The 141375-nt window shown below is 41.4% G+C and overlaps 14 protein-coding genes, 1 long non-coding RNA gene and 1 pseudogene across 25 annotated transcripts in view; 6 read left to right on the forward strand and 10 right to left on the reverse strand.

Moving 5' to 3' along the window:
* Window positions 1-17247: 17247 nt before the first annotated feature.
* LOC4348524 (alanine aminotransferase 2) lies at window positions 17248-23253 on the forward strand. Its single transcript, XM_015758952.3, has 15 exons — window positions 17248-17370; window positions 18918-18968; window positions 19573-19623; window positions 19698-19763; window positions 19830-19891; window positions 20278-20356; window positions 20437-20541; window positions 20643-20753; window positions 20836-20973; window positions 21219-21293; window positions 21393-21513; window positions 21587-21741; window positions 21823-21897; window positions 21979-22182; window positions 22924-23253. The coding sequence occupies exons 1-15, from the start codon at window positions 17329-17331 to the stop codon at window positions 23038-23040; spliced, it is 1452 nt and encodes a 483-aa protein (XP_015614438.1). The 5' UTR covers window positions 17248-17328; the 3' UTR covers window positions 23041-23253.
* A 3344-nt stretch (window positions 23254-26597) lies between these two features.
* Window positions 26598-31938, forward strand: LOC4348525 (alanine aminotransferase 2). Its single transcript, XM_015757301.3, has 15 exons — window positions 26598-26855; window positions 26927-26980; window positions 27485-27535; window positions 27665-27730; window positions 27815-27876; window positions 27975-28053; window positions 28137-28241; window positions 28648-28758; window positions 28848-28985; window positions 29067-29141; window positions 29239-29359; window positions 30646-30800; window positions 30899-30973; window positions 31089-31292; window positions 31489-31938. Exons 1-15 carry the CDS (start codon window positions 26628-26630, stop codon window positions 31603-31605), a joined length of 1641 nt encoding a protein of 546 aa, XP_015612787.1. The 5' UTR covers window positions 26598-26627; the 3' UTR covers window positions 31606-31938.
* Window positions 31826-33022, forward strand: LOC9270027 (uncharacterized). The gene is made up of 3 exons (XM_015757304.3): window positions 31826-32309; window positions 32394-32518; window positions 32603-33022. The coding sequence occupies exons 1-3, from the start codon at window positions 32154-32156 to the stop codon at window positions 32727-32729; spliced, it is 408 nt and encodes a 135-aa protein (XP_015612790.1). The 5' UTR covers window positions 31826-32153; the 3' UTR covers window positions 32730-33022.
* An 8339-nt stretch (window positions 33023-41361) lies between these two features.
* Window positions 41362-42712, forward strand: LOC4348526 (ethylene-responsive transcription factor 1-like). The gene is made up of 2 exons (XM_015757876.3): window positions 41362-41693; window positions 41797-42712. The coding sequence occupies exons 1-2, from the start codon at window positions 41429-41431 to the stop codon at window positions 42429-42431; spliced, it is 900 nt and encodes a 299-aa protein (XP_015613362.3). The 5' UTR covers window positions 41362-41428; the 3' UTR covers window positions 42432-42712.
* Window positions 42713-46281: 3569 nt separating this feature from the next.
* Window positions 46282-50511, reverse strand: LOC4348527 (phosphoinositide phosphatase SAC2). 4 transcript variants are annotated; one of them, XM_066304495.1, is made up of 8 exons: window positions 50380-50511; window positions 48923-49017; window positions 48615-48742; window positions 48398-48505; window positions 47911-48226; window positions 47550-47662; window positions 47348-47454; window positions 46282-47025 (listed from the first exon to the last, which is right to left on the reverse strand). In XM_066304495.1, exons 4-8 carry the CDS (start codon window positions 48478-48480, stop codon window positions 46961-46963), a joined length of 684 nt encoding a protein of 227 aa, XP_066160592.1. In that variant the 5' UTR covers window positions 48481-48505; window positions 48615-48742; window positions 48923-49017; window positions 50380-50511; the 3' UTR covers window positions 46282-46960. The 4 variants fall into 4 exon arrangements, with proteins under 4 accessions (XP_066160592.1, XP_015613395.1, XP_066160593.1 ...); XM_015757909.3 differs by having other exon boundaries at window positions 47344-47454; XM_066304496.1 differs by having other exon boundaries at window positions 48923-48998; window positions 50380-50505.
* Window positions 50512-55391: 4880 nt separating this feature from the next.
* LOC4348528 (protein PHYTOCHROME-DEPENDENT LATE-FLOWERING) lies at window positions 55392-63429 on the forward strand. Its single transcript, XM_015758955.3, has 12 exons — window positions 55392-55583; window positions 56670-56745; window positions 56825-56889; window positions 56998-57075; window positions 58065-58145; window positions 58722-58883; window positions 59237-59335; window positions 59418-60706; window positions 60972-61195; window positions 61282-61409; window positions 61505-61543; window positions 61633-63429. Exons 1-12 carry the CDS (start codon window positions 55461-55463, stop codon window positions 63085-63087), a joined length of 3819 nt encoding a protein of 1272 aa, XP_015614441.1. The 5' UTR covers window positions 55392-55460; the 3' UTR covers window positions 63088-63429.
* A 1007-nt stretch (window positions 63430-64436) lies between these two features.
* Window positions 64437-67263, reverse strand: LOC4348529 (putative F-box protein At3g52320). Of its 2 annotated transcripts, XR_010736975.1 has the most exons (3): window positions 65739-67263; window positions 65568-65646; window positions 64437-64791 (listed from the first exon to the last, which is right to left on the reverse strand). XR_010736975.1 is itself a non-coding variant. In XM_015757444.3 (2 exons), the coding sequence occupies exon 1, from the start codon at window positions 67257-67259 to the stop codon at window positions 65781-65783; it is 1479 nt and encodes a 492-aa protein (XP_015612930.1). In that variant the 5' UTR covers window positions 67260-67263; the 3' UTR covers window positions 65374-65646; window positions 65739-65780. The 2 variants fall into 2 exon arrangements, 1 of the variants encoding a protein (XP_015612930.1); XM_015757444.3 differs by lacking the exon at window positions 64437-64791 and having other exon boundaries at window positions 65374-65646.
* A 693-nt stretch (window positions 67264-67956) lies between these two features.
* LOC4348530 (zinc finger CCCH domain-containing protein 62) lies at window positions 67957-72607 on the reverse strand. The gene is made up of 10 exons (XM_026020613.2): window positions 72205-72607; window positions 71915-71988; window positions 71312-71426; window positions 71129-71187; window positions 70785-70836; window positions 70562-70673; window positions 70365-70463; window positions 70160-70287; window positions 69476-69577; window positions 67957-69270 (listed from the first exon to the last, which is right to left on the reverse strand). Exons 1-10 carry the CDS (start codon window positions 72513-72515, stop codon window positions 68214-68216), a joined length of 2109 nt encoding a protein of 702 aa, XP_025876398.1. The 5' UTR covers window positions 72516-72607; the 3' UTR covers window positions 67957-68213.
* Window positions 72608-80299: 7692 nt separating this feature from the next.
* Window positions 80300-81318, reverse strand: LOC4348531 (protein TIFY 11e-like). The gene has a single exon (NM_001423017.1). It carries the CDS (start codon window positions 81213-81215, stop codon window positions 80715-80717), a length of 501 nt encoding a protein of 166 aa, NP_001409946.1. The 5' UTR covers window positions 81216-81318; the 3' UTR covers window positions 80300-80714.
* Window positions 81319-86047: 4729 nt separating this feature from the next.
* Window positions 86048-89969, reverse strand: LOC4348532 (uncharacterized). 6 transcript variants are annotated; one of them, XR_010737020.1, is made up of 10 exons: window positions 89556-89969; window positions 89351-89445; window positions 89059-89200; window positions 88635-88694; window positions 88444-88524; window positions 88277-88351; window positions 87727-87776; window positions 87259-87394; window positions 86732-86881; window positions 86048-86556 (listed from the first exon to the last, which is right to left on the reverse strand). It is a non-coding gene; the product is annotated as an uncharacterized lncRNA (long non-coding RNA). The 6 variants fall into 6 exon arrangements; XR_010737019.1 differs by having other exon boundaries at window positions 86732-86894; XR_010737021.1 differs by lacking the exon at window positions 87259-87394.
* Window positions 89970-92212: 2243 nt separating this feature from the next.
* LOC107277359 (protein TIFY 11f) lies at window positions 92213-96289 on the reverse strand. Its single transcript, XM_015758149.2, has 2 exons — window positions 95984-96289; window positions 92213-92707 (listed from the first exon to the last, which is right to left on the reverse strand). Exons 1-2 carry the CDS (start codon window positions 96287-96289, stop codon window positions 92213-92215), a joined length of 801 nt encoding a protein of 266 aa, XP_015613635.2.
* A 13302-nt stretch (window positions 96290-109591) lies between these two features.
* Window positions 109592-110692, reverse strand: LOC136353539 (uncharacterized). Its single transcript, XM_066304546.1, has one exon. The coding sequence runs from the start codon at window positions 110690-110692 to the stop codon at window positions 109592-109594; it is 1101 nt and encodes a 366-aa protein (XP_066160643.1).
* Window positions 110693-119138: 8446 nt separating this feature from the next.
* LOC4348533 (protein TIFY 11d-like) lies at window positions 119139-120304 on the reverse strand. Its single transcript, NM_001423018.1, has 2 exons — window positions 119797-120304; window positions 119139-119595 (listed from the first exon to the last, which is right to left on the reverse strand). Exons 1-2 carry the CDS (start codon window positions 120195-120197, stop codon window positions 119481-119483), a joined length of 516 nt encoding a protein of 171 aa, NP_001409947.1. The 5' UTR covers window positions 120198-120304; the 3' UTR covers window positions 119139-119480.
* Window positions 120305-131272: 10968 nt separating this feature from the next.
* LOC4348534 (uncharacterized) lies at window positions 131273-133320 on the reverse strand (annotated as a pseudogene).
* A 4934-nt stretch (window positions 133321-138254) lies between these two features.
* LOC4348535 (SPX domain-containing protein 3-like) lies at window positions 138255-140483 on the forward strand. Its single transcript, NM_001423019.1, has 3 exons — window positions 138255-138588; window positions 138679-138829; window positions 139899-140483. The coding sequence occupies exons 1-3, from the start codon at window positions 138352-138354 to the stop codon at window positions 140342-140344; spliced, it is 834 nt and encodes a 277-aa protein (NP_001409948.1). The 5' UTR covers window positions 138255-138351; the 3' UTR covers window positions 140345-140483.
* The window catches only part of LOC4348536 (translation initiation factor eIF-2B subunit beta), a 5738-nt gene continuing 4761 nt past the window's right edge, over window positions 140399-141375 (reverse strand). Inside the window, exons 8-9 of one of the 2 annotated variants that reach the window (NM_001423020.1) lie at window positions 141327-141375; window positions 140399-140959 (exon numbers count right to left, since the gene is read on the reverse strand). The exon at window positions 141327-141375 is cut by the window's right edge and continues 145 nt beyond it. In NM_001423020.1, coding sequence (NP_001409949.1) covers window positions 140866-140959; window positions 141327-141375 — 143 coding nt within the window. In that variant the 3' untranslated portion in view covers window positions 140399-140865. The remainder of the gene's footprint in view (window positions 140960-141326) is intronic. The other variant, XM_015759421.3, reaches the window with a different exon arrangement.

Here is a 141375-nt window from a genome sequence, read left to right on the forward strand (position 1 = left end):
GGTGTAGAGGAGGGAAGACAAAATGTCTCCTTGGCATGCAACGATTGGATGGGGGCCGTGGGGGAGATCCCCTAGTATTATATGGTAAATTGTTGAACATGACCGAACTAAATAAGGCCCCATTTGGCACAGCTCTAGCTCTCAACTTCAACTTACCTAAAGCTAGAGTTGTGCTAAATGGTATATGTATTCTCCAATTTTTTGGAGCGGAGTTAGCATAGCTGCTCCACAAATTTGTACTACGGGGGTAGAGCTGGGTTTTTGCTGCTCCATAGCTCCACTCCACCCCAAAAGACCCACTACCCTTTAGTTTTTTTTAATGTATTTACACCAAAATGCTGTTGAACTACCCCTTCCTACCCCATCTCCTCATGTTCTCTCTCCTCCTCATCTTTCACTAGCGACTGACAGCGGCGTCGGCAGCGGCAACGGCGGGCGGTGATGGCAGGCGTCGGTGGCGGCGGGCGGGTGGCGCGACGCGCGAGGGCCATGGGCGGCGGCGACGCATGGGCTGAGCGGCAGCAGTGGCGGCGGCAGAAGCAAGGCGACGCCAACCAGGTGCTCGACGAAATGCCAATAAGAGATGTGGTGGCGTGGAGCTAAACAATCTAGCCAAACACTTTCATGCCCACTTCAACTCCTAAATGAGCCAGCTCTCGCTGAAGTTGGAGTTTAGAGTTGGTTGGAGTTTGGAGCCCTACCAAACAGGGCCTAATAGCCAATATCTTTTTTTCTTTAGTTTTTAGAGGCCATACAATCTAGGGGCGAACCCATGTCCCAAGTTACCCTGGGCATGACCTAGAGATTAGGAGGAAAGTCCAGTGCACGCTTTAAGTTTTCACTATGTTCGCATAAATTTAGCCTAAACTAAAAGGGAGTGTTACGATTTCATGGATCTTAACCTATTACCCGATTTGTTCATGATGCAATCCATCACAAGTACATAAAAGCGTTATCCTTCATCATATATGACTTGCGAAGAGACCACTGGTACTAGTGGTCTCAACCTGCCACATAGTATAAGACCATACAAAAGCCACACTACCTACAATATAGAGACCACACCTTAGTATATTTTATATTTTAACCCCTGATAATTTATGTGTCTGCCCTTACGAAATTTTGTATTATCAGATCAACTAAAGTTTTGTATTTTGGACCCTATAATAACAAAAATAAGTACATATGCACCCTTAAATTATAGTGGACTCACCTGTCAACTACCCAACACAACCCCTCCCTCTCGCTCTTTGCATCCCCTCCTTATCCTCTCCATTGTCACACCCCGAAGTTCTTTCCCAAGCCTAAATTGAAGTTATAAATGGTCTCAAGAAAATACCAGTGTAAAGCAAGAGTAAACCTTAATAAATTAATGCAAATAATAATCGGAATTGGCATGTGGAATTTTTCTTGAGTTCTACATGTCGAAATACGCTAACAAGATTTTTAGTGGAATTTTCAGAGCCCTAGAAATAATTTTAACCAATTAAAATTGAGCATAAGTAATATTTAAATCCCTGGGAAAATTATTTTTCTTTTTCTTTCTTTTCCTTTCTTTTTTTTTCTTTGAAGGGGCCGCCGGCCCATTCTCTTTCCTTCCTCCCCTCCCGCTGGGCCGGCCGAAGGCCAAGGCCCAGCTAGGCCGCGCTGGCCGGCCACCCGCCTCCTCTCACCCGGGTCGCCGACAGGTGGGGCCCACCTGTCGGACCCGTCTCCCACCTCGCGCCGCGCCGCTGCGCCCGCAACCGCCGCCGTGCCCACGCCTCCGCCTCCTCCGGGCCACGTCGGCCACGCCCACGCATGCGCCGCACCTCCCGCGCCCACTTCTCTCTCTCCCGCCCGCGCCCGCGCCCGAGATGGCCGGGATTCGATTTTCGAATCCCGCCTCTCTCTCCTCCCCCACTCCCCGCGTTGGCCGGCGGAATCCCGCCCCTACCGGCCACGTCCGGGATTCCCCTCCCCTATTTAAGCTTCGCCGCCACCCCCTCTCTCTTTTTCCCCATTTCGCCGAACTCTCCCGAGCTCTCCATCGCTCCCGCGCCGTGCACCCACCCGCCGCCACCTTTCCCGCCACTCCGGCCGCCTCTAGCCGTCGCTAGGCTCGCCGCCGCACCGCGCCGTCGCCGCCGTTGGGTTCGCAAGGTCAAGGGCCACCCCGTCCACCCCTCCTTCGTCGAGGTTCGCCGCCGGAGCGCCATTCCCACCGTGCGACGGTGAGAGCCGCCATGTCCGCCACCTTCGGCCATGGTTTCCGATCGCCGTGGTTCATCTCTCTCCCTCTAACCTCTCTCTTTTCCTCCCTTAGGGCATTCCGGACCTCGTCCGCCCGTCGCCGCCGTTTGCCCGTGGTCGCCGTCGCCGTTCGCCGTCGTCTTCCTCCGCACCGGCCACCCTTGGTGAGGCGTCCCCTCCCCTCTATTCCCCTCCCTCTTCTTCCTAGTCGCCGCTTAGCGCCGCCGCCTTCGCGTCGCCTTTGCGCCGCCGCCTCCGCCGCCGGTTGCCGTCGCCGGCAACGCGTGCGCGCGCGCACGCCGTCGCCATCGCCGTGGCCGGTCGGCCGGCCTTCAGCCGAGCTGAGCCAGGTCGCTGCCGCCCGTCCGATCGGCCCTGGGGCGATCTGGGCCGTCGGTCCCGTGGACCGGCGGTGGACCACCCGCGTGGTCCCAGTGCACGGTGGACCGGGAGCCTTGGGCCACTGACCCGGGGGCCCCACTTGCCGGCGCCCCTCTCTCCCCTTGAGCCGCTGACATGCGGGCCCGCCCGTCGGCGCCGCCGCCCCCTTGATGACGTCAGCCTGGGAATTAATTGCGCAATAAATTATTTAAGGACTTTTTGTTATAGTAATAAACACAGTGAATTTTCTAAAATTCATAACTAATTCATCCGTGCTCCGTTTAAGCCCATTCAAGTCTCAGTAAATCAAGAAAAATGTGTAGAATCCATTAAAAATGGTTTTGTTCTCTGTTTCAGTAGTCTTATAGCCTGTTTGTATTGTTTGCTTTGTATGTCGCTTAGATTCCGGTTCTTCCGACGCTCCAGTGTACTTCGAAATAGTTGCCGAGGTTCCTCCAGCAGCAGGGCAAGGCAAGTCATGCTTGTCACTTGAACATGTTGATCCTATATTACAAATGCTCTATTGTTTTTCTTCAAATATTGCATTGTTTTATAATGTTACTATGGGATGTTTACCTATTGTTACAGCCATGCTATTTTGGTACCATGTTCCTTTGTTAGCTTGGGTTATAACATGAATAGACTTTGGACTAGGGATTGCTTAGCCATGCTTAGTTCAACTAGTACACAATGGGGAAAATCCTATTAATGTTTAGACTGTTGGTTCTAATGGTATTGTTGGATTAGTGACACCGCTTTGGTGTTGGTTAATAAAAATGAATCACATGGTGGGCTGTGGGTGCATGGTTTTGTTGGTCGCACCTATGGCAGTTAAGGACCGGTTCGCGGGATGCCCTGGAAGAACTTATCGTACTTACCACAAGCCAGCATGGGCAACGGCTGGGCTTGTAGTGTAGCTTTCCTCTAGTTGACGCATCCAGGCAAGGGTGGGCGTGATAGAGCGGGGCGGGCCCTGCGACGGCCTCTGTCGCTTCCGGATTCACCTAGGCACGAGAGGGGACTGCCCGCTGCCTTGCGAGGAGTGGGGGTGAAACCTAAGGTGTGGTGTGCTTGGTTAGAGGGTGTTATGCGAAGGGTCCTGTCACGGCCTCTTTCCGGTATGTCGTGGTGGCATGTCGGCGCACGGAAACGTGTCGTGGGGCTGTGTCTTGTGGGTACAGTTGTACACCTCTGATCAGAGTAAAACTATTCGAATAGCCGTGCCCGCGGTTATGGGCGGTCAACCAGATTCACCGTGATTAGTTTCACCCTAGTTTAGTCTATTGAAATTGGATAGTATAGGTGGATGGTTGGGCCTGTCGCAACGTGGTATAGCGTTGGACAGTGGATGATTAATATTGATTAATTATTACGACTGTTTTCTTCTTTAAACTTTGGTTTATAAATGCTCGCTTTATGCAAATGAACCACTCTAGCTCTCCTTTGATAATTCCCTGCATCATACCCCTATTCCAGTATGACTTGCTGAGTACAGTGGGTAGTACTTAGTCTTGCTCTATTTTCCCCAACCTCAGAGTATGAGTATGTGTCGGATGGTGGTTTCTCCGAGGAGTAGGCTTCGTCCGTGCCGTCGAGGATGCCTGTGGAGTGGTGTTCCCGCTGCAGTTCAAGTCAAGGCTTAGCTCCTGTTATCTTTCGTTTTTCCGCTGCATTTATGTAAGACTTTTATGATGTTTGTAAGACGTGGATCTGCATGTCAACATTATCATTTGTGTACCTCGGCCGGTCCTGGACGGGGATTTTAATGCACATTCTGCTTGGAATTCTATTCGGGAATTTCTGGGCATGACATCCATCCACACCGACTGAATGTTGTTCTCGGTGAAGAAAAAAAGAGAACGCAATTGAAATGACCTTGATGTCACCTAGGGGGATGAATAGGCGTTCCTAAAAATTATCACAACTTCATAGCATATTAGAATGATGAGAACTCTCGGTTCCAATCGGAACTTCCGGTATGGGATTAGAAGTTCCGGTCTCAACCGAAAAGTTCGGCGGATAACAGAATACAACACTAGCTATGAACTTGTAGCTCGAATAAACAAAATGTATATGAATCAAAAGGTGACAAACAAGATATCTAAACAAGATATAAGGTCACCAACAATATTAATTAAGTATGCAAGTAGATCGGGTAAAAACAAGCTCAAGCATAATATGAGATATGGTAAGAACGAGCAAACCAAGAGAGGAGGCATGTTGATTTGTTTCAAGAAGTTCGGATCCACAGATCCTACATCTCTGTTGAGGGGCCACAAGGCCGGGTCTATTTCAACCCTTTCCTCACGAGATTACACAAATGCACTCATCGGTTTCACTCTTGATTTCTTCCCTTGCGGAGGCGAAATCGAAGCCTTCACAAACTTTTCGTGGCACACCACAACCTTGGGTGCTCACCGGCGACGCCTAGCCGTCTAGGAGACCTTAGGCCCCAAGAGTAACAAACACAATCGAAGATCTGCTTGCTATGAACTCGAGTGCTCAAAGTGTCGAGTGAAGCTCACTAGCTCTCAACTTCTCAGTCTCTCAATCCAACTCTCTCCCCTTCTCAAATCCCTCTCATAAAGAGGCACCACAAAGGATGAAGTGAAGCTCACCAGCTCTCAACTCCTCACTCTCTCAATCCAACTCTCTTCCCTTCTCAAATCCCCCTCACAAAGAGGCACCACAAAGAATGGGAAGTGGGATGGCTATTTAGATTTGGATGTGTCTAATGTTGCTCAAGAACAACAACCACTCAAAGGAGGGGTGGAGGAGTTTATATACCCGAGCCTCTCAAAAATTAGCTGTTGGAGGCTAAGACTGTAATTTTTGGAAGTTCCGAAAAGCATTTTCAGATATGTCCGAAAATTTACAGAAGCCGATCTCATATTCGCAGCCATTTTCGGAATTTCCGATAATTTTTCGGAATTTCCGAAAAGCACATAGTAAAACGACTATAACTTTTCGCTCGGGAGTCTGTTTTTGATGATCTTGGACTCTATGGAAAGCTCACTTAGAGGACTACCCAACTTAGCCAAAAAAAAAGGTCTAAAACCACTCAAAGAATAGGTTAAAGCTTAGGTTTCTCTCAAGGTAGCATTATGATAGGTCACTTTGAGCACCGAGACATACACAAACACCTTGACGTTGCATCCCTCTTAATAGTACGGCATTCCTAAACTCAAATGTAAATAGAAAGAGAATTATACCAATAGGAATGTCTTCTTTCCATCTTTCTTTCATTGTCTTAAGGGACGCCAATGCCAAAACCGTTTCACCATATATTCTTCAAATGATTGATGCGGTTACTTGTAGCTTCAAATGGCCTCACACGGTCCATCATGACAAAGCCGTCACTCGCCCTTCACCACTGGATTTGGTTCTTCGGCGCCAAGCCCCTTGCTTGCCCTTCACCGCTGCATGGTCTATCGTGACCGAGCATCGTTTGTCTTTCATCGTCTTACCATAGTAGCCACTTCGTATCCCACATTTTCAATATCTCCACTTTGTTATTCTTGGTATTTTAGGTGTAATCATATCAATCCTTGGAACCTATTTCTTTCATTCAATTCAATAAAATTATTAGTTCCAATGATCTGGTTGTCAACCTCCACATGTTCACCAACCGATCGCATGTATAAAAGAATATGAATAAATGATGAGTATTAAAATAAAAACATACCTTCATCATCTCCATGTTCTCAATGTAAAAAGACTAAACAAGATATGGCTCAAACAAAACATTAGTCTCACATGCTTATGTAATCACATGAAAATATTATATATGAATATATTAATATGTGCACGGAGAGAAAGAGTGGCATATATATCTTGATCTCCATGCATTTCATCCTTGTGATTTAGGTACACCATCGATGAACGTTTCTCTCTCCACTCATATGAAGTCCGAAAATCACCTCTCACATATTCCACTTTCATATCCATATGAGACTAGGTGATAAAGAAACGTTGGATTTGTCATTAATCACCAACACGAAATTAATGGCACTTGAACTTTCAGCAATCTCTCCTCATCCGCTGGCACCGCGCCGCCACCCCTCCTCAACCAGCGTCATCGCGCCCCCATCCTCCTCTAGCGCCATCATGACTTCCCAATGACGGAAGCCGCCCCATCCAGCAGCACCTCTCCCCTTCAACCTCTGGCTCTTCTCTCCCCGATTGAGTTCGCCGGATTTGCCCATGAGCTCCACGGCTACTGAAGCTTGAGCGACGACGACGAGCCCGACGACCACCGTGGCTCATGGATAAGCCTGTGGTGCGGAGGAACTCGACGGCTTGGAAGAGCTCGCCAGCGGTAGATCTGGTCTATCATCGGTGTGGATGAGCTCGCCGGAGGTAGTCTATTCTCTACCTGGTAGGCCCTCCTCTCCCTCTCCTTCGCCGTTTCTCTTTCTTCTTAGGACCAAGCACGTCGCGGGGATCTGGACTCCCCCAACGCGTGGCCCTGACTGTGGCTCTGAGCCGAGGCGCATCGAGGAAACTGTAACCTCTGCAGGTCACGTCCGGTGTTACAAGACCATGGTCCCCACTATCACGGGCGCTCGAATCCAACGTGGAGAGCCAAGACCACGCTTCACGGTTGAGCGTTGTATATGGTCTTACTTACCATTCTCTAACGTGAGCAGGTGTCATATGGCCCTGCTAGACGTGGGTCCACATATCAGTTACTTATGATAATGAGATGCAAGGACCAGTCTCCGCGGAAAGAAAAACAGAAAAACAGAGGATCATCAGCATGTACATGTGTGAGCTTTTGGCGACTCGTACTGACGGGGAATTGATTCACCGGATCGTACGGGCACGTGAGGCTCAAATTGGCCGGCCATTCAGGTTCAACTTGTTTCCCAAGAATGCATCCATCGATAGCAGCATGCGCCATGGGCGCATGTCGTTGTTTTCATTTCAGACATTTCAGCATTGACAAATCAAGATCAAGCTATCTAGATACTAGGTAGGTGGTCCCACACGCCATTGACGTATACCTTAAGCTAATTCAAAGCTTTGAGCTTTGCACTTGGCTCTCGGCTCGGCTCTTACCGTGTGGTACTGTGTGTTTGGACGTTAATTTTAAGTATTAAACATAAACTAATTGAATAAATGGGAGTTATCTCATGAGATAAATTTTTTAAGCCTAATTAATCTATATTTAGCACATGTTTATTGTAGCATCACATAGGGTAATCATAGATTAATTATGCTCAATAGATTTGTCTCGCAAATTAGTCCAAGATTATGGAATGGGTTTGTTATTAGTCTACGTTTAATACTTCTAATTAGTGTCCTAATATCCGATGTAAGAGCGATTAAAAATAGTTCATGTGATCCAAACACCCCAGAATAGATGCAACGGCAACATGAGTATGTGGGCGGGCTCAAGTTATGCTAGGATCACATATCTTTTGATGGGGCTAGCTACAATTACCATTACTATATTAGTTGTTCCCTTTTTCTTTCTTATATTTTGTGTGAGATCTTGTCATTTATTTTGTGCGAGATCTTCTTGTCATTTTCTGAGAGTAGGAGGGATATATAAGTTCCTTCTATTTATTGCAACTACATTACCGGGTAAAACTGTAATATGGTAGTTGTTGTATTCGTACATATATAGGTTGACGGGTGTTAAAAAAAACCTAAAGGATATTTTAACTATAACTAAAGAAGCGTGTTCGCTCTAACCGAGAATGTAACTATGGCTGTGTTTAGATCCTCATCTAGGGGTGATTGGGTGAAAAGTTTTGACGAATCACATTGGATATACGGATACATATTTAAAGTATTAAACGTAGACTAATAACAAAACAAATTACGGATTCCACCTGTAAACTTGTCGAAACATGAATTCGGCAATAGTAAAAGGGGTAGCGCACGAGACCTAAAAGTGGATGGATGCGGAGACAAAGGGTTTAGACAGGTTCAGACCCTCTCAATGAGAGGTAATATCATACTCCTGTTTGGGGATTTGAATCCGCCGGGTGTGTATTGATCTGACGATCAGGTTGTGTCATCATACCCCCTAGAGGGCCTACTGCCCACCTTATATAGGATGGGGGTAGGATTACAAAATAGAAACCTTAACCAATACGGTATCGGTTTCCTAAATCTACTTTACAATATTATCAAACCAGGACTCTAGGCCGTTCCATAATATACAAGGAAACGTAATACCCAAGTCATGATCTGTTACATATTTCATAGATATAAGTTATCCCCTATATCAGTCGGATAACCATGCCGTTCCATAATATACAAGGAAACGTAATGCCCAAGTCATGATCTGTTACATATTTCATAGATATAAGTTATCCCCTATATCAGTCGGATAACCATGCCGTGTGGGTATGGGGTACCCATAATCTCCACAGTAGCCCCTGAGATCTTCACAGTCGAAAAGATAATCTTCTCTCAAACCAGATAACTCCAAAGTCGAGTGCTTCAATCATCTTTGCCATGGTCTCCCGAGTACTTTTACCAAATCTGAAGACTGTGGAGAGCTGAAAAATAAAGTTAGGTGCAGTCCCCGACTATGTGATTAGTTGAACAAACTAAGCATATAGTAAATGAATAAATAGTCCAACCAACCAAGTGGTTTTGATAATTGTAGTCAACCAAGTGACTTAATAGTAATATATAGCATATGCGGTGTGAATCCCGAATAACATGATCTGAGTAATATACCGACTGCTTTGTAAAATATGATGCGAGCAACCTAAAGTTGTGTACATCATGGAAAATTCACATAGCAAATCAGCTATAAAATAAGCTTGTATGCTATGAATAAAGAAATTTCCAAAGTATTGGGCACACACCATGCTCACACTGCTTTAACAGATGTGCTTAAGTCCCTAAAAGACACATAGTTTCACCACACCTGGAAATATATGGCATATGTGGTGTAAAATCCGAGTAAATAAACTCAAAGGATTTACCAACCGCTTGAAAAATGACCACAATATATAATCAGCCTAAGCCATAATATTGGTCAATAAAAACGCACACTTACGTGGCAAAAAGCAATGATATTGTATCCAATCAATTGCTATATAAACCCAAACAGCGCCTTGACTACATAAAAAAGTCAGCGGGGCAGCTATGAAAAACTTCACTATTGGGCACCTTTTAAAATGCATTGTACCAACTCCTAAAAAGTTGAATAACTGTGGTATAAAAGGATTTTAAGGTATTGAGCACTTGATCACGCGCACTTTGGCCTAAGCAAAAAGTGCCTAAGTCCCTAAAAGAACGTGACAGGCCACACTTGAAAATATGGGCTACAGACATATTAGGCCTAGGCCAAAAAAATATGCCTTCGACACCCTTTAAAGGATGACGCATGTAACATGCTCCCGAGTAATAAATCTTCCGGGTGATATAAACCAAGTGTAGCTCATATGAATAGCTTCTGATCTGAGTGATTATCCCTTATGGGATACTCCAAAATAGATATAAAAATTGAATCCCGACTGGCGCAAGTATTCGGTTGATAGCCCTTATGGGGAATAATGATTGGTCCAGTCTTCGAGCATAGAAAATAACCTCAGGACTACGAGTGCATGTTGCCTGTATCTAGAACAAAAGCCAACTTGAAGGTATGATCATTGTGCTTGAGCTCGTAAGCCCCTGAGCATATAGCTTATCCTTTTGGAGTAGTTGAAATTGTCCATCGGTGGTAGCTGACGTAGTCGGCATGGAGATGAAATGACCAACATGAAGACGATATTGCTCATCAGAAGTGACGGAAGATGTCAGTGGTAGTAAAAACAGTGACACCAATCAAAGGTGATGAAGATGCATAGCCGTGGAGGCGAAGAAACCAGTCGATCGACAGCAGTCAGGTCAGCTAGCAGTGAAGATGAAGGCGCCCAATAACAATGACAGAGCAGTCGGTGGCGATGAAAGCAAGCCGACGATGAAGACGTAGACGCGCATCAACGATGATGGCGAAATCCACCAATCATGAAGATGAAGAAAATAGTCGGCTACGGCAAACGCATCCGACGGTAATGATGATTAGCGGCAACAGAGATAGCCGGCTATGATGACGAAGTTGCCCATCAACGGCAGTAGAGCAGGCTATGTTGAAGAGGCTTGACAGGATGTTGATGAAGATGACAATGTCGGTGATCCAGTCAATAGCGATGTAGCAGCCGATGATAACGATGAGATCCTCTATCGGCAGTTGCATAGTAGGCCAACCGTGAAGACGAAATAACAAGTCGGCGATGAAAGTCGGTGATGACAAAAGCAACCAACGACGCGTCGAGGACATAGTCACTCCTTAGCAACAGCGGAGACATCAGGGCCGATGAAGTAGATGTGCTGGTGATGATGTCAGTAACAATAATCCATCAAACTATTGAGAAGAAAACCATGCTCAAGTAGTTTCCTTGGCGCGGGCGTGTGTATAACGAAGATTGATGCAAAGCTCCTTGATTTATGAAGATGGCAGTAGAACTTGGTGTTATAGCTGTTGCAGATGCTTCACTTGGAGGTAAGTAGATGCTGTTGTCCAACTCGTCAAAACTGAGCTGATTGGTTGATTAATCCAAACTCCCGAACATGTAGATTAAATCTCAAACTTGATACTTGAAAAATTTAGAGTAGATTGTGGCGGCGTGAAGAAGCCAAAATTGCCGGTGTAATAATTGGAGTCGCTGAAATTAAATGTCGGCTCTGAAGTGAAGACGAAGATAATAACTCCCCGAATTGACTCGTTGATTGATTGATTGCTTCATTTTGACATAAAGCTTGTCGGATTTTGAGAGTCTTGTATTTGTGTAGCCCCCGACTCTTTGGTTAGTTGAGAAACAACTAAACATAGAGTCAAAAACTGTAGCTTCTTGTCATCGAGTAGTCATTGCTTGAGTGAAGATACGTATTGAAGATGTCCGAGTAGAAATATTGAAGATTGGAACACCACTTGTTGTAGTAAAATAACACGGCATCATATTTGGTGACGTATGCCGAGATGTCGAAACTCTTGTAGTCGTCGCGGTTGGTGAAGTAGCAAAGCTTGTGAAGTAGAGGCAATAGAGTTTGTCGGTGCCGAAGATAATAAAGATGAAATCGCTCCACCATGGTGACAAAGCAGTCGGCGATGGAAGAAGTAGAATGATGACGAAAACGCGCAGCCATGGAGGTGAGCAAGCCAGTCGGCGTCAGACAAAGCGGCCAGCAATAAAAATGATGACGTCCATCAGTAGTGGTAGCAGTATAAACCAGCCGGAGAGGCGAGGGCACTAGTCAACAGCAGACGAGATGACCGGCGGTGAAGACGATAAGGCCAATCAACACTGGCAGAATCATGCAGCCATGGAAGTGAAGAAACCAGTCGGCAGCAGACGTAGACAGCTTGCGTTGAAGGTGATGACGCCTATTTGCGGTGGCGGCGACATGGCCAGCCGTGAAGACGATAGCACCAGTTGGCGTCATACGGGGTGGCCGATTGGAGAAGATGTAGGCGTCCTACAACGGTGGCATAATAAACCAGCCGTGCAGGCGGAGACACCAATCGGCGGCGGCGAAGGCGAGCCGGCGGTGAAGACGTAGACGCCCAACAACAGCGGCATAATAGGCCAGCCATGCAGGCGGAGACACCAGTCGGCGGCGGCGAGAGAAAGCCGGTCGGTGAAGACGTAGACGCCCAACAAACGGCAACATAATAGGCCAGACATGCAGACGGAGACACCACTCGGCGGAGGCGAAGGCAAGCCGGTCGGTGAAGATGTAGATGCCCAACAAACGGCGGCATAATATGCCAGCCGTGCAGATGGAGACACCAGTCGACGGCGGCGAAGGCAAGCTGGTCGGTGAAGACGAAGACACCCAACAACGGCGGCATAATAGGCCAGCCGTGTAGGCAAAGACACCAGTCAGCGGCGGCGAAGGCAAGCCGGTCGGTGAAGACGAAGACGCCCAACAACGGCGGCAGAATAGGCTAGCCGTGTAGACGAAGACACCAGTCGGCAGCGGCGAAGGCAAGCCGGTCGGTGAAGACGAAGACGCCCAACAACGGCGGCATAATAGGCCAGCCGTGCAGGCGGAAACACCAATCGGCGGCGGCGAAGGCAAGCCGGTGGTGATGTTCTGACTGATCCATTCCTGAAGCGTAGGAGATAAGCTTAAAGCTATGAATCCCTTTTATGCATATCTGGATCTGGATCCTACAGAACAAACAGATAGGATGAGTAGTATCTGATGTAAATATAACACTCGAGGAAAATTCAAGTATTTTAAAATGTTTATAAATATGTATTTCTCCTCTTGTCAATTTTAATTTCCCCGAACAGATGACTCATTACGTTTAAACACTTTGTCCGACTAGTCATAGCCCCCAAGCACCGGTAGTTGGCCTAGGCACTTCCCAAACATGCATATGAGTGACATGAGTTCGTCATTAATGGAACAAAGTTTTACGGGTCAGAATTTACTACTCTGGTACTTTTGCAATTGTAAAGAGCAGAAAATAAATTATCTTATCTCTATGCTTTTGATTTATTCCGAGTAATATTTAGCACCTTGCGTTACTCGGTCCATCCAACGAGCCCCCGGGTGCTAGGAATCGGCCCAAAGGCAACTATCCATTGAGAAACTAAACGGAAAGCATAGAAAGATAGAACTCCATAACTCGATAGGCACTTTATTGTTACTCGGATTATTTCGCAAGCAATCAAGATAAATATTATGGAAATTGTTGAAAAAAAAATGATATAACATTTGTAGCCCCCGACTCACTAGTCAACGGCGAACCAGTTGATATAGTGAGGCAGAGGAAAAGGAAAATATCATATAAAGAAAATTAATGATGACTTAGCTTTGTAATATTCTCCTTGGTGATGGCAGAGGTGGCCAATGTGGGAACAATGTCGTCCATCAATAACAATGAAGACACCAGTCGGCGGCGACGAAGGCGGTCGACGGTGAAAACGAAGATGCCCACCAACGGCGGCATAATAGGCCAGCCATGTAGGCGGAGACACCAGTCGGCGGCGACAAAGGCAAGCCGGTCGGTGAAGACGTGGACGCCCATGAACGGTGGTGTGACCAACCAACCGTATAGGCAGAAACACCAGTTGGCGGCGGCGAAGCAAGCCAACAGTGAAGACGTAGACGCCCAACAACGGCGGCATAGGCCAGCCGTGCAGGCGGAAACACTAGTCGGCGGCAATCGAGGCGGCCGGTGGTGAAGACGTAGACGCCCAACAACGGCGGCATAATAGGCCAGCCGTGCAGGCGAGGACACCAGTCAGCGGTATACGAAGGCAGCCGGTGGCACATGCATAAAATAATAGATCAAATTACAATTAGTGATCTACGAATTAATCTAATTTATGCAAGAAAATTTAAAACGATAAACCTGGTAGTGGTTCGTGATCCAGAAGCTCTTGTTTCAAAGGTCTAGCAGCCGGAATTTTGGCGAAAAATATAAATCGACTTGGAATAGTCAGATCGCGATCTTGATAACCTCGACACCAAGCTGTGTGCCTTGATGAATGCCTGCGCTTTGTAGAAAAATAAAAACTGTTTGGCCGGTAGATAGCTTCGTGACAGGAAACACGTAATGTACAGCTGTAGGCCAAGTTACGCTTCAAACTGATAACTGAATCTCGCCAGAAAAATTTAATATTGGAAAGAAAAGACACCGGTAGATAGGAGTTGATCTGTTGCACGGTGGAATTGAGTTTGCATTGCATGCTTGTTGTAAAGGCTTCTGCTCTTGCCGATCAGCAGGATGACTCGGCGACTAATGTCCGGTCGTAGATTGATTAGATCGAAAAGTAATTCCAATGGCACAGAAACCAGATGACTCGAGTCTCGAGTGAAGATGATGTCGACGACATAGGTTGATTCCATCGCACTTCTTGATAGATAACTCGGCGTACCCCTACCTGACTGTCGAAACATGAATTCGGCAATAGTAAAAGGGGGTAGGGCACGAGACCTAAAAGTGGATGGATGCGGAGACAAAGGGTTTAGACAGGTTGAGGCCCTCTCAATGAGAGGTAATACCCTACTCCTGTTTGGGGATTTGAATCCGCCGGGTGTGTATTGATCTGACGATCAGGTTGTGTCATCATGCCCCCTAGAGGGCCTCCTGCCCACCTTATATAGGATGGGGGTAGGATTACAAAATAAAAACCTTAACCAATACGGTATCGGTTTTCTAAATCTACTTTACAATATTATCAAACCAGGACTCTAGGCCGTTCCATAATATACAAGGAAACGTAATACCCAAGTCATGATCTGTTACATATTTCATAGATATAAGTTATCCCCTATATGAGTAAATGTTATTAGTAAATGTTTACTGTAGCACCACATTATCAAATCATGAAGCAATTATATTTATAAGATTCGTCGCAATTTACATACAATCTACATAATTAGTTTTTTTAATTTATATTTAATACTTCATGCATGTGTCCAAATATTCAATGAGATATGGTGAAAAGTTTTTGTGTGGGAACTAAATAGAGCTTATGTACTCAGGGGCGGAGCTACATAGAGTTAGGGGGGTGCCCAAGAACCCGGTTCAAAAATTCTTTTAGCTATAGTTTATCTATTTTCACCGTATATATACTCTGTCAGTTTAAATTTAGATACCCGTATCAAGCTAAATTTGATTCAAATCAGAGTAAAGCAAGCAAGTGGAACCCCCTTTATTTTATGCTAGCTCCGCCCCTATATGTACTATATATAAATAGTTGGATCTAGCATGTACAGAGGAGAGGTAACTTAACTCAAACTATTATTATTTTACAGTTTATATTTTTCAAGTGTTTCAGCACAAGACATAATAGATAATCGGACAAAATAGTACAACACGTTGTCTTAATTTCTTGGCCACATGTTTATACAGTCTGTTTGTGTGCTACCTATGTGAGGCCAAGTCAGCAAACTTGAGAATTCAAATTTTCAATAAACTCACACGTACTTGCCCTCTTTATTTAAAAACAAACTCACACGTACTTGCCCTCTTTATTTTACTCTTTGTGATGTTATCAGTACACATGACCATTCATTCAACTACCTTTGAATAAAACAAAATGATTTATTTGAAGAAAGAGAGGTAAATTTGATTTCGTCTGTTTAACTAACACATAGCCTCCTCCCTCTATTAAAAAAAATATAAAAACTTATAGCTTTTAAAATTTGTTCGGGAATATATCAACTTCTTTTTACCAACTTTTTCATCTTAACTAATCACAACTATAATTTATTTAACTAATCACAACTATAATTTATTTAAGTTCTCAGTCTACTTCATCGTCTTTATCCATCATAATTATTATTTTAGCAAAATGTATGCGTTAAACCGACCTCATATATATCCAAGTGCACAAGCAGTATCACACAATACACCATAAAAAAGACATAGAAAAAATAACAGCATTTGAAGTTTGGTGAGTAAAGTATTAGATATATAATTGTTTTCATCTGGAATCTTCATCACTAAGTACATGCATATATTCATCAACACAAATTCTGTCAGCGTGATAGGAATAGATAAATAACAAAAAGTTTCTACATCATGCCATTTGGATTGTTCCTAGCTAGGTGACAAAAGCCATTAACCTTATTTCCCAACCTAACTCTCAAAAGAAAAAAAAATAAAGAAAAACAAAACATAATATAAAGATTAGATGAAAAAGAAAATGCAAACAACAATCCTCCTAATTAATCGAGCTGCACATGACACAAGGCCCCAAGAGTGATGTATAAACGACTTCCAGAAAATCAAGAAGAAAAAGAAAAAAAATGAAGCAACAAACGTATTCTAATTTTGATAGATAATTTCACTTGTTTTACTCCTAGATAAACTCAGTTACAACCTGGCTCATCTTATCATCATTGCATCACAACAAATCTACATGGCATCACAAATCGATCGAAACAATCGAAGAGCAACCATCTCACAGTCCACCCAATTTAGATTCTTTTTCCAGGTGACCAAAGAACAAAGGAAATTTATTTTGGAAGAAAGAAAAGAAACATATATCACAAAAATGCATAAAACCACTTCCAGGGAAAAAAAAGGTAAAGGAGAAAAAACAACAAAAACTGAGCAACAACAAACTCACCGAATTTTGATAGATAAACTCACTTTACAACGTGGCTCATCTAATCATCGTTGCATTACAACAAATCTATGTGTCATCACACACATCGATCAAAGAAAAAAACCCAAGAGCCAACCACCTCATCCTCCACCCTATTTGGACTCTTTCCATGCGACGAAACCAATTTACAAACCTTACACAAAGTCACACAGAAAGAAGAAAAAAAAAGAACGAAAGAAACAAAAAGGCAAAACTGAAATCCTCCTCCTAATTAAACACACACGTAATCTAATCCAGCCACTGGTAGTCACAATACGATGACGTGCCCACCGCTCTAACACTGTCACTAAAAGGTTAGACTTTTTTGGGTTCTTGTGCAGAGAGAGAGAGAGAGAGAGAGAGAGAGAGAGAGATTGTGGATGCGAAAACCGCAGCTGGGGGCGGCGGTTCTGCGTCCTCGGTCGCTTTCCATCCGGTGGGCGCATCGCGTTTTTGCGGTTTTTGCTTCTCTTCTTCTTTATAAGGAGCAGCCAATTTGGTGCGGGGAGCCGTCGATTCGCCACGAAACCCAACCCGTCAACGCTGCCGCTGAATCTCACTTTCTCTCTCTGTTCTTGGTGCTTCCGCCGCCATGGCTGCTCCCAGCGTCGCCGTCGACAACCTCAACCCCAAGGTGGTGATCCTGCGCCTCCTCATGCCCGTTTCTTGATTTTTCTTTTTTTTGTTCTTCTCTTCTCTTCTCTCTCTCTTTTTTTTTGTGGGGGTTGTAGAGGTTCTTGAGGAAAGATTGCATTTTCGATGTGATGTGGTGTGAGGATAGGGATTGGCTCGGTTTCGGACTTCCGGTGGAGTTTAGGGGTCAAAAGGAGGGATTTTTTGGTCCCTGTTCTTAGTTCGATTTCTTAGCGTAGCGAATTGAGCATCCAATGGTCCTGATGTTGTCATGGGAGTGATTCAGAAGGGGATATGGGTGGGGCAGTAGGGTGCTCTTGTTTTAGATAATGGAAGAGTTTTGATAAGATGGTGTTCTAATTTGATGGAGTGGGTTGTGCTCTGGTTTTTTTTCTCCAGTGTAGTTATCATGCTTAGTTCTTGTTCTTGTGTTCTGCTTGTCTAAATCTGTGAATTCAAGGTGCCCAGTCCCCAGAAACGAGGAATTATCACACATGCAGCGAGGAGGATCTTTCAATTAGCAGGGTAGTTGCCATGAGCAATTTTTAGTCTGCAAACAGTAATAGTTTTGTAGTTAATTAGAGATGCAGTTCTTTTACTTGGATGCTGTTACTTCTATTAACACAGAGGTAGATCTCAGTACTGGTTGAGCAGCTGCTGGCCTTCAGTTTTTGCCTTTTTGCCGTGATCGAACAGTGCCATGTAACATCAGCATCTCTTTTCCCTTTCAAAATGGAATATGGCAATTTCAATGAACTGTTGTCCCACTTCTGCTACCAAATAGTGACATGAAGATGCTGAAGCACCATATTGTTGTTTCAGTGAGAGCAGAGGGTGCTGCTCACTTGCTCCGATGGCAACTTGTGTCTTGTGAAGATTCAGTTGGATTTTAAGGAGATAATTATGCATTAGAATATTTAATAGCAACTGCTTTTAACAAGTTCTTTTTCCCTGTAGGCTTATAAACCTGGAAAAAATATTATATTTTGGGTGTTGTGTTAAACAATGGGGAATAAATATCTGTTACCTTCCTCATGATGTCATTTTCATGCTATATTGGTTCCTACTATTATTGAAAATTGATTATGATGCTTTGCCTATTTGGCAAGCTGGATAATATTGTGTTATTCTAACACTTTCAAAAGTACTGCCCGTGTGGTCTGCTTTTCATTTTCAACTTGCGCCATTCAATAATTAATTAGCATTTAGCTCTATCAGCTGCACTGAAGCAAAACAGTAATATAGTATAGTATCATGGCCACTTTATCTATGTGTATATATTATATTCTTCCCTGCAGGAATTATTATTATTACAGTTACAGTCACATGATTGCTTAACTAAATTGAATGTCATCCACTATCCTGCCATATAGTCCTAAAAATTGATGCCCTTGACAAGTTCATAACAGTTTTAGTTTGAGAATGCAATTGCAATTTCCTTCCTGAAGATTACTTGTTCTATTTACTGGATTTCTAGTTATTTTCTCTCCATCTCTTGATCAACCAGGTGCCTATTCTAGTGCCTAACTAATAAGCTTACCCGTGCAGGTTTTGAATTGTGAGTATGCAGTGCGTGGAGAGATTGTGATCCATGCTCAGGTATCTTGAGTGACGTCGGTGTGTTACTTTATAATGGTTGTAACCCGTGCAGTTTTGATCTTTTTTTTCATTTGTATTCTTCTTGAATGAAAAGTTAACCAGCTAGTCCTATGAACCTTTTAAATTAAAGGGATTTTTGTTTTCTTGTTCATTAACTTTTAGGTACTTTGGCAATAGAATAGGGATTGAATAGTTGACAGTTGAATATAGCTGTTAGAGCGTTCGGTGACAATTCAATTAGTTTGCTGAACTTGATTATAGAAATGTTATTTTTATCGCACAATCTTGCTTGTTTTTTTGGAAGTGTTGAATCCATATGGTTTTGTTGGAACCTACCACCAATTAGTGTCAATTAATTACTTAACTGCCTAGCTCGCAGAGAATAAAGTAGTCATTGCTGAGATATATAAAGGGAGAATAGTCAGTTAAGTTTCACCGTATCTAACGAAAAGGTTTATCTTGTTGTCTGTGTTTGTCTAACAGTATAAACTTCTTATTCACATCTCCTTGACTTCCCCTGCAGTAGTAAACTGTGCTGTTGTTTTTACAATAATTCAATTACCTGCTTATAATTTGATATCTATCTGTTTTCTTCTGTTTCCAGCGCCTGCAGCAACAGCTACAGACTCAACCAGGGTCTCTTCCTTTTGATGAGGTTAGTAACTATCAATTTAACATAAAGGAGCTTTTCCTGGTAGATTATTTTCTCATTCTGTTTTCCCCTTGCAGATCCTATACTGCAACATTGGGAATCCCCAGTCTCTTGGTCAGAAGCCAGTTACATTCTTCAGGGAGGTATGTGGTTATCTTGCCTTCAAGTTTTACATTTTGTTTCCATGATATTCACATGCTGTATTGCAGGTTATTGCTCTTTGTGATCATCCATGCTTGTTGGAAAAGGAGGAAACCAAATCATTGTTCAGGTGAATATCGGCACCTTTATTTCATCAGCATCAAACAGATATGCAGAGAACTTAAATGGAGATATCTAGTGCAAACACTCACATTCCTTTAGTTTGCTTACCATATACTTCATCCTTTTGTTTCTCTCTACTGATTGAGTTTTGACTAGAAATATTACATGTTAGTTGAGCATAGGAGTTTCAAAAACCAAAATCTTATTGAGAAATTTTCAAGGTGGTTTATCCCTAGTTAAAAGGGCTAGGACTAAATCGATTAACTATGCAACTGGCATATCACCCTAACTTAATTTCTAAAAGAGTTCTGCTCATGAACTTCCATAAATAGTTGACTATCATACTGAAATTTGAAATTCTAGTGAGTATCTGATGCCCCATCTTTGCTGCAGTGCTGATGCCATTTCTCGAGCAACAACAATTCTTGCCTCGATTCCTGGAAGAGCAACTGGAGCATACAGCCACAGCCAGGTGAGCAGCTCAGGCTGATACATTTACTCACTACAAAGAAAAAAAAAGAATCTTAATTTCACCGTACTCATTTTTCCTAGGGCATCAAAGGGCTGCGTGATGCAATTGCTGCTGGAATTGCATCACGTGACGGATACCCTGCAAATGCAGACGACATTTTCCTTACTGACGGAGCAAGCCCTGGAGTAGGAACTTTACCTTCTTTTTAAATCTTACTGGACATTTTTTGAATAAACAGGAAGCAGTTCGAATCTCATTATGATGCTATTCTCCCCCTCTGTTTTAGGTTCACATGATGATGCAGTTACTGATAAGGAACGAGAAAGATGGCATTCTCTGCCCAATTCCTCAATATCCTTTGTACTCAGCCTCCATTGCTCTTCATGGTGGAGCTCTTGTATGTTTTGAATTCTCAGCACATTTTCAATATGGCTGCATTCATGCTGCACCAAAGCCTAATTGAGAGCATTTTGTTTTAGGTCCCGTATTATCTTAATGAATCAACAGGCTGGGGTTTGGAGATCTCTGACCTTAAGAAGCAACTCGAAGATTCTCGGTTGAAAGGCATTGATGTTAGGGCTTTGGTAGTTATCAATCCAGGAAATCCAACTGGGCAGGTTTGCATTCATTGCTTTCTTGTCTAATTTGGAGAGCATCTTGGATTGTTGCAATTTCTGTTCACACCATATTCTGCATGTATCTACCTAAGGCATATATATTTGCAATTCTTGTATCTTTTTATGTGATTTTCCATTGTTAGGGAACATATGTATTTTTGTTTGTCTGCAATGTGCATGAAGCATTTGCAGCTGGTGCAGGTACCCAACAAAAGAACTGTAATCATGTTTTAATTCATTTGCAGGTTCTTGCTGAGGAAAACCAACGGGACATAGTGAAGTTCTGCAAAAATGAGGGACTTGTTCTTCTGGCTGATGAGGTAAGCGATTGTTACTTGAGCAACTCCACAACAAACTTTCAGCTGCTTAATTCCTTTTCGCTGTGCTGTCTGTAACATCAACACTATTCATATTGATAGGTGTACCAAGAGAACATCTATGTTGACAACAAGAAATTTAACTCTTTCAAGAAGATAGCGAGATCCATGGGATACAACGAGGATGATCTCCCTTTAGTATCATTTCAATCTGTTTCTAAGGGTAAATACGATGATCTGTTTTCTTATTTTCTATTGGCACTGGATTCTCAAAAGGATTTTCTTGCTGACAACAGGATATTATGGTGAATGTGGCAAAAGAGGAGGCTACATGGAGATTACTGGCTTCAGTGCTCCAGTTAGAGAGCAGATCTACAAAGTGGCGTCAGTGAACTTATGTTCCAATATCACTGGCCAGATCCTTGCCAGCCTCGTCATGAATCCACCAAAGGTCAATGTTCTGTCATTGTTTAAATTTCTACCTAAGAAAGTGCAAAAGTCTCTAATCAGATACCATTATTTGATTCTGCAGGCTGGAGATGCATCATATGCTTCATACAAGGCAGAGAAAGATGGAATCCTCCAATCATTAGCTCGCCGTGCAAAGGTATACCAGGATTCCAATTCTCTTATACTGCTAAATGATATCTGGGAACAAATTGTAGAATTGTTTTTTTCTTGATGGCAGGCATTGGAGAATGCTTTCAACAGTCTTGAGGGAATTACATGCAACAAAACTGAAGGAGCAATGTACCTCTTCCCTCAGCTTAGTCTGCCACAAAAGGCAATTGACGCTGCTAAAGCTGCTAACAAAGCACCTGATGCTTTCTATGCCCTTCGTCTCCTCGAGGCAACCGGAATTGTTGTTGTCCCTGGATCTGGATTTGGCCAAGTGAGTCAACTTAATCTTTATACGAAGAATATAATATGCTTGTGCTTGTATCTGCTGATACTACTGGTTTGGACATATTAAGTCAAAACAAATTTTCCTTAAAAGATTCAACGTCACTTTTTATGCCACCAAATAACAATCATGGTTTTTTTTCTCATAAGTTCCTGAATATATCTTTGTGTTGAGCTTCTGCAACAAATATCTGAAAATAATCATCCCTGAATAGAACTTCTCATACTATTGCGTTCTTACCATGCTATTTGGTCACTAGATATTTTGTACTCCCTCCGTCCCTAAATATTTGACGCCGTTGACTTTTTAAAACATATTTGACCGTTCGTCTTATTCAAAAAAATTAAGTAATTATTAATTCCTTTCCTATCATTTGATTCATTGTTAAATATACTTTTATGTATACATATAGTTTTACATATTTCACAAAAGTTTTTGAATAAGACGAACGGTCAAACATGTTTAAAAAAGTCAACGGCGTCAAATATTTAGGGAAGGAGGGAGTACTAAAAATTTATTACTGGCATATGGTGATGTTATCAACTAAAAAGATTCCTGGGACACATCATGTATCTGCCTCTTTTGTTCTGTTTCAACAACTATCTTGTTATAATTCTGTGTGTCCAAACCTGAAAGCTACTTTGAAGTTTACGAACAATAAGCACTCCATGCACTTTATTTTTTGGCATATCCATGGTACTGATTTTGTTTTCCTCTTCTACTCCAAAGGTTCCTGGCACATGGCACATCAGATGCACAATCCTGCCACAGGAGGAGAAGATCCCCGCGATCATCTCCCGCTTCAAGGCATTCCATGAGGGCTTCATGGCAGCGTACCGCGACTGAATTGCCATTCACCATTGAACAGATGGGGAGTTCTATACAAGCCTGATGGATTTTCCCCAGGCCTTCTTTTTTTTTGTCCCCATGATAGCATCATCGTGTAGACCAAAACAAAATAAATCAAAGCCAGACATGCTTTTTTTTAGTGTGCTAATCACAGAGGGTACTGAAAAACTGATGCCTTCGATGGCAAATTGAGGAGAAATTTACCTGCCATTTCGTTGTTGTGCCTGTTACTGTATAAATGTTAAGATTTTGGTGCAGAGGCAGCTATAGTTTTGAGATGTTGGAGTTGGCTGAACTGTATGAGAATGGCTTGATCTGATTGTGAGACCCACCAGCTATTCATCTCTGATTTGAATAGCGTTGGTTGGTAGGAGTGCTGCTGAACAAAATGCTCTGAATAAAATGAGACCTTTCAGTGTCTTTTACTCTGCTGTGCTGTCTACTGTAAATCACAACTTGCAAATAGTAAATTTTAGTATAGATTTATAATGCTTAGGTTAAAGATTCCTGCGGCACATGGTATTTGTTGCCTTGATGGTAGAAACAGAATCCCAATAATTTCAATCTATTTTTAAGGACTTGTAAATATATGTGACTGGATTAAATTTCATTATAAAATAAACATACTTATAAGCATATCTTAACACACTTAATTTTTTATAGAAGTTGGAAATAAATCGGTAAATGTTCCTGCTAAACTAAGTACAGGTAACTTGTTTTTTTCTCGTGATTTTTGACCATTTGCCACTCTCTTCAATGGCACATTCTCAAATAGTAGCAACCTCCCAGTGACTTGGATTATTTGTCACCCGGGTCAAAAAAAAATGTCTCCACTTTGCCATTCTTATCTTTCAGCTTAGGTAGAGTTTATTCCAAACTTTTTCTTCAAACTTCTAATTTTTTCATCACATCAAAACTTTCCTATACACATAAACTCCCAACTTTTCCGTCACATCGTTACAATTTCAACCAAACTTCTAATTTTGGTGTGAACTAAACACACCCTTAGTAAATCGGATGGACCGCATCCCGTCGCCACCATGGATCGCGTAGCACCGCTACCGACCAGAGCGGCGCCCCCGTAGCTCCTTGGGAGATCTTACCACCCGTCGCCGTTGTTTCCTTATCGTCTCCTCCTACACAGGTTAGCGCTGCCGCCATTGCGTCGATCTTAACGGCAATCGCTCGGCACGAGCGGCAGCACCGCCATGGGCTTGCTCGACCTCTTGCATTGCTTGTCATTTTAATGAGAAGATATGAGAGAGAAGAGATCAGGGTAGTATGGTCATTTGCTTTTCCAGTGCCACATCACTCAACTGATGTGGCAACGTTTTAGGTCCAAAAGTGGCTTTGAGCAAGTCCCCATGACAAATAATCAGTTATTGGAGAGGGTGGCATTTAAGAATGTGACATTAAAATAGAGTAAGGATCCTCTACTACATCTATAATAGTTGTCGCTGACATGTGGAATTGGACCCACCTGTTAGCCACTGTCAGAATAACTTTCCTACAAAGGGTCAGAGGCGAGCCTGCTAAACAACTATAGATAACCAAACGAGAAAATGTTTTAACACCTTACATATTCCCCTATTTTCAAAAATATATAAAAATAGCCCTAACCATTTTAAAAAAAAAAGATTGCGATGTTCTCATAATATGAAAAAGGGGTTGGTCTTCCATTTGACCATTTCCACGTTGTATTAAACTTATAAAACGAGATAGACTCAATAAACTCCACGTCCCCGCAAGGAAACTTAAGATCCATCGCAATTGGACTCGAATTCGGTTTTTACCGGCCCGACCATTGGGATCCCCGGTTGGACCCGTCTCAAGTCACCAATCAAACTATCCTGTCAAACATGCTTGGATCCTTTTCAAATATCACTAAACTTTACTATATTTTATTCTGGTGCTAAATCTAATGTTAACAGGAGGGTGAACTTGTGGTATCTGTGCACAAACACATATACCCTCCGTTCCATAAAAAACAAAGTTCTAGCTATGAATTTGAATATACACTATATCTATATTTATATTCAAAAGTAGTTTTTTTAAAACAGACGTAGGAGTAAGCGTTACTTTTTTTTTAAGATAATAGAATAGAATATCCTAGCCTTTGCTCAACGAGTTACAACCAATTATTACAACGTAACACTCAAAACGAGTGTAGCTCACATAAATAAAAGAAGACACCAACCATGAAGAAAAAGCAAACTAAAGACTATCAACACAAGATTGTGTTGATAGGGAGTACACAATCATTGAATTCTATTTATGTATCTCCATCCAAGATTGGTAAACAATTGTATAACCGTTTTCTCAAGATTACGACATGCAAATTTTAAAAACTCGCCTCTTCATCATCCTTTTGTAGTTGTGCCTAGAACGTGAGCCAATTTGTTGCCCTGAAAATTACTTACATATATGAAACATATAGTGATTTGTCTAATATCATGTCATTCCTACTCAACCATAGAGTCCAACATATAGCAGATGTTTTAAGAATAAGTTTTCTATTTTTCTTGTCCACCCCCAGAACCCAATCATAAAAAATATGAGATATGCTATTAGTAAAGTAAAACCAAAAGAAAACTGAATTGATCTCCAAATAAACTTTGTAAAATGGCATTCCATAAAAAGATGTTGTATAGTCCCATTTTTAATACAGAAACAACATCTCAGACTACCATTCCAATTCCTCCTTGCCAAATTATCTTTATTTAACACAATCCCTTTAAACAAATACCACATAAAGATCTTAATCTTCAGAGGCATCTTAAGCTTCCAAATAATCTTATTTCTCTCAATATAACGATTGTTTATTAAAGCTAAATACATTGACCGAACAAAAAAAATTGGCCATTGTAATGATAGTTCCATGTAAAACAATCTTTCTGTTGATTCAACTGAATATGCACAATAGAAAAGTACAATTCATGCCAATTTGCTAGATTCTGACCAACTAAAGCCTCCTAAAAGAAACATTCGGTGGAACATATCTCATAACATTAGCAATTGAAGAGTTTTTCCTTCGAACAATAGCATATAGAGATGCATACTTATCTTTAAAAGCTAAGTTACCTAACCATTTATCTTCTCAGAATCTAACTTATTCCCTATTATTCAAAATCTAGGAACCCATATTTAATAAAGTATTCTTAACTTTTTTTTATGAGGCCTAACAAAAATAAGAATCTCCTTGTTTCCTACCAACTTGGGTAATAGATTTATTATAGAGATATTTTCTTTTCAATAAGTATTGCCAAACCCCTTACTAATTTATTAATTTATAAACAACAATTTACTCAAAAGACATTTATACAGATTTCTGAGTTATGAACACCCAAACCGGAGTAGGCGTTGCTTGTAATCAGGGGAAAAAAAAGAGAAGGAGAAACAAAAAATACTCGCGAAACAAGACGAATGGGAGCAGCAGGTGGCTCCAATCCAACATGATGGAGGATCCGTGCACGTGACTAGTGTACGTCAGCCTCACCAAGAACGGCGCTGAGGCTGAGTGCCACGTCACCACGCGCGTGCGTCCATGGCCACCGCTTCGTCAGCCGGTCGTGCACGACGACGAGATGAGAGGAGATGAGACGAGTTCCCTCCTCTTCATCCATCCATGGCCGCCTAGCTTAGAGGCTCACCATCGTCACACTGGCTCACTGCTGCATTCCGCATTCCTCGCTCGCTCACCTCACCTCACCTCACTCACCTACATCGCCGGATCGATCGCACCGTCGCCGGCGGCCAACGAGATGCTTCGCGCCGCCGCCCGCGCGCTCACCGTCAGCTCCCTCAACCCAAAGGTTTTGGATCTTTCTGTTTTTTTCTTCTCTGTCTCCGGCGGCTCGGGCTCACTGATCTTCTTCCGCTGCAGGTGCTCGCGCTGGCGGATCACCACCTCGGCGGACTCGTCGCCCGCCGCGCGCAGGTAATCAATCAATCAATCAATCAATCCCCCCCATTTGCTCACAATCACATGCATATGTGATATGCCTCAATGGGGGGACGAAAGAATCCTCTCTATTTGATTTGTGCGAAAAAATACGATATGCCATCTTTGGGAAAAAAAAGTTAGAACGCGTTGGTTTGTTTGATCGGCGGTGTTCTTTCTTGATTGGGACAATTGGAGTTAGGATCGGAGTAGGTTTAGTCTGCACATCGCAAACTGCATTGCTCATTTTTTTAGCTGGTGACAGTAACGGTTAATATCCTTATAGTAGAGAGGAAAAAAATTTTGCAAGCTGACACGGTATAGTGAAATTCAGACTGTGTGATTGTTCTAAGAGTTTCTTTGGTGAATTGTTATTTTCAAAACAAGTTCCTTCGGTGGATTAATGATTGTTCTCAATTCTAGTATTTTGAGATTATGAAGGGGTTGCAGCTTAATGCCGTGATCAAACTCATCTTGTTTTTTCTGATTTCTTGGTTCTAGAGCATGCAACAAGAGCTAGACGCTAATCCAGCTTCACATCCTTTCAGTGAGGTGCGTTCATCTGAATCTTACTTTCAGTAGGAATGCCTGACTTTTCAGAGTTCCTCTGCATCTTACTTCTATTCAGTTCAGAGTTTCCCTGAGTTTACTATGGCTAATTTCCCCCATTTCTTGGAGTAGATCATCTATTGCAACCACAGCAACCCACAGTCCCAAGGGCAGCAACCAAACAAGTTCTTCCGGGAGGCGTGTGCATGTGCCCCTATGAATTTACTAGTCATTTATCATATTTTATTGATTTCTGATGATTCTTTTCTTTTCATGCTCCAGGTTCTTGCATTGTGTAATCATCCCCATCTCCTAGACCGGAGTGAGGCCAGCTTCATGTTCAGGTAAGAACTGAACAGAAATTGAGTATTCCTGTCACAATTGTACTTATGGAAGAGATGATCTGCAAGCTATACGTGATTGCCAAGTTCCAATGCTTCAGCTCTGATGCGATAACGAGGGCACGGGAGATTGTAGGCTTCATTCCTGGAAAAACAACTGGAGGATACAGTCACTGTCAGGCAAATTCAATTGTTTCAGAATTCAGAGCAAATGCTGACAAATATGGGAATGAGCTTTCATCAAACTTGACTATTTTTGACAGGGTATTGAAGGGTTGCGTGATGCAATTGCTGCTGGAATAGCTTCTCGCGATGGTTTACCGTCGTATTCGGAGGACATTTTCCTGACAGATGGAGCAGCTGCACCGGTACTATTTAGTTTGATCATTATACACATTGTTTTTTTTTTTCTGGATAATGATGCGACTTTTTTTTTGTCACTGGTAACTGTTGGGCCTCTGGATAGTATTACTCACATCAAACTGTTTTGATAAAAGTTGCGGTTTCGAAGATGCAACCAACAGTTCTCATAATCTGAAAACTGGCTTGATATTCTACGGATATAAGAACTTCAGTGAATGGATGATTTGGTTTAAAGAAAAAACATATGAGTAGAATAGCAAGCTAGGGTTTTTTTTTTTTGTCTGATAATGTTGTCTGTTTTGTACTTCAATCCTTGGCACTAATATGAACTATACATATTCTTAGTATCTGCCTCATATCTGATAAGGTTTTAAATAATGGAGATCATTGTGTTTCTTGATTTCCATATAGGTTCATATGATGATGCACTTGTTGATACGTGGCAAGAAGGACGGCATCCTTTGCCCAATTCCATCACACTCTTTGTACACAGATTCTATGGTTCTTCGTGGCGCAACTCTTGTGTGTACCACATTAACCAGACAGAAGCAAATCTCGATTGATACTAATTACTGTCTTGAACCAATCTGATCTAAGAAAGCAAATTTCAGGTACCGTATTACCTTGATGAATCCAGAGGTTGGAGTGTGAACATTTCAGATCTGAAGAAACAGTTGGATGGTGCCCGGGCAAAGGGCATTGATGTGAGGGGACTTGTGGTGGTAAATCCGGGAAACCCTACTGGGCAGGTTTGTTTACGGATCACTGAATCACGCTATTTCTTTGATTTTAAGGAGTCGAATGTGAATATGTGATTGAATTCCTCGTAGGTTCTTGTGGAGGAAAACCAGTGTGAAATAGTGGAGCTCTGCAAGAATGAATGCCTTGTTCTCCTAGCAGATGAGGTGCCCATTGTATCTTTCTTAATAAGAACATTTGTAGTATTTTCTTCCTTGGCTATTGCAAATATGACATTTACCGTTTCACGACTATCTTTGATAGGTTTACCAAGAAAACATTTACACGGATCAGAAGAAATTTAACTCCTTCAAGAAGGTAGCACGGTCCATAGGCTATGGGGAAGGGGATATATCTTTAGTATCATTCCACTCAGTATCTAATGGTACAAACCGTTTACTTTGTCTCATTCATGATCGTTCTCAAGTTCTAGTATATGCAAATCTTTGTTTATTGCAACTTGAAAAAATAAAGGCAACTCTGTTGTTACTTGTGCTTTTGAGTTATGGTCCTTTTAACTATTAGTTTTGGAACTCATTGAGAGAAAAAAAATACACATAAGATTTTCAGGGAAGGCAAATTTCTTTGACTGCTACATGAATACTATCGATTGAATGGAGTGAATGCTCTTTTATAAGCTGAACTTATTACGTTTACATGAAGACGGCCTGACTCTATTTACTTATCTAGCATGCCATGCACTCTACCTATCAATATATTGGACATTTCTATTTCCCAAGCACTAAGACTCCTTGATTAAGAATGTTCACCACTATAGATGGCCATAAGGCCTGAGGCCTGATGGCCCGGCCCACGGCACGACCATTTTGCCTGGCCCAAGCATGGCATGGCACGACTGGTGTCGGGCCCGTGTCGGCCTGGCCCGACAGTTGGGCCGTGCCTAGGTCGATGCCTTAGCACGGTGGGCCGGCCCGACACAACACGATCAAAGAAAATAAGTTGAGGGATCCAAAATAGACTTAAATCAGCTATATAAGGCATGGCCCAAAGAGAAGAGGGATACAGAATAGACTTATGCCATTCATAAAAGCCACAGCCCAAAGAGATGAGGGAAGAAAAATGGACTTAATATATGGAGAAGCACGATGGGCTGTCCGCTGTCGTGCCTTCGGGCTGGCTCGGCACAGCCCGAGACTTATTGGGCCGTGCCTAGGCCGTGTGTGCAGCCCGTGGGCTGACCCAACCTGGCCTGGCATGTAGGTCGGGCCGTGCCGGCCCGACTGACCTCGGCCCATGCCCGTTCGTTCCTGGGTCGTGCCGGGCCGGGCAGCCCATATGGCCATCTATATTCACCACAATGTATTTTTTTTTTCTTTTCATTCTCCAATAAAATCCTGTTTATAAAGAGGGCCTAACTCTATCTACTTATCTAGCATGCCATACACTCTGCCTATCAATATATTGGACATTTCTCGTTCCCAGGCACTAAGACGGTCCTTGATTAAGAATGTTCTCCACAGCGTGTTTTGTTTCTTTTTCCAATCAAATCCTGTATATCGATCTTTTCTGCCAAATTCTAAGTAGTCTGAACTGTTGGATGTGATGCAGCATGCATTACAAATTCTTTATTGATCAGTATACAACATTACAACTACATACTCTTTGTTGATGGATGTGATAAGTGATAACAAGTATTGTCCTTTTCATCAGGATACTACGGAGAATGCGGGAGAAGAGGGGGTTACATGGAGGTCACTGGCTTCAGCTCGGAAGTAAGGGGAGAAGTATACAAAGTTGCATCCCTAAGCGCATGCTCCAACATATCTGGCCAGATCCTTATGAGCCTAGTCATGAACCCACCAAAGGTCTCTGAATTCTTCACCTTCGGCATCGACTTTTTTTGTTTTTCTTTAAGGGAAGACATCAACATTTTGCATAACTTAATAATCCTCCCTTTTGTCAGGTTGGAGATGAGTCATACCCCTCTTATCGTGCAGAAAGAGACAGCATACTATCATCTTTGTCTTGCTGTGCAGAGGTATCTTATTTCTTTCTTCAATACAATGATTTAAAGCTCTGACTTGTTACGATTTCACTGCGGTAAAGACCATGGTTGGCCAAAACTGAATGTTGCATTTGTGCACTGGTTTTAGGCCATGGTGTCCACATTCAACAGCATGGAAGGGATGACTTGCAACAAGGCTGAAGGTGGAATATCTGTGTTCCCTAGTGTTCGGCTGCCGCCACGGGCAATTGAAGCTGCTGAGGCGATGAACACAGAGCCGGATGTGTTCTATGCTCTCCGTCTTCTCGAAAGCACTGGGATTGTTGTTGTGCCTGGCTCAGTGTTTGGACAAGTGAGTACAATATTCTTACATCTATCTACTTGTATATTATTCAGAGTAGAATATAAACTTAAGACATGGTTTTTATACTTTTCAATGATTAGATGTTCAAGCATTAATACATGTTCGTTGATCTTGCAGAAAAATATTCCTTTTTCTTTCTGCTGGTATTCTAACAAATGTTCCTCTTGTTGGTTATATTCTGCAGGTACCTGGAACATGGCATTTCAGATGCACAATTCTGCCACAGGAAGAGAAGACACGGCAGATTATCTCCCGCTTTAATGTGTTCCATGAAGCATTTATGGAAGAATTCCGCAGCTAAAAGGCGCAAACATTCTTTTTCCATATGTAGTATAACTCTATGTACTTTCTATGACTGATAAGTGATAAGTGATAAGTGTGAGATTTCTACCTGAATCTCTCAGCTGTCATGTTCCAATCCTGTACAGATTATCACATAGAGTCCTACCATCATAAAATTCTCTAGGGTCCTACCATCATAAAAAAATCAGGTAAAAAACATCGGTTTCGGTGTGCTGTAAAAACCAAGGTGGACAAAGTTGGCAGGAAGCAAGTTGGAAGTCCTTGTCATGAGTCATGACACTGAATATATAACTAGGTTCTTTTAATCCAATAATGATACAAGAGTTAGAAAGGGAATTTGTCACCAATTATGTGTCAATTTAATAGCCATGCAATTGTACCTTAATCTATGCAGCTTAACCAATGATTTATGTTGCAGGGACTTCATTGACCTAACTTCCCCTCTTTAAAATGATATCCACCACCCACTAATGGCCATTTTCATGACATCCACTCCCATGGTTATTACTTATTAGTATTGTTCCTGTTTGCAACAGGCCATCATCCATGGATTCCTTGAGGTGCTACTCACCTCACACAATCCTGATTCCGAAGACGATTCGGTCCAGGAATCTGATCAGAGCCTCCATGGATAGCAGCTTCTCAGGTCCTGAATCCAAGAAGGCTCCCAACTCTGTCAGCTTCACCAGCAAGGTCAACAAGGTAACTGTTCTTGCTAGCCTCTGTGAGCATCTGAATCAAATTCTTCTTTGTGCTAATCTGAAACATCATACCATTGTTTTTCAGGTCTATGAAGACAAGAGCATGGGCATCCTCTGCTACACCGACGAGAGCGGCGAGCTGATCTGCGAGGGCTTCGACGAGGGCCCAAGGCTCACCTGGCAAGACATGGAGAAGATCAACAGGGAGAAGTAAGTCATGTTCAGGTTTCATATTTTGAACAGTAGAAGATGCAAATCATCTGAGCTGACCATTCCCCTTGCTCTGAACAACAGGGAACTGAAGGCTGAAGAAGATCGTCGGGAGAGGATGATGCGGATCGGCGTCGCGGGGATCGACTGGAGCAGCCTGCGGACCGCTGTCAGCAAGCCTGTCAGTGTGGGGGAAGAACTGAAGAAGTAAACAAGCTGACAAGCTTAGTGCAGTAGGTTATTTTCTGAAATGTTTCAGATCTTGTAGAAACAAGTTATGCTTGTTTGTGTGTATATAGAGTATGTAGATCGATCTCCATTGCTGCTGCTTTCTCTGGAATAAGGATTATGCTGTGTTTAGGTAGGATTAGGAGGAGACAAAGAGGGGCGTGATGCTGATCTAGCTGGTCAGCTCCTGGCTTCCAATTGATAAAGAGATCATGTAATATATTCTGCTTGGATGATCGTTCAGCTTAATGTTAGTTCCAACTTCCAAGTTGATCAGATTCCTGGTGTCGTGTCGAACCAAGCTGCTGGGAGTTCGTTTGCCTGTCAATTTGTTGCTTGATAAGAAATTCTCTGAAAGTTAATTAAAGAGTTGCTTCATAGGAATTGAAGTTTCTTTTTCTAGGTAAGAAAGATCAGAAGAGTTGATAATTAAGAACTTGAGATGGATGGATTCCGTCCGAATCAGAGCTGCTTGTCCTGGATTGTGATTGGTTGATTTCTGGTGACAAGGAATCCTCGTGGAATTGGGTTCAAATACCATGGTTGAATTCCAAAAATTTCCAAACAGCATTTGAACAGCTACCGCCTTATCTCAATTCATCGATTTTGAGCGTAATTCAGAGAACAAGTGGTGTTACTGAAAATTAGCTTGGACTCAAAATTCGATTGGTTTTGCTGAGCTCAACAAGGTTTAAGCAAATACTAATAACAATCTACGCCAACTGTGGCAAACGAGTCCTTAGCTATGCTTGTCTCATCGACAAGCATTGGGCGCTTTCTAGAGAAAACTTGGAAGATTCGATCCCGGACAATGATGAACTGAAGCTGTGATACGGAAGAGTGAGATGATAATTAAGGCCTCGAGGTCATTTGCATTTCAAGAGTAAATTACATCTATGGCACATGATCATGGTACGCCATAGCTGTATAAATAGATACAACAAAATTTACAAATTGTATGATTCGATATAAGTTAGTCCATGCAAATCCGAGCCAAAACAATTCATATACGATCTGATGTGGCGCGCACTGGTGACCCTTTCACCTGTGAGTTGGAACACACACTATTAGCTGTTCGTAGTTTTGCAGAAAACCCCAGGACATGTAAATTTTTCCATCAAAGTCCCTGCGTCTTTGAGTGCTGTAGGACCCGAGGTAGTCAGGGTCAGGAGTTGAGGTGGATGGTGACCGGTGAGATTGAACTTTGGAGCTGAAAGTTCACTTCAAAGCCAACAAAGAAGGAGGCAGCGACCACGATAAGCAAATTTCACAAAACCCTAGATTTCTGGGCTTCTGTGATGCGAGGTTTTGTTATTCGTTTCATGAAACCCCAGGTTTTGGAACAAAGTGTTTCATAAAACATCAGCTACAAGCTTATATTGTCTATCCGGCTAATATATTTATATCTATAATAAATGTAAAAAGATGCATGAGATATTTTTAAGTACATATACATGTTAGCTGCTTTTGAATAATCGTTTATCATCATGGTATGATCCTTTATGTGTATATTTAACCAATTATATGTTATTATCAGTTAGAATTATGTTAAGTTTTTGTGCATTAAAAATTTGAGAAAAAAATAAACTATATGAGATGAATGTGTACTTTGAGTTAACTAATATGAATTTACGAAAAAAATAATCATATGCAATAATGAAATGTGAGTATTTTACACAATACGAGGTTTATTGAAACATTTTACCCCAAAACTGCTTGAAATAAAACACAATAACTAGGGTTTTGTGTTATGGATGCGTCAAAACCTGAGGTTTTGTGAAATTTACTCTTTTTTTTATATAGAGATGGATTTTCATCTCCAGAAAGAATATCTCATCATTTCTTGCATGCCACCTAAACAATTGTGAAAAAAAATTGTTAACATAGATTACTACGAAATATATCATTTCACAAACATGCAATGCAAATTCAACTTTTACAAGTTGCAATAAAAAAATAAGCTGAAAATAGTTTAACTTACGTTCACAGTTATATTTGTTACGACTTGTAGAAGTTGAATTTGAACTTACATGTTTGTGAAAAGATATGTTTCATATTAATCTATCTTATCAACTTTTTTCATATTTTTTATAAATATTTAGGTGGCATGAAAGAAACGAGGAGATATCCCCTCGAGAGATAAAAACACTATTTTGTTTTCTTTTTGCATGTATTATGTTAGCTAGGGTTTATATAGACTAGTCAAGTTGTTGTACCAAAACGAATAATTTGCAAGTTATTCGAGCTATCTGTATCCACTATGCAAGTTCCTATGACAGGCATAATTTACTCATATTTTAATTAGTTTGTGCTGTTGATTAATCAGTATGTTATATTTTAATGGTGTCGTCTATCTATACACATACTACTTCCGTCTTAAAAATATAAGAACCTAGTATTAGATAAGACACATCCTAATACTACAAATTTAGACATACCATTTGTCGAGATTTATGGTATTAGGATATGTCTCATTCATCAGTATTAGGTTATTATAGTTTGAGATGAAGAGAGTATTAATTAGGCACTTTCAAAAATTCTCACGTTAGCAATAAGGATCCATAGATAGATCTAGTCATGGGTCACCTAGGCCATGATCCTGGACCAAAAAAGGATTAAAGCCCACTATGTTCCTCGATCTTTTTTTATTAAGATGTAGATTTTATATTGGTTTTCGTTAGCATTTTTTAAAATGTATTTTGTAAAAAAGTTTCTACATATAAGTTGCGCTAAAATATCAAATAAATTTATTTTTTAAATTTATAGTAATTAAAACTTAACTAATCATGTGTTAATAGCTTTTTTTTTTAGTAATAAGGATCCATGATGGATCTAGTCATGGGCCACCTAGGCCATGATCCTGGAGCAAACAAGGATTGAAGTCCACTATGTTCCTCGATCTTTTTTAATTAAGATGCAGATTTTATCTTGATTTTTTGTTAGTATGTTTTTTAAACCGTTAAACAATGTATTTTTACGAAAAGTTTCTATATAGAAATTGCTCTAAAATATCAAATAAATATATTTTTCAAATTTATAATAATTAAAACTTAACTAACCACGCATTAATAACTCTTTTTTTTTCCGCGCCCTTACTTAATATCCATCTTCATTAGTTTCATACACCATCATTTAAATGGGATCTCATGACTTGGGCCTAGCCTGGATTTGTCTCTGAAGTGACCTAGCTTCTTTGTGTGATCCCATTATCATAGCTGGACCATATTATCAAATAAAACATGAAATTTTAAATATTGTGGACTCTTTAGTTTTATCCTTTTCAAAATATTCTAATTTTCAAATTCTAAATTAATAATTAACAAGTTATAACTAAGATAAAAGCCACTCTAGTTTATTTGAAAATAACCAATACAACATATGGTTAAGATTTTAATATTCTTAATATCGGTAGAAATAGTCCGTGCAAGACATAGATTGACGACTAGTTTATCTATTTTTTATTGATCTCACAAGACAGTAGCTCCGGCCATCATCACTGAGGTGGTGTTTGGATCGAGAGACTAAACTTTAGTCCCTGTCATATCGGATGTTTGGACACTAATTTGGAGTATTAAACATAGACTACAAAATTAATTGCATAAATAAGAGCTAATTCGCAAGACAAATTTTTTAAGCCTAATTAATCTATAATTAGCACATTTTTTACTGTAGCATTACATAGGCTAATCATGAATGAATTAGGCTCAATAAATTCATGTTGCGAATTAGTCTAGTGTTATGAAATAGGTTTTATCATTAATCTACGTTTAGTACTTCTAATTAGTGTCCCAACATCCGATGTGATAGGGACTCAAATTTAATCCTAGATCTAAAGAGGCCCTGATATTCAATGGATGCAATCATATAAAAATTCTGCTTCTGCTCATTCAATTTATAATTTAATAGAAGAAGAAGAAGAAGGAGAAGAAGAAGAAGAAGAAGAAGAAGGAGAAGGGACAAATTCATAGGACAACATGCTTAACAGTACAATCGTTTAATTAACTAATTAACGGTCTAACGCTAAGCCATAAGCTATATAATTTTGCTTTATGTGGTTCATTGGTTTTGGTACGTTTTATGGTTAACCAACCTAGCTTAGCTATCTATGTACGTAGCTACTCCACTAGCTAATTTGGCCGGCCTTATCTGTAAACTGTAATTTAACTCTCTCTAATAACCAAATTAAGCCACCAACAATCACCAATACCGCTTGCTTGATAGGAGTATTTGGGCAGCGGCCGTCGCGGTTTCGCCTTTCGCTCGCTCGCATAGAGTTGCGTGTGCGTCGCTGCATCTCTGCATGCTTGACTTTGACTTCCGCCGCCACACCCACAACACGACATTACATACGTGCATGGGAGTTAATATTTTTTAGTATGATCGAATGATATATTCATATATATATAAATCTAGCAAATGTTATTGTTATTTTTTCTGTCTACTTTGGGTGAGATCGACCACTGGCGTTTAGTGACAGTAGGGGAGTGACCGAGTGAGCATCTAGAGGAAAAGAAAAACTACTCAATTCCCCCTTCTAAAATATAAATATTTCTAGTTATGAATAGTTAAAAGTTGTTATATTTTAGGATGAAGGTAGTATGCACGATAGCTAGCTAGGTGGGGATTAATTTTAGATGGTTTTTGGACAAACTTTCAAGAGCCCCATCTAGAGTAGGTATAAAAAATTGAATAAAGAAAATGATTCCCTGGTCGGGTTGATGTAACATGGAACTTGTCAATTAATGGTATACAGTGGTCACCAATATGTTAGTAGATATTACTATCTCCGTTTTTAAATATATAACGCCATTGATTTTTTTTAAAACGTTTCATCATTCTTCTTATTTAAATTTTTTGTGCAAATATAAAAAATTTATGTCATGTCTAAGGAACATTCGACGATAAATCAAGTCGCAATAAAATAAGTAATAATTATATAATATTTTTGAATAATATGAATAGTCAACGTATTTAAAAAGGTCAACGTGTCATATATTAAAAAACGGAGGGAGTACAAAGTTATCTCGACTGAAAATATGGGTTCTTAAACTCTACGAACAACATAAGTACTAAACATGCTTTTAAAAGTCAAAATAGAACTTATAGTTATATATAGTATGTGTGTTTACGGTAGAAATAGAATCCAAATTAATCTTAATCCTCTGTTAAATAGATAGAGATGCACCACCTGACATAACAAGGTAGCAAACTTTTAATATTTTTGCACTGCCTTTGCTTGTTGGCGTTCCTACTGCTTTCTTGGGTTGCGTGCTAATTATATTGGCTGGAGAGGGGTACACATTTTTAAAAGAGTAGATGCAAGTCAGAATGTGGATTAGCTCAAATATTCTCCCCTAACAACATAGTTTAAATAAGAAATAACCCCCACTCATATTGATGACTCACTACTGATGCAGACTTGCTTACGATGATCACGAAGCAGATGGAACGACCAAACCCTTACTCGAAAAATAATGCATTTTCACTTATGGTTTATTCAAGGGATAAGTCCATTTTACACCCTCCAACTCTTTGTTTTGTCTAAAATACACCCAAAACTCTAAAACCGGATATTTCAAACCCTCCAACTTTCAATACCATTCACTTTACACCCTCAAGTGGTTTTTCAGCTGGTTTTCACCTGATGTGGAGGTCCATTCAGCAAAAAAATAAAAAAGTATAAATTAGACCCACATGTCAGTGCATAGCCACCTCTTCTTCTTCCCCCATCTCTTCTTCCCTTTCTCTCTCTATCCTTCTTCATCCCAGACCAGGAGAGCAGTGACGGTGGCATTCTTGAGCGCCGACGGAGCTCAAGCATATCCCCAGCCTTCCCTTCCGCGCCGACCACCGGCGAGCACGAGCTCAAGGTTCGCCTCTCCTGCCACCTCCAAGAGCTCCGTCTTCACCATGAAATCGAGCTCGCCGGCGGAGCTTGAGCTACTTGGGGACGTAGAGTTCGGTGGAGGCGACAGAGCTTGGGGACGAGGAACGCAAGCTTGACTAGGCGGCAACGGATGCGGAGCTTGAGCTCGATCTCGTCCTTGACCAAGCGGTGGCGGCGCTCGATCTTGTTCTTGAGAGAAGGGGAAGGTTGGCTGCGGCCACGAGGCCATGCTCGGGAGAAGAGGGAGGTTGGTGGCGACCTCGATGCGGAGCCCGCCTTCTTGGCCGAGGTCGGAGAAGAGGGGGTTGGCTACAAGCTCAGAAAAGAGAGGTCGCCGGCAAGCTCCGGCGAGGGTTGATGGATGCGGATCCACCCCCTCCCCTCCCCCTTGCTGCGGTCGAAGAAGACAGGTGCCAGCAGCGCGGCCTCGAGTCCACGACGAGCTTGATGGAGGAGCCGACGCTGCTAGGCCTCCACCACCACGAGTTTGTCGTCGCCCGCGCTGTGTCTGCCATGAGCTTGCTTGGAGCCGCCCGCGCTGTCTCCGCCTCCAACTCGAGCTTGTTGGGCGGTGTTACCGCCGGCGGCCACGGAAGGGCGTGGAGCTCCGAGCGGCGAGGAGGGGGCGCTCCACAGATGGAGCTCACTGGCCACTTCGGCTGCTCCAGGAATGGAGGGGAGAGTGAGGTAGAGGGGAAGGAAGAAGAAGAGTGGAATGGAACTGACAAGTGGGACCCTCCTCTTTGCTGATGTGTATTTTTTTAGATGTGGCATCTGACGTGGCATCTAGTTGTACCAAAACCAGCCTAAAACCGCTAAAGGGTGTAAAATGTCCGGTTTTGATAGTTTGAGGGTGTCAGATATCCGGTTTTATAGTTCGAGGGCATGATTTAGACAAAGCAAAGAGTTGAGGGGGCGTAAAATGGACTTATCCCTTTATTCAATAGCTCTCTTGTGATAAACCTAATTACAAACTTTTTTTTTGCAACCGTTTATAATAAGTTTATCCTCCAGGAAAGTTCACTGTACTTGAGATGTGGACCTCTCGATCCCCATAAATATATACTTGAGATCCCTATGAATGCATACTTGAGATTGACGAGGTCATTATAGACACCTCGCAGTCGATGAGTATATCGCTTGCACTGAAAAGAATAATTAGTTGTAAATACAAGCAATCGTGTCATGTTTAAGATCACTACTACAGATGTAATTATCCTGGACAGCGGCTCACTTTGGTTCCAGGCTGGCCATAAGTGGCTCCGCCTGCAACCAGGCGAATGCCGGGGTTGGGCAGTGGGCCGCACGGGATAATCGATTATCCCGTGCGGTCTGCTTAGGACAACCGTACGGGATAATCGTTTTATCGCGTGCGGTTGTCCTAAGCTGACCGCACGGGATAATTGATTATCCCGTGCGGCCCACAGTAGGCGACCGCTTGCGATGGTCGGGGGGCATATAAGCCCATAGCCCGACCGGGGCCATGCATGGCCGGCGTTTTTTCTCTCCTAAACATCCACAAATTAGGGGGGAAGGTTTTTGACCTCAAATCTTTGATTGGGTTCCATATAAAAGGTGTAGAGCTCGTTCTCCTTCTTTATTTGCTTCTATTTTTGTCAGTTTTCATCGGTGGAATACGAAGAAACTTGCAGTTTTATAAATGAAATAGTGTAGGCACCTTTTTGTTTTTTTTATTTTTTTAGCAAATACATATTGCAATCTTTTACATGTTTTTAAAAGTAATTAGCACCTACATTGAAACGTTGGGTTTGCCTCTATTAAGTTTATTTTCATTTGGATGAAAGGACGAATATTTTCATTTTTTAGAAATGGATAGACAGTATTCTATTAATGCTTAAAATTGCTGTGGGGCTGTTTAAATAGTCCGAACAACTCGTGTAGATAGATTCCACTACAAGCAGTATAACCAGTTGAGGTACACTCACTTAGCCTCTCGAAGAGTTCTGTTTGCATACATTTTCAAATTAGGAACAAAATTAGCTCTTCAATTTAGGTCTTCCTTTTAACGTCAGAATTACATAGAAATTAACTTCACAACGATAAAGCTAATTTCCAGTGGAAAATGCGCTCATTCTTGACAGAAGTGACATTTATGCAATAAAAAATGCACCGCAATTCACCTCTACCCACGTCTCATCTACTCGTTCAAATGATTTTTTTTTCTCACGTGGCACCATATAATACATGTATGTAAACCAAACCTTTTAATTAAAAAACCCGAGATAAAAATATGTCAATTTTCAAAATAGTGACCTAGCTAGCTCCTAGGTAGCAACTAAACTTGAACGAATTTGTACCCCAAAATATAAATAAAAAATGCCATCTTTTAATTTTCATTCAAAGAAAATTATATCTCCGTCCCATTATAAGTGTAGTTACGATTTTTCATATCTAACATTTGACCATCCGTTTTATTTGAAAAAAATTATGATTAGTATTTTTATAGTTATTAGATGATAAAATATGAATAATATTTTATGTGTGATTATTTTTTGTAGTTTTATCATAAAATTTTTAAATAAAACTGACCATCAAACGTTGGACACGGAAACTTACAACTGCACTTATAATGGGTTGGAGATAGTATAGTACAGTAGTACATAAATTTGTCAACTTGTGATGATCAAGTACGTACACTCCCGCCAAAGTTTAACGTACTACCTTTCTTCCTCCTTTATAAATATAAACCCCCATCGTCTTCTCCGATGTCTCAAACCCAATCAAACTCCAACCAAACTCACCTACCTACCCCCAACCCATCCAGAGCTAGAGCTATGTGCGGCGGCGCGATCCTCGCCGACCTCATACCGTCGCCGCGCTCCGGCGGCCACACCAAAAAGAACAAGCGGCGGCGGATCAGCGACGACGAGGACTTCGAGGCCGCCTTCGAGGAGTTCGACGCCGGCGACGACGACTCCGACTCCGACTCCGAGTCCGAGGAGGTAGACGAGTACGACGTCGTCGTCGACGACGACGACAGCGAGGACGGCGTGGTGGTTCTTCCGCCGCCGCCGCCGCCGCCGCCGGTGATTCCACATGGTGAGGCGATCGATCGATCAAGAATTGGTTTGCATCAGCTGCAGAATTTAGCGTGGACTGAGAGGAGTTTCTTGTTGTGTTTGTCTTGTCTTGAATCTTGCAGAGCGCCATGGCGCGAGGCGGTTCCGCGGCGTGAGGAAGCGGCCGTGGGGGAAGTGGGCGGCGGAGATCCGCGACCCCGTGCGCGGCGTGCGCGTCTGGCTCGGTACCTTCCCCACCGCCGAGTCCGCCGCGCGCGCCTACGACGCCGCCGCCCGCCGCCTCCGCGGCGCCAAGGCCAAGCCCAACTTCCCCTCCGCGCCGCCGCCCTCGGCTGCTGCTCACCGCCGCAAGAAGCGCCGCGCCCACGCCGCCACGCGCTCGCCGTCGTCTCCGCCCGCCACCAGCGAGGTCACGGCGGCGTCCGCGTCCGCGTCCAGCGATGTCCCCGCGCCGGCGTTCGCTTCCTTCGTCGGCGAGCCCGGGCACGGCGGCGCCAAGTCGATGCCGACGACGAGCCACACCTCGCAGCCAGCCCCGCCGGCGACGGTGGCGTCCGAGAACGTCGACGACCCGGAGGTGTTCGACCCGTACGACGTCCACGGCGGCCTCGCCTCCTACTTCGCCGGCGGCGCGTACGAGTCCCTGGAGAGCCTGTTCGCGCACGGCGGCGACAGCGCCGCCGTCGACCAAGCGGCGAGCGACCACTGGCCGGCGGCGCTATGGAGCTTCGCAGACGACGGCTCGTTCTGCTTCTGATGCTGTCAAATCACATCGCCATTGGCGGCCATTGCAAGCCATGGCATGGCACCTGATGATGCTGATCCAGTGAACTGGTCACTCGTTCTTGATGCGTTTTCAGTTTCTTGTACAGTGTTTTTCCCCAGCAACAGTGAAGTAGTATTCAGTTATTCACTGTTCAGTCATGAGTTCATCGCAAAATATGATGTAAGTATGTGTCTTGAGATTGTTTTAGCAGTGGCTTTTGTTTGTATAATGTATTTCTCTGTAATTAATTAATAGCTGTTTTCAGTGATAAACTAAATTTTCTGAAATGGAAAAAATGAACATGACCTATTCGATCCAAGATCGCAAATCCGCAACAGGCGAGGATGATATATACAGCAGAGTATAGGTTCAGTTTTCGAAATAGCTCTGAGAGGAAAAATATTCAAGATTACTGAACAATCCATCATCCATGGCAAATACAACCCACTTAATTATCTGCATGATGAAAAATAGACTATTGTCATTTCTGCTACAGTACTTAACTTCCCTTTTAGCCCAAAAATCGACCAACCAAATCATGTTATGGTCTTTCTCATGCATGGAAATTTTTAATTTCTTTTCAATAGTTAAGAAGAGCAAGACAGAGGTTACGCCAAACATTTTAATAGTGAAAAAATAACCTCACTAATACCTCAATGGAACGTGCTATCAGCATTGTCTTAGAAACTACATTAAAATTAGAGGGAAAAACAAATTCGGGCATTGCCACGGCTATATACATTATAACATAGGAAGGATTAACTAATTGGAACATGCACAAATGGGTGTTTGAGATCCTATCCTTTCTTCTATGTGACGATTGGTGAGGTGTTGTTTATCATTTCCTTCCAACTCGTCGCATCAAAAGCTATGCTCAATTAGCTGATTAGTCTAAGTCCAAGGAAGGATACTTGCATGATGGGTTTTCGGTTTAGTTTAGGTTAGGCAACAGCAATACCAGCTTCCATGATACAAGGGCACGGCACTGGTTTTGATTATATTAGACCCAAGGCTAAAAGCCACAACAATATATAATGCATTAACTTTTCTTGAAGAGAATGAACTATTGTTAGTTTATTATATATTGATGTAGGAATTATTTATCATGTTTGGATTTGGTCTGTCTAATCACAAGATTAGAAGTACAAGATTAGAAGTACAGGATTTCTCCAACATTGACAAAAACAGAACCTTCAAACCAACCAAATGTTTTGCCACCTTCAGGCTATAAGCAAAGAGCTTGCGAGCCTCTCTTGCTATTTTTCATCAAAATGGATATCTAAATACAAATTTGAGAAAGCAGAATCCAGAACTCGACATCGTGAACAGACCTTCCATGATGGGGGCCTGCAACCTGTTACATAGGCGTCCCCTTTGAAGGGTCGGAATAAACCCCAACACAGAAGCACCAATACAAACACTCACCATAGGCCTCTAGGGTGGGGCCGTCACCGATGACACCCATCGATAATGGGGATAGGTTGATGCCTGGCAAAAATTATGGTTAAAGCCCATCTCCGATGATTACGGTTATTGATGGTCTCCATTTATTGGCCGTTGCCGATATTACACACTATAAATATCCCAATCCCTTCTTGTAGTGGTTATCCCGACCAAATGTATTGTTCACATTTGTGTGGTGGGAGGGCTAGGTGGGCGAATTTTTCCATTTTTAAAAAAAAAATTAGAAAATTTAGAAAAAGGCTATCTAGGTAGGGGTGGATTTTGAGCTGGCTTGGCCCGGCTCAGCTCGGTCTGGCTGATTGGGATAACGAGCTGGCTCGGCTTGTTATCCTAACGAGCTAAAGTCCTGGCTTAGCTCGGCTTGTTTGAAAGCTCAAGCTAGCTCGTTTGGCTCGTGAGCTAGAGCGCACAAGCAGAACAAGCAACGAGGTGGACGACAAGCGAACCGATGAAGCGAGCAGGAGAACCGCGTGGCTAGTAGCATGGTAGTGCTCGCTGGACCTGGTCATAGCAGCAGGCTCCGCGACACCAGAGCGGGAACTCATCGGAGCACTGGTACCGCGTCAGCACCGGAGCTCCAAGCTTGTCGTCAATCCGCACCTCGCCTCTCGAGCTCCTGGATAAGATGGAGAAGGATGGCAGGCAGCAACGGCACACGCGGAACGCCCCACGAAAAGGAGGAGAATGGGGGCGGGGCGGATGGCGGCGCAGGATGCAAGCTGTGGCACGCGCACGTGCAATAGGTTAAAGCATGCATCGGCTGGAGATCCGATATTGTTAAATCCAAATGATTAGATAATCAGTAAAACATTTGTTGCAATCGGCTAGAACCAACTTATATGTAATCCTTATAAGCCGATGCAACGTCCAGATAACTCATAGGCTGAAACCCTGATGAAACCCTTATTGGCAATCAAAGGCAAGTTAGCTTTTATGATTCTAAACACGACTTAGTAGGTCAAAACTAATTGATGCAACACTAAATGTGAAAAGAAGCATAAAGTCTAAACAATCAAGCCTTTGATTGATTTTTAGGGTGGTGGACACATTATATTATCTAAGCCAACAAAGTAATCTAGCCAATATCGACAAAACCCTAGATAGAGATCGGTCGATGCAAGTAGAAAACACTATCAATCTAGATTATATAATGTATATGATAACTCGATGTCATACATGGACAAGATTAGAGTGTCGAAGCGATGGAAGCACTAATCCCGACAATGCAAGCAGCCATAACAAGCCTTACCCCTCGTCGGAGATCGAAGCTAATTAATGCAACCCCAACTTAAAACAAGAACTAGCTCATCGAGAAAGACGAAAACAAAAAGGGTGGTGATTTATACCCATGGATAGATACTAGTTCTTATTGGACAAGACATAAACTTTCCTAAAGATAAAGTAAAAGATACAAGTCCTGATTGAACTCTAAACACACTTCCCTAAAAATAAAAGGAAACTACCCGACTATGCCTAATTAATAGATAATTCCCAAGTTGTGTCTTCCTTGAACTTGGTCTCTTCTAGATAAACTTCATTTAATTGATTAATTTCCTTAATCGAATCCATCAAGAATCCAACTATTGGCAGCTGACAATTTCCATCAGCAAATTCCAAGACTCTGAAGTCGATACTGACTCTAGGCCGATGATGACTTCGGGGCTTACCAAATTTTGGCGTTAACATATACATATATACAGTTGCTACAATTTAAATAATTTGATCTATTCTTTGATATGCAACAACAATTTATATTTCTCCGTTGATTTTTGGAAGGCAGTTATAAGGGGGGTTTTATGATTCGATAAATATTAATGACCATATTTGTTTCGCTTCACTGTTGTCCTTTATCTGTATTTGATAATATTTCTTTTTGTTTTCATGCCATGGATATTCGTTTTTGTTTCTGAATCCGAAATGAATATGAAAAGAATTGTGGACAATTAGTTTCCTTCGGTATCTAAGCCATTTTTCATCTCTACTCGAGTGCGGTGGAGCTCATCAGTGGATCTAGGTTGCGGACAGGGGTGGGAGCAGAAGTATTTGCAGTGGTTCTAGGCATGTCGGCTACCCAAGATGGAGGAGAGGTAGAGTGAGAGGAGAAAGATAAAGAGCACCGGGGGGGGGGGGGGACAAAAAAAAGGTATTTCGCATGCTGTTGTGGAAAAAGTGGGTTGCCCCCCTCAACTATGTGGTAAACTGGCATTTTTACGAAGTCCTCTACTTTGTGCAACTAGAGAAACTGCACGGATGAAGAAAAAAAAGCCTAAACCATTTTTATGTCCTGCTTGAATCCAACCAATTAACATGAAAAAACACCAAATAACAATATAGAGAAGAAGCAATGATGAGATATTGAGACTTTATAGAACACGTGTTCGAGAAAAGAGACTGTATAGAACAAAAACAACGTTTTTTTGGGCTGTAATTACAGAGGAGACAATTACATCATGAACAAATACTCCTTTTAACATTCCATCTTTATCTATGTGGTCAACTAAGCTAAGAGTTTACACAAATTGAATGTCACAAGGATATGTTTCTTCATATATACTGAATGCACATCAACTGACCCGAGAAGATTGGCATCTTTCACTAACCCCATCATCAGATCCACTTATAATACCAGAACTGAATTGAACTTGAATGGACTGTGAATGTGCTCCTTGTTAAGATTCTCCTATAGTAATCCCAAATCATGTCTATTTTACATAGATGCCAGGATAAATGTTTTTATGATATTCCTTGCAGAGCATCCTATGAACTGTTGCCTAGACCAGTATAATTTCACACTAGCCACACTTCTTTTGCAGGTATCACTACAATGTTGCAGATGGTACGTTGGCACAGCATATTACAGAAGGAAATGAAGATGGATTGTTCATTAGTTCAGTAGCTTCTTGTTCGAATCTGTGGGCTTTAATAATGGATGCTGGCACTGGCTTTACTTCTCAAGTATATGAACTTTCTCAACATTTTTTTCACAAGCTGAGTAATTATAGTAGTCCTTTTTGTTTCCTCCATGCTACCGGTTTCATATCCTTCACGCAACGTGGTTAGATATGTTGCAGATTTTTGAGATTGTTGGATGGTTGTACAGCAGTGGAGTTTCTTCTATTACCTGATAGAGATAAACAATTAAACTTAGAATAGTGGTAGATATATATTAAAATGCAAATAAACTATAACATAGTGGGGTTTATATTTAAAGGTGTCAACCAAGTAACTATTACATAGCCTGATCAGTTGTTGTAACAGACGGTATAACTTTGATATTGTAAGCTCACCCATGATCTAGTTTGGTCACTATTTTACTAATTAACAAATATTAGTGTTTATCATAGTATAAACAGGTCAAGACCTAGGATTCAATGCCACAACTAACAGTTAGGATAATATCAAATCTATCAATTTCATGTTGGTCTTCATTAGGACTCACTTGCCTTTGGCGGGTGCTAGCCAAGCCAAAACCTCCAAATTGGAGGCTTTCCCAGTTGGGGTTGGAAATGTCCCAAGAATTTGAAATAGAATGCAAACATCAACAACTTCTCTATTCATTCAAAAAAAATTGTTTCGTTCAAAACGTCTTATTGCTTTTGTCAGGGATATGATATTTTAGTAGGTATATAACTAAAAGCCACTTACATGTTTGGAGAATTCTGCTTTTCACTGTCCATGTAAGCATTGCTCACAAAATGTTGGATGTTCCGGGTCAGCTTATTCATTGCACTCCACTGCCCTTTTTGCTTCCAAAACTCCTAATGCATCAAGAAACATTAGTCACTTAGGCGAATTGCATGGAGTTGGAATTCTGAAGAAAATGTGTGCACTGTTTATTGTCTTGCAAGTTGTATAATTCTGAACTGCCATTTGCAGCAACTAAATTTCAAGATCTAAGTACTAATGCAGGAGGTGCCCACAAGTAAGAAGAAAATAAATTATTGAACTGCCCAACGAGCTCTTTTCAATATTCAAACTGGCTTGACAATTTAAGTGTAACATAAACCTTGTTTTGAGCAGCAGAGCCAGTAAACTGAAGAGCCAATGCATCCCCCATTTCCTCATAGAACAGCATCAAGGTGCTTGACAAGGGCTCTTCTATATGAATCTCCAAACCCTTAGTCTGCACCAATGCCTTCAGCTGGCGCCCCAAGCCGACTAGTCCATCCACAATTTGGGCTCTGTTTGTGCGGTCTCGGCTGTCTATGCAGTTAGTCTTGAGCACTCCCTTTTGCAGCACAATTGGCAGTATCTCTATTATCCCAAATTTGGGTTCATTCATGCTAGTACTGCTACTTGCACTGGTAACATCGTTTTGTTCCCTGTAATACATGTCGAAAGTAGAATAAGAAAAAGAAAACAATACTATTCAAGGTGGTATCAGTATGCAAAGGTGCACAATCTAAACATGTAGTAATGATAAATCTAGAGTTCTGTATATGCCATGTTACACTACAGTACATTGCTAGTGTGTATATTGCTCTGAAATTTACCTTAGAGTGCGATCAGGTAACGATGTTGTAGTAAGTTGGCAATGTAGAAAGTCTGAATGAGCTAATGAGGCAAATCCCACCATTAGCAAGCATGGAAACAGCTCACAGCTGCAAACAACATGTGTTAACATTTGAAGAGAAAACTAATTATAAACATGAAGCTTGACAGAGGCCAAATTTAGAAAGGGAGTTCTGTTTAGGGAGAACAATAAATCACCTTCAAGTCTTCAAGTCCATATGAATAACCATTAACTGCTTATCATTTGATAACCCATTGTTTATGTGGTCAATGGCTTTCGCATATTGTACGCGTTGCAAAGACTCACGAGGCTTCTTCTCAATAACCTGAATAATTGTCAATTGGAAAATTGGTTTGTGGAGATGAACAGTGTGATGAGCAAAGTTACAAAAAAAAACAGATGATGAGCAAAGGATTACCAAGCCAGGAAACTAATTTATATATGCAAAATCTATGAGGGATGAACCATACAAGTTATTTTTAAAGAGCAGATTATAAAAGCATACCTCGACCAAATCTTCGATTTCCAGGCTCGTCGGCTCGGTGCGGTCAATTTTCAGCACCCACCATGTTTCGTCCCTCCTGAACAGGTAAGAGAGTTCTAAAAAAAAAAGAACACGGGATGAAAATGGTAAACACATATGAAGATTTACATATAACTGTTACTCCCTCCGTTTCACAATGTAAGTCATTTTAACATTTTTCACATTCATATCTGTCTAGATTCATTAACATCAATATAAATATAAAAAATGCTAAAATGACTTATATTGTGAAACAGAAGAAGTATATATTATTTAGACTGCCTTTGACATCAATTGAAATGATTTAATTTTGAGAGGAAAGAAAGAGCCGTGTGCTACGGTCTGGCGGCTGGGATGACCAAGGGGGCCCACAAGGCAGCCACTCAGCCACGCACGCACAGTGTCAGCTATCACCTGAGCAGCTGATCAGTTCGTGAAACAACTGCTGATTTTTTTGGAAGAAGGTGAAAATAAAATCCTATCATAAGGTCCTGGGATTAGTACTGTCTACTGATTAATCTAGCGAGATGTGATACATTACACTCCTCTCTAGCTGTATGATCAAGTTTGTTCTGTGGCTGTGCATGGTGCTCATGCTTCCTCTACAACTGGCGCTGCTGCTGATTAGTTCTGCTGGAGTTTATTGGCGCGGTGGCTACTGGCTAGCTGGCTGCCGGATACTGCCAAGGTCTGTAAGATTTATGCAGACACACCGGCTCAACCTTTGCATATTAATTGGCAGACACCCCAAGTAAAAGTTTTATTTGTTGGGGTTAAAACTGAACCTCGTAGTTGCTTTCAACGACTAGGGATTAACAAGTGGAGTGGGGGGGGGGGGGGGAATTCGGATATAGGCCGGGTAGTTATCTCGAATTCTCGCTATGAGCGCGATTCAAATTGTAAGTTTGTAAGCATGATTTTTTTGAATTTCAACCAGTATGAAATAGATCTAGAGAAATAAATTTGAACAGATGCGTACAATTTTTGGCTGCCAGAAAAAATAAGTCTCGAGTATAGCCAAGCTTTGAGTCTAACTACATATGGTGATTGGACTAAGAAATCAACTTTTTTTTCAACTGGTGGCAAGTTGTAGATCTAGAAATTTTTAGAACATGACAGAATCATCGACATCATCAGTTACCAATGACACATTGTTTTCAATTATTAGCGTGAGCCGGTGAGCCCAAGGTAAATAGACTTGGTCTCCACCAGTGGTGGCTCTAGCCACCTAGTGTTAACAGAAAGTGGATCAGTCACCAGCTCCATGCCTCTGATGTTAATCCAGACTAGTTTTCTTACTAATTTTATTTTTCAAGATCTAGACCTAGCTTCATAACAAAATGATCAAACATGGATATAATAAGATAGATCTAAGATGAAACTGCTAACTTGCTTCTATCTTGAGAATTCAGAGAAAAAAGGTTTGGATATATATTTACCTCATAGTAATGGCCCGGATGACGGAGGTCGCATGAAGTGGTATATCTAGGCGAGCAGATGTTTTGGGGAAGACATGCTCATGATAATGGAAAAGGAAGAGGGGCCACTGACGGATGAACGAGGATGGGAATGATTGAGGTGGCCTGGGGCGCATTTTATAGGACGGAACGAATGTTCTAGACCAACCAAATGACGTCATGAATAATAAAAAGGAAAAACTTTTTGTCACTCTACTTTAGTATCAAAAATTGCAAAATGTGCCGACAATAATAAATGATTTATATAATTAACTTGATCATGTAATATCGTTTCATTTTATTTATGGCAATTTTATTGTTTTTAATCCTTCGGGTCTTCCAGTAAATAAATAACACATATTGAAAGTTAAACCCTTGGTTGAAAAGAAAAAAGAAAAGAGGAACACAATTACCAACCAACTAAAGTATGCTTAATAAAGGTAGGCCACAGGTGAAACAGTTTTGCACATCACCAAGGACCTAAGTGAAAAATGCTAATGCATGCTCCTAAGATTAAAATAGGTGACATGGAAAATCCAGTGAGCAGGAAAAAAAAAGAAACTTTTGTAATTAAACTTTTCCTTTTGAAATTTAATATAGCGTAGGGGCCTCCCTACAGTTTCACCGTAAAGGGAATATTTTCTACAAGCTTTATAATTGACGTGGTGATGCAGAAATGCCTCACGCAACATGGAAGCGCCATGATCTGACAGCCTTGTACTTCATGAAAGCCTTGGGTGATTTTGTTTGGATCACTCCTTATGTATTGTATTGTAGTAGTAGCCAGCCACTTTTGCTGTTGTATCTTGTTTTTTCCCTAACAAATTTCACTTTCTGTTTGTATCTTGTACTACAAGATGATTAATACATCCATAGTGAACAGAAAGTGAAAGATACAAACCGCCTCAAATTTGTCAACATATAAAAAGGAACCTTTTTCATGTGGCCAACTCAAAGAGGTTAATGTATCTTTAAACTTTACCCCACATTTTCTGTAGTGTGTCTAATATTCTTATTTCTTTCGCTACGTAATGTCTGGACAAATAAATAGAGTTTAATCTTGCCACAAAATGCACATTTCTCTCATGGTCCTAGGGGTCCACTCTTGGCCACACTAGACCACCAAGTTGCATGACGCTGCAAGTGAAGCTTCTAGAGTCCTTTCTTCACATAACTTCAAAAAAGTGTATAATAGTCTTGTGAGTAAGATCAAAATTGGACATTGTAAAACGTGTGGTTAATTCACACCTTAAGAGATGATAAGTGGTTCGGAACGTGCTTTCTTTATGTGGTATACCGAACTTCGATGGGGCTTATCAATGATGTCGATAGTGGCGGGCCTTCTGGGGATATTGTAACTTCAACGGGGCTTATCTTATGATCTCTAACGTCGAGAAGGTATATGTCCCAATACCCTCAGAATATGGTCTGCGGGTATCCCCTGTCTAGGCTTATCTTTGATGCCGAATTTCGACACCGTCAAACTTTCGCTCCAGCTTCCTGACATCGGTGAGGTATTTGGCTAACTCGGGGTTGGAGCATTTGTAGTCCTTGTGCACTTGATTGGCGACCAACTCTGAGTCCCCTTTCACAATTAATCGCTTTACTCCGAGTGCTACGGCGGCTCGTAACCCGGATGGTAGCCCTTCGTACTTTGCAATGTTATTGGTTGCTCGAAAATTGAGGTGTATTGCATGTCTGAACCGATCTCCAGTTAGAGATGTTAGAATAAATCCTGCCCCTGCTCTTTGGCTGTTGAGTGCTCTATCGAAGGTCATTTTTCCATGTCTCGTTATCTGTTTGATCAGCTATACTGTTATCAGGAATAGTCCAGTCGGTAACAAAATCTGCGAGAACCTGGAACTTGATAGCTGTTCTCAGAACGAAGTGGACATTAAATTGGCTAAGCTTGATGACCCACTTGGCAATGCGTCCTACAACATCTTTGTTCCTGACCACCTCGCATAGGGGGAAAGAAGAGATGACCGTGACTTTGTGGGCCTAGAAGTAGTGAAGCGGTTTCCATGATGTCATAATCACAGCGTAGAGCAGCTTCTGTATTTGGGGATATTGGGTTTTGGCGTCGTGGAGGACCTCGCTGACATAGTATATGGGGTGTTGTACTTTGTCCCTCTCGACAACTATGACGGTACTAACAGAATAAGGTGTGGCGGCAATATAAAGGAATAGCTCTTCCACTGGTTGACGGACAACCAGTACAGGGGGTTGGACAAGTACCGTTTGAGCGCGATAAACGCGTTCTCGACATCCTGCGTCCACTCAAATTTGTCCTACTTTTTAAGGAAAGCGAAGAAAGACGGTTCTCGTTCTCCCATACTGGCAACGAATCAACTTAGTGTTGCTATGCATTTTGTCAACTTCTAAACTTCTTTGAGTTTTGTGGATGACTTCATGTTCTCGATGGCCTTGACCTTCTCAAGGTTTGCTTCAATTCCTCGTCCGGAGACAAGAAAACCAAGTAACTTCCCCGATGGTACTCCGAAAGTATACTTCCCTGGGTTCAGCTTCAGTAACCCTGACAGTATTGCATAGTTGCATGGCCTATGGGGCAGAGCCTAGCTATGGGACACACAACCTCTCCTATGACTCCATGTTGTTCTTCAACATGTGTACCACATAGAAAGTTTGCTATGCACCTCTTGTTCATCAATCTCAAAACGGTTTTTTTTATTTGTGTCGCCACAAAATCTCGTTGATTACAGTCGAGTTTTCAGCCCTTTGATTTTGCTTTAGATTAGTGCTGAATATTATGTTTGTGTATGCGTGGTTCGCGATCCGCGCTGGCTACCTGCAATCTATCATCGATGTATTAGTGATCGAGAGTAGATTATCGCTCAAACATCGAATGAGTGAGAGAAAGAAACTCACCCTAAAACTAACACTACAGACCTATATGTGCACATCTTTTCTATCAGGTAATGTGTTAATTAAGTGTAATTATTAGAGATGACTAACGAAGTTAATTACTAGGGGCGAATCTACCGTTGGGGCTAGTTGGGGGCTTGGGGCTTAAGCCCCAGCTCCATTCACATTAATGCCCAATGTATTTCTCTACTCCAGGGTTAGTTAATTAGGCAAATCTCATCAAAGAAGGGTATGAAGTAGAAAGGGCATGGATGCAGCGGGAGGATTGAGAAGATCCTGACGCCGTCTTGGGCATTGATATGTCCTCTAGTCAGCTAACAGTAGTTTGGGTCAGGTGAGAAAACACACGGCCGATGGCAACATACTAGAGCCTCGTAGATTTGTTACATTTTCACAGTGCAGTTTGTTTTCTTTCGTTTTAGGTACAAGTTTGATGTTTTGATTGGTGATAGACTGGTAGATATGTTTGTAGTAGTTTTTCATAAGCCCCACCTTAATTTTCATTAGATTCGCCACTGTTAATTACACCCCACTTACATCTCATTTACACATCACTTACACATGTAATTACTATATAATCTTGGGACTTACAATGTAAATACATGTTGACTATGTTTTTAGTGAAAAATATAACGCCATAAATATAGCTACTTCCATTCCAAAATACGGTACTGCAAAGAATATGTATCCCCTAACCCTTCACTAAGAGGAACAAAAAACCATAACTCCTGACCCCTCTTCCTCCTTTTAAGGGACTATTTGGTATGGCTCTATCTTCTATATCCCAGTTTCAAACTCCAATTTTAGTGAAAGCTAGCTTATATAGGAGGTGAAGATTGTTTCTAAAGTGTTTGGCTAACTTGGTCAGCTTCCAAAAGACCTGAAAGAGAAGATAGAGAGGAGATGGATAATCCTACCTTGTTTTTCTGTTTATTTAATGTACGATTAATAATTATTATTTTTCCTTAATAATTGGACGTGTCAATAGTTGTAAGGAGGAATTAATTCATACCATCCATCCCAAATCTAATGCCCAACTAGCCAAAGTGGACCCCACAATCCATAGGAGAATGTATGCCTCGTAGCAAATACTACGCTAGATATATTTGTCCCGCACATTACATAGTTCACGAAAACAAAGGAACATTAGGCATGCATACTACAAAATACTCCCTCCTTCCTAAATGTTTGACACCGTTAACTTTTTTAAACATATTTGACCGTTCGTCTTATTCAAAAACTTTTGTAATATGTGTAAAACTATATGTATACATAAAAATATATTTAACAATAAATCAAATGATAGAAAAAGAATTAACAATTACTTAAATTTTTTTGAATAAGACGAACAGTCAAACATTTTTAAAAAAGTCAACGGCATCAAATATTTTGGGATGGAGGTAGTATGTGCGATGGAATTTAAAGATGCATTAAGCTCTTCTATATAGCTACATGAAAAAAGTGGGTGCTTTCTTATGTCAATGAATTTGAACTGGTTAGTACTATCCACCATATATGAATGTATAAAACATGTCATGGTGTAATGCTAATGATATATATTGTCAACTAGTTGGTTTTTGACAATTATATTTTTCTAAAAAAAGCGATTAATTTACATTTATTAAAGCAAATGTACACAAAGCATTTTGAGATGGAATATACTAATAATCAAATGACATGTGTCGCATAAACCCTTGGACCATGTATCAGTGAGCGAGTAGTAGCGTAGGAGTACTGTGCATCTGCGCCGCAGAAAATCTCGATCGGAGGTTGGGTTGGGCCGCCTTTGGACACATCGGATCGATCGGTTCCAAACCAAAGTTCCACCGTGAACCACGTCCACGCACATCCCTTCCCAATTCCCATGGACCGGCCGCACCACACCACCCCCGTACACCGTACACCAATCCGACTCGTCCGCCCGCGTCGGGGCCCCACCTGTCAGTGACACGTCCCCCGCGCCCAAACCGCTCCTCTCTCTACATAGGTGACCCGTACACCGAGCTCATCACCTCTTCTCTCTCTCTCTCTCTCTCTCTCTCTCTCTAACTCCCCCGACGAGAGCTCGTCGTCGGCGGCGGCGGCGGTGGCGGAGAGACGCGTAGGGGGGGAACCCTCGGTGGCGGCGGCGGGCGGGGTGGGAGGACGTGAGGTGAGCCCCCTCGGGGCGCGCGGAGATGGGGATCTCGTTCAAGCTGTCCAAGGTGGGCGTCCGGGTCCACCCCGCCGCGCGGGTGGCCGCCCCGGCGCCGGCGGCGGTCGCGGCGGAGAAGGCGGCCGAGAAGGAGGCGAAGCGCGAGGTGAGGAGGAGGGTTTCTGGTTGCTTGCTCGGGTGGGTTTTGGTCGATACATGGTCGGTGGAGGCGTTGGGGCGCCGGCGATCTGGGGGCTTTTTGTGGGTGGAAGAGTTGGGGGGTAAACAAAATTTCGAAATTTGGTTGGTATCTCGTGGCGAATTTGCGCCCATTTGGGTTGTGTGTGATTGTTGTCGTCGTCGTCGCGGAAAGGTCGGGTTTTTCCGGCGATTTTTGACTCGAAACCTCGTGCTTTTGGTCCCGCGTAGAGGATTTTACACTCCAAATTGTGGTTTTTTTTCTCCTACCCTGAATGGATTGGTTTGAAAGTGAAATTACGCGTTAGAGATTGTATCTGGAGTGCTCTTTGGTTGCGAATTGGTTTAAATTTTTCTCGAGTTCAAAGCAGTTTGTGAGAAAAAAATCGAAATATTTTCGTGTTTCTTCGGAAGCATTTACACGGAAGCTTGATCTTTAGGGTTAATGGATTTAGAGGGCAATAGCATGTCAGTGATAAGGACTAAATAATCCTTCTTTTTTGTTTACTATTTTTCTGTTTCATCCTAGATCCTAACATTGTTGACCATGGATATTTATTGGACTTGTGGTTTATTATGTAGTTTGGGAGGATTTGGTCTTGAAAAAAATGCACAATTAAGCATGTTAAAATCCCTTCTCATTTGAATACAAATATGATTTCTTCCCAGTTTCCACATTGGTTAGTTGTCGTAGGATCATATAATCCATCTGGTATTCTGGTGGATACATCTAGACCTTTGAGGTTAATCATTTTAAGTAATGTGATGATGAAGGCTAAGTTCTAGGTGTGACACCAACACACTTACCGTTCCATTTTCACTGGGCAGTAGACAATTCAAAATTTGATCCCTGGTGTTTCCTTAGCTCAACTTGGCTTCCTAAAAATTAGGAAGGCCTCAGTTTGTGATATATCTTGTTTGTTTCGAATTTTGTCCGGCTGGAGATTATTTTTATGGTTTTTGTTTTGTTGCATAATTTTAGTATGCAACTTTCTTGCCTTAAGAATCATTTTTCCTATCTACCATGAAATGCTGACATGTGCTCTTTATGTAGGATGGTGTTGTTGAAAGAGCTAGTGATGCCAATGGCATCACGATTTCACCAGCATGCTCTAGGATAATTTTGCCAGGTATTGTCAATCAAAAATGTTTATCCAAAATCATTCTGTTTAGCTACATTTGATACTAAATGGTCAACATTGTGTGCAGAGCACGAGGTTTCCTTCACTTTCAGTCTGTATGATAGAGGCTATCTCATTGCAAAGTCAGCAGCGGTGTGTTCCCCAACTATAATTTTCTGTAGTGAATTATAAAATTACTATTTCATCATATGGAGGTTCAACAGAAATATGTTATTTTAATCTAAATTCCTTTTTATTCAGATGGATCCTTGCCAGCCATCAATACAGGATGGAAAAACACTTCATCCCTATGACAAGGCGTCTGAAAAATTGTTTTCTGTAAGTATGTTGTATTTCTTTTGTAGTTCTACATCTGGTAGCCTATGTCAGATGGTCTTTTCTATTTGATCAAGATTCTTTCAATGGTGGGTTATTGGATGGAACGCTTTGAGGTTGCATGTATGAGATGTCCATGAAATTTAACCATGTGATTTTCAATGTATACGATACATCAATTTGCCTGCATATTTACTGATTCACCAGCCTTCGCTGTCTTATTGTTACTGATGAAAGAGGAGAATAGATTAATATCATGAGTATTTGTACATAAATGGCGTGGGCAGAAACAATTTGAAAGACAATAACCTTTATTTAGTTTTCTTGATAATGCAACACTTTACTTTTCTATCTAATGCAGACATTAATCTAGTAATTGTTATCTTATCGCTTTTTCCAACGATACACCTATACTGTATGTGATCATGCATTTTCATTGAATAATGCATGACTGCTTTAAGCATGATTTTGTGCATAAGCTTTGAGTAGCTTCAACTTGCCAATCCAAGCTCTAGCTTAGAAGCTTGCCCAGGCTTGGACAAATTTCTTGTTGAGTTTATAATCGATGTCATTGAGTAAACTTGAAAGCTAAGTTTTATTCATCCATTTATACTGCTTCTTGGTTCAATACCATGTGTCTTTACAGTTATGGATTTCAGTAAATTAATCTATTCTTCTACCTTTCAAACCAGAATGTATTAATGTAAGAACAAATCACATATCCCAATATAAACTTGTGTTAGATGCTGTGATTATGGATTTTTACGAACTTTTATTTTAGCTGATTATCGTCATATTAATTGGCAATTTGTGTCAGTGTTTCTCAACAATGGGTTCGTGGACAAAATAACAGCAATGCTACTTGTTTTGTTCTAATGGATTGATCAATTTTCTCCTTTTTGCTTGCTAAAATCACTGGAAACAGTTATGCCATGTTGATCACGATTAATGCCAATACATTTTAATAAGCCGTTTTGCTTCATCACCTGCAGGCAATTGAATCTGGGAGACTGCCTGAAGATATACTTGATGAGATACCAAGCAAGTACTACAATGGATCAGTCATCTGTGAGGTTGGTTATTTTATCAGACTTGAGGCATGATATGTAATTAATGTATGTAAGGCAAAGGATTGTTGAAAAATCTTATCACAAGCCTTATACTGATTTATTTTGCTTTATGTTCTATATTCCCAGTTACAGCTAGTATATATTTTCCTATATGATAGAGATAATAAATTTTGTCTAGAAGATTGCATACCCTTTTCACAGGCCAATTTACCATAGAAGTTATGTATCTAATGGCAATTACTAAAACAACTATTCTGTAATAATTAAGTGGTCCTTATGCTACATAATGTCATTTGTTGTTCTTTTGCTCATATGACCAGTTTACATCTTAAACCATCCACCATTTGTTTCGGAAAACTCCAAACAACTTGGGGCTAGAACACAAGTAGTAATGCAGAAATTAAAACTAATTCCCACAAAACAAATCAAATCATATTCTGAAACCACATGAATCTTGTGCGCAAATGCTCAATATCTAAACTAACTGGTGCCCGGTTTCTTAAGATATGAGTGATTGTTGGTTTGCAATACTTGCTTTCTAATGTGCTCACTGACACAAAGAAGTGTTTTTCTTTCTAGATACGTGATTATCGAAAGCATGCTTCCAATCAAGCACCTGCACCATCTGCTGAGCTAGGACTACCTGTTGTGAATAAAGTGAGGCTGCAAATGACTTTTGAAAATGTTGTAAGGGACATTCCTCGGCTATCTGATGATTCCTGGAGTTACCGAGATTTCATGGTAAGTATATTGTTTCCTTTGTTTTATTCTGAAAATGGATTGACTTATGCTTGTGTTTTTCTTTTCTTTTAATATAAAATAACTATAAACCATGCATTTAATATAAAATATTTGAATCTCTGAACTGAAAACTGGGTATGTGAGCCCATGAGTTTTTTATGAAAGTTGGTACTGCCTAGTTACTTTTGTTCAAATTGATTCATCACCAACAACTTATGGCAATGGAACATGGCAAAATGGATGTAGAGTCAAGTACCCACGTAAAGTTATTCAAAAGAAGGATCTGGAATATAACTTAATCTAATCTGTTTATCTGAAACATATCTTTTATGGTGCCACGTTTATTTTTGTAGGAAGCTGAGGCACGGATTGTGAAAGTTCTACAACCAGCACTTTGTTTAGATCCTACTCCTAAGTTGGACCGACTTTGTCAGGATCCTGTTCCTCATAAGGTACAACGCTTAGAAACCAGAAATAACTGGTACTGGAGGTATAATACCTCTGTTCAAACTAAGTGTCTTACATATCTTGCAGCTGAACCTTGGTATTGGAAAAAAGAGAAGGCTAAGGCAGAATCCTGAAGTTGTTGTCACATCCAATAACATGTCTCATGGCAAAAAGGTGTGCATAGACAGGGTTTCTGAAAATATGAAATCAGATGAGATGGGTATTTCAGGTGGCAATGCTGTTCATCAAGGCCTTGATAACACTGCCATCCAAAATATGTCAGGTGGCTCTCAGACATTTAGACCAGCTAATTTTTCAATGCTGTCCCAAACCAGTATCCAGCAAACTGTCAATTATCCTGCTATTGGTAATGATCGTGGGGCAGGGACTCCTATGAACTATGCTGGAATCAATTCAAGCATTTCATCTCCACAAAACTTGATGGCTTACAATGAGACAACCAATGGCCTTTTATCTGTGAAGAGAGAAATGGCAGATGCCCCACTACAAGACCCTAAGAGAGTAAAAACAACGGTCAGTGTTGATGATATGCAGCAGCAGCAGCAAACAAGGCATCAGCCAGCTGGACTTGGTGGGCAGGAGATGCAGTGGAAGAATCAACAGCTGCAGCAATTAGATGTCAAGGGCATGCAGTATGCTGCTTCGGTTGGGCAGAGATATACTCATCCTCATGTGCAAGAACCAGCTTCCATTTATTCGAACCAGCTAGGTATGAGATATGGAGCTAAGCAAGAGCAGATGGATGGCATGGACAAGTCAAAAGACACCTTGCAAGCTATGGCACCTGAAAATTCTGTGCTGGATCAACAACAACCTCAGGCCCCACATTTGTCACAGCAAGCAGGCCCACGAAACATGCAACAGTGGCAGAATCCTCGTTTTTCAGGTGAGAAGGACTTGAAGAAAGAAGAAATGCTTCAGAGAAGGAAGATAGCTGCTACTTCTCGTGTCTCTTCTGTACCAATGGTTCAGTCTCCAGTCTCCTCAAAATCTGGGGAGATATCAAGCAGTTCAATGAGTGCCCAGTTTGGCGCTGCTGTGACATCTGCTGTAATGGGATCACAGAAAGACAAGTTCCCTGCAAATTCCAATCCTGCAGTAGTGGGCTATCCCCCTGTTGCTTCTAGCCCTAGTGATTCAATGCACCGGATGCAGCAGCCTTCAGTTGCTCCTTCAAAGAGAAAATCAAATTCTGTTCCCAAAACTCAACCGCCTGTGAGTGGTGTAGGGTCTCCAGCCAGTGTTTCAAACATGCATGCTGTACTGAATGCTAGCAGCCCATCAATTGGGACTGCACCTATGGGTGATCAAGCAATCCTTGAGAGATTTGTCAAAATTGATGCCATATCTCAAAGGTATAAAATAAAGATTTACAGCATCTGTTAACACAAGTTATTGGTTATTGTTGACCTTTTCTTTTGTTTTCGGTGTTTTATGTAGAAGTGTGCAGTCTATTTACTATTGCATAGAGCAGTTCATAGCTGAAACAGAAACTCGATTAATGATTATACAAGATCTAAAATCCTTTTATGTCCTTGCCGTTGAATTGTTATAATTTCTTTTGGTTATAGCATCATTTTACATTGCAGCTAAAGTTCATGATTGTCATGTTTTTCTCAGGTGCAAGCTGCACAGCAAGAAGAACAAAGTTGACAATATACCTCAGAGAAAACCGATTATCAATGCAAGCCAAGAGAAAGTTGCTACAGTTCTCTCCAATTGCTTTCATGCTGAAGATTTTAGAGATGAAATAAAACCTCTTTGTAACTCTATGTTGGGTGGAACAATGAATTCCTTTAAGACTAGAATACTAAACTTTGTGGTCAACAACCGCATGTACCAAGGTATGTTTTACTACAATAATATACAAAAAGTGTTACCGAAAAAGTGACGTGTTATATACCTCTAATTTGTCTGATCTGTACTGCAGGCCCTACAAAGCCATTCCGTATCATTTTCAAGGAGAAGCATGATGGAACAGTGGCGATGCAATATGGAGATCCAGAAGATTTTGACAATCAGAACTCATATGAGTGTACACTGATATTGCCCACCAAGGTATGCATCAATACAAGAACTGAACATTGTACCATACAGTTTTTTTTTCTATGCTATTTTTCTGTACCTAACTTTATGATTGCTTGTTTTGTCAGTACCACGCTGATCTGCTTGCGAAGCAACTTATTATCCGGGTAAGTTACAGATCCCTAACTATCTGATAAAAATAAATAACTAAGGCAACGGTCTGAATTTTTCAATCTTTTTAAACCCTTGACCCTAGATGGACCGAGAAGGCCATACCAAGGCAGACGATCAAGTTGCGCTTAGCACCCCTCCTGGTAACCTCAGTGCATTATCAGGAATTTTACCAGACAACACGGTAAATGATGTGAAACAAGAAGGTGGTATTAGCCATCAGCTAAATGCTGCAGCTCATGCAAATATGACACCTGGAACCCCTTTACAACAACACCCTGCCAATAGGATGCTTCCATCTGTGAATAACCAAGCGTTAATGCAGCAAGGATACATGCAGGGGGCAAACATGCCTCCGAGGAGTCAACAGCTTGACCAGAATTTGATTCAGCAGCAGCAACAGCAGCCGCCGCAGCTGCAGCAAAATGCACAAGCACAACTGCAGCAACCAGCATCTCTTCCTCTCAACCAGATGCAGAGACCTCAACTTCTACCAACGAACCCATTATCTCAGATGCTGGGGAATACTGGCTCCAATCTTCCGATGGCCTCAAGCCACATGGGTAACAAGGTCGCTCCTAATTCTGTGCAGCTTCAGATGATGCAGCAGCAGCAACAGTCGAGGAAAATGATGATGGGCCTCGGCTCGCCTGCCAACATGGGTAATATGGTTAACAATGTTGTTGGCCTCAACAATATTGGAAATGTTATGGGAATGGGCAATGTGCGGCCAATGTCGTCCCCAATGGGAAACATGTCAGGCTTAGGGAACAACCCCAATCAGATGAGCCTTGGAATGGTATCCAGTCTCTCTGCACCTGGGATTCGTCCAGGTATGACACATGCTGCTATTGCCAAGATGCGAATGGGGTTGATACAGCAGCAAAGAGCAGCAGGCATTTACCCCCAGACTAGCATGGTCGGAATGCCTGGGAGCAGTTCTCCGATTCTTCCTGGTTCTGCCAATTTGTCCATGATGAATCAGCTAAACAGAAGCAACATTAACCCTTTGCAGCGGGCCATGATGGGTCCACCAAAGATGCCAGGCAGTAATTACCCGTTGACTCCGCAACAGCAAATGCAACTCCAGCAACAGTTCCAACAGAACCCGCTGCAGCAGCAGCAACTGCAGCAACTCCAACAACAGCAGCAGCAACAACAACAACAGCAAATCCAGCAGCAGCAGCAGCAGCAACAGCAACAGCAGCAGCAGCAGCAGCAAATTCAGCAGCAGCAACAACAAATGGGCTCTCCGTTACAGCAGGCGGCACAGGTGGGCTCACCTGCTGGTTCGCAGCAGTCATTGGTGATGTCGCAGCATCAGCAAATAAGCCCACAGCAAATGGCCGCGATGAGTCCACAGCTGAGCTCAGGCACCATGCAGCAAGTGAATAACAATGTTATCAACCACGTAGCCACACCAGGCCCTCCTCCTAGCCCGCAGCTCAGCTCACAGACCCATGGGTCGGTCAACAGCATCGCAAACTCCCCAATGGAGCAGTTGCAAGGTGCCAATAAAGGAGGTCCAGGGAGCATGTAGTGACGGCAAATAATTGTTTCTGTGATGGACATACAAAATAATGCAAGGTATAAATATCGGCAGTGATCAGCACTTTTTCTTATTTGTTGTGGTAAATGATGTTAAAGTTAGGTGTCCTGTAAGTTATAGCCAATAGATGAAGATATTATGGAGGATCAGCCTTACGCAGGGATTTCTGATGTTGTAGATTTTAGATAATGAAATTAGTACCTTTAGGGGATTGGTACTGATGAAAGTTTTGTTCAATGGGACTACTTTCTTGTTTAAATTAATTATCAAGTTTGTGTAATAGCTATGTAACCGTGGTGCTTATTAATAAGTATCTTCATTTGATTGTGGAAATTTTGCCCTGCTTTTCTTGTAATAATCTGGTATAACACTGCGATTTTGTTGAGCTGTCTACATATTCTGTATTGGTATTACCACAGTTTTTGGTGGAAGAATAGACGGCTTGTTCATAGCAGTTCATGTGATGCCATAGAAGTATGTGTAATGTCATAGAAGTGTGCTGTGCTGTTCATGCAACATAGAATGCCCAAAAATGACAGTGTATCAATTATTTCCCAGGTGATGTTGGAAGCCTGAATTATGACATTTGAGTGTGAACATTAATGCTATTTCTTCTACATATTACATTCATGCTTTTACAATTATTGTGCATGTATGCATTAGACAAGATGTAATCCATAAATCCAAAAGTATTGGGATTCACAAAGCAGCTTCATTTGGAACTTGGAAGAAGATATTGCGTTCCGGAATAGTGAAGCCTTGGTCAGCACACCCGGAGAAAATTTAATGGAGTCAAAATAAGTGGATTACATATGAAGCAATTCATAGTGCATAACTCTTCTAGCTAAATTTACCCCTTCTTTTTCATGATTTGATCGTATAAATAAAATACAGTCCAAGACATACTCACATGGAGTTTTTGGAGCAGGGCATTATCACTTATATACTTTCATGAGATTTCTTATTCTACTATAAGTGAATGAAGCGATTACTTAAAATTAAATACTATTGGAGGACTGCAGGAGCTTATTCTAGATAAAATTCATGATTGTTTAATTCATCTATAATGGTAACTGCAGCTTGTCTTTGCTGATAACGATCTGTGATGCCATAAGAAAGCAGGCAGATTGGCAAATACGCACACATCAGGTTCTAGAGCTTTATCACATTTCAGTTCTTTATGAAATAAAAGTTCATTTTTGCAAACGATTTCCATTTTCAAACGAGCGTCCCATTCGATTTCCATGGAATCAAAATCATATATACGGACCAGATGCTCATAGTTGATTAAGAAAATAACTCCTATAAGGAGAGAGGAAACATATTCCCAAGACCTTTGATGAATTCAATCATTGTTGCGTCTGACCACTCTGATTTCCAATTCCCAATAATGGGATGTATGACAACTTTGCATGAAAGAGCCGAGTTAGGATCACCATGTTGAGCAAAATGTATCCATTTTAAAAACAAAATAGCACAAATCAATAAGATAGGCCATCTCACTAAGGAACCAAACTTGCATGTTCAAAGCTCTTACTTGAGGGAAGGGACGAAGGGTATCCCTTCAACATATGTCTAAGATGATTCTAAATAGGTGATGGACTTTCACTTGAAAGGGCAATCTTGGCTGTTTACCCTGTCCTTACTTATTGGGTTGTCAATCTTACGACTTGGTCCGAACAATCTTCATAAGCACTACAAGTTTCATTTTCAAAAAGAAAAGAATCAGAGGATTCTAACATATAAGAGCTCTTCTTTTCATGTTTAGTTAGAACAAGAGAATTGTCATAAAAATCAGGTAAGTTGCAGCAAGTTTTGCTAGGAAAATTCATCAATCTAATGCAGTTAACCAAAGCTCTATCCTCTACGTAGCTATTAAAATTTAGACAACATAATTAGTAGGACGGTTCAAAGTGTCATGTCAATATATATATATAACTGTTCTATCACATTGGTTTGTCTGAATTTTAGACAACTCCATGTCAAAATACAGCTTGCTTGCAATTGTATGCTTAGAATAAGGGCAACTCTGCAGCAAAGGGCTGTGCCTTTCATGATATTTGGAATGTTTTCCCTTAAGCTAGTTGAAGAGGTTCAGTTCTCAACTCCATGTCAAAATACAGCTTGCTTGCAATTGTATGCTTAGAATAAGGGCAGCTCTGCTTCCGTTCTCATTTTCCTGGTAAACATTTTCAATCCTCTACCATCCCATACAAGGGTCAAATACTCTAAAGCTCCTGCTTTTGGTAAAATAGAACTCACAATAACACTTCATAATGAATATGCCGAGCAAATTTATTTTTGGAGTACATAAAGACACAAGGTAGACAGTAGCAAATATAAAAAAAGTGCTATATCCTATAGCTTTTTATATCGGCAGATCACCACAGGTACACGGAAAACTCCATTTTATTGTAAGTCCAGGTCTACTACACATGTAAATGATGTTTGGAAGCTGTATGCAAACAAACCTAGTAATTATCAGACAAAATGTCCAAAGGCCAGCAAATACCATCAGAAGGAGCACCATGACAGCATTTGGCAAGCCACCTAGGAAATGATGAGTGTCAGTACTACGATTGGTTCTATATAGAAGGACAAACTCAATCTTGGTCGAATGCTCAAAATGACAGATGACGTACCTTCAAAGTTATATCATTCTGTAGGCCGACACCATTATTATGTTACATCTGGAAGAATGGATGAACAACAAGATTTTCTTTGAGCCTATGCAAGCAATTCATTGGCAGCTGACCATCAAACTGGAAAGAAGCCAACACATTGCCCTTCCTATCACAGTGTAAAATCCGATTCGAGCATCTGACCAGCACATCCCCCTCCACAGAAACAACCATCGCAGACCAGCCAAGATGCTCAAGATTACACTCCGGGAACTGCCTAATCTGCGCCATCGGCAATTCGATGCGGTGCTTGCATGCCCAAGTGCTCCTCTCATAGTCCTGCAGCACCCAAAGATCGATCCTCGTCGTACATTCAACCGCGGAGAAGACAAGGGTGCTATCCATCTCCAACAAAGACACCCAACCAGGTATCGCCGGGTGGCGCATCCACTGGAATGACTCGCTCGCTGTATCGAACACCATTATCTTGCAGCCTCCATCTCTGTGCCTCAGATACCAGTGCAGGTTGCCGCGCACCAGCACGGACCGATCGCCACGGGCATGCATCAGAAATTCCCTTGCCAATGGCTGCTCCACAGTCTCTGATCCCATTGTCATTGTGATGCACCTTGGTTCATCGGAGCCCAATGTGAGGATGTGGTAGACACACTCTTCTTCTCCATGGAATTCACCATACAGCACCCGGTACTCACCGGAGGGGTTGTGCGGGTAAAGCCCCAAGAAATCGGCATCGACGAGCTGCGGGATTTCGGCCCAGTGATTGGTGGCCGGGTTGCAGATGTAGAAGCGGCCGGAGGAGAGGAGCAGGAGGCCGTCGCAGGAGGCGATGACGGTGTAGCCGAGTGGCGGCCAGGTGTGGTCGACGACGGGGCGGAGCTGCGCGGCATGGAGGTCGATGGCGCCGACGCGGTCGCTGCCGCCGCGGCGGAAGTAGATGAGGGGGAGGTCCCGCTGGCGGTGGTGGTGGGCGCGGAGGAAGGCCGGGTCGGAGGTGAGGCGGCGCCAGGCGGTGCACACGGCGCGGCAGCGGAGGACGGACCTCGCCGGGAGGCGCACGAGGATCTCGCACAGGACCATCTCGTCGTCGAGGCCGCCGGTGAATCCCCGCGGCGTCCTCCTCACGTCCTCCTCCACCGACTCAGCCGGCGCGGAGTCGACCCTCTCCTCGCCCGCCTCCGCCACCCGCGACGCCCGCGCGAGCAATCCGTCGAACACCTTGAACCTCCTCTCCACCTCCATCACTATCTCCGCCTCCTTCCTCCGCCGCAGCAAGCCGATCGCCGGAAGAACGGCGTTCGCCCGCGCCTCCCTCAGCAAGTCGAGGAGCTCCCCGGATACGCCGCCCTCCGCCGCCGCGGCCTCCGCCCGGGCGAGGCGCGCGGCGGCGCCCTCGGCCTCCGCCTCTGAGGCCAGCACCGCCGCCGCCGCCGCCTCCACCTCCTCGGCGCTCGGCCTCCGCGGCAGCTCCCGGTACAGCCTCGTCAGCTCCTCCACCGCCGCCGCCGCCGGCGAGCTCCCCATCGCCGCGGAACGGAGGGAGTGAAGTATAATAAATAAATAAATAAATTTATAAAATAGTCGATGCGAAGTAGAAATGGTAAACGTTGGAGACTGATAAAGTGATAATTAATAATCAGATGAGATCCCGTCTTTTTCAGCCGTCCGATCTGGGATCAACGGTCGAGATTGGTGTTTCACATGAAAACATCGAATTCGCCTCATCATCTTATATTTTCTATTTGATCAAGATTGACAATTCGTGATCTAATAGTTGATATGAAATATTTTAAGTTTTTTTATGTGAGCTTTTCCTTCACGGCTGCCTAAGTGCAGATTAACATGTACACATGGGATTATGAGATGGTTAAAAGCAGTGGCGGATTTAGGATATTTCTGTGGGGTTAGCTGATCCCACAGCTTTTTAAAAAACACCCTATAAACCTTAATTTTTATGTATAAATTCAAAAAAATTAGAGAAATGACCCCACTTAAATATAAACCACTAGTAATTGATCCCACAGGTATTAAATCCTGGCTCCGCCACTGGTTAAAAGGTTGATTTCTGAAGAAACGAACCATTCTAGAAAATTGAGACCTAAGTCGATGAAGACAGCCAAAAGTTTCCCTTAACAAACACAGCGTTTATTAAAAAGGTTGTTCTCGTTCCAAATACTGCACTGCATAAAAGTGTTCGATCTCAGAATCCATTCATAAACCATGGCCAAGAAAGCAAGAAACCTTGCCTGGTATTCATGCTTCGGTATGCAAATTTGCAAATCATCACATGATTGTGCAAATAAATCAGCTGGATAGCTTATACAAGAGCGTGAGAAACCAAAAAAACGTGTAGCTTTCTGAAGCTTTACTTGCTACCTCAGGTTGACTCGCTTGTCCAACCAGATTACTCACCCAAAAGACATAGTTTTTCCCCTCTCAATTGTCAAGCATCGCATCAAAGTATTGCACTTAAGTTTACTACCTCAAATCATGCATAAATTTGCAGTTTTCCCCATACGGGCACCATCCCTGTTGTTGATAAATGAAGCATGGCTTCCATGGTCGAAACCTCTGGGGATTCTGGTTATGATTCTGCCTGTCATGGTACTGGTTTCCGTTCATTCCCTGGCGACCATGGTAATTCTGATGATGGTTCTGTTGGTGATGATACTGATCTTGAGACATTTGCCTGTGACCATAATAATTCTGATGATGGTTCTGTTGGTGATGATAACTCTGGTCCTCCCAATGGTAATCCTGGTTTCTTGACCTGAGAGGTTGATGCGTTTCGCGATCGACACGAGCCTGGTGATGACCAGAGCCATTGGAACCATGTTGGTATGTCTTTGCCTTCTGAGTGAAAGGCTGGAAGGCTGGTTTATCATGGTCTGTAGAGCCCCAATTGTTACTCTGACGATCCATGAAGCCTGTTCTTGAAGTACTTGTCCCGCCCTGCTGCCAAAACGCTTCATTCCTGTATTGATGATTAGGAGGTTGCTGCTGTGTGTAAGAGACTGCTTGCTGTGGAGTAGGAGTAGGAGTAGGTCTTGAAGATATCTCCTGCCGCCTCATGTTCTCTGATCCTCCATGTTGTCTGGATGGAGGAGCCTGGTGATTGGTAAAATCTTGTCTGGCAGCTGATGTTTGGGATACTGCAGCCCTTTGCTCTTGCGAAGGAGGAACCCGCGGAAGCGCTTGATTGTGGTGTTGATGTTTGGGATACTGCTGTGGGTATGCAGAACTTTGCTGTATAGGAGCAGGCTTGATTGATTTTGGCGGCTGCTGCTGCTGCTGCTGCTGTGTTGTTTCCACTTTTACGGCATGTTGGAGGGAAGGAGCCTGATGGTTAATGAGCTGCGTTGTGCTAGTTCTTGATGTTCCCTTTTGGAGAAGCACTTCGTTGTGTTGTTGAGGATGAGGGAACTGTGGCAGGTAATGGAGCAATTGCTCTGTGGGAGTTTGCTTTGATGATAAATGTTGCTGACTTGAGTTCCCAGATTCACCATGTTGGAGTGAAGGAATTATCTTCTCAGCTCTAGTACATGAAAGACACGCATTAGAGAAATGACAGCATAATTTTAGATGTAAAATAACAGAGAATTCCCTGCATGCATTTTCTTTCCTATGTAAATCTCATATTTAGATGGCAATGCACAACAGTAATCCTGACAAAAAATATACTACAATGAAGCAAAATCACACTTTTTCTAACATGAGAAAGTGATAGCATTCAGAAGTACCTTTTCTGAACAGTATTCGTAGTCACCGTATGTTGCGGAAAAACCGCTTGAGATGATTTTTTATTCATGTTGTCCTGTCCTTTGCTCTTGTTTTCCTTGTTCCTATTAATCATAACAACATTTTGAGAAGTCAAAAGTTTTCTTTTACAATGATATGAACTCTGATCACAAATTTAAGATGTAGTAGATAATTAAATAATGCTACTGACGAGAGGAAAAAATCATAGCATGTGCTACCATTCTGATTTAGTTAAGTTTCAGAGAAAGTGCTGTAGAAAATTAGGACACATGGCTGGGATCTCCAAAAAAAAGCAGTTAGATTTCTTGATCAGTCATATGTTTGATATATCCTAGCACCATGACCAACACATTGTAACTAGAAATCTAGAATCAGCTCAAACTTTCTAATTAGTCTACTGTCTACTTGCATCTTCCCAATCAGAATCTATTTCCAATGTTTAAACAATGGACTGGATGTAAACTTCATAAGCAGGATGAGATGATCTCAAAGTAGCAAATTTTCATGCTGGTTCTGAACAGAATATTTTCTCTCTTTTGGCCCTTAAATGATATGACCTGTTACCATAGTTTTTTGAACAGAAGAATTCATTGAGATGCATACACACCATGACAAAGGTTTATATTATAATCATCACTAACGCATGTCACAGTTAATAGGCTTACCTATTTAATCTCCTCATCCGTTCATTCTCTTTGTCCTTAATCCTGACTTCCCTTGTCTTACGTGCCACATACCCTCTTGCATGTTTTTCTTGGAGGGCTCTGTTTCTTTCCTCTTCATCAAGCCATGGCTGTGAGTGTAACAGAAATTAGCTTCAATAATTAAGTCCTGCTTTCCCTAAGACAAAATGAACCTTTAAGAACACACCTGTCTCATGGTCTTATCCTTGTAGAGATTTCTACCCTTTATGAGGAGTGGATGGAGGGGAGGCCATGGTTTGTACCCCCTACTCCATAAAATCTCAATCTGCATTTGCATATTTCTCTGTTGGTTTTAAGCGGTCTATGATGATTATTGTAGCTTAAGGCAAAAACTTATGCTGGTAAAAAGAAGTAAGAATTTACAGTGAACGTGTGCTGTTGCTTCTTAGTGCCATAGCTTTCTTTGATTATTCGACCTGCATTTGTCCTTTGACCACATAAATGACCCTTGACACCACGAGGAGCTCCTTTTTTCCTGCAGTGATAATCAACAGCCAAAGTAAAAAGGACATTATATATAAATATTGTGATTGGAGAATCATGCCCATCACTTCAGTAAATTAACACTCTGCCTAATATCCATTACCTTTTGTAAATATTTTGCTCAAAGACCACAACATCACCTTTGCATGAATCACCTATGATATTTAAGGGGTGCATAAGAAGGCAAAAAGTTAGAGCTTAAACAGTCCAAACTGTAGAAAGAAAAAAAAGGTATTGCAAATGAAAATGCCATTAAATTATGTATTCGAGAACTACAACTCTACCAGAAGACCAGAACTATACTTCAACGTGGGCGGTGTTATTTCAGACAACCTTAAGTGCATGAACTACGGACTATCCATTAACTGAAACAAGTTTAGAAAGCTTTCTAATTTTCTTGTCATTCATATCACTGTGAAACTATAGCATGAATGTTAGACTGATCACCTTGACAGTTCAAAACAAAACTTGACACTGGATACTTCACCTCTCCCATAGTTTTCACCCTGGTTTTGAAGCACAAGAAAGTGGTCAAACAAAAGCAGTTCATTTGCATTACAAAATATCAACAAAGTTGACAAGTAACATATAAAGAAGAAGGACAGATTACATAAAGGATATAGTTCATACTCAATTTGTCCTCTGATGCGAGTTAGGAGCACTTCCTTGTTGCCTGACAATCTTAGCTTGTGCATCCTCAAATATGCTTTGCATTCATAAACCTTTAGTTTCTCCAACTGGCCATCTGTGAATTGCAATAGCACATCACTCATATGATCAACAATAAGAATATGTGATGACCAGTAACAACATGGAAATTTACTATTTCGATAATGTACCCCATGAAACTGTAGCAATGCTAAGATACAGTTTCTGCAAACAATTTGTCTGCTTCGGCTTAAAATTACATTAAGAAATGAAGGTTTACCTGAAAGAGCTAAAACATGACGATTCTAAAATTGTACTACTGATCAAATTTCTTTGGAAGTAGTAGAAAGAATGAAACCAGTCGTGCACAACATACATTGTATCACATTACCCAGTTATCTCAAATTGCGTTACAAAACAAAACATTTTTTTTTTACTTTTGCTAAGTCGTTTTTTTTCCTCTCATGTCACACTCTTCACAAGATCACACTAGCAGGCAAAATTTCAGGCCCTCCCGGTTACCAGTTTGCATCACATTGTTGGAGATATCACAGTCACACAATGGCAATCGAAGAAAGAACTGACCATGCATCAGCTTGTCCACCATGGCTAGAAGATCCATCTCCTCCTTCCCCATCTTCGGCATCCGCGATCCTTTCCTGAAAATTGCGAAACTCGTACAAAAACCAAAACCTAAATCAACCCCTTTCGGGAAAAAAAAAAGCGAGATTCACGGAGGCGAAGAACCAACCCAAATTCGCAAACCAAATCCCGATTCCCAATTTGTGATCGCAGAAATTGGACAAAGCCCCCCAAGATCATTCATCAGTGTGGAAGGGGGGGGAAGAGAGGGGAGGTGGGCGCCCGAACCGAACCTGTCCTTGCGCGCGGAGGAGAGTGACATCCGGGCCATCCTGGACCGCAGCACGGCGTCCACCTCGAGGTCACCGTCGGCGGCGGGGTCGAAGGTGGGGTCGTCGTAGGAGCCCGCGTCGGGGTCGCAGATGCCGGCGAGGCTCGCGGCCTCGGGGTCGTCCTCCTCCGACCAGTCATATCCTTCCCCCTCCTCCTCCTCCTCGTCGTCGCTCTCCACCTCCTCCTCCGATCCCTCCTCCTCCTCCCCGTCGTCCTCCTCACGGGGCAGGGCGGCGCGGTGGTCGTCGTCGTCGGCGGCGGGGGCGGCCATGGATGGCGTGGCGGGTTCGGGGGTTCCTCCTCGGGTCGTCGACCGTTGGTCGCGGGATTCTTGGGATTGGTTTGAAGTTTTGAAAATTTGGTAGATTTTTGGCGTGTTGCGTGGTTGGGGATTTTTATAGGCGTCAGTCTGCTCTTTGCTGGGTCAGCTGAGAAGCGAGCCAAGCAGGGCTGCAGTGGCAGCTGCCCAGCACTACAAACAATTTTTTAGAGGTGATTTCACCATGGATGGATTACATATATTTTTTAGAGGTGATTTCACCAGTCAAAGATTTTCATTTACAACCATATATCTTTACCAACCGTCCCATAAAAAATAAATCTAGTATTGAATATGACATATCCTAGTATAACGAATCTAGACATATGTCATATACAGTCCTAGATTTATTTTTTTTAGACGGAGGGATAGTATCATATGCTAGACAAATGACCCGTCTTCATAGGAGAGAGAATATGCCATGGTCCTTTGTTAGAGTAACAGCAAGATGATTCGGGTAGATTTAAGGAGAGGAGTTGCAGTGGTTATTTTACTATAAGAAGGGCACGCTATAACACATCCATCAATTCACAGCATTGTGAGCAACTTTTAGCAAAGTACATTAACAAAACAAGAAGGATTTGTTCAGTTAATCATGAGAAGAGATCTGATAGGATTGGTTGCAATTTCACCTCTAACCCCGCCCCTCAATCTATTTGGTGGAGATACGAACCGAATAAGACCTAAGAGGTAATTAACCCTCTTCTCCTCCTAAACTAGCATGCATGACCTTGCTAGAGCCACAACTCATGCTATCATTTTGGTTGCACGGAAGCAGGCGACGAGAGTGAGCTACTCCCTCCGCTTCTATAATAATTGATGGATTAAGGTCAAACTTTCATAACTTTAACTATCAATAACTTTAAAAATATTTAGTTTAAAGGAACTATAACAACATATATATATATTTGTCTTTCAAAACACTATAATAAAATTAAACATACATTTATTTATTGTATATATTATAATAGAAAAATAAGGTCAAAGATATATTTTGTAGACCGTGTCATTATCCAAAACGTCAATTAAAATAAAACCAGAGGGAGTTGAGAGGAGGGCTCAGTCTGCATGCTGCTACTTGTTTTCCCTCATTGTTTAGGGAGCGCTGCAAGGAGATCAAGACTGAGTAGGCGATGTTGTGCTCGAGAAGATCACCGATGAGGGGAAGGCTGACCATCCGGTTGGCCAGTCTATTGGAGGGCAAATTTGAGCCAAAATTGCTATAATTTAACGGAAAATGCAACACATACGATTTTTTTTGTATGATCTTGTTACGATAAAACACAACGGCATGGACGGCAGGGGAACCTAACGTGAGCGCACGGCGCACGCGGCAGTCTAAGCGTAATTATGGACCCTAAAGGCCAGTTCACCTCTAAATCTGACTTTACGTTCACTACTCCAAACTCTAAACCTGACTTCATGTTTTGATCTAATCTGCAAGTGTGAAACTAATCCAATAGCATACGCCATCGACAACGAAGGTATGCCATCTTATTTACTTGATTTCCTTTAGCTTCACAATCATCTTTTTTTACATTATTCTCCCTCTTTTTTTTTGTTCCTGGGCAATGTTCATAGCCATGAAATGCTTTCTTTATTATTATGGATTTAATCTAAAATTTTCCTTTGCAAAACATATGCCATTATTTTTAATTTAATATGAAACTAGGGTTGACACTATCACTGTCCAAGGTGCAAGGAACATATTTGTACGTGTAATTTGCTTAACCCTGCCACATAATAAATTCAATATTGAGTGCTACAATTACTATACAATAAGATATTAGGAAGAATATTGCTTAAGATATGATTGAAAAGAAAATTGCTTTGGTTGGCTATCCAAGCAAGCCAATGAGATAGCAGGCCAAGACGTCGGGAGCTTGGGCTTGGATATAGGATCAACTGACGGAGAATTTTTTTCATTTTTAAATTTTTATTTTTTTAATATTTTGTACCGGCGAAAATATTTATAGAAGTAGACCCTGCCGCTTTTGGAAAGGGCGGCAGGGTGACGTGAGGGACAGGCAAGATAAAAAAGAAACTAGAAAAATGCATTTTTGGTGGGGCAATAATTGCATTTGCCCCCTTGCAGCCCTTGTAGAGGGCGGCAAGGGATCTCAGTGCAAAATGCGCACACCTTGTCGCCCTCCACTTGGGCGGCAGAGGCCATTTCTATAAATATTTTGGATGGCATCATATTTCTGTAAATATTAAAAAATTAAAATTTAAAAATGAAAAAAATTCAACAGACGGATCCGTTTGATCGTACAACCATTGTAAAAAATAATTCGTATGTATAGCAGCGCTGTAATTTAACTTGGAGAGTGGAATAAGTAGGTTGTTGGAGATACTCTTAGCCTGTGTTCTTTTCTATGGGTTGGGAACCCATCTCCGGCACACGGAAAACAGAGCGGTCCATTAGCACGTGATTAATTAAGTACTCCCTCCGTCCCAGAATATAAGCATTTTTAGAGTTGGACACGATTATTAAGAAAGTAGGTAGAAGTGAATGATGGAGGGTTGTGATTGGTTAAGTAGTGGTGGTAGGTGTGAAAAGTGAATGGTGGAGAGTTGTGATTGGTTGGGAAGAGAATGTTGGTGGAGAAATTGTTATATTTGGGATAAATCTTGAGGGCTAAAAGTTGTTATATTTTAGGACGGAGAGAGTATTAGCTTTTTTTAAAAAAAAAATGGATCAATATGACTTTTTTAAACAACTTTCGTATAAAAACTTTTTACAAAAAACATACAGTTTCGCAGTTTAAAAAGCGTGCGCGCGGAACACGAGGGAGATGGGTTGGGAGCACTGAAGCAAAGACACACAGAAGTTCCTACTAAAGAGAATTGAGGCTAGTGGTGTATTGTCGTGGGGCGCAAATTATACTTTTGATTCTCTTCTCTGCTTCAACGGCGTTATACTAGTAAAATCTAGAGCCCATTAGCGTGCTAGGAGCGGGAGGGATCTCCATACCTGACGACGGCGCATATATAGACGCAATTGCCTTATATTAGCCAGGTGAACTAGAATTATAAAATTATATTCACTCAATTTTGCTTAGGATTCACTAGGGGAAAAAAATTCTCTCATTCCAAACAGAATCTATATGCATGCGCGCGCGCTCTCTCTCTCTCTTCCTTCTTTTTGTTTTTGGTAGAGAGCATCAGGCATAGTAACGTTCTTCCATGCCTTGGACACATTCTTATTTGACATGAATCTCAGTTTCTCTGTCTCTCGCCCAACTCGCAACTTCTCTTGCAGTAAAGCTAATCTGTACAAAGATTTAAAGGCTAACATTGTAGCGAGCTGTGTCGTGCCAACCCACGTGCCGAATCCACGGCCTAGAAGGTGTGATGTCTCGTGCTAGCAATGAAAAGGGCTATGAAAAAAATCTAAATATAGCAAAACTGCTAGAGGAGTCGTGTCCGTCCAAGCCCACAAGGCCACAACAAGCTTTGGCGTCGGCCAAGGCACAGCCCAGAACATCACGTTCCCATGCAGTGACGGAATAAGTTCACTTTAGAGGGAAGAGGATAGAAGGAAGAGGGGAGTAGTGAGGATGACATGTGGGGCCCCACTATTTTTTTATTATTTGAGTGTGTAACTGACATGTGGGTTCTACAAGTTTTATTATTTTTTTCGAATCGAATTACCGCGTAAGCGCCACGTCAATATCACATGGGATGAAAACCTAGTCAAAGAAGTGCCATGTAGGCGCCACGTCAGCCAAAACCATGGGCAATACTGCCGAGGAACCTCGTTTGCATGGTTTTGTAAGTTGGGGATGCGTTGTATTCTGTTTTGTGGTGCAGGGACGAATTTCGAACTCAGTGACAAATTGAAGGACCTAAAGTGAACTTATTCCTTATGTTATCCCACAGCAAAGCCCTGCTGCCGAAACCTGTTTGCATATGCCCGACACCAACTTGAAGGGGCTAAGGTTAGGGCCAGCAGAGACAGGACAGGAGGCCCAACCACCTACGTTGCCCCAGTGAACTTGTGTGTGTTCATGGCCAGCCGTAGGCTGAGAAGTGGGGGTATCAAAGCTAAAAAAAAGCTAGTGAACGCTCGCGTGCACAAACGTGCCATTTTTTTAAGGTAGTGTTTTTTTTTCTAATGACGATGAAGATAAGTTTTATAGCACGCAAAAGAAAGAAAGCTAGCGCATGATTAATTAAGCTCTAATTATTAAAATTTTAAAAATAGATTTATTTGATATTCTAAAGCAAGTTCTTGTATAGAATGTTTTCGTATGAAACACATCGTTTAGCATTTTGAAAAACGTGCTAATAAAAATTGAGGTAAAATATTAATCGTAGTAAAACACCACCTGCTGGGCGCCCTTGTCCACCACGGCCACCGGACCGCCACCCTTATTCTGCCCAGCCGATGCCGACAACCCGCATCCGCCAAATTGATCGTCATCCTATCGTGTCAGTCCAATCGCCGTCCTCCCATGTCTGTCCAACCGTTATCCTTCCGTGTTCGTCCAACCGTCAATCTCATAGCTAAAAATACTTATATTTTGGAACGGAGGTAGTACTTCATAGTAATTGTGAAGTTTATACAGCGAAAACATCAAATTAAAGTTTGTACAACAAAAATGTATGTATACACCGTTCCATTTATACATAAAGGTTATGCATAGAAAATTTTGTTTAAATGCGAACACGTGTTTGACGCGGCTCGACGGAAAACAAACGTTCGCCCAATAGCCTCACCCGAACTAAACACATTGCACTCTATATAGCACTCTGTATACGGATTCAACCAGAACATACAATTAAATGCATTGGGTTTTGACTAGTACCTCTCCAGTGGTTTTGTCAAAAAGTTATGATAACCAAAGTGGGTATTGACGTGGATCCATAGAATCCATATGTACAACATTTGAAAAGTCTAATTTTTGTAAAGCTTTTAATTTTAGCCTATCCGATTAAGGCCGACAATCATATCAAGCCGTTCCCGTCATATATATTTTCAAAATCATACTGATCTATAGAACGTACCTCCAGCTTGCTAGCATCCCAATGGCACGAGAGAGAGAAGGTATGTGCTAGCTAGCCGGGCCGACGCCCGATTAAGGGTTCTTTTATTTTGTGTTAGTATCTATTAGTTTGTGTTTTTTTTACATTATTATATGCCAGTGTGTGCTGAGTTTGTTTACGTGTGGATTTTATAATAATTGGTTGTAACTCGTTGAGCAAACGCCAAAATATTATTTATTATCTAAAAAAAATCTCTACTCCAATTCAAATTGATTCACAAGAAAAAAACCTGATCTCTCCGGGAGATAATATTCCATAACAAAAGAAACCCGGGACGGAGCAAAGCAACGGGCAACGGCACGCATGTTTTCCGCTGGGGTTGTTTCGCTTGGACGGACGACCGATCGACAGTCCAAGCACGTCACGTTGTGGGAGAGCACACAAAAAGCGAGGCTGCTAGCTAGCTAAACCCGCACACCCACAGGCAGCGGCAGCTCATGCTGAAACCAAATCAAACACACGCCAAAATTCCTTTTCGCCACGAAAACGTTATCGCAAATAATCCAAGTGGAAGGTATATATCCATGCATGTTGCTGGTTTTTTCCCCGAAGTTTCTTTATTTCTAGACAAAATTACATAAACCACCCTAATTATGTATCCTTTTTCTTTTGAGATTTTAATCCATAATTAACTTATTTTGTTCAAAAAAACCTATCCACCCAAATATTGTCGGTCCGAAATTACCCCCTCTGCAGAATTCAACCAATTTCTTTCGGTATGGATTTGCAACGGAGCATATCAGCTAGGTCGGATGACAGTTTTGTTTGCTGTGAGCTAGAAGCAATACTCCATTATTCTTTGGCTGAGAACGACCATGAGTCCGACTAATCATATAGTCATACTGGACAAGTTTTGGCTGATATGGCCAGGCACAGAATCAAGTAAAAAAAGAAAACCAAATCAACTACTCATGTGTACAAACAGGGGGGAAGAAGTGGAGAACTTCTTGGTTGAGTGGGTTTTTACAATAAAATTGATTATGAAAGTGGGATCTCAAAACAAATATGATAAATGAGGTGATTCTGTAATTCTGTCTTATTTTTCTAACTGGTCATCATGACGGTGCAATGTGAACCGCTCTTTTTATCTTTTTCCGCGTTTTTTCTTCATATGAACACAGAACGGCATGATGATAGCTACTACCGTTTTTGTCGATACGTCTGAGGAAGGAAAGAGATCAGGCGCGATCGACCAGAGGGAAAAAGGAGTGTGGCCACATATGAGCTGCAACTGCTAGCCGGCAACGAGCCAGGCAGCGTACGATCGCTTGGGATATCGCCGTGAACGCAAACCCGATCGGGGGCACACGGCGCGTGCAGTGTATATCGCTCGAAAAGTCGAAGCAGGGCGAGCAGGTCGGCGTGGCGGCCAAAAGCGGACGCGATATGCTCTCGTCCTTAGCTGGAGGCCTTCGTTGCTTAATTCGCCAAAATTCCCAACCGAAATGTCGGTCTCAATAAGGATCTGGGGAATCAAAGAGGCCGGAGAGAGGCGTGTCGTGTTGTGCGAGGAGATCAGGATGGCAGGGTTTACACATTTTCGAAACGAAGCTCGGAGAGAAAAGAATTAGTATATTCTATTTTGAGCATAACAAAAGTTTATGAATTCGAATCCAGCTTAAAACACTTGACAATTTAATTTTGTCCTAAACCAACCAATCCTGACTTTAACCATCAATGTTTTTTTAAAATCTATGTAGTTTAACATGCCAATTTTATGTTACGAAAGTATCTCTCACTATGCATCTCACAACAAAAGTTTTCTAATGTTAAACTATATAAAATTTTATGGATAAAGAAAGCTGTTCGATTTGTTTTAAAAAAATCTAAAACAGATCGAATACAATTAACTGTCCCAAATTTCAAAACTTGCATCAACATTCGGATGGAAATCTTATATTTTTTTTTCGATTACATGGTAGACGCACATGCATACACACCACTGCACACGCAACACCATATTCATACCTCCATAAATACGATCCCTAGAAAATATGCTCTAAAACGGAAATCAATGGTACATCCTAGTCCCCTAAAACCTCTTTGCATTTTAAAATTACGAGGCCCTGGTTGTAGGTCCACTTCATCATGGACCAACATCTCGAGGCAGCTTGATTAATAAGCTATCACAGCCTCCTTGGACCACTTCTGGCTAATTAATTTTGTTATTTTCCATGTTTTGTGTCACATGTAACTATGGGGTCTATGGAAGGAAGAGTTGAAATGGCTCTAGCCATAGTCTTTTTGTTATTGACTTCTTGTGCTTTAGGAGTACTATTATAGTAACATGGTACTACTACTAGTAGAATTCATTCACGTGCTTAAAAGCGGATACGAGGTTGCAGTTCATTATTGGTCAAAACTCAAAAAGTTCATGGTAATATAGATATTTTAATTCTTTAAGTACTCTGTTCCAACTTGGAAGATGGATTGGTCACTGTCTTCTTTCAAATCTGAAAGAGAAGTTACCCAACAGCCGGTCGGATGCACATGCGCATCGATACAATTCAAGAAACAGATTGGACTACTCCATGTTCTCCTTTACAGGAATGTTTGATTATTCCAAATTACTACTCCCTCCGTCCAAAAAAAAAAAAACTCAATTTCTGGGTTTCTGTGTCTAACGTTTGACTGTTTGTCTTATTTGAAAAAAATATGAAAAAATTTAAAAAGGTAAGCCATGCATAAAGTATTATTCATGTTTTATCATCCAACAATAATGAAAATACTATTCATAAAAAAAATCATATAAGACGGACGGTCAAACATTGGATACGAAAACCGAATAATTCGGTCTTTTTGATAGAGGGAGTACATGCCAAGATGATCACCGGTCCTTCGTAATATCATCCACCCACCATGAAAAAGAGACCAAATTTAACATAGAGATGTTTGAATTCCATCATCGTTCTTTCAGTATTTTTTTTTCTGTACATTTCAACTCTTTCCAATGAAATTATATGATCCCTAGCATATGTACTACTACTAAAACTACTACTACTACTTGTGACAGATAGGAATAATCGTGCACTGTACAAATGCTGCAAGCATAAGCATCCTCACGGCCTCGTTAATTATGGGATTAAAGCTGACGTGTACTGATCAGAGCGCGAGCGCGAGGTGGTCGCCGCGCGCCGCCGCCGCGGCGTCGTGGCGCCGGTACGGCTGGCCGCGGGCGGCGAGCCTGCCCTTCCTCTTCTCCATGAACCGCTGCAGCGACGCCTTCCTCGCCACCGGCAGGTCCGCCGACTCGCCGGCGGCGGCGGCAGTGCTGGCGAGATCGTCGCGGGGCACGCCCCTGGACGAGGCGGCGAGCCGCAGCAGCGCCGCCGCCCTGTCCGCGGGGCACTCGTCGAGCACCAGCACCCGCCCGCCGTAGAAGATGGTCATCTGCGCCGCCGCCGACGATGCCGCGGCGCCGCCTCCTTCCTCCTCCCGCTCGTCTCCGGCGACGTCGGCCCCCGGCATGAGCGGGAGTGGCCGCACCGCCGCCGCCGCCGCCGCCGTCCGCGCCCTGTGGACGTTATCCGCCGCCCTCACGTACTGGCTCAGCGCGCCGCACGCCGCCGCGAACCTGCTCGTCGCCGCCGCCTCCGCCGCCATCACCGGTGATCGATCGATCGATCGATCAAAATCAACCAGCCGCTGCTTGCTCTCGATGGGGTCGTCGAGGTGTTCGGAGAAAATCTCGGGTTAATTTCTTCTTGGCGAGGTGGCTCGGGGGGCCTCGCTTTTGTAGGCGGGAGGTGGGGTCGCGTGGGCTGGGCTGGGCTGGGCTGCGCACGAAGAACACGTGAAAGGTGAGGAGGAAGCATACGACGCCGCATCGCATCGCATCGCGTCGGGTGGTGGACTCGTGGGGTGTGAGGGCGACGGCGCCGCAGTTCGACGTGGCGTTGGGAGGGTGGGTGGGAGGCTGACGGGGTGGGGCCCACGTCGCGCGCCACGCCGACTGGGTCGGGGTGGTCAACTCGTCGCGTGCGTGCAGCCTTCCGACACGGTGGGTTGCTCACCGTCACAAAATTAGCCGATTTATTTATTTGGCTCCCCTATTTCTTTCTTTGTTTGGATTGTTTATTTTGTAATCATCATTGGCACATGTTTAGGGTGGATTCCACTCCTGTATTATGGATAAAAAAAGTGATAGTATAAATAATGATTTGGCTTGCAATAAACAACAACCCGAATGCTCCTGTTATTATTGTAGTATACAGTACCACTAATTGCTACAACTTGAATAAAAATAATATGTACGTTCTCATGTGTTCTTTTATTTAGGAATTATTATCATATGAAATATGATTATGAGTATAACATCACATAATAAAAGGAAAAAGTACACCGAAGGTCCCTCAACTTGTCATCGAGCTACAAAATCGTCCCTCAACCGTAAAACCAGATATAGGACATCCCTCATTTTACAAAACCGTTCATTTAGAACCTTCGGTAGTTTTGACTCCGGTTTTGTCCGACGTGGCGGCTGAGTCAGCGTGGGCCCCACATGTCAGGGTGTACGCGTCAGCGCCCTCTCTTCCCCCTCTTCTCTTGCTTCCTCGGTTTCTCCTCTCAATCTTCTCTGTAGGCCGGCCGGCGAGGTGAGGCGGGTGTTATAGGATGTGACACTTTATAGCAATCTAGAATTGGATGTGACACTTTATAGTACAATATATCTGGACAAGAAGCATGTTTGGATTCGCTGTACTATGAAGTGACCATCCGTCACTAGGTTGTTATATTATGGGACGGAGGTCGGAGGGAGTACTAGATTACTTTCTCTGTTCCATATTAAGTTTATTTTTTTATCTCATTTAATTTGTTTCAAAATAACTTTTTTTTTCTAAAATAATAACTGTATCGGAGTTTGTAAAATTATAGAATAATTATATTGGGACTAGATAAAGTGATGAATAATTGTTTCAGGGTGTACGTACTGGAGTTTCTGTGCTTTTGGGCTCTGGGTAGGGCCCATTCCCTGACCCGAGCGGAGCTATTAAAAACACCGGTCCAGCTCGACTGAGTCGATAGCCTATCGGCCCAGAAAAGGATCCTCTGACGTAAAGTTATCTCTGACGTGGTCACTGATAGATGGGCCCGCAGTCACCACGTTCGTCTGATTTTCCGTCTGAGGATCTCCTTCCCGGTCGGCCCATGCACGCGGTCACGCACCGGCTGACCGCCGCATGCTTCCTTCGCGTGTCGTGCTGGCACGTACGGACGTACGTACCGCGGTGTAGGAGTACTCTGTAGTACAGGAGTTCTCTGGAAGTACTAACAACGAGAAGCTTCTTCGTTGCGGAGGTCAGGATCGAGACGTGACAAATTGGAACGAGAACTGTGCTGAATATTGGAGTATTACTCCATATTTCACGTTAACATTTGAATTCAACTTCATATAACTATGATTTTTTTTCGATGGTTCTGCAACTTTTATCTCTTTTTTTTACCTTATTAAAATCCTGGATTTATTCCCAGAGTTTAAGTATGCCATGTGATCCAATCATATTGAGGTCAAGGCGTCGGCTTCAGAAGATTAGATACATTTTGCATAGTAAAATATTTTGGAGTTTTGTGCTTTTGGGCTTTGGGTAGGGCCCATTTGCTGACCTGAGCCTTGTAAAGCCGGTCCAACTCCGGGTGCTGGGCCAGCCTCTACGTACGGGCAGGTAGGTACCGGCCATGCCGGCTTGTAGCTGTCAGCCTGTAACGCCTCTGCCTCATATGCATGAACTCCCAAGTCCCAACGTTACAAAATACTACCCCCATCTTAGGGCCTTTTTAGTTTGCGAAATGAAATTTTTTTTGTCACATCGGATGTTTGACCGGATGTCGAAAGGGGTTTTCGGACACAAATAAAAAAACTAATTTCATAACTCGCATGGAAACCACGAGACGAATCTTGAGCCTAATTAATCCATCATTAGCACATGTGGGTTACTGTAACCCTTATGACTAATCATGGACTAATTAGGCTTAAGAGATTCGTCTCGTGATTTCCCTCTTAACTGTGTAATTAGTTTTTCTTTTAATCTATATTTAATGCTCCATGTATGCGTCTAAAGATTCGATGTGATATTGTTGGGAAAAACTCTTGGGGAACTAAACGGGGCCTTAATATAAGTTATTTTTCACACAACACACATAAACATACAAAAGAAAAATACTAGAATATTTTTATTTTATCAAATCATAAATCAATTATTTATCACTTTATCTATTCCCAATACAATTATTCCCTAATTTCACAAACTCCAATGCAAGATTACTTTAAAAAATTGAACTTATTTTTAAACAAATTAAATGAGCTAAAAATGAACTTAATATAGAACAGAGAAAGTAATCTAGTACTCCCTCCGTCTTATAATATAACAACCTAGAATCTTCATAATACAAAAATCTAGATATGAAGCATGTCCGTATTCGTGGTACTATGAAGTGTCTCATGATTCAAACCTAGCACTAGGTTATGTCACATCCATATACCCCATTCTTTTCGATTAAATTTGTACATATTTTACCTCGGTGTGCATTAACAAATTTTTCGAACGGCTACATAGTATATTTCGTGTGAAAACTAAACTTTTTATAATTTAAAACAATTAAAACTCAATTAATCATAAAATAATAACTTTTTTGTTTTACGTATTCATACTAGCTTAATCTTTTATTTCATCTCGGAGCTATAAAAAATGCGGGTCATTACTAGCAGTACTCTACATGCTTTTATTTCATCCCGGAGCTATAAAAAATACGGGTCATTACTAGCAGTACTCTACATGGACGAGAAGTTTCTTGGTTGCGCATGCAGAAATAATTAACTATTTTATTACTCTTACGAGTAATGATAAAGAATTTGCCACTAGACCCCATGTTATAGACAAATGAGGGTCTATGAGTCATAGATAGCGAGTGAAAATTTTTTAATTGACACATTTTAAAGTGATAAATAGTTAAATTGTCCCGCACATGCAGGCCGCACGAGACTGACAAGTTGGAACAAGGATTGCGCTGAACATTACTTCCTCCTTTCTTTCACGTTTTCCTTAGGTAAATACTTTCTTTCACCTTAATTGCCACTATTGACCAGAACAAGTAATAATTGCACGTTTGCTTGTCACGTTTAGCCTGCAGCTTAATAGAATAAGCCATAATTTCAATTTTAAAAGTGATTTTAGGACTTTCATTGTAGTTTAATTTCGGCATTTGCATGCTTTTAAATCTTCAAAAACATGTGTATATATAAATTCTATATGTTAAATCGTTAATAAGCCATCGCTTATAATAAGTATAATAAGCGGTGGTCTACCAACGCTAACCAAGAACATTCTAAAAGCCACCAAATATATATATACGAGGGAATAGGCTGAAGAAAATTATTACTATTGGTTTAAAAAAAGATAGAAAACGTGTATTGGGTAATATAATGTAGCGTGACAAATATTTGTGGACCTGTAAAATGACCAAATTAAAGAGACAAGTAAACGTGAACGTGAACAAAAGCCTTACTTTTGTTTGGAATGAGAATTGTGCTGATAAAGTTGCTAGTCTTTCTTTGGTCTGCGCTATGCATATCCAACCATGGATAAACGCTATAGTTATGAAAACGATGAGCCATCGATTTATCGCATTGTTTGCAGGCATGCACGCTCCATGCTAAATTAGTTAATTTAATACTAGAGTGAGTTCGCGCGCTACGCTGCGCGGTATTGTAGCATGTAATGCTATAACTCACAGAAAAAGGTTTGTCCAAGAAGATTACATAACAACAATACTCAATTCCTCATGTACCTACAGCGTGATAAGAACATTATTTAACCTAAATAGTTCTTTTTATAACCAAAGTCCCCAGAAGCAGTTCCGGATAGATGATAATTTATACAACAATTTCACGACGCATAGTAGGGATGGCAAGCATAGTATGATTCATCCAACATCTATGGGCACAAGATGCAGTTTGTTATGTAAAACTAACTGAAAATAGTACATGGTTAAGTTTCTCATAATCTTGTTTGCGAGGACTGCAGTATTAAAATAGTATCTGTAAACTCTAGCATTGGCCAAAAACCCAGTCAGATGAGACAATAGTATTGCATTGATCAACTATGGTACGAAAAACCAACTACATTTCAGATTCATTAGTTTTAAGTAGGGACTTGACTCTTCACTATGAGAACTTTCTACTCAAGAAACATATCCCCCTCGGCAATTCAGATCACCAAATGCAATACCCAGCATCTGCTAAAATCATTCTTAAAGTTAAGAGTTTGGAGAATTAACTCAGCATATTAGAGATGTTACTAAGTAGAACTCAAAAGTTTGGAGACTTAAGTCAGCACATAGAGAGATGTTACTAAATCAGTAGAAGGAACTCAAATTAATGAACAGATCCTCACTTCAGTCTATGTTATGCTACTAATCAAATCAGCGGACTCTTAAAATAGCCATGTAAAGGAACTTAAATATAAAGGTTCCTGAAAAGAGACATCTAAATGCAATAACTGAGTATCCACTGTGAATCAATGGACTGATATAAATGCTAGAAACAAATATACATCACCTATGTGATTAATTAGCTACCAAACTACCATGAGAGCCTTCAATATTTGTATTTTTCTCTTAGATGCCCCTCGTATTCTAGTATAGCTAAGGCGTTGACAAATATCGATCTACCTACCGTACAGTATTTAAAAAAAAAAGATCATCATGGTTAACGCATGTTTAGGGATATTTCCACAGGTATTTCAAATGGTTTTCCTGCTGAGCAGGCTACAGAGACCATATTGTTTAATTTGCACATTGCAGCACTCAACTGACTTGGTGTTGGTAAGTTTATTTGGTAGGCAAAAGAATTGGACTGGGGTGCTTCAGCCTAACACAGTGCAGCCTTGAGATATTAAGACCAGCTCATAGAAAAGCATTAACCGTTGATGTGCATGGAGTATTTTTCCTGTATGGTTTAGAAAATGATCAGATGGAGTGCTCTTTTTTTTGGTCAAAATGGTAATTACATATAATTAATGAATAAAAATAAATAATAGGAAGGATTAACTTTTTTTTTCTCTTTCTCTCTAAGGAGAACATCAGAGAGCAAATCACAGAAAGGATCTCCAATGCATATTTACCTTGTATTTGTTTGTCAATAAGATGCTGGCAGCTCCATTCCTGAAGATCCATGAGCTGAGCATAGTGGGTTGCCTCTCCCAATATTAACATGAGACATGAATTATCATGAAGTAAACCTATTCCTTGAAGATTGAGCGGGGATCTTGGGCCTATCAAGATTGACTAAGGCGACATCAAGCACACATCATAAGCATCTCAGTTGAAAGAACTTTTTTTTGGTAAACTTCTCTTAAGGGAAAACTAAATATTTACCATTTAAACTTAAAAAGCTACTTGCACAGAGGCTGTAAAACTACAATTCTCTTTTATTGTACCATATATGTTATTCATGTGTATGAAGAGAACACGGGGAGACTATAGTAGCAGTTCGTAATGGTGTCGCATATATAAACTCATGTATAATCAGATAAATTTAATATATATCAAATTATAGATAATATCACAGAATATACACATCTAGAAATCCTCATGATTTTGTATTGACAAAACCGAACCAAACTAACATGTTGTACCCATCCAAGAATACCTCTTGTAGGTAAATTGGGAGTGTTAGGATTAATTTTGTAGATCGACTATCCAACAAACCATAGGACAATACATCAATAAAGATTAAAGCATCTCCTGGTTCCCCAAAGAAACTTCAATGCAAGCATATGTAGTTCCTGTACAAAACTTGCCATGTTAATTCTGCAAAGCAATAATAGTGAGAAAGCCAAATTTTATAGGGGACTTTTTCACATGATAAGATAAAAACAAGGAAATACTACTATTATGCAATTACTGGACTGAGTGATTGATGTCTACGCCTGTCATTTACAAAGAATGGCAATATATGGGCATATGGCGATCTGTTTGCAAAGTTACACAAAAATATAATTGAATTTCAGAACCATCTGTGGCCATCAGACATGTAAATGGCATATCATAAAAAGGTACAAACAATGAAAGGCAAATGTTTAATGGTGAGGTAAAAAGAGAAATTCCTGCAGCTTACCTTTTTCTGTTGCCTTTGCCTGGCTGTCATGGCTATCGTGTTCTGAATGGCTACATAAGAACATGAATCAGAGGTTGGCAAGGAAGTAGCACAAGAAGCTCATGCGATGGATAAAAGTATGAAATGATTGCTCTTAATTTGGGTATATAATAATTTCATTAATAAGCAACACTAATATTTTACAAAGCTAGTAAATGTTGAACTCTAAAAATGGGGCAAGTCTAGCCGTCTGTTCACCCATATGCTGAAAACCCACAAATAATTTGTGTAAAAGGATTCTTTGTAGTGCATCATTGTAGAACTACTTGGCCTAGTGATCATGAGAACCATCATAAATTACATGGTAGGATGATTTGCAAAACAACATAGAGTTCAATTTAATGGTATTTGCTTACAATTTTTTTTTTAAAAAAATATTCCATGATAGCACGTGGTTGGCCAGTGAGCTATGCAATTACAACTTTAAAATTATTAGCAGTCAACATCTTAAACTACAATCTTATACCAAATAATTTGAACTTAGATATTGTAATTTTAAATTCATACCCACCTTAGTATTAGCCTCGCCTTGAGTTGTACTAAGCAAGCCCCTTTTAACACATCCTTATCTACCAATGATAAGTTTCTGCAATGTAAATGAAAGTTAAGCCTGCAACAAGTAAATCTTTTGATCCCAAAAGATCTTATAGTAACTATTCAAATTGTTGTCCCATTTACATTGAAGAGCTTAGTTTTTTACTGAAACTGAAAACAGGTAACAATGGAAAACTTCAGAAGAATTCATTGCCCTCTGAAGCACTGTTAAAAAGATAGGAAAAATTTGTATTAAATACAGCAGAATCAGCAAGAAGCAATTCACATCACCCTGGCTTAGTTATCCAACAATCAAAGAAATGAATAGTCTTTACCTAAAAGCCAGATATAATGGGAGGAGCCATGTAAGCGACGCAAAAGGTCCAGCAAGCAAACTGCTTCATGACCATGTAAATGGAACCAGTGGGAACAAAAATAGAAGGAACTCTTTAGAGATGATTCAACATAATATAGTTATCATTTAGAACATTATTCTTTTATTTAGAGGTAACAACAAAAATTCTTTTGAAATATATTTTTGAATTCTGTCACACATCTTAGCAAACTCCTCGGGCCATATTAAACATCTAGGACACTCATCTAGCCAATACAACAAGATAGTACAATTTGCCAAAAGCTATTTCACTAAGGGAACAAAAGCTATCACTGCTACAACAAGATAGCTGTTTCACTAAGGGAACAAATGCTATCACTGCTGTTGAACAACCAAGAAGATGCAGTGTAAAAAGGAAATATAACCTCCAGCTGTTGAATATCAACTAATTAGGCTCAATTCATAGGACAACAACCCAAAAGGTAATAAATGCAACCAGAGCAGTGACGGGTCTGGGGAAGAACCACCACCACCTCATCCTGCCAGTCTATCTTCTGCATGTGCTAGCTGCATGACAGCATACATAAATCATTTCATTAGGCACCATGTTTGCTCTGAGATAGAACAAATTTTCAGTGCAAAGCGATCCTGTTTGGCACACACCTATTTGCAAAAAAATCAATCAAAAAGAACTCATTATTTGCTCCAAAAACTCACCTACAGACAATATGATAGTAGTATGTTGGGCTGTACAGGAGAGGCAACAGAGAGGACAGCTTCTTCTCGTCCTAATCCTCCTCTATGCCATTGGCCTACCCAGTAGACAGTAGAAACTCGAAATCCACATTTAAATCAATGTAATCGCTCGAATCACACGCCCATTGATGAAAGGGGAAAACACAGGGAGCTGCTAATCACGCACCTAACCGCCGGCGGCGACAGGGACCCGTCGAACTCGATGCGTCGTCACCACGTCGAAGACCTCCAAAAAACTGTTGGGGGAGCCGCAGCGACCTCAAATCGCTGGGACCTCCAGCAGCAGCCGCCGCTGCCAAACCCCTGTGCTAGAGGCTCCGACGCCGCCGCCAGGTCCCCGACCTCAAGGCTATGTTGAAACCGCCGTTGAGCCCCTCCATCGAGCGCAGCCACCACCGTACACTTTAGGGAAGCACTGTTGGAGGACGGGTAAAACGACGGCGCTGGAAAGGCCATGGAAGAGGAGGAGGAGGCGGCGCCGCGGCGGAGGAGCATCGGCGCCGCCGGTCAAAGAAGCGAGAAGCGAGAAGGGAGATGGGGATTGGGATGCGACGTGGAGAGACGAGAGATCGTGGATTCCACGTCTGGGTAAGGACGGAACCATCTAGATAGGAGACGAACGATCAGATTATGTCCACGGGTGAGATCGAACGGCTCTGATTCGATGGACTCAATCGTAAATACCAAAATTATAAGGGCTTTTCTGCAAAAATTAATGGCGTCGATCAATTAGGTTTGCAGATACGTGTGTCACGAGATGATTAGTCGAAGGAGTCCAAATCGCCCTGGTTGCGGCAAAGCTAGGAGCTTTAAGATATCTAGTATAAGCCACTCAAAACATATACTCCTCCTATCTTCGTCTTAAAATATAGCTACACGTGCATAATCATAACTAACTATTTTAAAACGTTTAACTATTTTAAAACAGAGGTAAACCACTCGAAATATGTACCTATATTATCTTCATCCTAAAATATAGCTACACGTGCATAATCATATCTAACTATTTTAAAACGGAGGCAGTCTTTAGAAAACCACTACTCTACTACTCTGAAACCTAGTTCCTACGTAGTACATATGAACTTCGAATTTATCTTTCTAAACCACTCAAATCATCTTAAAAAGGCCTTTGTAAACCTGTAGCAGCGCACGATGGACCAAAGGTCGAACGGAGAAGGCCCCTCTTCACTCTTCACCCCTGTGGAAACAACTATAGTGCGCAGAGAGATCTTTTTAGAGTGGCCCTGTATCAATTTTTGCGCAGGAAATTGCATGGTTTAGTTTTTTTTTTGTTGGTGTGTGCATGTATGTTCATACATGTGAATGTGCGCACGTGTATACGTACACCTACGTTAGTGTTTCGAAAAAAAAGGTAAATTACATCGATGATATATAAACTTGCGATATGGGTGCAGTATGATACATAAACTTACAAAATAATTGTTTTGGTGCACGAATTTATATAATGCGTGTAAACCTGAGGCCAAATGAGAAATTGAACATTACTCCCTCCGTTTCACAGTGTAAGACTTTCTAGCATTGCCCATATTCATATAGATGCTAATGAATCTAGACATTAACTTTCTAGCATTGCCCATATTTATATAGATGCTAATGAATCTCATTAGCATCTATATAAATATGGGCAATGCTAGAAAGTCTTACATTGTGAAACGGATGAAATACATAGTTAATCCTACTTAGTTGGATATTTATTAGGAACAAGCACACATATTTGAATGATGTCACCTAGATATGTATGAGCGCAATCAAATGTATAATAAATGATGGTGATTATACACACAAATAATATAAAATATAGATGAAGTATGCAATGAATAGAAAATAGTGAATGAACAAAAATATATATCCAAATAGAGGTTATTCGCACCTGTAGCATGCCTCGTTACCACTTGCTGTTTGTGCGGATTACATTCTAAATATGCTCTAACTCAGTATTATTAGTCACAGTCTGCTGATTTGGCCTTCTATCGTTGGTAATAGACAAATTCTTGGTGCAAACAACTCGTGTTTTCACTGAGTGATTGTGTCTCCTCTCCTTCTCTCTCCTACTATTCTTGTGAACATTGTGCCTACATATTGTTCTTGTGAACATCGTGCCTGCAGGTGGAGTTAGCATGGCTAACGGGCACTAGCGAGCATGCATGATGTGGTAATAGCCTTCAAAAACGGAGGCCTCCATGTCGGTCTGGTGGACAACCATAAATGACTGGTAGAAAGAAGGAGCACACAAGCTCGTGCCAATCATATATAGCCATGCATGGAGAGCTCATGACCACACTATATTTTAGGACAGAGTAGGACTTGAAAAGGTAATATATATGAAAGCTACTTCAAATGAAACATATATTGTTCTCAGTATTTTTCTTTGGGAGTATTTTCTATTAAAAATCGTTACGTCGTTTCTACACTATATAAATTATTATTACCTACATTTACGTCGTTTTAATCCCTATATATGGACAATGGAGATGGCCCCTCTTCAGGCTTCTTCACCCTTGTGGGAACAACTAGAGTGCTGTATCATCTGATCCGACGATTTATTTCAATGGTCTGTATCAAATTTTGCATAGAAAATTACATGGTTTAGTTTTACTCTCGCTGATAATTTGAAATGCCAACAAAACTATTATTCCAAGACAACAAAACAAGACGATTTCGCCAACCTCTATCCTAAATTGTTGCAATCTAAGCCAGCTATACTTCTAAACAAGCCAGTAAATTGGCCTTGAATCGTACGATCGATTCAAATCAAAATTCAAACGAATCTTGGTCACACGAAAGAAAAGGAAGAGCTCGAATTCAGTAGAACGCGGCGTCGTCAGTGCGGCCTGATCCCGGCGTCCTTGCCGGCAGCATTGGCGGCGAATGGCGAGTATGTACGGCGCCGTCGCCCCGAGCCGCCTGCGACTTCTCTTCTCCACGGACCGCTGCAGCGACACCTTCCTCACCACCGGCAGGCCGGCGTCGCGCCCGCGCGCCGTCGTCGTCCCGCCCAGCGCGCGCCGCGGCGCGCACCAGCTCGACGACCGCGCCCCCCGCGGGGAAGAAGTCGTCGAACACCAGCATCCGCCCGCCGTACATGATCTTCAGCTGCGCCGCCGCAGCCGCCTCCTCCCTCACGTCCGGCTCGACGTCGGCTCCCGGCATGAGGAGCATCGTGGTGTGGTGGTGGTGGTGGTGGCGGCGACCGTTCGCCGCCGCCGCCGCCGCCTCGGCCTTGACGCACCGGCTGAGCACGCCGCACGCCACCACGAAACCGCCAGCTCCGGCCACCGCCGCAATGATGATCCGACACTGCCATGATCGATATCTACCCGGCCCCGGTACATGATGACTCTGAGCACGCGACGCAGCGTGCTCAGAGTACGGATATAAGTACGTACGTACGCGGTGGATGGGTTGAAGAGAGCGGGTGGTGGGGCGCGTGGTTTGGTTTGAATGGATGGATGCAACCCAACAAGTGGCCACACGAGACACCATGCGCGGCACGGGGGGATGTAAACTACACTCGCGAGAAGCGGACGATGTCGTGCGAATTGAGCTTAGCTCAATGGATTATACTAAGATTTTTTCTTTTTTAAACCTGTCTACCTGGGTTTAAATTTTAACACTGATTCTCACATCTATGGTGAACTATTTTTTTTCTATGTTAGACATGTAGAAACAAAATATTATGTACATTGGATTTCGGTATTTAGGAATAGAATGTTATGTCCATTGGATTTCTATAGTATTTAGAAACACCGACAAGTGTCGAAACTTTTTTTTTGAATGGCACATAGGAAATAGTACAGCATTAGAGAAGAAGAAAACCTGAGGTCTCACTTCATGATTATTTTTCTCCCAAATTCTCATAGAAAAGCCCTTTCGATAGGAATTTTAAGAAAACTGGTAGGAATCAATCTTTTATTTTAGAGGACTTAAACAATTTTTTTTACTATAGAATACAAATCCTCTAGTATTTCTATATTTTTTTCTTTCATTCAAAGGGGTCCTAAGGGTTTGATTTCCTATACACACAACAACATTGTGAATTAATGTTTTTTTTTAAAAAAAGTGAATAAACAGTAGGTTTTGGAGAATACGCAACACAGTTAACACCCAAGTTAATACAATTTGCTTCAAGTAGTCATATGTTTTACAATTTGCTTCAACTTCCATGAATAAGTAATTTACTCCCATCGTGTTACATGACACTACACAAGACAATAAATTAACAAAACAAATAACATAATTAATCACTAGACCAGGCTTTTCTAAACAAAATTATTAAACCATGTTTATGTTATGGACACAATTTAAATGCATGGTTGGAACGTTTCTGTTGGTGTTCACAGTCACAAAGGAGTAGTGTATTGATCAAGTGATGGAAAGAAGAATAACGTGCAGGCCGTGCGTGGGCGACTTGCATGCAAAATGCAATGAAACGGCTAACAACACATGCAAATGCAATGAAACGGCTAACAACACAATTGGTGCAAACAACTCGTGTTTTAACTGAGTGATGGTCTCCTCTCCTACTATTCTTGTGAACATTGTGCCTACATATTGTTCTTGTGAACATCGTGCCTGGTGGAGTTAGCATGGCTGGACAACCATAAATGACTGGTAGAAGAAGAAGCACACACAAGCTCGTGCCAATCGTAGCCATGCATGGAGAGCACATGACCACACTATATTTTAGGACAGTGTAGGACTTGAAAAGCTAATATGAAAGCTAGTTCAAATGAAATATATATGTTCTCCGTATTTTTCTTTGGGAATAGTTATATTTATGGCACTATATTTTCCATTAAAAATCATTAAATCGTTTTTACACTATATAAATTATTTACCTACATTTGCAATCCATTTACATTGTAAATTTAGAAACTTACACTCTTGTCAGTGTACAAAATATGGTATACCCTAGCAACAACAGAAAAATATAATTCATGTATAGAATACCTCATTTCCATAGAATGGACCCCCTCCCACACCAAATTATAGATATAGCATCCCAAATAAATAAAGAATACTGTCAGGGTTATGGATACCACATACCCAATAGTAATCGACTAAGCTCGGTAGGACCCATCATATACCAAGTCTTATACGGAACAAACCTCGTATATAGAAGAAGTTCCGGATAAGGAAGTACTAATAGAGTTCTATATGAAAACGACAATGATTACTCGGATTGTATCCATATTGGTCTCCCTAGTTCTACTTGGACAAGGGGACATCTATGGGTATAAATACAAGCCCCCTAGAAGGAGAGGGGACAAGCCACAAGACACAACATACACACAAACCAATACGTGGCCAAATATCGACATTAGAGATTAGTCTAGACATACCCCATCTGGTGTCTACGGAGATCAGTAAGAGAGATCTAGCGCCATCTCTGATCTCGACAGGTTTATATTCGAGGAGGAAGACTACCATGTCGTCGACTACGAGCTGGTTATCCATGCCGCCAAGTTGATGACAGTTAGATAGGTTATCCCAAATATTATACTTGTGTGATCCAGATGAATAAAGAGCAACACCGGTTTTGGCCAACAGGATGTAAGGCTATTACCTGTCAGATAAGGGGCACGAACCTGTATAAAAATCCTTGTCTCCATCTCTTTTACCTCAATCTCGCATATACCCTAGTACCAACGATCCCCATACCATCCAAATACCGTAGTCACGATCTCAAACGTCGACAAATACAAAGGCCATAGAGTTCTATTCAGACTTGCCCCAGTACTATACCGAAGATTTCTAAGATTATCTCCATGAGTCCCTTATGAAAATGGACCTATGAGTATAAATATATAACCCCGTGAAAGGGGCGAAGGACAAGTAACTCTAAATCAATATTTTCTGATGTTCCGGTTGGATCGATATTGTCATCGTTTCTAACTCTTGCGTTCCAATATCATTTCCGAGAAAAAAAAATGGTAACAGAAATGGTTTAAGCATTTTTCCTACCGTTTTAATCCCTATGGACGAAGGTCCAATGGAGATGGCCCCTCTTCAGGCTTTTTCACCCTTGTGGGAAGAACTAGAGCGCTGTATCAACTCCGACGATTTAATTCTATGGTCTGTATCAAATTTTGCGTAGAAAATTGCATGGTTTAGTTTTACTCCTCGTTGGTAATTTGAAATGCCAACAAAACTATTCTTCCCAAGGTAAAAAAAAACAAAAGTATTATTCCAAGACAACATAACAAGACGATTTCACCAATCTCAATCCTAAATTATTGCAATCTAAGCCATATATACTTCTAGACAAGCCAGTAAATTGGCCTTGAATCGTACGATTCGAATCAAAAGCCAAACGAATCTTGGTCACACGAAAGAAAAGGAAGGGAGCTCGAATTCAGTGGAACGCGGCGTCGTCAGTGCGGCCTGATCCCGGCGTCCTTGCCGGCAGCATTGGCGGCGAATGGCGAGTAGGTTCGGCGCCGTCGCCCCGAACCGCATGCGACGCCTCTTCTCCACGAATCGCTGTAGCGACACCTTCCTCACCACCGGCAGGCCAGCGTCGAGCCCACGGCTGTCGCCGACTCGCCGCCGTGCCGCGCCCGCGCGTCGTACGTCCTGCCCGGCGCGCGCCGCGGCGCGCACCAGCTCGACGACCGCGCCCCCCGCGGGGAAGAAGTCGTCGAACACCAGCATCCGCCCGCCGTACATGATCTTCAGCTGCGCCGCCGCCGCCGCCTCCTCCCTCACGTCCGGCTCGACGTCGGCTCCCGGCATGAGGAGCATCGTGGGGTGGTGGCGGTGGCGACCGTTCGCCGCCGCCGCCGCCTCGGCCTTGACGCACCGGCTGAGCACGCCGCACGCCACCGCGAACCGCCAGCTCCGGCCGCCGCCGCCGCAATGATGATCCGACACTGCCATTGATATATCGATCTACCCGGCCTCGGTACGTGATGACTCTGAGCACGCGACGCATTAGGCCGGGGTGGGTGGGAGTACGGATATAAGTAGCACGAGTGGTGGTGGCGCGAGCGCGACGTTGTGGGGGAAACATGGGGATTCGCGAGGGGCGCGCGGGCGCGAGAGAACAGGGGATCGCATGACCATGGGTACGTATACGCGTGGCGCGGTGGATGGTTGAAGAGAGCGGGTGGTTGGGCCGGCGCCTGGTTTGGTTGGATGGATGGATGCAACCCAACAAGTGGCCCACGAGACACCATGCACGGCCCGGGGGGTGTAAACTACACTCGCAAAATGCAGACGATTTCGTGCGACCTAGCTCGATTCCATCAGCATTAGGAATCGTGCTCCCCTGATTTTAACTTGAAAAATACTCCCTCCGTATTTTAATCTATGACGCCATTGACTTTTTAACAAACGTTTGATCTTTCGTCTTATTCAAAAAATTTATGTAATTATCATTTATTTTATTGTGACTTGATTTATCATCAAATGTTCTTTAAGCATTACATAAGTATTTTTGTATTTGCATAAAAAATTTGAATAAGACAAATGGTCAAACGTTGATTAAAAAGTCAACGGCGTCATACATTAAAATACGGAGGAAGTAGAAATTAAGGTTAATATCCTTGGCAGTTGAAGAAAGAAATTAAGGTTAATATCCTTGACAAGAATGATAGTTCAAACGGCTGCGAAGTGACCTTAGCTCAATGGAATATACTAAGATTTTTCTTTTTTAAACATGAAGAAAACAGTAGGTTTTGGAGAATACGCAACACAAAACCCAAGTTAATACAATTTGCTTCAAGTAGTCATATGTTTTACAATTTGCTTCAACTTCCATGAATAAGTAATTTACTCCCATCGTGTGGCATGACACTACACAAGACAATAAATTAACAAAACAAATAACATAATTAATCACTAGACCAGGCTTTTCTAAACAAAATTATTAAACCATGTTTATATTATGCACACAATTTAAATGCATGGTTGGAACGTTTATATATGTCGGTGTTCACAGTCACAAAGGAGTGATGGATGGAAAGAAGAATAACGTGCATGCAGGCCGCCGTGCGTGGGCGATCTGCATGCATTGTCTGCGTTTGCCACTGTGCTGGTGGCGATGGAGAAGGCCTTACGTGGAAGATTTATACTCCATCCGTTTCATATTATAAGACTTTCTAGCATTGCCCACATATATATATATATATATATATATATATATATGTTAATATATACACATGTATGTATAGATTCATTAACATCTATATGAATATAGGCAATGCTAGAAATTCTTATAATATGAAACGGAAGACGTACAAGTTATTACTATTGCAGATTTATGTCGACGATAACTGTAACTACACTAAGGTTTAATATTTACATTGTATTTTTTATTAAATTATACGAGAATTTTTGTCATTATAATATTGTTACGAATTATTATTCACATTCGTTACTTCTTTGAAACTTTACTAGTACATCTATAAAATTAATTCATTGTGCAAACATTACTATGATTTGGTTACCTCTATGATACGTTATTTCCAATGCTCTATTCCGTTAATCCCCCTTTTCATATTTTTTTGTTGTTCCGGTTGTATTGTATCGTTATAGTTTCCAACTCTACCGTTGCAATACCATCTCCGTGAAAAAGAAATGGTAACGGGAATGGTTTAAGCACTTTTCATGACCGTTTCCGGTTGTTTTATTCCCTATGGACGAAGGTTCAATGGAGAAGGCCCCTCTTCAGTCATATTCACCCTTGTGGAAACAACTCGGTACACTCCAACGATTTTTTTCAAAATGGTAGGTCTGTATAAAAAATTTGCATAGAAACTTACATGATTTAGTTTTGCTCTCTTTGGTGATTTGAAATGCAAACTGCACTTCTTCCAAAACAACATAACAAGACGATTTCCCAATTAATCTCTCTGGTAAAATATTGAGCGGGGCGCCGCATGCGGAAACGGCCTACGCTACGATCCGTTTCGGGCGCGCGCGCGGCGCTTGCACCATGCACTTGTTGAACAAATACACTCGCAGGAAGTGGATGATAGCGTGCGATCTCCTGATTTTAACCTGAAAGAAAAAAAAATCAGGTAATGTCCTTGACACGGATGATAGTTCAAACAGCTGCGAAATGAGAGTAGCTCTTTATACGGATTCTCACATTTATGGATAATTAATCATTCGATAGTAGACGATGTAGAAATAGGATGTCATGTTTATTAGATTTTTATAGGATTTGAAAACACTGGGAAGTGTGAAAAGTTTTAATTGATTGGCACATATGAAAAAGAAAACATGAGAAGAAGAAAACAAGAGGTCTCACCTTATGCTTATTTTTCCTTCAAAATTCTTCTAGGAAAGCCCCTTCCATAGGAATTTTAAGAAAATCAATCATTTGTTTCAAAAGATTGATAGAATAATTTTCTCATATAGAATACAAATCCTCTAGTATTTCTATATTTTTCGTTTGATTCAAAGGGGACCTAAGGGTATGATTTTCTATACACACGCAACTGCATTGCAAATTTATGGTTTTTCAAAGTGAATAAACAGTAGGTTTTGGAGAATTTGCAACACAAAACCCAAGTTAATACAATTTGATTCAATTCAGTAATCCTATGTTTTACAGTTTTATGAAAAAAATGTTTGTTAATGAGTAAATTGTACCATAGATACAAGAACTTTCAAAGTGGGTGTGATTTAGCATATCAAATTGTAAATCGCTTATTTCGGTGCATAAACTTGTCAAGTGTTTGCAAACAAAAGCCAAAATAGCATGTCGTAACTAACTTCACTAAGTTGGACGTTGATTAGGATGTTATGTAGGTTTACATGTCAAAATGATGTTACCTAAGTAAGTCATGTTAATTATACATATTAAAAATGTATATGAAGGGACTATGCAATGATACAAATAATAGAAGAACAAAATAACTGTTGGGTTACGCGCAGGCTACGATAGCATAAATCAAAATTTTCTAGCGCATAACCCAGGTACCATGCAAGTATTAGATTACAGATCGTTACCACTCGACGCGCTGCGCAGCGGAAGAAAGCGCTAAGAAGGCGAAGGAACCCTCGCGATGTAGCGCGCGTCGATGTAGAGGAAGTAGTCGATCGCACCAGCTTGACCTTCTCCTCCTCGTGCGTTCTCCTCGCCATACTCCCACGCCGATCAGCACCACAAAGTAGCGGCGCCTCTATCGGTATCCACACGTACAGGGACGGAACGCCACACGCAGATGTGCTAGCACCCGCGCGCGGCTAGGGTTTTGCTCGTGGAGGGGAGTGGCGGCTAGGATTTCTCACGTTATGCAATACAATCCGCCGGTCACACCCCTCACGAATATATAGGAACCATGACTCGAGCCTCCAAGGCCCGTAGGACTCCTATTCGGATCTCTATCCGAATTAAGCTCATATTAGATCTCAATCCAATCCCCTTATTCCGGCCCATTAAGCATGTGACCCTGTAGGTTCATGCACACTCGGCTGTAACCCGAAAACTCCTTTTCGGTCTACGTGTCAACAGCGGTCCCTAGCAGAACGTATTGACCCGCCGGGCATACATAAAGATCATATCGGCTGAACATCTAGCGTATACTTGAATGAACCACTTTGCCTCATGATATCGATTAAGCTCAAGGCTAGATGTGCCATCCTCTAATAGCTCAATCATTCACTCAAACTTGCGATAGATTATATAACTTGTGATAGACTCCTCAATCATCTTTAGCATGGCCATGCACTTCCATAATCAATAACATCGAGGGGGCACAGAGATATCTCTCCATAGGAGGGGCAAATCCCATCTTGATTATTCATATCCCACTACATGTTTCATAGCATACCCGAAAACTACTTTTGTAACTACCTAATTACAGAGTAGCGTTTAGCAGTCACTAAGTAAGCTACTACACATGTTGGAAACCATGATAATGTCAGGTCTAAGGATTCAACACCAACACTAAATGAGATTACTGATGACACAACACATATGGCTATTGCAGTGTCTCATGTTGGGTCTATCCAACAAATTGTTCCCCAACATGTGTCCACATTATTAATTTGGTATTTCTATACCATAATCCATGAGACATAATCATCAATTAATACATGTGCTGATCATTTAAATATATTTGTTTCACATGTGATATTTGATCGGGGATCCTTTAGAAATAGTAACAAACAACATAAAGAGTCTCATAAAAGAATCACATATTCATTAACCAATAATGAGTTATCTATTTCAAGGAATAAAATCGAATAAATATGTAAATATAGTATGTGATACAACAATATGTATAAAGGTCAGTTGTTTATATATATAAAATATGCCATGCCCTCATATGTGTGCGAGACATTCCATTCCGACTAACTCAACATAATTAGGCTGTGTTCGCTATGGGTTGTTCCCAACTTGGAACAGTAGCACGGAAAACGGAGCGATCCATTAGCGCGTGATTAATTAAGTATTAGCTTTTTTTTTCAAAAATGGATTAATTTGATTTTTTTAAGCAACTTTTGTATAGAAACTTTTTGCAAAAAAACACACCGTTTAGCAGTTTGAAAAGCGTGCGCGCGGAAAACGAGGAAGATAGGTTGGGAAAATGGACGTCCGAACACAGCCTTAGTCAGTTTCTGACTAGTTTGCATGCACTAGACCACTTCGTATATCATAATGTACTTAAATTGCACCCACCTAATAAAAGCATCATGTTTTTTTAATAAATTATTTATTTATTACGCATGGAAGTTGATCGTACCATTATTTACCCTCGTGAAACCACCTCTTCTTATGTTGCCTTTTATTTTCAACTTTTCTTCCCTATTTATCTAATGGTCCATCGAAAGATCATTTTTCCCATGGTTAATAGGATCTGTCACCCCAGAAAAGAGTTGTTGCCACCTAAAATTAAGTTTGATATTTTAGTAGACATGCATGGTAACTAAATAGGTAATGATGCATCATATAATTATTATGTTCTCAAGAATTTTAACACATTTTTTATTATTGTGTTTTTTTATTCACATCGTGTTTATTATAGGACACTACACAAACCAATAAAAACATATGTTGCATTTTACTATAAATTAACAAAACTAATAACATAACTAATCACTAAACCATGCTTTTCTAAACAATTTTTTTAGGTTACTTTTCTAAAACAAAATTATTAAACCAGGTTTATGTTTATGGACACAATTTAAATGATTGGAACGTTTATATTGGACACAGCCACACAGGAGTGTACTGATTAAATGAGGGTTAAATGGGTATATTTGAAAATTAAGGAAAAGAAAAATAACGTGTGGGCCGCGTGCGTGAGCAAACTGTTAGCATGCATGTTTTGTGTGGGGAATAAGTTCATCGGAGGTCCCTTAACTTGTCAACGAAAGCGATTTTCGTCCCTCAACCGGAAAACCAGATACAACAAGTCCCTCGACTATTAAAACCGGTGCAGATAAGATCCCTCGGCGGTTTAGATGACGGTTTTGGCTAACGTGGCACTTACGTGGCTAGCTTGACTCGGTCTTCATCTGACGTGGCATTGACGTGCCGCTTACGTGGCAATTCGATCTAAGAAAAATAATAGATCCCATGGGACCCACATGTCAGTTTCACACACAAAATTAATAAAAATGGTGGGGCCCAAATGTCATTCTCACCCCTATCTCCCGTCTCTTCTGGGCGCCGTGGGGACGGCAGAGATGACCTCGACAGCGTCCTCGCCATGGGCGGCGCGCCGCCCTGCTCCTCCGTCGCCGCCGGCTCGACGACTCCCCCCGTGCCGCCGCACCGAGGGCCACTGCGCCGTCCTCCGCGTCCCCACCGCGTCCGCGACCTCCTCTGTTGGCCTCGCTGGGGATTACCGGGATTGGAGGGCACGGTCGACTCCCGGCGGCCCCACCTTTGGTTACAATCTCTCTAGCCTTGACTACCTCCTCTGCTACTGGAATCATGCGCTTGATTGGATCATAGGCCGAAGCTGCTTCCAGTCCAAGAAGAGTACAGCCTCTGATTCATAACCGAGCCACACAGCTCCAAGCAAATGTAGCTCCCAACTCTCCGCCTCATCAACGCCATTGTTGCACACACACATAGAGTACGCCTGCAAGTTTCACATCATGCATTAGTGCAAGAAACGAGTTCATTGCCGCCCTGCTCCTCCACCCTTGCCGTCGCCTTCCCTCTCCGGCGGGCCATCGTCTTCAGCGGCCTCCGTGGTGGTGACCGCGCATGGCTGCTCACGCGGCTGGCCACAGGAGGAGTCGGAGCGCCCGACTGCGGGCTCCAACGACGAGGACAACGACTCCGGCGCCATCGCCACGGCGCACGCCAAGAAGCCGTTGTCCACCATTGCCACCGCGCTCGAGAAGGAGATGGAGTTTGAGTGGCGTCAAAGTATTGAGGGCGGGGATGCGGCCACCGCAGCTCGACTGCTTCTTGCGCTTCCCGCCGTCGGCCAGCAGGGGCCACATCGGCCGGGGCACGAAAGGCGGCGGCGCTGCCGCCGCGAGCTCGATGGCCTTCTCCTTTACTGCCATCGTCACCGACGGCGGCGGAATCGGTTTCTTTGGAGGTAGCAGCGGCGGCGTGTCGAAGGTGCCGAGCCACACGCGTCGCCCGCTTCACCAACACCCGCCTCGCCGCCACCGCCACCTCCCCTTCTTCCCCTTCCTCCTCACCGACCGCCACGCACGCCATCCGCCTCGCCGTCCATCCAAGCAATCCAACCTCAGCAGCTCAAGCTGACAGAGAGGGTGGATGAGGCGGTGTGGGTGTCGCCGACCGTGATTCCGGCTCAAGCGAAGGTCCGGCCTCAGCTCCTAAGCACCGCCCGCCGCTGCTCCGCCCTTCTGTAGGTGCAGGGGAGAGAGAGGATAGAGAGAGGAGGGAGGATGACACGTGGGGCCACGTGGGTCCCACCATTTTTTATTATTTTGTGTGTGAACTGACACGTGGGTCCCATGGGTTTTATTATTTTTTCGACTCGAATTGTCACGTAAGCGCCACGTCAATGCCACATCAGATGAGACCGAGTCAAATTAGCCACGTAGGCGTCACGTCAGCCAAAACCGCCCTTAAAATCACCGAGGGACCTCATTTGCACCTGTTTTGATAGTTGAGGGACCCGTTGTGTCTGGTTTTGGTTGAGGGACGAAAATCGGATTCATTGACAAGTTAAGGGACCTCAGATGAACTTATTCCTTTGTGTGGATGTCACTGTGCTAGCGTATAACCATACTCTCGGCCTTCTGGGCTTTTCTTTAATGTTCTTTGGAGCCTTTGTGTTGTATGTGCGGGTCATGGCTGCGAAGAATCAAGGCAGCAGACAGTCTGCAGTAGAATTTTTTTCTTTTAATATTTACAAAAATAATCTACCGGCGTAAAAAATTACAAAAATAGACCCTGCCGCCCTAGTGGAGGGCGGCAAGTTGACGTGGCAGACGGCGGCTCGACGACGCCGTCTGCCGCTGTCTATAAAAATTGCATTTAGCCCCTTGCCGCTCTCTGGGGCTAAATGCATTTTTCGCAGCCCTAAAGAGCATTTGGCTCGTACTTTTTTTTTTTGCATCTGAGCCCCTTGCCACCCTAGGCGGCAAGGGACCCAGATGCAAAAATTACCAGCCAAAAAGTACTAGGCCCGGACTGGCTTTTTTGTATGGGGCGCGGCAAGGGTTTTCGTGCAAAAAAAACCCTCCCTCTCCCGTCTGCCGTCACCGCCCGTCCCTCCTCCGTTTGCCACGTCAGCTTGCCGCCCTAGTGGAGGGCGGCAGGGTCTATTTTTGTAATTTTTTGCGCCGATGTATTATTTCTGTAAATATTAAAAGAAAAAAAATGAAAATGAAAAAAATTCGTCTGCAGTACACCCAACCACGGTAGTGCGCAAGGACACGTGGAACGAAAACGGAAAGACATAAGATACGACATACTGCTCCCTCCGTCACATAATACGAGGGATTTTGAGTTTTTGTTTGCACTGTTTGACCACTCGTCTCATTCAAAAAATTTGTGCAAATATAAAAAAAGAACAAGTTGTACTTAAAGTACTTTGGATAATAAAGTAAGTAAAAAAATAAATAATAATTCTAAAATTTTTTGAATAAGATGAGTAGTCAAACAGTGTAAAAAAAACTCAAAATCCTTTATATTGGACGGAGGGAGTACTTAGCAACGAAACCACTGCAAGATGTTAAATCCCAATTGTCTCCTTCTGTTGTTGGCGTCTTTTTCGATCCTAACACGAGACTTACCTAAAAATTTACGGTGTTAACGGGGTCGCTAACCACCTCGATCTAGACAACTCTAAATCAAGATGGGTTTTGAAGATTAAATTGGCTAGCGGAGTCAATTTAAAGAACAAAACAGGCACCGATGCCGATTTAGATTGATTTGAAGATAATCACGCGTCTCGTGGGCGAACGGAAGGTTTACGAGGAAACCTATTAAGGGATAATCGCACTCTCACGACGAAGACGAATGATTTATGATGCAAATCGACAACGATGGACGAAACTAGGGTAAAGTATAAGGCATGGCTGAAAAGTAAAGGTAAAAAATAATTCGATTGTGTAGGGATTGAAATATTGTGTGGTTTTGAATCGAATCGGCCTTAGCCCTTATAAAGGGGATGGTTTTGCCTTCTGTAACCTCTCCTTCATCTCCAACTCGGGACAGAAACAAATGGAAACTCGAAAAATACCTTCACAAGCAAGAAAACTCGAGGCCCAATAAACATAGGCTTGGACTCTACCGATCTGACCGGCCACATATTGCCGGTCAAACTGGCCCCACACACCGGTCATACTGGCCTAGTGAAGGAAACCCGGCACCTTCCAAAATTTTGCAATATTTCCCTATTTCGACTATAGATGCCAAATTTTGGCGTAAGAATATGTATCCATTTTTTTTCTTCCCTCCGTCGACATTCTTAACTGTTTAATCTGTTTGACCCTGCAGATTGCTCGCTAATATAAAAAGGGACATACGGATTGGCACTAAAGGTATTGGAAATATTATAATTGACACCTATAGTGCTTTTCAGTCCTAAACACACGCCCGCGTGGATACCAATGGCAAGAACTAGCACCTTTGTGTACAACTAGGTGTCGTTTTTTAATTGGAACTGAAACCAATATTTTCTGTTAGAAAAAGGTGCCAATTCCAGCTAAAAACTGACACCTTTTATTTCTATCTCATTAGAGTTATTGATTGCGATACCCACGTTAAAACAAGCAACTATATGATGGTCAATGATAGGTGTTGGTTCCAGTTAATAAACCAACACTTTTATGCGGATTGAGCCGGTCTTATCCAATCGAGCCGAGCAAACCTCTTTTTTTCTCTACCCTTACTTTTTTTTGTCGCCCTCTCCTCTTTTTCTCCGCCCGCACACCTCTTTGTTTTCGCCCTCTTTTTTTTTCTCCTCCTCTCCCATCTCCCTCCTCCAAGGCGTGGCGATAGCGGTTGCCGCTCCCTGCCCTCCCTCCTCAGCATGGCGATGGCTACGGCTGCTCCCATCCTCGACGTGGCTGCGGTGGCGGCTGCTGCTCCGTGCATGACCTCCTCCTCGGTGTGGCAACGGCTGCTGCCGCTCCCATCCCCGACGTGGTGGCAGCGGCTGCTGCTCACCTCCCCGGTGTGGTGGCAGTAGCTGCTCCCCTCCCCGAAATGCAGCCAACGGTCGTTCTTTGGTGTGGCGGCAGTTTGATTTGTGAATATTTTGTGGGAAGTTTAGAATTTGGGATGTTGATCTAGTAACCACCATATGACGATGGTTTGATTTAGAATATTGATTTTGTGGGGATTCTTGATTTTGATTTATGATTGCAAATGAGTGCACAAGATTTTCGTTCATACCAACTAACAAATGTCACAAAAAATCTAGAAATAATTAAACTTATACTCCTAATAGCATTACACGTATCTATAAAGTCTCATATTCAAATTCATTATATTTTAACCATGAAAAAAACACAAAATTCTTACAGATTTTTACATGAATTTAAATATGAGACTTTGCATATACGAGCAATACTATTAGAAATACATGTCCAATTTTTCTATAGAATTTTTCATGACATTTGCTAGTTGTGTGCCACGAAAAATTTGTACACGTTCCCTCGTCTCCCTGCCTAAAATCTAGCAGTGCAGAGAGTGAAGCATGTGTAAACACGACTAGATCGAATGAAGCGCCCCGCGCCCAATCATGCGGTGCGATCCGGCCGCCACAGGTTTTTCCGGCTGCCGCGGCCGTTCAGATTCAGCGGTGCGGCGGCACGCAGCACAGGCAGCAGCACGTGAAACACGCGAGCACAGTGCGTGCATGCAACCCAACTGTACGTACGCGCTAGCTGGACCACCATCGATGTGGGTAGATGAGTACTTGCATGCATCGGTCGGATGATGGCAGTGTACAGTCGTACGCTTGGACCGCGGCACGTTTCGCCACCACGCGCGGCTACAGTCGTAGCAGGACAGCTGCAGGGCAAAGCTCCTCGCTGACTGGCCGATCGAGGCGCGGCCACTTGTCGATCGCTCCGTACGCGTGACGAGACTGTAGCGGCAAAGGCCCTGCAGTGGCCGAAGTTGGTGTGTGCGTATCATCAGGCATCAGCTCGCTAGTCAACCGATCAACCACCACTCGGTTCCGGCCCCGTCATTTCACTTATTTGGAAAATAAGCCAAACAACCTCTTTACAAACGAAAAATAGTTTGTGAATAAAACTTTTATATTTGTATTTTTAGTGATTTAAAAGCAAAGGCTAAAAAGTATAATGCAATGAACCCCCCTAAAATCAACTCCAAATTTTGAAAAATCAAATTTAAACTGATAAGCATAAGTATGATGATGCCCGATAAAAACAACCTTTATCCGTCTAATAAGAAAAATAAACTTTTGTTCGTCTCCGAGGAAAAATCAATTTTGTCTAGAAAGTTTACTTTTTTTTTTCCATTGAATTTCTTTTATGGAGGAAGCATGTTTTGCATTTCTGCAGCCTCTGGATATCACAAACGACATATAAAGAGAAATACAAAGATGGATGAATCTATCATAGTGTGAACTGTTAAGGAGTCCATTGTGAGCCTATCAAGAGAGTTTTTTTTTTTGCCGCTAGCTAATTTTTACGGATGTTTACACTGATTGATCATGATAGAGACGGATCTGGTTAAAAGATAAGGCCTCGACTAAACTTTAATGTTAGTTTGATCTATTATGGTTAAAAGATAATACTAGCTCATGGATTGTTTTAGACTATGAAATTATTGTGTTGTGTATAATGTCTCATAGATTTTTTATAGTTACTGTACTGCCGTAAGAAAAGTGGAGGAAAACCTTTTAAATTTTCAGCCGTTGGATTATGAGATGTTTGTATTGAGCGGAAGCTACCATCAAAATGACTGATCTTTTTCCTTCAGGAGTATCGAATGGTAAACGGTGGGCTTTCTCATATAAAAGAGATGGATGGTTTTCTTCCTCTAAAAGACGGTTTTGTTAAAAACAGCTGGTATTCTAAGCAAAGAAAATTATAAAACCAGAGTAAGACAATGTTTTTTAAGCAATTATTTGTTCCACAATGTTCATGTCTTACTACATGAAACGATATGATGTAGAACCATGTAAACAATAAAACTACAAACTATAAATATTGTGGACAAATAGCACAAAGCAACTTGCCAATTATTTCTTGATTTGATAATTTGTTGAGAAGGTTAAAAAAAGCCAGTTTCTATTTTGAACTACAAGAAAATCTAAGAAAAACAGTCTACTTTGAATCTGGACAACAATTAGTTCCTTTAAAGGCTTGGAATATTTGGACACAAAGGAATGGCTTCATCTTTGATCATAAGCCACCTTCTTTATCCTCTCGGAGGCAACTTTTTAAAGGATGCCTCCTTTTATTGTTTAGGTTGAATAAGAGAGATAAGGATGAAGTGAAACATTGGATTATGTTGTGGCAATTCTAGATTGTAATCTCTTTTCTTTCTTTTATTAATAAATTGAAATCAATAGCAGGCCGGGGCCTCCCTTGATGTGTTTCTTTAAGAAAGAATATGTATAAAAATCGACCCTAGAACCCAAACTATTCATGTTCTCGATTGCCTTGATCTTCTCGGGATTTGCCTCTATTCCTCTGCCAGAGACGAGGAAACCGAGTAGCTTGCCCGACGGTACTCCAAACGTGCACTTCTCTGGATTGAGCATGAGGCGATATCGTCGGTGGTTGTCGAACGTTTCCCGCAGATCGTCAATCAATGAGTCGTTTGTCTTGGTCTTGACAACGATGTCGTCGACGTATGCCTCGACATTGTTGCCGAGCTGGTCGCTAAGTGCGCCCTGGACCGTGCGCTGGAAAGTATATTCCCTGCGGTTATCAGTCCGAATGGCATCTTAACATAGCAAAATACCCCGAATGGCGTGATGAATGCTGTCTTCTCTTCGTCTTCTTTCGCCATGCTGATTTGGTGGTAGCCAGAGTAAGCGTCGAGGAAACTCAAAAGCTCACAGCCGGCTGTTGAGTCCACCAGTTGGTCTATTCGAGGAAGAGGGAAGTGATCCTTGGGACATGCCTTGTTGAGGTCGGTGAAATCGACGCACATTCTCCATTTCCCGTTGGCCTTCCGCACCATGACTGGGTTGGCTAGCCACTCTGGATGAAGTACCTCTCTGATAAAGCCAGCTTTGAGAAGTTTGTTGAGCTCTTCTCGTATGGCTTATTTTCGGTCTGGTGCAAATCTCCGCAGTTTTTGCTTTACTGGCTTGGCATCGGGTCGCACCATGAGTTTATGCTCAATCACCTCCCTGGGGACCCCCGGCATGTCGGACGGCTGCCAAGCGAACAAGTCAGCATTGTCGCGGAGGAAGGTGATGAGCGCGAGTTCCTATTTCTCGCTTAGTGATGCCCCGATCTTGACGGTCTTGTCGGGGTTGGCACTAGAGAGTGGAACGATCTTGATCACGCCGTCCGGTTTTGGCGTCTTGTTTGTCTTGCTCACTTTCTTGGGTGGCTCAGTTGTGGCGGGTAGGCTGGGCGTTTGCTCGACCATGTCGAGGCTCCGCTTGTCGCATTGTACCAAAAGTTTTGCATTCCCTTGAATAGTGATTGTTCCCTTCGGTCCCGGCATCTTGAGCACTTGATACGCGTAGTGAGATACGGCCATGAACTTCGCAAGTGCAGTTCTCCCGATGATGGCGTTAACGCTGTATCGAATTCAGCGACATCAAAGGTGATCTGCTCCGTTCAGAAGTTGTTTGCTTGGCCGAAAGTCACAGGCAACGTAATTTTGCCCAATGGTTTGGACAAGGACTGGGGAGTAATTCCATGGAAGGGTTGATCGGTGGGTGTCAACTCGCTTCGTGGAATTCTCATCGCGTCCAAAGCGCTAGCGAAGAGAAGGTTGATTGAGCTGCCACCGTCGATGAGAACCCGCGCGACCTTGATGTTCCGAATAGTGGGTTCGACCACGATCGGATAGCGTCCTGGGATGACGGCAGTCTTGGGATGGTCTTCTTCCGAAAATTCTATCTTCTGTTCACACCACTTCATCTTGGGTGCAGCTCCTTGCCATGTTGAACAGACTTCACGTTCCACTTTCTTGTATTCTCGCTTTGAGGAGTACGCTGTGGAGCCTCCGAAAATGTGTGAAACGTGGAGGTCAGAGTCTGGATATGCTGAGTCCAATTCCTGAGCAGCCGCCTCTGCATCCTTCTCGACCACGCGTACTCGCTTGCCTTTTTCAAATGCCATGTGCTTCTCGAGCGACTTTTTGAAAACAAGGCAGTCTTCCAAAGAATGTCTATCCATCTTGTGTATGGGGCACCATGCTTTCTTCGCGTCGCTACCTTGTGGGTCTGGGCGCTTGGGAGGGTTCGCGTATTCTGCTGCGAGAACTTCCGCTTGAGCTTTACTTTTCCCACTTTTGCGATTTTTCTTCTTGCTTGACTCAGGTGCGTCCTTGGCTGGTTTCTTGTCTCCTCCAGTCTTCGGTTTGTCGTTCTTGCGTCTCAGTGCGTCATCCGCATGAGCGCATCGATCGACAATTTCGAATAACCTCCGAGTAGTCGTGATGCGCCTCGTTGCCAACTCCTGAGTAGTGTAGCGATCTCTGACACCGGATTTGAAAGCGTGAATTACAGAAGCATCGGTGATCTCGGGGATTGTGTTTCTGCACTCATTGAAGCGTCGAACATAATCCCTCAAGGATTCGCCCGGGTTCTGTGTCAACGCATGTAGGTCGTCTTCGATCGCGTGGCGCTTGTAAGTTCCTTGGAAATTGGCTACGAATTGCTGCCACAGATCTGCCCACGAAGAGATCGAGTAGGGGGGAGATGCATCAGCCATGAACGTGCAGAGCCTTTCAATGCGGTTGGCAAGTAATTTGCCAACGTCTTGTTGTCCGCTCCGGCGGCGTAGAGTACCGTGGAGTAAACCTGAAGGAATTCTTCCGGGTCGGTGCTCCCATCGTATTTCTCTATTGCTCCAGGTCGGAATCTTTCAGGCCATCAGACATCCCGAAGTGAACGAACGAAAGCTCTACACCCAGCGCTGGGGGCGGTGGGTTGTCGGCGATCATACGTCCTTCGTGGATGTCTATCTGATGAAGATCACGAGGATGATGACGATGACGATGGGTCGCTTGGTTCCGGCGCACAAGTACGAGGACGTCGGCCGGGTTCTCGAGAATCCTGTCGCCGTCTCCCGCTGTTGTCTCGGCGCCGATCTCCACCATCGTCGTCATTATGGCGACGTCCTCGACCAGTATCGCCCGGCGCCCGCTGTTCACGATCGTCGTGATCGTGGTTGGATGGCGGCTATCACGGTGTCGATCTTCACTCGAATGGCCTCCTCGTTCTTCATTATTGTGACGCCGTGAAGAGACGCGATGTCGGGAACGGTTCTCGTTATCTCGTGTGCGTCGCGCCTCTCGGCAGCCATTTAGGTGATCGCGGAGATCACCGGTGCCGCGAGGTGGGGGGGTGGCTCGATGAGGCGATTCCCGCTGTTCAGGGTTTTCACCATTAGCATCACCAGTTGGTGGTTGTTCCGGACGCGCTGCAGCAGCGGCCTCTTCGAATGCGTTACCGAGGTTGGCCACTGATTCCCGTAGTCGTTCTATCCAACGTGCGAGATCGTCGTTCAGAACGGGATCGTAGGGGGTTTCCCTCAGTATTGCGTTGACGGCTCTGATGTGTTGGGCCGGAGTGGTCACTTGATTCTCCGCTTCCGCATTGGTGCGTGCTGACGTGCCGACATCGTCGATAGCCAATACCTCCCGCGGCGCGCTCGTTGTCGATGATCCATAGTCTTCGAGGAGGTGCAAGAATGATGGTTCGTGGGGATTAATGTCGATTACCCCAACAAATCGATCTGAAATTGGCGTCGCTCCTTGTTCCTTGTCTTTATCCCTGATGGGGATGTGTGACTGCTGGACCTTAGGAGATGGCGTCTTCATAGCGCTGAGAAAGACCTTGCAGCTTGAGAGGTCGTGATTCTTTGTCTTGTGAATAGGACAATAGACATCACGAGTTGGAGAAATGCGCTGAATTCCACGCTCTTTGCAGGCGCGAATTTCGGCGCGGATGTTGAGAAAAACCCAGCAGGCTTGTAAAGTGTGTTTCCTGGTTTTGTGAATAGGACATCAGGACCTTGTCGCTTCGGAAGTCATCCTCGTCGGCTCGTGGTCCTTGTCGGAACGACAAGGTTTGGCCGCATTAGAATCCTTCTCGAGCTCGGATGTCGTCGATGTTCCATTCTCCGCTTCGGCGGGAGGATCCTTCGACATGGAGTCGTCCTGGGTTGTAACCACTGCGTTCTCGTTTCCGGTCATTGATGAACCGGCTGAGATCGGCATCGTGGTGTAAACCGGGAAGACGATTTCGCCGACTTGAGTCCACACCAGCATTGTCGAAGCAGGAAATCCCTGGTTGAGGTTGGTGTTGACGTTGTTGTCGACGAAGCTGGATGACATAGTAGTAGAACCTTGAGCACCAAGTCCCCCTACCTGGCGCGCCACTGTCGACGTTTGATGTCGCAATTCTGGTATTTGCATGGTATGGGGATCATCGGTGCTAGGGTATACGCGAGACTGAGGTAAAAGAGACGGAGACAGGGATTTTTATACAGGTTCGGGCCCCTGAATTGTCAGGTAATAACCCTACATCCTGTTGGCCGAAGCCGGTCGTTGATCTTATTCATGATAATCACACCAGTACAATATTTGGGGTAGCCTATCTAACTGTTGTCGACATGGCGGTCTGACGATCTGACTCGTAGTCGACAACAGGGTAGCTTTCCTCCTCGAATCCGTGCCCGGCGAGATCAGAGATAGCGCTTTCGTCTCTCCTGACAGTATCCGGAGACACCGTATGGTACTAGCCATGCTTATCCCTGAAGTCGATATCCGGCGGCATGTCTTGGCGTATGTCGGCTTCTATGTCAATTGTGTTGGGTGTTGATCCTCTCATGGTGGGTGTCCCCCTGTCCTCTTAGGGGGGCTTGTATTTATACCCATAGGTGTCCCCTTGTCCAAGCAGAACTAGGGAAACCAATATGGATACAATCCGAGTAGTCCTTGTCGTTTCCATGTAGAACTCTGGTTGTCTTTCCTTATCCGGAACTCCCTCGAGGTCAGTTTCCGTATAAGACATGGTATGTGGTGAATCCTGCCGAGATTTAGTCAATTACTATTAGGTATGTAGTATCCATAACCCTGACAAGTGGTTATAAGTAACATGGTGGCAAAAATTAGAAGACAAAATAAAACTATATATGTGATAAATGAGAACACCCACACGTGCATGCTTACGCTAAAAATTAATTGGAGAAGACCGTAGAAGAGGTCGATAGATAAATCTTGGGCTATATAACACAATACTCATGCATATCTGTATAAACAAACCTTGTATTTATGTAAAATGCAAATAGAATGTGATCAGATTACCAATCAAGTAAAATGTAAGCATACTAGAAGAACCACACTACCCTAAAAGAGAGAGAAACAAAAATGTCAGGGAGTTTTCACAAAATATTGTCCTAGACAAACGTGGGTTACTGGGTTGCACCAAATTGAGGAGGCAAGGAAACCCGAAGCAGAACCGCTGATATGTGGACTAGCCATAGCATCCATAGCGTGGAGCGGCCAGTACAAATCATCTGAATATAAAATTTTATTATATATTGCTTTGTTCGTTTTATAATATATAACACATTAATTATATGTCTGATTCATTCTCAAAAATATATATGTAAATGTCATTCTTTTTGTTGGTACTCCCTCCGCTCCAAAATATAAGTATTTTTAGCTATGAATCTGGACAACTGTGTGTCCATATTCAAAGCTAAAAGTTGTTATATTAAGGTTGACTTATATACATTTGTATATTTGCACTACTAGTATATTTTTTAATGAGACAATGCTCAAACATTCTAATTAAAGTCAACACAGTGTTATTCAGTTATTGTACATTAAAAACCGAGGAAGTACGTATTTAAGTTTATTCGGCTAAACTAAAAATGCTTTACCGTTCGTAGTACGTACGTGTATCACTGTACAGCCAGCTCGCTATCCTGATAACCAAGTGGAACAGAATTAAGGAAAACGTGGAGACAGGAAATAAAGAGAGAGAGGGCACGTCGCTCTCGAGCGGCCGCGACGGGGATCTGGTCTGATCCTGATCCTTGGATGATCGATCGATCGATCAGCTCTATCCGTGCCCTTTGGAATTCCTTTTCCTCCACTACGGCAGCAGCTGCGATCGACGACCAGCGCAGTACGTACGACGTCCGTAACGCGCGTGCCTTTTGGGGTTTTGGGTTTGAGTTTGGGTTTGGCCGCCTCGATCGCTTTCTTTAGCTCCTAAACAGCATATTTATAAACGAAAAATAATTTATAAATAAAACTTTTATACACGTATTTTTAATGATTTAAAATCAAGGGCTAAATAAATAAAATTCGATAAGAAAACCTCAAAATCAAACCCAAATTCAAAGTTAAAAATTTAAATTTTGACTGATAAGCATAAAGATAAACGAGAAGATGGGCTATTTCTTTATCACTGGCTTACACTGTTACACATGTGGCTACTGGCCGGTCTTCGTGGCAACCGGGCGATAGGCATCCGGCCTCTGGCGTCCCCATTCCGAATGGGAAAGGAAAACTACGTGAGGGGTAGCCATGGGCCATGGCTAGCTAGCTGCCGGCGTGAGGTGGAAACACAGAGTCAAAATGTGCTGCATGCCAGCTGACTGGAATGTTACTCGCGTGAAAGTTCCATGATTTCTGGGCGCTGGTGCGGTGCCTTAGTATGGGTGTGGCCCTGTTTTGTCCCCCTTGAAGCTATCTCTAAAAAGCAATCCAAATGGACAATATATATATATATATATATATATATATATATATATATATATATATATATATATATATATATATATATATATATATATATATATATATATATATATATATATATATATATATATATATATATATATATTAAATTTGTTTGGTGCTCCATGGTGCCCGGGCACCATTGTTGAAATTGAGTATATACCCAATTCAAATGAGTATGAAACTTTTTCAAATATTTAGGTATTAACATTAACTACTTTACTAACTAGTTCAAAGCAAGTTTGAACTGAATTTGAACTTGTTTTTGTTAAATTTTGATTCTAGGTATATAGCATCCAAATATATAATTAGTTAGGTATGTAATCATGGATTGTGAAATAAAGTTAAATTTGAGTTGTTTTGTTGATAGGTATAGGTATGAATCGAATTCTTATAACTAGCTATATACTCATAATTTGAAAATTTTGAAAAATTTGAGTGATTTTGTGTATTTGATATCATGGTGCCCGGGCACCATGGTGCCCCATATGAGTGTCCTATATATATATATATATATATATATATATATATATATATATATATATATATATATATATATATATATATATATATATATATATATATATGGTGTTTGAATCTCCTGAAGATGAAGATAAAAATGAAGATGAAGATAAAGATTAAGTGTTTCATGCAAAACGAGGTGGTAATAACATGTGATTAATTGAGTTTTAATTATTATAAACTTAAACAATGAATTAATTTAATATTTTAGAACAACTTTCATATAGAAAGTTTTCACACGAAACACATCGTTTAGCAGTTTGAAAAGCGTGCCACAAATATCCAAAACTTTATCCACTCTTTGTAGTGGAAATGAACGGGTATGATATCTTGATAGTGTTTAAAGGGGACAGAATTAAACACATATTTAGATTACACTCGGCTACATATCACTTATAGTCTGTTACAATGACATTCAGTTACAGTAAAAAAAAAAATCAGGTTTTACAAATTAGCTTGTCTCTAGATTTCCGATTTTTAACATGTTTATCCCCTTTTTATTATTTCATTCCAAACAGGCTAGCTATATCCATTAATTGGTTGAAAATTCTATAAGATTAGCTTCAAATTTGGGAAAGATCAATAGGTAATAGGTAGTCCCAAAAAATATCTTTCACAATGCATGCTCCCTCCGTTTTATATTATTTTTCACTGATCACCAATCCATAAGTCCCGCGGTTATTACTATTGACAATTAATTAAAAGAGAACTTTTATGTTTTCATAGCTCTGAAATTCGTAATTAATAAATATCGAGTTTTCTCGGTTTGAACCCTTGGTTGTAGCCTTTTCCTGTAACGAGGAACTATAGTCATTCCCCTTGTACTTTTGGCTGGTTCGAACCATTTTAGATTTGGGCTGTGTTCGGATGGGCAAGTTCCCAATCTAAAATATCTCTTTTTCATGCTCATGTTTCTAAGCTGTTAAACGATGTGTCTTTTTAAATTTCTATATAAAAGTTACTTTAAAATCATATTAATCTATTTTTTAAGTTTTTATTAGATAATATTTAATTAATCATATGCTAATGAGTCACTCCATTTCCTCTGCGGGAGAGTAATGGTGTCGTCTGAGCTAGCTAGTTTACACGTGACTCATATCTTCGCTCTTCTCATTATAACTCAAGTGAACATTAGAGCAGGTACAATAGTATACTATAAGTCAGCTATAAACACATATTGAGAAGATAAAAGAGGATAGAGAAGAGCAGCGTCCCAAAAAAAAGACAAACCTTAGGTTTCCGTGTCTAACATTTGACCGTCCGTCTTATTTGAAAAAATTATGAAAAAAATTAAAAATACAAGTCATGCATAAAGTATTAATCATGTTTTATCATCTAACAACAATAAAAATACTAATTATAAAAAAATTTCATATAAGACGGACGGTCAAATATTGGACATGGAAACCTAGAGTTTGTCTTTTTTTAGACGGAGGGAGTAGCCAGCTGCAACATGGACTTCAAGACACAGTGTATGTATGACAGGTGGGACCATATATTAATAGTGTAGTATATGTTTAAAAATAACTATTGTATAAATTGGCTATTAAATCGACTATATATGATTTAGAGCTAATAGTTGGTTATATTATTAAACTTGCTCTTAGTATTTTTTCTATATGGTATATCAATAAATTATATGGGCTCTACCCTAAGGTGAGTCAATGGGTCTAGGATAGCTCTAACTTATCTTCATGATAACGTATTGTCATACAAATATATATTCTCAAAAACCAACAATATTGTATTTTGCCGCTATATTTTTACTATGACATATGAATGTGTACAAAATATAACACTATATTCTTGACAAAATCAAACCTATCATTCGCATGAATAACCAAAACAAAAAATACATTATTATTTTGATGAAAATTGAAACGAGCAGCAAGGTTTTCGGGGCATCAATCACTCACTATTGTGACCAGAGAGGTAGTACTCTCTTCTTCCATACTACAACTGGCAACTTTTTTTTTTTGAGATCCTTGTTATCACAAAAACAACCTAACACCTTGTTTAAAACATGGGAAATCTTTTCCGATTAAATCATGCAATTAATTGATCTCTACGAAAATCCTACCAGTACTTTGTACTTCCCTGTGCTTAAATACACATGTTTTCTTAGACCACTTTGAATGAGAGTTTCATTTCCATTAAATAAGGTGTCATATCAATATTTTCTATGATGTGGAAATGAATTAATAACGTGGGAGATAAAATGAGTTTCATCTAGATAAAATTATATCTATACTGTTTCCAATACAACTTGTCTCTTGTATGTATTGCCTATAATGCTTGTAAAAACAGCAAAACTGAAACAACGTATTTAAAGAGTTATTTTAATAATCAATTAAGGCTATGTTCGTTGTGGGCGGTTGGAAACAAATATTACAGAGCCGTCTATTAGCGTGTGATTAATTAAGTATTAGTCTATTAGCTATTTTTTAAAAAAAATAGATAAATATGATTTTTTAAGGAATTTTCATGTAGAAACTTTTTTTAAAAAAAACACACCGTTTAACCGTTTAAAAAGCGTGTGTGCGGAATACTAGGGAGAGGGGTTAGGAACACCCTGCATCGAACAGGCTGTGTGATACATTTGAGAACATAAGAATAATATCGAAACGTATAGTGGAGAGGGAAGGGAAACAAAACAATCGTACGTCGCTCAAATTCCTCGCGTTGACGAATTCTGGAATCAAAACACACGCTTGCATGATCGACGAAAATTAGATTAAAACTAATCGAACCATCTCATCACGTTTCTTCCCTTTTGTTGACTCGGAAATTAGTGACAGTGGTCCAAAACGTCAACGACGTAGGAGAACACCTGTGCTTCGAAGAAAAAACGGGAGAAGAAGAGACGCCAATCGCGATCGGTGGTTAGCTGGCGTGTGGCGTGTGCTTTGAAGCGGTAAGCACAGGGGATCGATCGGATTAATGGACTCTGTTGGCCACCCAAGAAATTGGCCTGCAGACGTGTGCGGTGTGCCAACCAACCACCCAAGAAAAGGTCATAGGCTCTCATAGCGCACATGCTCGCTGGGCTGCTGCTTCTGCACCTGCCTCTTTTATACTAGTTTTTTTTTCTTTACTTTTTCCAACATGTCGCTGTACTACTACTATGTTAACCACGCCAATTTGTTAACCAATTATAACCACACCGCTCCCGACGAGAAAAAAAACATGACGTTTTGGACACGGATACGGTATTCACGTAATTCTGATTAAATAGGTAAAGTATTTAAAATCCAAAAATAAATTCATAATTATTACAATAATTTTTGAGATTGATCTGCTTATATGATCTTTAGGTATCCAATCTAAAAATCTTCAAATACATTCTTTTTTTAAAAAAAAGTTAAATGATACGAACAACAAGTCAATAACGACATGTTTTCTCTTAGATTAAGGGTTTGTTTGGTGGAGCTTCTAGCTCTTTCAAAAAAGTACAGCTATTTTACATATTCTAAGAAGCTATGTAGTTAGAAAATGAAATAGAAGTGAGAAGGCAGGAAACCCAGCTTTCCCATATTTTCAGAAACCGGCTACCGACCAGCATTTCTCAGAATTTTAAGCTCTCTAAATAGGCTCTAGATATCAGTACACCCAATATAAGCACAATATAACCATTCTAACTCTTCCCATGCATCATTCAATTAAGGGTATGTAGTTTTGGTCAAAAAAAATAATTTAAGAGTACGGTGTATAAAATTTGCAAAAAAAAAGAGGTTGTTTTGACCTCTGCAATACATGAAAAATGTTGAAACATGTGCTCTGGAACATGGACTAAACTAGAGGGAGAGTATGCAAATTTGACCAGGAATGCGCAGAAATTCAAAGATCGTTTCCTACTACTACATGTTTAATCAGAAAGCAGAGAAAAGGTGTACTAACAACATATAAAAGCCAGTACACATGACAACAGTCTTTCCAGTCTTTTGAGTAATAATTATTAATTACATACTATGCATAGAAATGGAGACAGTTGTACTTGTACATCAACAAAAATGGATAAATCTACCATTATTTTTCAGAACACTGTATATGCTCTAGTGGAGGAAATAATCACTTAAATCAGTGAAAGAACTCTTTGGGTTTGGGCCAAAGAAATCTCAAACAGAGACGAACTTAAATCATGGAAAACAACAATTTAGTCAGTACTTAATTTTTTTTCTCCCTTTGTGATATTCTCCTCCTCTAAACCGGGCAGATAAATCTTCAGAGCCCGAGCCATGTCGCCGGCTCATCTTTCACCGGCGCGACGGCGAAGCTTTTCTCCGGCGCCGGCGACGCCACCGCCGCCTTCTTGTATGGTTCGCTCGTTGTCGTGATCCTGCAAATTGATATGCACGCATGTTAAAATCCAATGATTTAAGAAATTACTAGGGGTTAAATTAACAGACAAGATAATAAAAATTCAGTCAGAAAACTGCTCTGCTCTACTTGGGAGAAAGATTTAGTTATGGATTCGTCGAATTTTTGTTTGAATTCTAAATATTCGGAACGAATTTGATGTTTGTAGTGATGTTCTCACCTGTGCTTCCTCTTCTGGAGGAAACGCTGCAGCGACGCCTTCCTCGCGATCGGCATCTCCGGGAGCGCGGCGGCGTGCGCCGGCTGCGGCGGCGAGCACGCGGAGCCGGCCAGCCTCATGAGCTCCGCGGCCTTCTCGACCGGGACGTCGTCGACCACGACCATCCTCCCGTCGTAGAAGATGGTCAGCGGGGCCGTCCCCGCCGACGGCGTCGCGACGCCGTCGGCGGCGGCGGCGCGCGGGGGGAAGAGCTGCATAGTCCGCGCGTCCTCCTCCTCCTCCTCCTCCGCCACCGCCTCAAGAACCGTCACCGGCGGCTGCGGCTGCTGGCGCTCCCGCATGTACTGGCTGAGGAGGCCGCACGTGACGGCGAACCTGCTGCTGCTGCCGGCGGCGGCCATGGCGTCCACCTCCACCACCTCGCGTTCGTCTCGTTTCTTTCTTTCTCACGTTGTCTCCGCGAAGCTGCGCTGCGAAGCTTGCGTGTGGGGAGGTGGGATGTGTGTGTGTGTACACGCCGAGTGGTGGTGCGCGCTATATAGCTAAGCTGATGGGCTTCCTTTGGCTTTGGGTTGGAAAAGGAGCACGTGAAATGCGAGCGCGGGAAGGGAGAGCGACGCGCGGCGGCGAGGGCGAGGGAGGAGTAGTACAATTGTCGCTTCTCTCCTTGGAACCTCGTCGACTGGTTTATCTATCTATCTATTTTTAGAGGGACTAAAACACGCCATTAGCTCCTTTGGTTTATCTTCCTGTGGTTTCTAAAATTCGTCTAGGCCTCTCTCTCTCTCTGTGGATCCTTTGTTTCTATTTTATTATTTTTGCTTAATTTGCAAGAGAAAAAAATATCTTTTCTTTATTGATTTTTTTTGGTTGTGGGATACTATGCATAGGATTGCTAGGGCACGATATTATGTCCCAGGTATGGTATACTTTATGTGTATACGCCATCTGTGCCTCCACTTCATCTTCATGAGTCCGTGCCTCCGTCATGCCTCACACTGTGCTCTCGTGTCCCGCACCTTGAGTAGAACCACCAGCTGACCGTTGAGTTGAGTTTGTTACAGGTCTATGATTGTCACTGACTTTGTCACTTTTTATAATATGTCATCGATTTTTGCTTAACTTCTACATTTACCACCACCGTCCTGTTAACCTCCGCCTAGTACTTAACATTTTTATCCAAACGACCAAAATACCTATAAATATAATAAAAGTTAGTCAGTTACTATTTTTACAAGCTCAAATTGGTATTGCACACATTTTTTCTTGACGTATATTATTTTTAACACTTTTATTGTCTTCCTAATTTTAATATCTACGAACTGATATAAATCTAGCACAATTCGTACCTTGTTCTGAATTCAAAGAAAGGGTTAGAATTCGGAATGCAATAATTAACTGATGAAGAGCATGCAGAAAACATCTTGAATGTAACACTAACAAACCAATGTAAATAACTCATGAAGAAACAAATTAAAAAAATAGCGCATATTTACCCCAGATAAAATAGTACTCTCTCATTCCTAAATTGATCATCATATAGTGGAATTCAAAATTCCTCAAATTGATCATCATATAACCGTATGGACACTGATTTCATCATAATACAATTAATGCAGCAAGGGAGAATGTGTGCACCCTAAGATATAATTGATATGGTGTGCTTAATCGATGCGTGCATTGTGGTAGAATATGTGCATAGTGTCTTGATTGTTGTGATTTAAATTATCGTTGGTTTTGGTGTATAAATTTATATGATGATTAATTTGGGAACGAGGGAGTAAAAGAGAGAAGTGCAAATTTTCCCATGCCAAATTGAAAGGGAAATTTTCCTAGAAAATACCGTTGCAACTCATCACATGCTCTCTTTCCGCGCTTCATTCGATCCTATCCGTATCCGTGATGCATGCACAGCTGCGATTAGATGAAATGTCGTCGTGGTGTGTGCAATAATAGTCTGCGACAACACATGCGCGAGAGATCCCACGAGATCCAACCAAAATCGTATTAAATCAATATAAAACGGCAAAGAGAGAGATACATCCCGTACGTTTCTGATTAAGATACACACGTTATACTTTGGTTTTCGTTAGAATATTTTTAAACTACTAAAAACGTGCATTTCATATGAAAACTATCTTTAAAATATCAAATAAACCTTAATTAATGATACAATAATGTTTTTTTCTTTGTATCCTTTTATTAGAAACAAACACTAGTGCTACATAGGTACTACCTCCGTCCCATATAAATTGCACTTCTAACTTTAGGATATAGTAGTAGGATTGGAAAATGACCACAATGACCTTATTTAATGAACACAATAGATATATACATTTCATATATAAAATTGATTAAAAGGAAGTTTGAGACAATTAAGAAAACATTTTTAGATTAAAAGGAAGATATGGGATGGAAGCCTGGGAGACCATAAGGAAACATATTTAGATTAATTAATCAATTTGCTGGGTCCCAAGTGATTAGAATTATAGTTTTTCTTTTGGACAAAGCCTGAGAGCCAGAATTGTAATTTATATGGGACGGAGGTAGTAGTATGGAACAAGCCAATTCAATGGACGATACCCTCCAGTTTTATTTTAATTGACGTTTTGGACGACGACACGGTCTACAAAATATATTTTTGACCCTATTTTTCTATTATAATATATATAATAAATAAATGCATGTTACTTTTATTATAATGCTTTGAAAGACAAATCTATATATGTTGTTCTAGTTCCTTTAAACTAAATATTTTTAAAGTTATTGATGGTTAAAGTTATAAAAGTTTGACCTCAACCTTATCTAAAACGTCAATTAATATGGAACCGGAGGGTGTAGATCGATCTGCGATTGCTTAGCATACTAGCTGTTGACAAGTCGAGCCAATGTAGGATATACAGGCAGCGATCGATCGACGACGACATGGATGGATGGAGCGAATGAAGCAACAAACAATGCAAGCAAGCAAGCTGTTGTGCGTCGCCATCCTCGCCAAAACAGTGTCCGTCGTTGCCGACTACTACGAATGATTAGAATCCGATCGATCTAGACGATATGCTAGCTACTAGAGTGCTTGCTAGGTCGTCGATCGCCAAACGCAAAGAGAATAATCCATGTGCTAGATCAGCTGTTCAACCTGCTGCCCGGGACATGTGGGGGATATCACTAATTAATTAGAGAAAGTATACAATTTCTGGTACTCAAAATTAGAGGAAAGATGTGGTGAAAACCATTAATTAAACCCGTAATAACACGTCTAAATTCATTAAAAACAATATTAGGAATAGGTATAGGCCTTTTTTTTTAACGACTCGCACGAGACGGTGCGAAATTCTATTGATAGAGTAGGAAAAAATTACAAGATTACAACCCTAAAGGATCGTAACTAGGAAAAAGGGAAAAAAAATATACTATCCAATTACAATACTATCCAATCTTAAATCTAAACTCAGCTGCTTTATTTATTTGGGAGGAGAAGGAAAAAAAAGAGAGACATTTGAGCTGAGTTTAGAAAACTTTTAGTTCCTGTTTAACTTATTTAATAGTTTTCACCTGATATTCTTTTAAAAATTGTGTCCACAAATATAGAAACTTCTAAATACTGATCACACAATCGTCATCATCCCCCAACCATTGTAGTGTTTTTCATTTCCCCTAATTTGTCCCAGAAATTCCAAAAGTTTTGTGGACAGACGATGGAGCTAGTCGTACTTAAACTGATTTGTGTTAATTTGCACAGTTTAAATAACTGACAAATAAGGAATGGTAGAATTGCCAAAATTTTAGAGTTGAATTCTAAAATTTAATTTTAAGGTTGTTTCATTTAACCTTAGTTTTTAAAGCACTAATAAAACATTAGTTTATAGAAGTTTTACAGCTTCATTCATTTTACTATGGCGCGCGTATCAACTGCAGCTCAAACGATGGGAACCTATGAAATAGTAAAAATGTAAAAAAGGCTATGTTGGTCATTTCAAATTAAACTTAGGTATGAGTAAGTACTTGGAACCTAAAGTTGATTTGCGCCTAAAGATGTGTTTGGTACTCTCTCTTCTCATCTTTTTCTCCTAGATTTTCATGAGCACACTTTTCGAATTGCTAAATAATATGTTTTTTAAAAACTTTCTATATAAAACTTACTTAAAATATCATATCAATTCACTTTTCATATTTTTTTACTAATACTTAATTAATCATATGCTAAAAGTCACTTCATTTTGCGTACGCAAGACAGAAGTTCCCATCTTCTATAGCCGAATACAGCCTATGGATGTGTTCATTCGGGGTGGGGGTGGGTGCCTCTCCCCAATCACTGTAAATCAAAATGACAGATTAGCATACGATTAATTAAGTATTAGCTTAAAATTTTAAAAATAGATTAATATGATTTTTTTAACCAGATTTTTCAGAAAAAACGTAACATTTAGGAGTTTAGGAAGAGTACCGCCGAACACACCGTATATTCAGAAAACTAAGAAAATTGTTCGATCGGAGGCCTGTTAACTAACGACACACTCGTTATCAAGGGTATCTTAAAATTAAGGCATAATAGTCAGTATGTCGTTACATTAATAAAAAAACAACATGAACAGTTCGTCGTTGGAGGTATGTATACACAGAAAACGTGCTCTGATCTGGTCAGTTTCTTTCAGCTGCAACAGTGCTCGATCTGTATGCTTGCCTGCCTGCCCTGCGTTTGCAGAAACCAGCCGGCCAATGTTGATCGATCATCAGCAGTGAAGTGGTCGTCGCCGTCGTATATTCTCGTCGGTGTTTTTCTCCATGTCCTGTCCGTCAAATTAAAACGCGTGTGATCTTTCGCCCTGTGCCACGCACTACTTGAGCTGAATAATAATTGATGTGCAATTATCAACCACCGGGCGATTGACCTGAAGATATATATGCTATTGGTAGAATGGCAGTACTGGTCACTGTTGGCTGCACATGCAGAGATTTATTATTTTTGATCTGGTCATGGCCATATGCATGAGAGTCATTAAATTGTTTCATGTACATTATGAGGGCTGGACTTAGGGGACAGTTCCTAAATAAAAATTATTCATCCTGTCACATCGAATGTTTAGATACATGCATGGAGTATTGAATATGGAAAAAAAACTAATTACACAAATCACGTGTAAATTGCGAGACGAATCTTTTAAGCCTAATTGCGCCATGATTTGATAATATGGTGCTACAATAAATATGTTCTAATGATGGATTAATTAGGCTTAATAAATTCGTCTCGCAGTTTCCAGGTGAAATATATAATTTGTTTTGTTATTAGTCTACGTTTAATACTTCAAATATGTGTCCGTATATCCAATGTGGCACGTCAAAAATTTTCGTTCGCGAACTAAACAGGCCCTTATTGGTATATAGATGAATTTAAGAGGAAAAGCATAACATTCTGAGGGTTTCTTTGGAACAAAGGATATTTGAAGGAATTTTGTAGTGTATGAATCCTTTGAAAGAAATCCTTTGGAACACAGGAATGAGCTAGCGCACCTTTTAAATTCCTATGGATTCACATAATTTATATGAATCTTGGAGGAAATCTAGCATGCGATTAAACCTCCTAAAATTCATCTGTGTCTTCCTATACTGTTGTCTATCTGAAGCATCCAAACAACATGATGTTTACAATTGATTTTGATGTTTTTCTTATCATAATTAGTTTATTTTGTACATTAATCTTTAAAGTCGCTAAGAATACATATATAAAATTTTACCCAAAATTTATTTTGGTTGATAATAAGCGTTACAAACCTGTACGAGTTATATATACCGGTTATGAACCGACAAAAAAGAGTAGCGTTTCTGTTCTAGTGAGATGCTCTCTGCTATTTACGACTCCACAGTATATTAATTCTCTCTGAATCTCTCTAAACATGTGTGTAATATATAAGGTGGGGGTGTGCGTCCCTTAGTCGTACGCTCAAAAAAAGAACATGATATAATTAGGGACCAATATTGCATAATTATTATCCAGCACACCTCAATTTTATTAATTAGAAGATAAATTAAGAGAGAGATACCCCTATATGGCCATATTGGTTAGATTGCTAGTCAAGGGCAATCATAAATAGGCACTGAGCTATCACATGATACCCATGGCGCACATGCCCGTTTACATTTGCTCTCAAATATGCTCCAAAAGTATTATTAGTGCGACTACTTGATGGAGTATCTCTTAATTAACCTTGTACACGGACACATAATTATGGGGACAAACGACATAGTATAGCTAAAAGAGCTTTTCCACTCTTGCACGCAATAATATGTACAGTTCGTTAATTAAGTACTCCAACCACCTCTCAAGGAAGACCCAGTTTTGAAGTAAATATGAGCCACTGGCCAATACAGTTAGGCATAAACTTCTGCACAAATACAGAAAGCCCGACCAAATTTTATGTTTGTTAGGTGTGTTTATTTCACGCTAAAACTAAAAGTTTGATTGAAATTGGAATGGTGTGACGAAAAAGTTAAAAGTTTATATGTGTAGAAAAGTTTTGATGTGATGAAAAAGTTAGGAACTAAACCAGACCTTAATTACATGCTAGGCAAAATTAAACACGCTACTGTTGCAAGTTGCACACACATGTATTGTTGGGTCTAGCTTGGTCTCCTTCTGAGCCATGCATATGAGAAATCCATGTAGCTGGGTTAATTAGGTGCTGGAAATGCAAGATCTCATTCTTGTAACACACTGAGACTGTACTAGCTAGATGCATGCATGTGCGATCAGTAGCGTGTAGTATTGGATGTATGCATGTATATTATATATACACGCATCAACAAAATTGGCCAAAAGAGAGCAACACAAACGGGATAATTAACGAGGATGATGCATATGGCTAATTAAAATTATTCATGTCCAACAGATTGATCAAGTGCTTAACAGAGTTCATACATACAAGATTGCTGCATACAACAATTTACAAAATAAGATACTTCTCGTGTGTTTCTCTTTAACTATACATATTCACAAATATAGTACTGCCTCCGTCCAACTACGAATCACTAATTCTCAACTGGCAGGATTGCTATACTGTAAAACATATTTTTACATACGGTCAAAATATATTTTTTCAGGTGGTGGCCATTGACCCCCCGCCTGCACTTCAAGACCTGCGAAAATAGCCATTTTCACATGCGGTCTTCGATCCCGCTTGTGATAATCATTTTCGCAGGCGATTTCTTCATCTTTGCAGGTGCTAGATACACCCACCTGCGAAAATACTCTTGGCGAAAAAAAAATCCATCGCCACCACCCCTACCTATCACCGCCCTCCCCCTCCGGATCTATGGTTAGGGTTTTGGCAAGGAGAGGGAGGAGAGGGGAGCCGCATCGCTGCGGGCCGCCGCCATCCTCCTCCTTTCGGTCAGATATGGGAGGGAGGGAGGAGAGGAAAGTGCCACGACTAGTCGGATCTAGAAGGTCAGGACGGAGATAGAGGAGGGGAGCGCCACCACGACGACGCTACAACCGTCGTTCCCTTCCTCCGTTTAGATCTGAGAGGGGTGGAGGGTGAGGTCAGGGAGAGGGAAGGAGGGGTGGGAGGGGAGAGGACTTGGTGGAAATGGAATTTGGCTGGATAGGTGGCGATTTTTATGAGGTATAACCTTTTTGCAGGCGGACATCTTAAGGTCTCGCATGTGAAAATCGATTTTCACAGGCGTGGTATTAAGAAGTCTGCCTGCAAAAATAACCCTTATTTTTGTAAGAGGACCTCTTAAGACCACGCCTTTTCGCAGACGAGACTAAATTTATGATATATTTAGCTACATTTATAAACATTGATTTTAAAATGTGCCTAGAAAAATAAATCGTGACGTTGGGAAAAAATGTTTTTTTTAAGTAATGCAACATCCCGACAGGGCCACCTGGTGCTATAGAAATTTGTAAACAAAACTAATCACCATCTACACGTCAGCCTCATTTTTTTTTTCATATACTTATGCTTATAATCCAAAATTTGAATTTTCAATCTTAATTTAGAGTTGATTTTGAGGTCTTTTTTCATCGTAGTTTGTTTTTCAGTCTTTGCTTTTCGATCGCTAAGAACATGTATATAAAAGTTTTATTCACAAATTATTTTTCGTTCACAAATATGTAGTTTGGTTTGTTTAGGTCCCTAAATAAGCCAAAAGATGACTCCGGTCCACTAATATCAAAATAGAAACAACACCAGATTCCTGATTCTAGAAGCTTCCGATTGATCAGTTACCCTCTTTGCAATCAATAGGAATTACTTCCTTGTAACTGTAGCTCATGCTTGTCTTTTTAATATGACAGACTATGTTGCTAAAATATTTCTTTGAATATACTAAAATGATCTACTCTTTCAAATATGTGAAGAACGGCGATTAGTAACATATGAAAAAGCTAGCCAGTTATTTTATTTATATATATGACCATGATTTTCTACACAGTTTGCTTTATGTATAGAAAATAGAAAATTATAATTAATTAAATTAAATATACGTAGATAAGAAGGATAAATATAGGATGAAAAATTCGTAATCCTAGGACACAATAGATTTTTAATAGTTCATATATGCACAGATTTTTTTAAATTTGTGAAAGTCATATTCCATAAAACATGTTTATTTCATCTATCTAAAACGAATATTTGGAGGATCCATAAGAACAAAATACAAAGTTCAACGACCAAACTGAACCTTGCTTAAAACTTGAATGGCTAAATTAGCTATTCATCTCATCTATTTCACCCACTCAAATAAAAAAAGACTAGAATATTCTCACTTTCTCAAATACTAATATAATTATTTTTCACTTTATGTATTCCTAATACATTTATTCTTTACTTTATAAACTTTGATAGAATGATTATTTAAAAATAAACTTAAGTTGGAACAAACTGAAGAGGTCAAGAGTAAACTTATTTTAAAATTATTTTAAAACAGAGGGAGTAAGGTGGTGTTTGGATCCAGACACTTAACTTTAGTCTCTGTATTTAGACACAATTTTAGAGTATTAAATATAGACTACATACAAATCTAATTACATAAATAAAAGCTAATTTGCGAGATAAATTTTTTAAGCCTAATTAATCCATAATTAGAAAATGTTTACTGTAGCATCACATAGGCTAATCATGGATTAATTAGACTCAATAGATTCGTCTCGCGAATTAGTCCAAGATTATGGATGTGTTTTATTAATAGCCTACGTTTAATATTTATAATTAGTTTCCAAACATCTGATGTGAGTTAAAGTTTTAGTCCCATCTAAACAGGGTGTAACTATTATCGAAGAACACGTCAAATAAGCTCGTGAGCCGGTGCTCGGTGGTGGCTTCACGAGACACTTAGGCTGCGTTTAGATCCAAAGTTTGGATCCAAACTTCAGTCCTTTTCCATCACATCAACCTGTCATACACATAAAACTTTTCAGTCACATCATCTTTAATTTCAACCAAAATCCAAACTTTGCGCTGAACTAAACACAGACTTAACGTATAGTAGCTAGTTAACTTGCTTGGAGAGAATTCGCTTTGTCGACCGATCTTTTTCTCGCATTGGTTGCAGCTACTAAGGCCTGGTTTAGGCCCCAAAATTTTTTTCTAAGAATATCACATCGAATTTTTGGATATATGCATGGAACATTAAATATATATTAAAAAGTAATTGCACAGTTAGAGGGAAAATCGCGAGACGAATCTTTTGAGCCTAATTAGTCCATGATTAGCCATAAGTGCTACAATAACTCGCATGTGCTTATAACGGATTAATTAGGCTCAAAAGATTCGTCTCGCGGTTTCCAGGCGAACTATGAAATTAGTTTTTTCATTCATGTCCGAAAACCCCTTCCGACATCCAGTCAAACATCCGATGTGACACCCAAAAAATTTCTTTTCGCGAACTAAATAGACCCTAAGCTATACTCCCTCCGTCCCAAAAAACCTAACCTCGTACTACGATGGACACATCCTAGTACAATAAATTTAGATATACTCTATGTACAGATTCTCTAATCCCATCCTAGTACGAGGCTTGTTTTTTTGACGGTGGGAGTATATATGTAATTGACTACTGTACGTGATATGATGTCGTATAGTGAAATTCCTGTGATCCGTTTGCCGATCACGAGATCACCAATTCATGATTCACGCGGTCTCTCAGTTGTGTGATAGCGTGCATATATGATGGTGCACATCTGGTTGACTTTCTTTTTATCTCGTGTGTGTCACTGTTGTCGCTCCTCGCAAACTCGGTGGTCTTACATATTGTCTTTAATTATACATACTAGAATGGGTTCGCGCGCTACGCTGCGCGGCAAAAAAAATATATTAGAGAGAACAATAAATATTACAGGAAAGATTAGAGAAATATAGCGCATACATAGGTGCACTTTGATATGTCAATGATGATTTATCGATTACATGGTAAAATAATTGTAGTAAGAAACTAAGAACCCATTCAGACAGTGCAGACCCACTATAAGTCCATGTGCAAGCTTCTTATCCTATTCCAATCCACAAAAGATGCACAATAGCATGAATGGCTGCCTGGTCGTGCAAACATGGAAGGGCTGTACCTACGTTGGAAAATATAACTCACATAATAATTTCTTTACAAAGCAGTCTTGATCGAACAGTCAGAACATCAAACCAAATAGAATGAACATAAAAGAAGAATATATGGAAATTTGTAAGAACAGGAATGATTATTGGTACGCATCACCATCGTTTTGCCATGCTCCTGTGGCATACTAAACCCTAAAAAAATGTTTGTGCTCTAGAATAACACAAGACCAAGGCCGTTGTGATTTGTTAATGTCCCGTTGTGATTTGTTAATGTTTTATAAAGAAATCATATTAGTTATTTAGTGGGCAACCAAGATTTATATTAAACCTTTGAAATTACATCATCGTATGGGTATTGTTTAGCAATGATACTCATAAATGTCATATGTGAGCACACATCAAACCCTAGAGCAGGGTAAGGATGAGAAGTTCAATGTAACTCCTAGGAGTAGTATCAAAGAATTAGAACTTAGAAGAGAACGGTGCAATCAAGAATAAGAATCTCATGATGCTAAGTTTCTTCTTAGTATCTCACTTTTTCCTTTTCAAAGAAGAAAGAGCAACTCAGGTGTATTGAACAAGGTAGCAAATCAAGTATAATCACCCTTTGTAGCGCACTCATGATCAACTTTTGATTTGGGCACAGAATCAGCACGAAAAATTGCTAAATATTTTTTATGTGGCAGTCTAGCATCCTTTAGAATTTCAACTTCAAATTCAATGTTTCAGAAGACGCAAACATAAATAGTGAAACGCCTGCCCAAGGATAAAACTTGATAGGAGGTAATAATCACGGACAAAAATTTGCATCAGCCTTTAGTCCCAAGCAAGCTGGGGTAGCTAAACATCAAACCCAAGGCAAAACGCATGAACCAAAAGGGAACAAATAATGTACTAATAAAGTAGGATAACACAACATATGAGCTGAGAATGGCTAACATCAACGAATATTATTCTTCAGTCATTTATCGGTTTGGACTCAAAAAGCAGCATTACCTTGGAATAATAGTTAAATTTATCTACCCATCTAATCGAACGTGCATGTGGTTACTTCATTGCGTGCATGAATGCTGTTCCTGGTATATATTGCGTTGACACTTAGATACACAGGTACACAGGTCTTAAAAAAAGAGCACATAGGAACCAACTAACCTGGTGCGTCTAGGCCGCCTCAACTAAATGTGTTCCATACTCCCGAAGCATCTCATAGAGTAACAGGAAAACTTTTGACCAGTCTTTACGACTTGAGCAGTTTTCATCTGATTGGCTCGTTTCTCCGATGCCAAGGGATCTAGCCTCTTTCTGAGCCCACCTCTCTCTTTTTGTCATTGCAGTATTTGGTTTGTCTTGAGCAGGCAGAGCGGCGGACCTCCTCCTGGAGCATTGCTGAGCGGCATCATTCTCAGATGAGGGAAATATGTCTAGTGATATTCTCAAGATGTACAAAGCCTACTTCCTCAGTAAAGAATCCTTGTCAACCTGGTGTGAAGAGGCTAAGCATGTCAGCACAATCAACAGGATGAGTATAAAGAGTAAAAGGCTAACAGAAACTGAGTCGGGGCAGAAAGGCCCACCAGTCCCCTGCGAATTTCATCCCAAGATTCATAGGAATTCCTAAGATCATAGTCTTGGGGCTCGTCAGGTCCCGAGAAAACATATTTCAGTGTTGACAAGTAGAGAGAGAGAGAGTATGTTATAAGCATCCAGGCGCTCAGCAGGCCTCAGTGCAAAGATAGAATGGCACGAGGCCCATATAGACTCCAAGAAGCCAGACCTGCACGAGACAAACCATCGAAATTAACATGCACAACATATATAGAAGATAGAAAGCTGATGAGGAGCAGGCCAACCTTGAGAGCTTAAGCTGATGAGGTGCACCTAACTCCAGGTCCATAAAGAGGATTGATGATACATGACATGAGGTGAGTACCTTGTATGTGATCCAATGTACTTAAGGCTGAGAATTCGAGAGCTCTGGCTGTCCAAGACACGACCAGCGGCAGGAATGTCCTGCACTGCAGAACTTCTGCACAGTACAGTGCGTGTTTAGCATGCTTTCTTGCAACAATTCATCCACCATGCATTACTTTTCAGTAAACGGATTACACAAAAACAAAACTGGGAGCAAGGTCATCAGACCTGTTAATTATCACATAATCTCTTCCTATCCTGACTGAATCTGAAGTAAAATATGCAAGAAACAACTCTAATTAAGTACCAACAGGAAGCCTAAACAAAAACCGTAGATCCATAAAGTCATAGAGAGGATTTGATGGTACATGACATGAAAATATGAGATGAGTACTTTCTATGCGATTCAGTGTACTCAAGGCTGGGAACGCCAGTCCAAGAATTTTTTTTTTAAAAAAAAATGTGTTGGCTAGAAGGAGCTAGCTAGCCAACCGATGGAATTAAGATAGGAAGAGTCACATATTTTCAATCCTTCATTTGATCCATACGAAAGGTGAAGAGTTTAGGAGCGTTGACAACTGAACGCATGTGCCAACTGCAACGTAAACACATCTCCTAGTCCAAGAATTTCCTAGGCAAGAGAGAGCTGTGCATGTTTAACATGCTGCCTTGCAAGTTGCAATCATTTATCCGCCATGCATTATTTTGCTCTTCACTAATTCTATGTCATGACAGGAAAACAAAAGTGGGAGAAAGACTATCATACCTGCGAATCACCAAATAAGATCTGTAATCTCTTTCAGCCCTGACGAGCACGGAGCACCTGGAACTATACCTGGAACAAGTTGAGTTTCTGAAACCAGCGAAGAGCTAATGCGGCACAGCTGCTTCTCTCCGCCCTCCCGCCGCCACCGTATCGTGCAGAGGATAGGGGTAAAGGGTGTACGGACAAGTCGAGGGAGCACGAGCACCATCCCCGGCGCCAGAGCCCGGAGCGAGGGCAGCCAGATCCACCGGTGGGGAGGCCTAGACCATCGGCTCCGGCCACCCTCGAACCAGATCGGGCACCCGAGCGGAGTGGAGAGCGTGAAGGAGAGGGAAGCGGTGGGCGCGTGGAGATGAAAGGGGAGAAGAGGGAAGCGACGGCCAGCACCACTCTTGTCCGGGTGGCTGGATCTTCCGGCGCGGCGAAGATGGCTAGAAGAGCGTGGAACGGCGGTGGCGATGACGGCACATGCGAGGAGAGGAGAAGGGCGAGGCGGTGCGCGCGAGGGAGGAGGTGAGGCGGCGCGTGCGTGCGAGCGCGATTGCGCGAGACGGCGAGAGAGGAAGAACGGCCGACGTGGGAGGCTCAGCGGCCACCAAATCGACGCCTCGGCAAGGACGACCAACAGGGAGGCACGGACGGATGGATGAGGCTCAAACGCAGAATCGGACGGCCCGCAAGACGCCCAGCCAACAGCAACGTGTCGCAAGACGATTGGTCAACAGTAGCCAAATGCCTGGGAGGCCGGCTAATCTAGCACCTTTAAGATATCTAGTATTCACATATGGTACTGCCTCCATCCAACTACAAATATATATAATCCTAAAGTTAAACTTTGGCTTAAAAGAATAAAATCCTATTGTGCTATTTATCCAAACAATTAACGTTTATTTAAATTTCTCATCTTACTTCAACGATCCTCCTAATCCTAACCACCCCTTATTTAAGTAGAAACACTTAGATCATTTTGCTCTACTAATTTGATATACAAATACTATGGTTGTATTCCTTGTTGAGAGGAAGGAGTAGTAGTATACACACACTGTGAGTCTATCATCTTAATCTTTATCTTCTGGATATATAGTTATAACTCACTGAATAGCTAAAGCTTCACATTTAAGCATATATAGCAACTATTAGTACGTTTTAAATCCTAGCTAGCATGCAAGCATGCCATATCCACCCAATAAACATATAAAGCTTAACATATACAAGCATAGTAATTACATCTATGAGTTATATTAAAAAAACTCAGCATACAAGAATGTTAAATTATCATTAGTGATATTACTTTCACAATATTTCAACCAAATCCATCACTCATTTATACAATATTTAACATATATTTATTTATATAATCCGCTACCAAGCATGGATCATCATCATCTAGTTAACTAGGTAAAACCCCGCGCATTGCTACGGGAATTTAGTATGATAATAATAAAAAATAACATGTAGATAGCTAGATAATATAAGATTAAGTAAATTAATGTGGTTTATGATAATTTAAATTTAAATAGTATGTATAATGGTGATTCAAACGTAAAAAGTAAGGTGGTATGATTTTATGGAAGAAGAAAAGTAGGGAGATAGTTTGGACCGTAGATTAATCATCTGAAGGCTAAAAATAATTGATGTGATATGACTTAATTAGAGGAAAAAAGGAGAAAGATAATTTGGACCATAGATTAATCATTTAAGCACTAACTAAGTGAGAATGAACTATATAAGTATATAGGATATCATAAAACATAATAAAGATATGCATTGACACATTTTGTGAATTATGTTGGATGATAATTTAACATGTTTGTATTTGAAAATCTCTTAAATTATAAAAAATATAAAGATATAGCATGTTTGCATGATGTTTAAATGTGATGATTGTTAGTGGATGATGTTGTGGCATCTTGTTAATTAGTGGATGGTGATGTGGTATCTTGTTAGTGGATGATAATGTGGCATCTTGTTAGTGGATGATAATGTGGCATCTTTACATGTTAAACTTAAGGAGTTAGTTAGGGATAACTTTATAGTAAGATAGGATACTACCTTTGTCCCATTTTAAGTGTCTATATAGCACTTTTTTAGGGAATAGAAATGACGACCTAAATGGTTAAATATCCGTCATTAAATATTCTTACACTTCTCATTTTCATCATTTTCTTTTCATATTTGTGTCGATTCTTAAGCAATCTATATTATGTCATATGTCCATCTTTTTGTCCACGTGTAGGGATTAGGGACAAAAGGGACGTCCACGATCACCGCGGGCATGAGATCGGGTGCTCAACATGTACACAAGCTGTCCCACAGGCCGGCAATATGTCTCAATAGGGCTTTTGTGAGGTTTGGAGAGGGACAGAATTAGAGCAACTTTATTATTGATCATTCACCTCAATTTACGCTCGTTTATAGTTTACAACTTGGACAATATATCAAATTTTAAAAGGAGTGTTCGACTCCTATAATCAGAAGGAATATATATATTTTTTGGGGGAACCGAGAGCTTTTAATTAAGTAACAGAATTACAATCATACGGCAGGTATTGCAAAACACTAGCCGTAGCAGTCTCACGTCAAACCGCATTCTGACCTGATCGGTTTGCTAAGTTGAGCAAGTTTCTCATAAGCTATCCTGTTGCACTCTCGTTTATATAGTGCTGAAGGAAAATATACAATCTACATATATCTGTAGTAATCACAGAAGTAGTCAGAAGAGTCCACATACAGCATGACAAATTAGTCACAGTATATATTGCATAGGTTCGAGTACTTTGTATTTGTCCATCAATTCCCCCAATTATTTGAAATTTCAGTATCATTCATCTGTCACTAATGCAGCTAGTAGAGTACTCCCTCCGGGCTGATAATATTAGTCGTTTTAGACAACTGTAAAGTCAATCTTTAAAATCTTTGACTACAAATAATTTCTAAAATATTTATCTTAAAAATATGAAAACCATGTGTAGATTAGTTTTAAAAAGTACTTAAATAAAATCATATATATATGTTGAAATTTCTATATATATTATAATAAAAAATAGTTGTAAAAGTTACTTTTTAGAGACCGTGCCCTTGTTCAAAACGACAAGTATTATTAACCTGGAGGGAGTAATAGTAAGACGTACGTCCCTTTTTCTTTTCTCAGCGTAGAGCGCGGCCCAGTTCAAATATTGATCAAGTCCTTGGAAATAAGGGCTCAAACTTAATGGGCTTGGGCCAACACCCATCTAGAATGGCCTGGTGCTTGCCTAGCTAGTTTTCAATTAATTTCCTCTCAAGAGGGGAAAAATGTACTCATATTCAGAAGGCAATAGATCCTTACTCTAACTGCAGGCATCGATTTTTTTTCTTTAATTTTCCCCAAATTTTTTTTATAATTTATTAATTGTTACTTGTGATGATAAATGTCATCATGTAGAAATGAAAAAATCATTTCTGAGGAGATGCCCTTAGTAGAGCTGTATCAAGCTTATATATGTTATTATTGCTACGTACCACTGTAGATTTTTACAAGGCGTATTTTGTTTGAAGAAAAAGTCTTTAAAAGCAAAGTTGACCATTGATTTCTAGTATAATACGGAGTATTTTTAAGCGTTCTCCACTTTTGTATAGGGCCTGCTTGGCAGCTCCTGTTTGGCAGCTCCTCCTGAAGCTGGAGCTCAGCCAAACAGTTTCAGCTTCACTAAAATTGGGAGTGGAGTTGGGTGGAGTTCTCTCACAAAATGTACTAGAGTTGTGGAGCTGGGTTTAGGCAGCTCCACAACTCCACTCTAGACACAACTCCTGGAGTAATATTTAGAAGTTGGAGCTGTACCAAACAGCCCCATACTAACGCGTTGGTTCAAAAGAAATTCCAACAAACACACGACATGCAATTTAACACACCGAGTTCCTTTTGTTTCTTGTTTTCTTCCAAGCACCTAACCTTGGAAGATGCTTTGGTTCCTTAATTTCTCTAGACGAAGAGTTACAAGATGACAACCTAGCTAGAACCGGACTCTGTTCCAAAAGTTCAGAGAATAAAGATATCTCGTGCCATTGTGTCATCAAAATTCTTTAACAAAAAGTTAATTAAGATATGAATGAATCCAAGGACCATTAATCACTATCCGGTAGTACCTAGGTAGGATGGTGAAAAATCACTTCGATGAGAAAGGTACATGAAAAGAATTCAGTGAGAAAGTTCTACTGCCCATGTCAAACTATGGGCAATGCCAACTAATATCACTTCAAGAGATCCAATATTCTCATGGAATCATGCCTTGCATGAACAGTGGATAGTTAATGTGGATCAAGGGGGGTCATTGAGAAAAACTCTCTGGATGTTCAGAGCTTCTGGACCCTGACCTGACATGGAATATGCCCTAGTATATGTTGTTGCCTTTCTGTTTCAGTAGTCCTCTCTTTGACGCTTTACTCTTGTCTCAAGACTTCTCTGGCTATCTCATTGCTTAATTGGTCATATAATTGGGCTGAGTGCGTTTTACTCTTCAGCAATGGGAAAAGCACAATCTGTTTTGCTGCTGAAATGGCATTTTCTTTGGTTATTCTACTTCCAAAAAATCATGCTGACGATCAGATGGACAAGGTTTCTGTTGCGATGGTTACACTTAGCAAAGTATGGAAAGCCTCGCATACACAAAACTGGGAGATATGTGTGCCATTAGATATAAAGCGAGGCAGAGCTAAGAAAGTATGGCACGTCACAGTTGCGATCAGAAATCAAATAAATGACACATGTTTTGGTGACAATATCCTAAGTACTCCCCCCGTTATGGGTTTCTGTGTCCAACGTTTGACCGTCCGTCTTATTTGAATTTTTTTAAAAATTAGTACTTTATGTTTGACTTTTTTTTAAAAAATTTATATTTTTTTAAATAAAATAGACGGTCAAACGTTAGGCACGAAAATCCATAATTACAATTAGAATGAGACAGAGAGACTATTGATAATAACAGTGGTAGTAGCTCACATGGATAACAGTGGTGGTACTACCTCTTTGGATTAATTGCCAAGGAATTGTGGAGTCATGTAGTAGTACACCATCAATGTGGCACACCCTAAATTCTCTCCATGCCTAAGTTGCAACCATGGCATATTGGCATATGCTCCAAATATTCCAAACTAAACCCCTTCTTGCACTCCATATGACAAATGCATGCCTCTCTCACTTCTTCCCTTCCCTCCATAAAATCAAACATGCCCACTACAATGCATTTGTGGATCATACCTTCTTTTTTTATGGAAGTTGTAGATAATAGCTAGCTAATTACATGTAAATTAGGGATTTGTTCTTGATTAATCAGTTTGGGGAGGATGAAGTTTGGGAAGAGGCTGAAGAAGCAGGTGGAGGAGAGCCTCCCGGAGTGGAGGGACAAGTTCTTGGCGTACAAGCGCCTCAAGAAGCTCGTCAGGCTCGTCTCCTCCTCCTCCGGCGATGTCGGCGGCGGCGGCGGCGGCGAGGCCGAATTCGTGCGGCTGCTCGACGGCGAGGTCGACAGGATCAACGCCTTCTTCCTCGAGCAGGAGGAGGAGTTCGTCATACGGCAGAGGGTCTCTGCATTAGCTATTTCTGCAGCAAAGATTTTTGGTTTTGGGAAGTTGAGATGATGATTGTGAGCCTGCGTGCATTGTTCGTCGCAGGAGCTGCAGGAGACAGTGGAGAAGGTGGCCGGCGGCGGCGGTGGAGGGCGGCGGCCGGCGGCGGCGGAGATGAGGAGGGTGAGGAAGGAGATCGTGGACCTGCACGGGGAGATGGTGCTGCTGCTTAACTACAGCGCCGTCAACTACACAGGTTTGAGTTTGGTTTCAAATTTCAAATTCAAACTTAGGAGGTGAAAACTTTCAGAATTTTCGTATACGACCCGTGACAAGGTTCGTACGGAGTAATTACGAACTGGTATTCCCAAAGAGATCTCAATTCCCAAATTTCAAATATTTCGATGGGCCCGGGTAGAGCACCATACCAGGGGGAATAGTTTTTTCTTTTTAAAATCTTTTTTTTTTGGCGCAAACAGGTGAGCATCATTTGTAGTAGCTGTGTGCTTAACAACTTCTGATACAACAGTACTCCTCCGTCCTAAAATAAATGCAGTTTTGCACTATTCACATTCAACGTTTGACCGTTCGTCTTATTTAAACCTTTTTTATGATTAGTATTTTTATTACTATTAGATGATAAAACATAAATAGTACTTTACGTGTGACTAAATATTTTCAAATTTTTTACAAATTTTTTAAATAAGACGGACGGTCAAACATTGGGCACGGATATCCACGGCTACACTTATTTTAGGACGGATGTAGCACTAACAGTGATTTTTTGACTTGAAAATTTTCTTATGATTTGATCACTGTTCAACTTGAGACTTGTCGTAGCCGTCCCCATGTGAGTCAACAGTATCTTCAGGCTGCACATTACAGCCAAAATTTTCTCTACACAACAAAATTCATTCAGTGCATTTGCACAGAACAGTAACTGCAACCTAAAGACAATCTGTTTATCCATATAGATTATAGTTAGACACGATGATGATCTGTTTATCCACAAATATTATAGACTAATCGTCTTCCCTATCGATCGGTAAGTGACTAGGCTGTGTTCCTTACTGGGTTGGAACCCACTTTCTCCGCGCGAAAAACGGAACAGTTTATTAGCACATTATTAATTAAGTATTAGCTTTTTTAAAAAATAAATTAATTTGATTTTTTTAAAACAACTTTCGTATAAAAACTTCTAAAAAAATCACACCGTTTAGCAGCGCCGATAACAAAGGATAAGGGTTGGGACCATGCTGAAACGAACGCAGCCAGAGAGGCTGAACATGGTGATGAATTATTGATGATGATCTGTGAAATTGCAGGGCTGGCCAAGATCCTGAAGAAATACGACAAGCGCACCGGCCGCCTCCTCCGGCTGCCGTTCATCGAGAAGGTGCTCCGGCAGCCGTTCTTCACGACGGAGCTCATCTCGAGGCTCGTCCGCGACTGCGAGGCCACCATGGAGGCCATCTTCACCTCCTCCGTGGCGACGACGGCGATGGCCGGCGATCGCCGGACATGGAAAGGATGCTCCGGCGACGCCGGGATGGCTCCGATGGCAGACCAGCAGGGCATCTTCCGGAACACCGTCGCCGCGCTGGCGACGATGAAGGAGCTCCGGAGCGGGAGCTCGACGTACGGGCGGTTCTCGCTGCCGCCGATGGCGGCGCCGGCCTCGCCGGAGTCCGACGTGCTGCAGTCCATCCGATCCGATCCCCATCTGAAAGAGAATGGAAGAATTCCAAGTTTACAGTTTTTTTATGCCTAATTGCCGGTACTAGATTGTATGATTACGAAACGAGTCATTGAGAGATTAGCAATGTGCAAGCTAAAGTTTTCTGTACTTGTAAACTCACATATGCCGTGGTAGAGAACATACATACACATATATAAGGAAAATTCTTTAGCTAAGTCCATCAATGTTTGGCTTTTAACACTGGCATGAAACATTTGGGACTCAAGAACAGACAAAATTTGGACTCGGCAGATCACAGGATGCACGGACTCGAAAACATCCACACTTTACACCCTGCATCACATATGTAGCTTCCTTCTCTAGTTTATACAATTCATGTTCCAATCAGGCATCCGTCACGCCCATAGCCTCAAACAGTCTACACTCAAAATGCTTGGTTGCGGTTCGGTGGTAATAATTACAGAATTCAACTTCCAGATCAAAACAGCTGATTCCATTGAGGACAGCAACCTCTCTAACAGCATTTGTGTACATCCTAGATTGTACCTTCAGAATGCCAACATACTAAAGTACTCTAGTGCGCCTTTTTTGTTCTATGAAGATGTCGACTTCCGCCGCACTACCAAATCATCAGCTGAGTAATACTCAGCGATAAGGCGGTACATGTATGATGGACTGTGCCCTCCCCTGTAACATAAAGGTAGATTACTATGTTAGCACAGAAATGATTTAATACAAGGGTAATGATTATATACAGACAATATAACAATGATTGGCACATGCATAAATTAGTTCAGCAATAAGTTCGAAGAATCAATTGTCAATGGAATTTTCTTACACATCAGGACCATGCAATATAACTGAAGTTTAATGCTTGCACTAAGTACAAGATGTACTATGTGAGAATTATGATTTCATCACACAAACATAGCTTATGAGGCAGACATATCATCCAGTTTAGTTAATGGTGTATGTGCTCTACCATACCCAATTGTTAATGCAAGCAAAATCAAGCATTGTTAATGGATAAGAAGAAACAGTGTAGATAACTTACGTATCAGTGATGAAAAGGCTCACAAGCTTTGGTGGCACATAGTCAAACG

This window comes from Oryza sativa, chromosome 10 (assembly GCF_034140825.1).
Source record: "Oryza sativa Japonica Group chromosome 10, ASM3414082v1".
NCBI lineage: Eukaryota > Viridiplantae > Streptophyta > Magnoliopsida > Poales > Poaceae > Oryza > Oryza sativa.

Bases quoted from the DNA above. Each gene is read 5' to 3' on its own strand.
- LOC4348524 (XM_015758952.3), top strand. From the start codon at position 17,329: ATGGCTGCTCCCAGCGTCGCCGTCGACAACCTCAACCCCAAG. The intron at 17,371-18,917 runs GTGGTGATCCTG...TTACCCGTGCAG, and splicing joins TCGACAACCTCAACCCCAAG to GTTTTGAATTGTGAGTATGC. The intron at 19,892-20,277 runs GTGAATATCGGC...TCTTTGCTGCAG, and splicing joins GAAACCAAATCATTGTTCAG to TGCTGATGCCATTTCTCGAG.
- LOC4348525 (XM_015757301.3), top strand. From the start codon at position 26,628: ATGAGAGGAGATGAGACGAGTTCCCTCCTCTTCATCCATCCATGGCCG. The intron at 28,986-29,066 runs GTTTGTTTACGG...AATTCCTCGTAG, and splicing joins CGGGAAACCCTACTGGGCAG to GTTCTTGTGGAGGAAAACCA. The intron at 29,142-29,238 runs GTGCCCATTGTA...TATCTTTGATAG, and splicing joins TTGTTCTCCTAGCAGATGAG to GTTTACCAAGAAAACATTTA.
- LOC9270027 (XM_015757304.3), top strand. From the start codon at position 32,154: ATGGATTCCTTGAGGTGCTACTCACCTCACACAATCCTGATTCCGAAG. The intron at 32,310-32,393 runs GTAACTGTTCTT...ATTGTTTTTCAG, and splicing joins TCACCAGCAAGGTCAACAAG to GTCTATGAAGACAAGAGCAT. The intron at 32,519-32,602 runs GTAAGTCATGTT...TCTGAACAACAG, and splicing joins GAGAAGATCAACAGGGAGAA to GGAACTGAAGGCTGAAGAAG.
- LOC4348526 (XM_015757876.3), top strand. From the start codon at position 41,429: ATGTGCGGCGGCGCGATCCTCGCCGACCTCATACCGTCGCCGCGCTCC. The intron at 41,694-41,796 runs GTGAGGCGATCG...TGAATCTTGCAG, and splicing joins GCCGCCGGTGATTCCACATG to AGCGCCATGGCGCGAGGCGG.
- LOC4348527 (XM_066304495.1), bottom strand. From the start codon at position 48,480: ATGGTGGGATTTGCCTCATTAGCTCATTCAGACTTTCTACATTGCCAA. The intron at 48,227-48,397 runs GTAAATTTCAGA...CATGTATTACAG, and splicing joins TTACCTGATCGCACTCTAAG to GGAACAAAACGATGTTACCA. The intron at 47,026-47,347 runs GCAAGTGAGTCC...TATCTCTATCAG, and splicing joins TTGGCTAGCACCCGCCAAAG to GTAATAGAAGAAACTCCACT.
- LOC4348528 (XM_015758955.3), top strand. From the start codon at position 55,461: ATGGGGATCTCGTTCAAGCTGTCCAAGGTGGGCGTCCGGGTCCACCCC. The intron at 56,890-56,997 runs GTGTGTTCCCCA...CTTTTTATTCAG, and splicing joins TCATTGCAAAGTCAGCAGCG to ATGGATCCTTGCCAGCCATC. The intron at 59,336-59,417 runs GTACAACGCTTA...CATATCTTGCAG, and splicing joins AGGATCCTGTTCCTCATAAG to CTGAACCTTGGTATTGGAAA.
- LOC4348529 (XM_015757444.3), bottom strand. From the start codon at position 67,259: ATGGGGAGCTCGCCGGCGGCGGCGGCGGTGGAGGAGCTGACGAGGCTG.
- LOC4348530 (XM_026020613.2), bottom strand. From the start codon at position 72,515: ATGGCCGCCCCCGCCGCCGACGACGACGACCACCGCGCCGCCCTGCCC. The intron at 70,837-71,128 runs GTGATCAGTCTA...TAAATATCATAG, and splicing joins TTTTGTTTTGAACTGTCAAG to GTGATTCATGCAAAGGTGAT. The intron at 69,578-70,159 runs GTAAGCCTATTA...TATGATTAATAG, and splicing joins CGGATGAGGAGATTAAATAG to GAACAAGGAAAACAAGAGCA.
- LOC4348531 (NM_001423017.1), bottom strand. From the start codon at position 81,215: ATGGCGGCGGAGGCGGCGGCGACGAGCAGGTTCGCGGCGGCGTGCGGC.
- LOC107277359 (XM_015758149.2), bottom strand. From the start codon at position 96,289: ATGGCAGTGTCGGATCATCATTGCGGCGGCGGCGGCCGGAGCTGGCGG. The intron at 92,708-95,983 runs GTACGACGCGCG...CGATCATGGCAG, and splicing joins CGGCGCGCGCCGGGCAGGAC to TGTCGGATCATCATTGCGGC.
- LOC136353539 (XM_066304546.1), bottom strand. From the start codon at position 110,692: ATGGCTGATGCATCTCCCCCCTACTCGATCTCTTCGTGGGCAGATCTG.
- LOC4348533 (NM_001423018.1), bottom strand. From the start codon at position 120,197: ATGGCCGCCGCCGGCAGCAGCAGCAGGTTCGCCGTCACGTGCGGCCTC. The intron at 119,596-119,796 runs GTGAGAACATCA...ATCAATTTGCAG, and splicing joins CTCCAGAAGAGGAAGCACAG to GATCACGACAACGAGCGAAC.
- LOC4348535 (NM_001423019.1), top strand. From the start codon at position 138,352: ATGAAGTTTGGGAAGAGGCTGAAGAAGCAGGTGGAGGAGAGCCTCCCG. The intron at 138,589-138,678 runs GTCTCTGCATTA...TGTTCGTCGCAG, and splicing joins AGTTCGTCATACGGCAGAGG to GAGCTGCAGGAGACAGTGGA. The intron at 138,830-139,898 runs GTTTGAGTTTGG...GTGAAATTGCAG, and splicing joins CAGCGCCGTCAACTACACAG to GGCTGGCCAAGATCCTGAAG.